Source organism: Trichoplusia ni, chromosome 9, assembly GCF_003590095.1.
Source record: "Trichoplusia ni isolate ovarian cell line Hi5 chromosome 9, tn1, whole genome shotgun sequence".
NCBI lineage: Eukaryota > Metazoa > Arthropoda > Insecta > Lepidoptera > Noctuidae > Trichoplusia > Trichoplusia ni.
The window spans coordinates 4,593,350-4,712,495 of NC_039486.1; the positions used below are offsets into that span (position 1 = coordinate 4,593,350).

Genomic DNA, 119,146 nt, shown 5'->3' on the forward strand with positions numbered 1-119,146 from the left:
AGTAAGTACAACAAAACCCTAGTCAAGTGCGAGCTGGACTAACGATACTGATGATGGTTACATACGAGGCTAAAGAAATCAGTTTTAGACAAAAAAAACGTAGGAACCGTTGCTTAAAATCGATTTTCGTTCTAAGTATTTGTTGTTATAGCGGCAATAGAGTGACTGATTTGTGAAAATTTCAACTGTCCGGCTATCAGATACAGCCTGGTGACAGATAAATTTTCATTTTTCAGACATACTGAATTCTATGGATGAACTCCTAACAATATAATTGTGATTAAAAGAAATCGTCGATAGGCTTTCTAATTTCGACACTCGCTCATGTCGAAAATGTAATTAAAACTTAAAACAGAACAAAAGTCGATCCTCCAATTTACAAAACAAAGGCACACAATCAAATTTAATGGCTGTTGCTTTGAGGTAACAAAAAATGCGTTGACACCTATGCTCTATTTGTTTAAACAATCTTAGTGTCTTTTTGTCTAAAAACGCACTTCAAAAATAAACCGAGCTTGAATTCAATTTAAAGCTAAAATAAAAATTACCAAATCAATTAAACCACTGTAATTTATGAGTCGTTTATTTATTTAACATGTCTTTGTTCGGCCAAGTAATGGGCAACTTGAGGGAGATCTATGCCCAGCTGTGGACCTTGGTAGGGTTCAGTCGGTTGAGTTGATGATTGATCAATGATCAGTGTTTGTATGAAAGACCAATATTTTTTACCTTTTTTTGAAGTATCTAAACCAACCATGTCCTTGGTCTTTACTAACTATACAATGATGAAGCATACAAGAGAACTTGAGTCTACTGCATCCATTCCTACAGTTATATTGCAGATTAACCAAATGGCCAAATGGTTTTCCCATCTAGCTTTGCTGACTACATCCAGCAAATGTCAAAATAAATATTTTTTTTACTAAGTGCGATACACCAAATTAAATACGTTCTATACACTACCCGTTACTTGTACATAATTAGATATAGACGAAAAAACACACTATCCTATTATTTACGTAGCCACGCTTATAATTTGAATGATTGTGAATTGATAATTCAATAGCCAATGGTTGGCTAGACAAAACCCATGAGACCTCTGACAGGTAGTTCGGTTTCAGAACCAGAAAAAAATTGTTTCAAGAGATGGAATATTATACATTCCTGACTTTAAAACTACCACCAAAGGTCTGGAGCCTTAATACCCCTATTCCTTTTTAGCTGTATACATAGTTATTTCGGTCTGTCCCAGGGGAAACTATTAACTGCCTGGAAATCCGCAACGAAATTAATCAGAAATATTAAAACGTAAGAGTAAGAAAAAAAATGCCCGCATGGCCTGCTCTAAAGCGAGTACTATTTCAGACATGAAAACGACACGGCTCAACGCCCCGGATAGCGTTGTTATAACCAATGATCTCCATAACCCCATGACACTGAGTTTGCACAGTACCCTACAAAACTGGATGTTGCCAGAATTGTAGAAATATGCCTATCTTGGCTAAGCCCTCTAAGTGACAAGTGACCTGGAAGGACGGAGGTCAAGGATCAAACTTTCTCTGCAGACGAAAAGAGCTTTTCCCCAGATATGAGACATTTGCAACGGTAACCCGATACTAAAATGGCAAAGGAAGAACCATGAATAAGTTTTAATACGCAGAAGTCTGACACTCTTTCCCGCTCAATCAACCCTAAGCTCCGATAAAAAAAAATATGACATTTACTAATTCTGAAATTTTCCATCGCCTTAGGTCCAAAGGTTAAGCTTAAGTTAGGCGTTCTAACCTCAATAAGATATGAATACAATTTTTTTTTTTTTTTTACGAGTGTGTTCTCAAACAAAACAGTTTCATATAGGTACCACCACCAGTTCGTGTTTTTTCGTCTACATTACAACAGCTTTTGAATACAATACTAAGGTTCTTCGTACACGGCACAACGTTTTCCAACTACTGTGTGTTAGTAAGGCAGTGTTCATTTCACATACTTGATAACAGGAAAACAGTGATTGTGTTACCTCGTGTACAAAATGTTTAAAACGTGATCCGATAAGAGTTTAACTTCAATATTTTAATACCTACTGATACGTGATTCGATAAATATTTAGTTTCGGTCATCACCCTACAATTTTATTTACTTAGCACGAAAAAGTAATTTGTAATAATAATTAAAACAAACACGATTGATAATGTTCATGAAAAGGCAATTAAACTTTTGTCTTATATAACTTTCTTTTAAGGTCTTTTAGCGTCAGTTTTTGAGCATCGAAGGTAGTGATGGCTTCTCGGTATATTTTGATATACGTTTTTATTCTTACTGTTGGTGAGTTATATTTTACTTTCTTATTCTTTTGAACCCTCACATGCTGAAATTTTAGAGGTTGATTGTATATTTATTGCTACATTTGTATTAGTAAAACAGTACCAAAAGAAGTAGCTTTAATTCCATGACCCGAGAAAAGTAGCATTTAATTCGTTCAAGATTTATGTTTTTTTCGATTTAACCAATACTCATGCGTATATACCACTGTCATGATTGGGGATTTTAGTTGGTGAGTCTGAAACTAGTCGTGCGGTCCAATTTTGGGTTACCGTGATAAAAGAAATAAGTACGAATGCACCTCACAAAGATACTGTGCATGTTTTTTATTTTTTCTTTTTAAATTTCTTTATGAATATTGTGTTTTGTTTCAGGTCTTTGCAGAGCCAATGATCCAAGGATTAATCAGGAACAGAAAAACACCAATGTCCCTGGAGAAGGTAAATTCTGCTTGAGAGCATAAAAATCTGTAAAAGAGCAATTTTGATTTGAAATCTCTTGGGTTAGAACAACCTTTGGATCTATGCAATGCAAATCTTTAAATGAGTTCCTCATTAGGTACCTGTGTAAATAAATATCATGTTTCTAAGAAATGGGTTTTTTGCAGGCATTGAGCATGTTTTCTCAATATTTTACCAGTTGATAGTTCTAGATTCAATATTTGGAATAAAAGTTTCCTTACGATGTCTTTTTCCTCAATGTTTAGGTATCACAATAAAAGTAATTCAATTTGAGAAAGCATAGCATAGTTTGGTACCGCAGGTTATAAGCCACCAACATCTTTTTTTTACGTCTTGTTTCGACGTCTAATTTTCAGCATTTTAATACTACGTCATAAATCGTATCAACACTGTTATAGAGTACAAACCTAATTGTTTTCTCTTTAGATGCCGGTGAAGGTACCGTTGTAAGATTTGTTAAGCCGGAACCCGGACCTTCTAGCACCAATGGTAAGAAAAATGACAGAATATAATATTAAATCAAAAATACTACAGGAAACAATGATCATAAACTATAAATTTCCATTGTACAAGGACTCGTATTTTATTGTAAAAACGCGAAGCCATGCTTTACCTATATTTTAAGCGAGCCAGTAACACATCGGCTCAGTTCAGACACTCGTGGACATACTGGCTTTATTGGCTTATCTGGACTTAAGTCACGACATCATCATCATCATCATCCTAGTCTTTTCCCAACTATGCTGGGGTCGGCTTCCAGTCATGGAATGGGTGCAGCGAAGTTCCAGTGTTTTACAACGAGCGACTGCCTATCTAACCTCCTCAACCAAGTTATCCGGGCAACACGATACCCCTTAGACTGGTTGTCAGACTTTCCAGCTTCTAAATACCCGTAACGACTGTCAGAGATGTGTATATATGTAAAAGGCGGGAGCCACAAGATTACGTGTCTTCCGAAACACGGAGGTACAACCCGTGCAACTGTATTCGCAGCTTAACCTCTGATCGATCAACTTGTGCAGTTGTCATTTAACCACGAGCTCCACTTTTGTCATGACACGATTTTTCACCTGTCATTTGTCATCCAATCAGCCATAACAACATGGAATTCAGCAACCACCTTCCCTTTTACAGGCAACTCCAATCAGAACCAGAACTCCGCAAACGCTAGCCCGACGATTTATATCATGAATCAGGTTCCTCCAAGAAATGCCGAACAGGATCGAGGAAAAGAAGTATATAGCAGAAGAGAAATAGACCGTAGGAGGGAAATAATAGATCGCAGACGTGATGACGACACAGGAAGAGTACGATGCAATTTGTTCAGTATTCCGGTAAGATCCGATTTTGAGTCTCAATTTTTAATGATTAAAGTCCATTGAAATGAAACTACTTTTACGGATTTTATCGCGGTTTAATTTTTGATTTTACACCGATACCTTTGCAGGTCGAAACGTCGGGAACTAAAATCAAAAATCAAACCGCGATAAAATCCGTAAAAGTAGTTTCATTTCAATGTCTAACATTCGCGTAAACCTAAGAAACCACTATGATTAAAGTCTATTTTAAAAAACATTGTTTAAGAAAGATCTTTATGCTTAAACTGACAGTTCACCAATTTAGGATGCAATGTCGTTATGCCTCCTAATAATGTGTTACGGATATAAAACCAGTTAAACCAAAGACTAAGCTCGTAAAAACACTTGCCTTTAATATGCGATTAAGTTTATATTCTTTTTGAAAAAACTTTGACTCATTCAAGTTTTTAGTCTGGCTCACGTTTGAAACATTGTTTATATGAATATTGTTTTCGTTTAAAAAAAAATCCGTTTCTTTTTCATGTCGTCTCATCATGCAGCCCTGTTTCCTCCTGTGGCGAAAAGGAAGGAGAAACAGCCTCTTTGGTTTTTAATCTCCTCAGGATTTAATTATGCTTGTATGTATTTTCAAATATGATTTCCACACTTCTTGGTACCGATTTGACTTGGAAACTATTGTCATACATTTTTAGATATGGTTAAAACTTCTGTTTAGTTATCTTTCTTTAGATTATCAATTTTACTCCTACAGCACTTTAATACATCGTGTATTTATAGAATCATTCATAAACAATCAAGGAATCGAAGAAAAGGAACAAAAATTAAAATATAGCCGGGAAATAATTATACTATTTATAAAAGACCTTGGCTTTCTTTATATCTAGACCCTGCTTCAGCCCTTATCGATAACTAAAAAAGAAAACGTATCAATAATACCGTGTTACTTTGATCACGGTAAATGGATTTTATATTATTTGAATATCAAAGAAACCTCTAAAAATAGGTTTTTGTCCTTTTATGTGGCGACAATATGTAGACTGCGTAATACGTTAGGTAAAATAGAGGGTGGGTTGCACCCTAAACTAAATTCAATTTAAAGACAAATATTCCTCCGATACAATGTGTCCTCTAGCTACTTGAATAAAAACCGGTCAAGTGCGAGCCGGACACTCGACACTGAGGGTTCCATACAAATAGGCCTTGAGCCACCCATAATTTTATTTCCCGACAACCCATTTATATCCTTAACAAGCATTGCTTAACTTTGACGTCTCTTATAAGTAGTTTTTTTAGAGATTCGACAGAAATACACTATCTGTAAAAATTATAAATATGCCATGCTTTGAAATTAAGTCTGTGGTTTAATTTTAGATTTTAGTTCCCGACGTTTCGAAACCTTTGCAGGTATCATGGTCACGGGCAGACTGAGATGGTGTTCGTCTTGACAGAAGATGTTGCTCGTTCTACCTTCATATTTTAATTAATTATTTGTGGTCCGACCTACGCAGTATGAGCTCACTGTGTCTTGATGTCTTGCAGCGCTGCTCTTGGGTTTGGCCTTGAGTTTATTTATTATTGGATCCCAAGTAGGTGATATCTTCCAGCCATCTTCTCTATTGAAATTAGGGTGTTTTTTAATCTCAATAGCCTCGCGAAACATCCTAGGTAGGAATTTGGATTCTTTAGCGAGGATCTGTGGTTGGTCAAATCTAATATAATGGCTGGAACCTTCAGTCTGTTCGGCGACTGCAGACTTCGTTGAGCGGCGGGAAAATCTGTAAAAGTAGTTTCATTTCAATGTCTAACATTCGCGTAAACCTAAGAAACCACTAAGTCTGTGGGTTAATCTCTCACCACACATTAAAAAGGCATTCGTTTGAGTGTTACTTCTTTAGGTTCAAACGCCTTATCAAAGTTTAATAAAATTGGAAACGTTATGCGTACTACATGCTCTGTTAAATATTTTTTAAGGAAAAAAAAAATTTTTGTTCCAAATAACTATGTATAAACGAAGAGCAACAAGTATCTTACTAACTTACTTATTACGATTGCAAAAAATAATATGAACTTACATACTCATTTACGCCAAACCGGTTAAACGGTTTAGATGAAAACTCTATAAAGAAATAACAAGGTAAAACCGCGGGGTTTACTTATTCGGGAGTCTACCACTACATCTTCAAGTAAGAAATAATATAATAGATGTGGAAGCAAAACAGCGCTACGCTTGATGTAGAGCGCCATCTCTTTCCCGCAAAAGTAATGGAGATAGTACTAGAAGAGGTAGTAGAAGGTCCGTTGTACAAAACGTGATTTCCCCTACAAGTTCAGTTCACATAATTAGGTACTTATTTGCAATGCATTATGCATAATCGATTATTTGTACACGGTAACATTTAACCGGACATTTACATAAACACGAAATGTTTTGGAACGTGAATCCAGATAAAATGTTATCGGATTTAGTAATTGTTTTGTATGGGAAATACGAATTTCAATTACACAATTATAATAAGGACGAATGTACGGTAAAACTTAGCTCTATATTATAAGTGGTTATTGTAAACCTTAACTTGGGATTATCGGCACAGCTTATTTTACGACTGATCAATCCAAGCCTATCAGTTAATACCAAATACGACAGTCGCTTAGACATATTGAATGAGATTATAGAATGTGGAATTATACATAGAGGAGCGATACAACTTTGATGTTTGTTGCCTACTAAACGCACTTCCACCATCAGACGCGTAATTACCGACATTGTGAAGTAACTAACAGAAAACAGGAAGAAAATCATGTAACATAAAATAAAAAAGGTCGCGAAAATAAATTACGCTACCTTCAAAACAGAAAAAAATGACTTTCCGAATGTCTCTATAATTCACGACAAATGTTAAACTATATCACATGTTGCACCCAATCATACACTGAGAACATGACACCACACAATCTGGATCAATTCACGAACCGGGATTCGATCACAGGACACCAAAACCATAATTAATCCGAGCAGCGAATTTGACAACCGCACCGGACTGACACAAAAATGGACGTAGACAGTAGATACTAGTTAATAGGTTAACAGATAACTTATACAAAAAAATAAACACCCCCAAAACCAACTAAATTTTAATCGCTCAATCCGATCGGAAGCTATGATACACAAACACACTGATAGACAGACAGACACATCAAACTTATAAACCTCTCTTTTTGCATAGGGACTTAAAAACACTCATATATGTAGACAAGCAATAAAAACTGTTTGTTAATAGAGCCTTAACCATAGTAAAAATTAAACAAATTGAGGATTAGTCCAAAAAACTATTAATATTTAAAAGGCGCAAACCAAATACTAGATACAAAACCTTAAACATACATTCAAATAACATATCTACCTACATTTATCAACACAATCCTTTATCCAAATACAGACTGATATACAAAGTTCAGGTCCAAAAGCCTTTTACAATAAAAAAAGATAAAAAACGAAAAAAGAATGCATGTATATGCGACATACTCTATGTGAGTATTCCTCTGCATTGAGTGAATTTCGTTTAGGAGATCAAATGAACTGTAAGAATGGATGGAAGTGGCAGCCAACTACATCAGTGAACGTAAATCTCATTTTCCTTTACTATTCCCAATAAGACCTTTTTGGGTACGCCTTTGTTGCTTTGAATATCATACGTTGTGTCAATACGTGTGAAATTACATTTCAATATCCATTTTACATGTTGTGAGTGTGAATCGGACTCCCGCTTGAAAGGTTCTGGACCTAATGAAAAGAATTAATATCTAGTATACGAAAAATAAGGATTATTGTCGTCTTTTGTTCAAATTTTCACTGACAATGTATTTTTACATTTTATTCATTTTACAAGTAAAAATAAAGACTGAGGTTCGGCAACTTTGTTTTTCTCTCTCCAATTTTACAATAACTCAAAGTTGTAAGTCTGGCTCGAACTTGACCGATTTTTAGTCGTATTGTCTGGTACAAGGGAGTCTTATTCTTATGTGTGCTGTTTCTTTTTGCGAACATGCAATTCAAAAAATAATATAAGCCTCAATTTCACCATACATCGTAAGGTTTAAATTATGATGGATTTTATAATTTTGCAGATTAGTTAAAATTACAACACTTTAATAATATTACCTCTTTATTTACATGATCTTTATATATTCTTATTTACATTATCTTTACATATTTCCATAATTCATTCATTATAGTACAGAATTCTGCAAAAAAATATGGTATATAAATACATTACCTTTATTTTTACTGTAAATACATACTTATTTTACTTCTATCACAGTTACTATTCATCGTTATGTATTTACGTATAAATTATACATATGGATATAGGCATGTTTCACGAATATCTTAAGTATCACAATATTATATAAGTATATAAAAAAAAACTTGGTCTTAACATTGGGTATCAGCAACACACTATATTAAGACCAAATATTTTTGTTACCGTTGAAAAAAATAAAACTTTGATTTTATGTATAACACTGTCATAAAATTGTCTTACTCTGTCTATAGGTATGGTAGGTACGGAACAAACTTGAAATCAACCCGGTATGTATCCTTTATTTATGGCACAGATACTTTAACCTTGGATTGAATAACAGTTTCATAAAAATGACATCGAAAAAAGTATTTATCAGCTTTATAGAATTTTCTTTCAATAAATATGTCACAAGAATGCTCATAACGCCTAAAACCCATTATGACGAATACAGAATTAATTTTATTTGTGTTTTTGTGTTATCAAGACAGGTCGAAATCTTTCATATCAAACCTTTTTTTCACTGTCTAAACAAAATTCAGAATCGGTTCGATCGCAACCAAAAAGTACAAGTACAAGTAAAAGTACAAGTTTTAAGAACAGTGTTACCAGTTGTTAAAACCAAGTCTAAATTATTATAGTTAAGTTACGAATATTAATAACAGTCAATATACGTACAAAGAGGTCTGATTAACCTAAAATAGATACATTTAATGAAAGAGAAATCACAAACACAAACGCCTGATACAACTCATATAAAAAGTAACTTTGACACAATTACGCGTGAAACACGTCTTACCCTTTGTCAACACATTGCATACAATTGTCATTTCAATATATTCATTAATTTCATACAAAAAAAGGTACTCAGGTAAATTTAAATAATTATTTTGTACAAAACCAACGTACTTAGACACCATTATGGGGATAATTATACTAATGTTAACGAAACCTCCTTTTCAAAGTGAAACCTCCTTCAAGATCCTTAGTGAAACCTCTTTCGAACCTGGGATTTGACAAGCAGTCCGCTATAAAAGACGGAGCGCTCTTAGCAACGCTCTCTCTCCTGTGTCAGCTGGCTTCGCTGGAACATCTCCGTGACCTTCGTTGTATTTATTCAGCATAGCAGCCATATTGTTATTTCGATAATTGCCATTCATACCTATTCCTTTGCAGTAATTAGAGTTTGATGTATTAACTTTAAGTTATCTTTGTAATGATTGGGTTTAATTGTTTGTGACGTAACCGTGCTTGCTTTTTAAAAACCTGTCCTCACTTCTGGTTTCTAAGATCAGAAGTGGGATAGACCACGTGCTTTGTGCTGTTTGTGCCATCTGTTTTCAGTTAAAGTAAAGGATTTGTTGAATTTCATCTAATTACTGCAAATTTTATTTTTGACTGTGCCACGAGTATCGGTGAGCTTTTTATTTTTATTCTGCTTTTCCCGAGACATGCCCGAACGTTTGAAAAAGTGTTAAAAACCAAAACGATTCGCGTCGATCGTGTCGTAATTGTTCTCGCACGTTGAGAAGTAGATCGTTTTATCATCGCATAAACACCGTGAGCGTTCTCGTGCGTTACCTCGTACCTCGATTCTAAACATCGTAATGTGTTCCGTAGTCCATGAAGTGGTCATAGACGTTGTGATAACTCATATAGCTGCCGTGATTCCACGCGTGATCGGGCCTTAGGTTGAATATTAGCTCGTTGAGGTTATGTGTAACATTTAAATAAGTTCATGACATATGCCGAAAGTCTCTTTTGCGTTTTATACCAAAAAGGTTTGTCTGACGATCTGAAAGTTGCAATAATAGTCAGAGGTATTACTGATACTCGAATAAGGACTGCTGCGACGAATCCGAAACTTAAAATAACAGACTTAGTTGAATTTTTGTTAGTACCTATGTGTCAAGAAGGACTTTATTTGTTGTCAAGTTTTGAGTACTGTCACGAATGCTGGTTTTATTTCGGTTAATTTAAAAATATTTCTTTCGTAGATACTGAAATAGATTACTTTGGACGTTTTGTTGATAATGGTCAGGAGCGGCCGAGCTCAAGAAAAATTGAGTGGCTGGTAGGCTTCTACACAAGTATCATGCTGTATAGTGTGTGACGTAATACTTGACAACCGTAAACCTAATCGAGAAGCATTTATGTCTCTCAGGAGACAGCGTGCCTCAGAATTGTTTACAGACAATCAGCGGCGTCAATACGACTTCACCAAAACCAAAACAACCACGAGAATACGCTGCTGGCGACTCTGTAGAAGGCTTCGTGGAGTGCAGCAAAGCTGGACTCTGGCATGCGGGAGCCCTGTAAGTTCCTACGTGTACAGCTACATCATCGCTGCGAGCTGGAACTGCTGGCTGGTTCGGCTGCGGCTGCCGGGCGTATGGTGCTCTGGCGCGGCGAGTTACGCTGGACGCATGCTGTGCTGTCTTCGAGAATTCAGAGCAACAGGAAGACTTCTGTTTGGCTTGGACCTCTGGTTCACAGCTTCTGTTTAGTCTGAGCCTTTGGCTTATGGCTTCTGTATGGCCTGGACCTCTGGTTCATGGCTTCTGTTTGGCCTGAGCCTCTGGTTCATGGCTTCTGTTTGGTCTGAGCCTCTGGCTTATGGCTTCTGTTTGGCCTGGACCTTATGGTTCATGGCTTCTGTTTGGTCTGAGCCTCTGGCTTATGGCTTCTGTTTGGCCTGGACCTTATGGTTCATGGCTTCTGTTTGGACGGAACCTCTGGCTTATGGCTTCTGTTTGGCCTGGACCTACAGTTCATGCCTTCTGATCTGTTTAAGTATATCAGCTTCAATACCATCTGTTTATCTTGGCTAGCATTCTACACAATGAAAGTTGGGAATTTCATTGCTTAGAATGTTACTAAGCTCCATTTACATTTTAATTTTAAGAATCAGATTTTGCTGTGCAGTATTTTTAGGTCTTAGCTTTTAAGTTTATTTACTTTTAAGAATCATTGATTTTGCTGTGCAATATTTTTAAGTCATAGCTTTTTTAGTTTACCATTTCAATAACATTCCTGAAATCTTTCTGTTCGCTTGTTGGGTACTTGATGGTGGGAGTGCACGCTCACTATCGCGTACTTTACAAAATCACTTCAAATGCTTTTTGTTTTCCAGCTTCGACACAAGTGTCGCAAGAAAACAAATGTTTAGTATGTGTTGTTGTCATTTTGCAGATGATTATTTCCAGTCTAAGAGCGACAGCAGTCTGGTGATGCTTGAGTTAGTGAAGACTCCAAGCAAGATGCGGTCGAGGACGCCTCGCTGTCAGGAACGGCCGTGTTAACGAAACCTCCTTTTCAAAGTGAAACCTCCTTCAAGATCCTTAGTGAAACCTCTTTCGAACCTGGGATTTGACAAGCAGTCCGCTATAAAAGACGGAGCGCTCTTAGCAACGCTCTCTCTCCTGTGTCAGCTGGCTTCGCTGGAACATCTCCGTGACCTTCGTTGTATTTATTCAGCATAGCAGCCATATTGTTATTTCGATAATTGCCATTCATACCTATTCCTTTGCAGTAATTAGAGTTTGATGTATTAACTTTAAGTTATCTTTGTAATGATTGGGTTTAATTGTTTGTGACGTAACCGTGCTTGCTTTTTAAAAACCTGTCCTCACTTCTGGTTTCTAAGACTAATTAATTTATCTTCTTAGATAAAGGCGTCTTCTGTAGAAAAACCGGGGTATCGCTGGTCCTGGAAAACAAAAGAAACTATTAGTGTTAACCTTTTTATATATCAATTCCACTCTAGGGAAATTAAATCTCTGTATAACCTTATTAAAATGACATTAACATCACACACAAAATTGAAAGTAATTCTATAATCAATCTATGCGTAAAGTTATGTGAAAACAAATTCTCATACAATAATTTCATTTATAAAATGGTGAACATAGGAACCATAGAAATCTAAATAATAAGTGTTATTCAGATTTCTATGATAGAAACCATAAGGCAGCTCAAATTCATACACGTAAATAGAACTTCGTCTAGTCTAGGCTAAAACATCTAGTTTTTCTTCTAGTTCGGCTGACTAGTTTCGGAACCAAAAGGAGAATCATTCAAAATGAGACCAAATAAAAAAAATCTGCAATTTCAGTACGACATGTAGGTACCTACTGTTTGTCTTAACAATTTTATTGACAAATGATTCAGTAGAAAGAAGGACAATCCAACCCAACTACTTATTTTTATAATTAATGATTTATTAAACATACAAAATTTTAATTAATAACTATTTACTTTGTAAGTATCGCAACTAAACCTTCAATAATTACGTACAGTCAAACTCGCTTCAGTAGTCACATAATTATTATTGAAAATGCTTTGTGCAAGTGTTAAGATTGAATAGGGTATTTGGCTAAATCTTATAATAAAAAAGCGTTTGGTCCGTCAAACAGATTTCCAAAAAATACTGAATACTTATTTTTCGTTTTATAACAAATCATTCAAAAGTAAAGAAGATTAAAAACACTTGAGATGATGAAACGTACTGGTAAGTGACGTCCCACGAGATTTTAAATCACTGTGTCCTCTATCTTTTTAGTTTACTAGCAAAAAAAATACGTATCCATTATTTTTTGACGGACTAAACAGATTTCTTTCGTCAAATACTCTATTTCTATTTCGATTATCATTGTTACCATGAACATGCTTCCAACTGTACGTTGCCAAATTAAACATTCGCGTATTACGACAATGTGTTTAAGTATGTAACTTTCAAATTATTGTAATGACAAAAAATACTAAGTCAAATTTGATTGGTTGCAATATTTGTTAAACGTGCAAGGTCAGTTATGAAATGCAAACCAATGTTAAATATTTACAAGTGCCGCTTAATTTTGTAGTATTATGTAAACTAATATACTTATAATAGGTAGAATTATATGTATGATAACTAATTAGATACGTTTTTTACTAATTTCTGTATATCTGACTTGTTCTAAATAATATCATAAATAAAAGCAATGTACAAAAAACAATGAATTTTTTATTTATAGCTTAGTTATATAATAAACTAGACTGTTCTTATATGAAATTCTCTTATTTATAATCATTTAACTTATCCTCACTAATTGATGACTGGCCTGTTGGTCTAGTGGTTAGTAGCCCTGACTACTAAAGCGGAGGTTGTGGGTTCGATTCTGGGACAAATGTTTGAGTGATGACCGCTATCATTTGTTGTGTCTGGGTATAGTATATCTACTTATATAATATGTATGTAGGTATTTAGAAATATTTATATAATATATAGAAATGAATAAATTATCAGTCTTCTAGTAATCATCGTTCAAGCTTTTCTTAGTTTGAGACCAGATGGCGTTGAGTGAAAGTTGTGGAATGTATTATTATGTATCATTCTGCGTTTTTTCTCCCTTTTAACTTACTGCGCCGATCAAAGAGTGTTAAGAGCGAAAATATTGAATCCTTATTTAGGATATACAGAAATTCAAATCTTTAGATAGTCAGTTGCCTTTACTTCAAATAAAGCGAAGTTTAGATTTATCTTAGAAACATTAATGGTTGTTTAACTAATATAATAAAAAGTAGCCTCTTTCTACCTAGCCTCTTTCCAAGTTACGTGAGGGTCGGCTCCCTGTCTAACCGCCACCAAGTAAAAACACCATAACTCCCAATTATTTTCCGCTTTCAAATTAAAGCTATTCAGTCTTTGTTTACCGCGCTAACAATTTAATACAAAACGTTACAAACACATTCAATATACCAAGAATAATCACTCAAGTAAAGTTATATCTATATTGAAGAACTGCACAAAGAATTTTGGAGCTTATAGCATCAAAATTAGGGTTTTAAATTGTGTGGGGGTGACTTGTGGAGGATTTCACGCTTGTCGGCTCGGAAATGCACAAAGTTTCCTTTTGTGGCGTTTCTCATAACTTGATTTGTGACGGCACAACCCTTCAGTCGGTTCCGGCGTGGCGCCGCGGCGGCGAGACGCGTCACTTCCCTCACGTGGTGCGACCCCTGTCATACGATGCAGCGGTAGTGTTTACTTGATTTCATTCATTTTCGGTCAGCGATTTTAAGTCTTGTGTTTGGTATTTGAAATTGTTGGTGTAGACTTGTGTTTTACGTTTCGATTTCAATAATTAATATTGTCTAAATCTTATATTTATTTTGATTTTTGCCGCTTGAATGCTGATAAATGATACTCTGCGGACTAGTATGATGCAGTTTTTAATATCACTAGGTAGGTAGTGATTGCCTTTTATGCTGCCTTAGGAAATACTATTAAAGTAGATGCACGAAAGGGTATCTTTACATTAAGCGAATTGAGAATATACTATAGTTCTGTAATAAAATCTAGTTCTGTCTACAAAATAACTGAGACTGAGCTGATTCATTGGACTCGGATACCGACGCTAATTTGTGCTGTGGCACAAGCAGGGACCGGCCGGATACTCATTGAAAGGGTTTTTGAAGGGGTTTTTTTAAGCGCTTCAAGAAAAAACCCTATGACATATGTTACACCTTCGAACGGATTACTAGAACCCTGTTCCGAACAGGTTACCCTTTCACTACCCTGTAACACTGTAACAGGGTAACCCACTCCAACCTAAGACAGTGTAATATGCACTCTTTATCATAGACATTAGTTTGAAAATAGTATAACCACGAACGCACGTGACATCTTACCGCCCAGCGGCGACATTGTTGCATTTACCGAGCGACTTGTAAACATGGAATAAAAATCATTGTGGATATGATCTTACAGTTTAATTTTGCTTGTCGCACATTTCAAACGTTGTGATATATATTTTTCGTGTCTATACTTGTAGACCAGGGTCGATAATTTTTAAAACCCATTAGAAAAGGAGGGGAATATTATAAATATGAAAGGAAAAATAATTTACGGGCGATCTGAGGTCGGGAAGGGGGTGGGAGTGACGTTTAAAGAGTAAAAAACGGTTTTTCTCGATTTCCGGCAAAACTAAAATTCGTATCGAAAAAAGTCAAATGGCAAAGTTGTAGGTAATAAAAAGATCTAAAACTTTTGTGTTTACATTTTTTTCACATAACCTCAAAATTTATGTGAAAAATCCAAAAAACCTTTTATTTTACCAAATTTATTTTTGTAACGAAATTTGGTGAAAACTTACTTTTTTGTGTCCCAAATACGCTGTAATTTATTTGATTAAAAATATTTATTTTTCACCTTATTTTGAATTAATATAAAAAAAACACTCTAATTTTCAATCGAAAATTCACCCGTCAAATGTTCTCAGAAAATGCAAAAAATGAAAAAAAACTTGTATTCGATTTTTTTTTTAATTATTATAAATAATTTCATCTAAAAATTTTATCTCATTTTGTGTTCAATAGACCAATAATTGAGGAAGGTTTAAGGCTATTTATATAAAATTACGCTGCAACTAATAGGAGCGAAGATTTAATGGAAAATGTGGCAAATACGGGGAAAAATATTAATCTTCGAGGGCATTCGTTCAAATATTCCTAACTTATATCTTCTAACCACGCGGACGAAGTCGCGGGCATCAGCTAGTTACCTATATGGCTGGTTTTCTTATCATGCAGACATGACGCGACGTTTCGCGCGTAGGTAGTTTGTCCGAGAGGCGCGAGTCGAGGCGCGACGCCTCGGCGATAGAAGAAAATCAGTTGTAGTCTTAGTAAAGCAATGAGGGGCCGCTAGGGTGCAAGTATGCAGCTCAAGTTTAGTGGGTAATTCAGGGTAACACGAATAAAAGCCTTTCGTAAAGGTAACCACTTCAAAGGGTTAAGTTATTGAAGGGGTTAACCCCTTCACGTGGTTACCATAATGAAGGTGTTAACCATTTCGCTGGGTTTCGAGGATGTAACTCGAACAAAAGGTAACACTGCGATATGAGTTACCCCGCGTACGGGTTACCCTGTCAAACGGCTTAACTCTAAAGTGGGGTTGTCCGGTCCCTGGGCACAAGTTGGAACCTAGCTTGATCGGCGACCTATTAAAACGCTCCCGCTAAACACATATCACCAAATCCCCACCTTTACATGGAGCAAGCGATGCACGTATTACAGCCAAGTACAAGTTTTAAGTCAGACAAGAACTCTTGTTCATTAAGAACAAACCTAGAATTTAATTCGAGTTTAAATTTATACTAAAGTGCAAGAACGGTGTATTCGTTAAGCTGTGTTAGTTTAAAGATAGTAACATACATACATATTAAAAAAAAACTTAAATAAAATCGAATGAGAACCAATATCGATTTTTATTTCCATATTTTCGTATCCCTCTTCCGTGTTTCGAAAAGCACGTTAAATTGTGGGTCCCAGCTGTTATTCATAAATCTTTGACAGTCGGTTATTCAGATCCAATCTACTTATAAATTAATACCTAGGTGCACCCGGTTAGACTGGAAGCCGACAGCTAATAAGTTGGGAAAAGGTTGGCTGATGATGATTTCATCAATCAATGTTATGATAATTCTAATTAGTGTAGTGTAAAATAAATTACAACCTATAACTCTGTTTACATGCCTCCCATTATTCCATTACGAAACACCAATACAATAGTCACACATGTCTCACAGTGCATAATAAACTGACTGACCTTTCACCCTGTAATTTGTACTGAGAATTTTCCCATGATATTCATTTACAGAACCTGAATCTCAGATACAATGCCCAAATATATTGACTGTGAATACTAAAAGGTATATTAAAATGGTTCCGTAAAGGTATTTTTGTATTTGAACTAATGAGGCATCACTAACAAATATTTCGGGATTTGAAATTGTTGAATATGGAATCTTCAAACCGCAGGAAAGAAGTATTATACACCATTGTTAAGGTATAAATAGGTTATCTTAAATATTAATATCACTTAAAGTACTCTTTAAATTTGTTTGGTAACTAAACCAGTATATTTATTTTATTTTTATTTCAAAACCATTCCATTATAACAAAGTGGAAACTCATAAAAGAAATTGTCGACCACAGAAAATCTCATAAGGCATGTCTTCAGAACAATGGCGAAGCAAAACAAACAATTCCTTCATAAAAGAAAATACATGTCTAAGATGTCACAGCAAAAAAGCTTATAAAACTGTCTCAAGTTCCCAACTCTTGGGAAACTTTTCAAGACGTATCTGTTTTTCCTCCCTTAGAACAATTGCTATCTACAAGATTCACTTAAAAACTATTTCATGATAAAATGAAACAGAAGGCAAGTTACTATAAATAAAGTGTATGTAAAATACCATAATATTTATTCACGAAAACACAAACGTAAAGGGTTCTAATGTGAATTCATTTAACAAACACGACAACACCCTATTTTTGCGAGCAAACATATAAATATGCATTAGATAAACATCATGAGAGGTCTGGCTAGAAATGGCAAGGCGGGTTGGGTCCAATTAATTTCGTAAGTCCAAACTCTTTTATTAAATCATAAAATGGGAGAGCTGACTGCCCGTTTACGGACTTGTGATATGTCAATTTCATAATTAAAATGCGTTTGACCGTGGGCTGAGGGCTCGCGAGATTAAGAGTGGTCGCAAATTGAATATTCCGCCCGGCTTGATATTCAACCCCAAATAAATGAAGTCATCGAGAAATTTCGTCAAACACAATTAAAAAGGTCGGGTATGAATAATGTTAACTCATATTGTTTTTTGTTATTAATTTGATGAAAATCCTTAATTTGGACTGTGTTTGATTACGAGAATGGTTTTGATATTTGTTCTTCGTTAAACAAAATTTAGATTTTCGCATATATGTTTGTTAACTACTAGCAGCTGACCGAGGCGACTTCGTTGACGACTAGCTAAAATAAATAGATAAATCTAGCTTATATCAATCAAAATCGGTTCAGTAGATCCTGAAATCACCCCTATTTTGTAACTCAGGGATTCCTCATGGACGCTTGCCTCTTTGGAGAGGGCGGATAATGTCAGACTCTTAGTGACCAAATCTAATCCACCGTGCTACGGCATGTCACGTCTTCATGCGTTTTGGCTATCCATGCATCTAAAGATCACAAGTCAAAAATCTAACCTTATAAGACTACAAACAATATAGGCTGTATCCACATTCTTTCTCTTGCCAACTTCCAAAACAACGTTCATAAGGTTGATTATCAACTACAAAACATTGTATTCTCGTTTGCCCAAAGCCATACATTTCAACGCCGATGACTCAGCATTTACTTTCAAAGGTAAATTGTCAGTATTTCCTATACAGATTTATTACAACAAACCCATGTTATAATTGATAGGGAAATAACTCGACGTGTCAAAATGCCCTTAAGTGATTATATTTTGTTATATTGCCGCATACCGGGCGAGTTAGTCGGCCATGATTGTACATTCACCATTTTTCCGTTGGTTCATTTTAGTCATTGGAGTTCCCGTTTTGATATTTTGTAAAGGTGATTCAGTAAAAGTTTTCGGATGTTTGTTTTTATTACGAAGTGGAGTTTGTGTGAGTATCTAAGTAATGGATATATGGAGGATATGGCTATAATTCATGATAGTTGAGTAATTAATTTAATTAGCTTTGAGAAAAGTGGCGCTCTAATTTACTGACTGAATTATTGCTTTAAATAAAAAAACCCGGTAACTTGTTGACCACACCATGTACAATAAAAATTGAGTTACAAATTAAGCTTATACGAAAATATGTATATGGATCGTACAATCATCTTTTTAGACCAGTCATTGAAATCTAGACAAATTTCTATTAAACTCTTGCACGTATTGAAATTCTTCGTTGACCTACATAAATGACTCATAAAAGCATTTAATCATAACGGGAAACAGAATTTGCTCCATATAATCTGATACTAAATCATAATTACTATTTTCGTGCGTAAGCAGCCTAAAGGGGCGTTGAGACGAAGCGAGAAATACCGTACACGTTGCAATACATTGCTCGGTTACACAGCTCTTATATCAAAAGCTATATAGCATTGCTGGCAATGAATTGGGAGTTTGACGTTTAATCTCGCCTTGTTTGAACGAGGCTCAGTAGCTGTTTAGTAGCTGTTCCGGTAAGTTTGCGTGCGTGTATATGACCTTCGAAATGCCGGATCAGACTGTAAACCACTCGTTTCCCTATAAGCTTTATTCATGATTATTTTCTTTTGTTATATCAACCACGATTTTTGATACACGACTGTCAATTAAAAAACTCCTTTCTCAATACCTACGTGACTCAATTGTTATAGTTTTATTTAAATAAATTAAACCTTTCTAACTGTGGTTGTTCTGTAATGAAATGTTAGTAGACAATAATTGAAACTTTATCTATATCAAACTGGTTTATTTGATATCGGTATTAAAAGTTCAATGTCAATTTATTTGCGGTGAGATAATAATAATTGCAATGTTCTTTGTGGCAAGAGAGAGTTGGATACGGAGTGATAAATAAAGAATTACTATTTAATTGTGTATAGGTACTATGTAATAAGTAGGTATGCGTTATGATATGCAATTCAGCAATGAAAGTCACTCTAATATATTGATGTTCAGTGTGCAACTGTGTACTTTTAAGCAATAATCCAAACTCTAACGATATGCATTTTTTTTATTTTTGTTGTTGTTTTAAGTCGTGTCAGTCTGACTGTATTTATGGATTTTTGTTGCTCCCTTATTTATGTACAATAAAAGGTAGTGTATAAAGTGCATGTATACATAGAAAATTGTCTGATTTTTAATAATCATCTTTGTGTATTAATACATTTGTAATCCATATTAAGTATGTAGTATGTTAATTGTAAGCTACATCCATTCAATTCTTCGATATACAATATTAATTATGCATGTATAAATTGCTTATATCAAATAACATATTAACCACACAATACAATCAATTATATAAACCACAAAAACTCATTATTATAATAATACACCCAACTAACAAAACCATAATAATATCTACATTTTAAGTGCAAAACATGCATATTATAGTGCATCGGAGGAAATAAATAAAACAGATACAAATTTATTCGTTTATTATAAAATATAAATAACATGGGCTTTAATCACAACTTCATTCACAATAGCACACTTAAATTATACAAAAAGAAAATATTATTTTACAGCGTGTTTCAAAAGACACCAGGCCATATTTAAAAATTACGTCAGCGAAGGAAAAAAAAGGTTATTTTACCATATTGCGACTAAATCTCTCTCTCTCTAGATTCAATAAAAAAAAAACGGCCAAATGTGTGGAATTGACATGTCGTTTCCTTAGTCACGTGACTTTGACATGTCATCTCTATACATTCGACCGTTTTGCTGTCAAGGCTAACGATTGTCTTAATTTCACTTGGCTAAGGTCTGGTCTGAATTTGTATGGTACATTAATATGGAATATTTTTATTTCTATCTTGTAGATATATGTTAAGGAGCGTTGTTTAAAATATGGCAGGTATTTAAAAACACGTTGTATAACTACAATACATGCTTAAACATTTATATATATATACTGATATCCCACTTCGCCTCAAAAGTAAGGGTAAAACCAATACAACCTTGGAACACAGTCTTGGGAACAACTCATGCAAAAACTACCCATGCATATTAATTTAACTACAGCAATATTTAACAAAGAAATAATTTACAAATCAATATGTTATTCTGCAATTTAATTGTTAGAATAACATATTAAATTACATTAATTTATTTAGAGTAACACGATGTTTTATTAAAGTAAAGAAAAAAACGTTTTTTTTTTATGTTAACTTGACCTTAAACGCCAGTCTGTAATGATAGGTATTTATAACTACTATATTACATTCACTTATTTTGATTATTTATAACTCAATCCGTATCTGTATAAAACATTATACTGGTGCATTGTTTTTTTTTACATTTTTAATGTACAACATTTAACATTACTCAGAAAACAGTTACTTACAAAAAAGATTTACAATTCCTGTTCTTTTTATTATTAAAGGCACACCGGGAAAATAAGGAAAAAATACAGACGATTTGAGTACCATCCCCCTTTTGAAGTTGATTGAACATAGTATAATGATGCAATATTTTTACGGATTTTCGTACATAAATAATCAAAATACAACCAAATAAACTACTCCAGTAATTTCTACCTCAATTACAGTCTATAAAACTACATATGTTTAACAGCCACCATTGTTAGTAGATCTTTACAATTGGTTTAAATTTTGACTAAATACAAGAAATAGGGACCTGTTTATCTATTCCTTTAGGAATTGATGAACAGGGGCTATTTCTAAATAGCTAAAGTAGTCTGTAAGAAATGTATGAGATTTCTTAGAAACATCGTGTTACTCTGTTTTTCTGAAAAAGCAAATGCAACTCAATCTTGAGACGTTCTTATGGCTATTTGTAGTTACTTAAAACGTTAATGATGTGTATTCTTTTCGCTCGTGTAGGTGTGCTACGGTAGGTGTTGCACTTCTAGACTTTCTGCTCAATATGTTGTAGTATACCTACAGGTTGCGCGTAATGTTGCGCACCAACAAACAACGTTGCAATATGGTTGCGATGTTAGTATAGAGTAACATGCTGCGTATCAAATGTGCGATATTCAAATCTCTTTTTTTTTAATTCAGTTGCATTTGTTTTTTCGGTAGTGGTACCATATTAGTGCTATCTACATGTTGACTAGAGTTCACCGTCCGTAGGGTTTACCTTGGGAGCCGGGGGGCACGAAACCGAAGCCGGACGCTCCTACCACCACGCCACTGGTCTGGGTGGGGTCCCCGCTGGGGGATGGAGGGAACAGCACTGGTCCTGGAATAGTTACATCTCTAATGTTATTGGGTAATTTAAGTTATTGTGTAAAATCTGACATTTTATAAATGGCAGGGAATTTTGAAAGTTTGCATTTGGGTAGACTCTGATAATTGAATATTTAGAAATACAAGAAAAAAAACAGAAATTCTAAAAAACAAGGGGTTTTAGTCAGCGAGTTTATCATTAAATCCTTAGTTTATTTTAGTAATTTTAAAAACGACGGATTTTACGAATACCTAAATTAAATGACACACAATTTAGATACTTTAAAAATAAATCCTTTGAATAGCAAATATATCCCATAAGTAACAGAAAACAAAAGAACAAAGGCACGAAACCTTTAATTGATACCAAGCAAACCGATTACAATCAATATGTCAGTCTACAAGACAACTAGCCAACGAAAATAATAAAATTTGTCAGCGACCCGACAAAAGTGAATGCGTAAATCGTTAATCAATTGTCAAGATTTTATCAATTAGGTAAACGTATATTTGACAATGAAAAAAAGAACATTGACACTGCTGTGTTACTTGGTTATGAAATGACGAAATAGAAGGGTCAAAGCATGCACGAATATAATGTTATCTATGCTGATATTGTGCGTTGTAAAACTGTTTGTTTGTAACGAGTTATCTTTGAAACAGCTGACACGATTCTGAGAAAACTTTCACTGAGGGATTTTTAGTTAATAATGTAATGTTTTTGGAATTTAATTTCCATCTAATCTATATTTAGAATGCTTCACTGAACACAATTATTGGTGTGATTACAATAAAAACCAGAAATGCAATTGGTCGAATAATAACCAATGAAATTGGAATTAAAATTGATCATAAATCTCGCTTAAGCCGTTTTCTAACATTAATACTAAAATATTAAAGTTTAACGTGTTACTATAAATTTTCGTACTTATTACTGTAATTGTCTTGCAAATTTCGAAAACGATAATAAATTATATCCCTACACGTTGGTACTTCCATATTCGTAGGCTTCTGATGCCCCTATTTTGCTCGATATCACACTATTATGATTTTTTACTTGTTAATGTCATCATCTTCTCTTTTTTGCCTACCACACCATTTTTTTTCAATTGTCACATTCCTTAATAATAAGTTATCCTGATCTTGATAATAAGTTATGTTTTATGTGTATATGAGTGGTGTAATTGGTTTTTACCGTTCTATTCTATTCAATAAATAAATAATTAAATAAATTAAGGCTTAAGCTCTTAAAGTAACATTTTACAATTGTAAAAGAGAGACACCGCACTACGCCTTGGAGTTTGCTGTCACGCTTTCACACCAGTAATATAAAACTTCAAGATATCACGATAATTGAACTAGACTACAGTTTACTCTACTTAGAAAACAAACCGATATTTCAATAGCTTCTCTTTCCTTTCTTAAAAATATCAACTCCCGTACTAAGGAATTTCATTATGTTGCGGGGATTTAAGTCACATACACAGAGACACCCAGACTCAGGACGAGCATTTACGGATCACACACATGTTTGTCCTACACGGGGATCGAACCCGTGACACGCCGCGCACAGTGAGTTTAGAGTGGTGACCTCAACCACTATCCGCGCAGTCAGCTGATTCATATTTCCATTCCATACCCCGTGAACCCGGATTTACCGAACCAAACATAAAATACCAGTAGTAACATTAAAAGTTCACACAAAATAATCATCTTAGACAACTTGACATTTCTTAACAATATAGATGTAACCGATAAACAAAGATTATCTAGTAATTGGCAGGTTCAGATACAGTTTCTGTAAAGGCTAGATCGTCAGATAAACACCCTTTCCCTCTTTATAAAGACAAATGCGCTTTAACTCATTTCAAAGGCAATTTTGAGACAGCTTGGAATTTAAGTTAGCCAAGTTGGGATAAGTGCTTGGTGTGATAATGGCTATCTGTGAGGTTAACTCGGTCGGTAGTGGAAAAACAACTTTAGGGGGGCTATCTTTCTAATAACAAGAGATAAAATGAAAAAGCTACTTTAAAACATTGGATTTTATTTTGAAGATACAAAATTTTATTTTAGTTATATATTTCATGCAGTTGAAATGTATAGAAACCTAACCGGTCAAAGATGATAATTGTTTCGTTGGAAATCAAACCGATTTTTTCTAAGGATTGCGTAATAATAGCGTATGTATTTTTTATTTATTGTATGTGTTACTTTCGTCGCTATTGTTTTGTCTTTACTTCCTGTTCACTTGCTAAGGTACATATAATACATTATTTCCTACGAAGAAGACTCTAGCGTATATTTTACATTTTTATTTTACATTGTTTTAAAAAAAACTATTTGCTCATTACAGTAGATAATAAGATGTATGAATGAATTAAAAAAGAATAGCGTAAAAAAAGAAAGGTCGGTACAAAAGATAAACTATGAAGAAGTCATTGGCCGTTACAGTCTTAAAAAAAACTTTAATAAATCTACGCAGAAACCGGAGTATAAACTAATGCAAATTTCTGATAGTATTTTAATAAACACAATAATTTAACCTTACACCTAAAGCCTGGCTTTAGCGATTGCAATCTCAAGATATAAGACTTTGATATGTTTAATATCTCATCAATCTAAATGATTCTGAATAATCTTGATTTATGATTGATTTTGTGGTTACCAATGATGAAATACATTTGATCCTGGCTCGGGACTAATAAAGTTTATTTTGAAACCGCATTGAACGTAGAAAAAGAAACGTTCCTTCTATGTTTGTTTTTCTTAAATTATTTAACAAGCAATAACAAAAGTTTCTAAATATCCTACTCCTAGACAAAAGCTTTCTATACTAGGGGAAAATATTACATTTAAGGTGATATAAATAAGTGAAGTCCACAAATATCAGAGTAAAAGAAACACGGAAGAAATAATTAAGAATATGTCGTAATAAAATTAAAAGATAACGACTATTTGTCTTTGGGCACACAGGCGCCTACGCAAAAAGGCCGCTGGCAGAATATAGTTACAAAATTTAAATATCGATCGAGAAACAAATAAGAAAGCTTAATGACGTCATATCCGTATACATACAATTATACACCATCGATTAACGTCTTGTTTTTTTTTATTTCCTCATACGAACAAACGAATACGTAATATTATTATGCCTCAATAACATATTATTATAATTAATGATATGTAAACTACTTACATTCATTAAGTAGGCAAGATTAATGATGTACCAGATATGTCTGTTGCTCCGCTAATTTGATTTAATTTTGAATGTTGTATTTATGTTGTATTGTATAGCTATATCGTTTCATAAGGCAATATTTCAGAGCTTTTATTAAAACACATTTTGAAAAAGCAAGTTTTAACTATGGAGATGATTTATTTTTTATTAATTTCGTCCCGGATTATAAGATCCCTGGGACACCGTGGTATTCATTTATTTCATTGTACATCCTGGCTTCAGGCAGTTGCTATGACAGACGTATTTGGCGAACTAGTCCCATAAAAGTCTATACCGTAAAAAGAGGATAGATCTAAAAGTTTCGATAAGCATGTCAAATTAGTAAGTATTCGCAATATGCAACAAAGACGCATACAGAAGTCACAAAAGAAACTCTTAATAAATTGCTTAAAACAATAATTGCGCGTACAATTCTCAATGAACTCGACCCTTGACAGTTAACTATATATTTAAAAATGCTGTAACATAACAATTATGAAGCAGTGACGGCAACCCTTGCAAAATGCAAAGTTAATGACAGCTTAGTTCAACAGCACTATTGACTCATTGTCATCCAATTACTCATATTAAAAACATACGTCATAACTCATAAAAAGCTGAACAATTACAAAGCAACATACCTTTCGATATTCTCAAGTCCTTGATAAACCAATAATTAATTAACTAACCAAATAAAGCAGACCGTTCAATTTAAGTATGTCGAATGTTAATTTGGGTGCCTAACAACAGCTTAAGTTGTAAGAGTGAGATGGCGTGCTACATGGCGTTATAACTCTCTCGCTTGCTCCAAAAATCTTAAATTAAGAGGCGGTGGTACTACAGTAGAACAATGAGCTTTCGCTAACTACAACTACTAATTATTTGTGGACTAAATTACAAGTATGGTATGTAGGTCTATGACAAATAAAATGTTTTGACCTAATACAAATGTAAATGGAAGACAATTATGCCATTACCCAAGAATAATTCGATTTGCTAAACAAAGTTGGGTTACATATTTTATCGATATTAGGACACGAATTGAATCGATAAAAGTAGACTGTAATCGATTGTTTGCGAAATTGAAATTACCTTAGTTTTATGAATTATGTGTGCTTTCGTTTGCCTATTTTATTACTGTTGCTACATCTGGATTTGTGCAAGGAATAATGCCGGTCGTGATTTTAACTTAATCGAGAGATTTATGAATAAAATACAATCTAATTAATAATAAATAAATATTAGTAGGACCTAGAATTGAACATCTAGCACTAAATATAAAAAATGAAAAAAATTGGCGTGTCTGTGATGGGTACTTTTAGGACAATAAATTTCCAGATGATATTTCCCTTAAATATTCATCGTTCATGTCGCTTTGCATACGTATAAAATAAATATGACTGAAATAATCCAACCAGTTAATTTGATGCTTTCTATAAATTGTTGATCACATTTCACAAAACCAATTATTACTGTAATCTCCATTACACTATTTACGACTCAATAAATATATAATCTGACTACTCTACTCTAACTCTAATTGCAAGCAAATCATTACTGACATCGATATACTGAAAATATTACCAAAAGCAGCGTCTATTATAAACCAACGTGATACAAAACAGTAAAAAATAATTACAATCAATTAGTTTCACTCAGACGAGAATATCATTCAAAAGAAGGATTAAAATGGAACCTTGATTGTTGCGAAGCGCCTCGCACTTGAACATTTCTTTCAAAAGCCACATTAATTATTTAATGTCAATAACTACTTCGAGTTCTATTGATTATTCCGTCTTTCTAAAACACAAACACCCTAAAAATCATTGGCCAACCATCTAAGAGGGCTTCTACATCTCTCAAATTACGACTTGCAATTGAAGCGAGATGGCATACTACATATCTATAGCGTTGTCTCACTTCTACAGTCCTACATTAAGAGACGATGGTAGGCCGCCAGCACGGCGGTTTAGGTTTAGTCAGTAAAAGTCTGACACTACCCATTTCCTCCTCCGAGGGAGTGGGTGTCCATGAGGATTCCTCCGCCTTACCAAAAAAAAAAAGGCCCCCAGGCGATTTAATTTACACAACATGAACTTCACATTATTTAAATAATTACCAGCACGTAATTAATCAAGTTACACCGAGACAATTGTAACGCAATAATCTCTTGTGTGGAGGCCGTTGGATGTATCCGCTTGAACCCCCTCACATCCTGTGGTGTCGAAAATATAATGAGATAATTGCTGGTACAGTTATTTTTTTATAATTTTGCGTGGTTATCTGATAAGTAAGTTGTAAGGAGGTTATAAAACAATGATGGGTTTATTCTGAGGTGTCAGTGCCAATGTATTTTACAAGTTATGTGAAAACACAGGTATGACTAACTCTTAAAAAAGAAAACATAGTCTGTGCAATTATAACGTTTTTCGAAAATGGCTAAAATAATTTTACCAAATAATATGTCTAAGATAACTTCGTTAAACTAATGATCTTAACCGGCTTTCTTTTTAAAAGAAGATGGAAGTCTATGAAAGCAAATCGGATTAAGATTTACTCAAAGGAATTAGATGCCGGAAGATCTTAAAATCTATTTCAAGATTGCAAAGAAGCGGAATTAAGAAAATACTCAATTTAATGATTCAACTGTTTGATACGGTCAGGCAGCTAATTCTGCTTTCAGAATGAGAGCACAAGTCTATTAAAAAAGGGTAAAAAAATACCATACCGGTCTATTTACTTAGTACCTAGGTATTCGACACGTCAACAAATCTTTCAAAACTATCTTACAACACGATACACTGCCACAGGTTCCTTCATTACATTGCCTCACCATTGTTAAGTATAAAAATGATTAAAATTTAATTAAGCTAAGCTAACGACACAAAAGTCTAAAGAATACTTAATAAGTTACATTCAAAATAAATTCGCGACCTCTTTTTCAATCTGATACAGCTTATTAAAACCTTTTGAATTTCATATCGTATCCTGTTGCCCAAAATATCGTTTTCTGATATCGTATTTATAACATGGTATCTATATCGTAATGTGGTAATTCAAACTTTTATGAAGAGTTCAATATAGTAACGTACTTTTCTAAGTCATTTTAAATCATCCTCTATGGCTACAGAATCACAATGTACAAGTAGCAAATTGTTCTAGTGAGCACTGGATTTTTTGGGGAGTATCTTGCTCTTAGATTTTTTTGACGTTCCTATCTTCTACATCCATGGAAAATTTATATCATTGAGAAAACGAATATATTATACATCAAACGGAGATAAACTTAGTACATCTGAATAATTGAATTACAGGTCTATTTATCAATGAATGAATCATCAATTGGATTGACAATACATAGAAGAGCATTGTCTAACATCAATTACTTCAACGTTATACTTATTATCATAAATGTAATTGTCTTTTGTCACAACAAAATATTGCAAAATATGTCCTTAGGAATGTACCTACCATTGTACTAAGAACTTACCACCACTCTTCAACTAATTTTACACTAGTGTGGAAAAGAGATGCCGCTATACCCGTGTAGAGCGCTGTCCCGCTCACACGCGAGCAACAGTTTTCTATTACATGTAGTGGTAGATATACAAGTCACGTTAAGTAGGATGTCAAATGATAATAACTTGATATTACTTAAGCTGTGGGAACATATTCTACGTCATAATGTCGTGTTTGTCCGTTTATGTGTAGTTTAGTGTAAACTCTTTCACAATTATAGTAGTAGTTGTTAAATGTCTTAATCGTGTTTGTTTGTAGTGTGTAACTAATTACTACGAAGTTTTATTTTTGTTTCAAAACAAACTAATAATGGTAGCTATATGTTACGCTGGCTAAATGTAAACATTAATGTTGATGATGTTTTCAAAGTTTTTTTGTTCGGATAATATACTTAAATATATTATTATCAAGAGTATCAAAACACGGATACCCGCTAACACTTCCTCTACAATCGTATAATTAAAACAAGACCAATTAAATATATTACAAAGTTACTAAACAAAATCTGAAAACTCACTGAGAAGTCTCTTGTATCAAAGTGAATTTTCTACAATCTTTAACGTCAATAAATAACACTCAAATGTATGGAAACAACATTTTGACAAGTCACGTGACTTTGACCTGTCATCTTCATACACTCAAACGTTTTTGGCTAACCTTAGCAATTGTCGAAATTTCACTTAGGTAAAAAAAAAGTAGCCCAGTATCGAAAAGGATTTACGATGTATCGCAATTCGGACGATAATTCCACGCCACGACAAAATAAACCTTAAAATAAAGACACTTGTATCTAAATTCAAAAGCTCTAGAACAAAGCTAATTTTTTAACAGCATACCAGCCTCAAAGATTATGACAAATAATTACAAAACCTTATCACATCTAACCACGCATAAATTCTTAAAAAATAAATTAACGCGAATTTACGCGATATGCTCTAATTGCAGTTTAAAGTATTGCCCTGACATTGAAAATACTAAACAGAGCGGTTAACATTGGCAAACTGAAACGTGACTACAATTAACCACTCCTATGATTATATCAAATACATAGCAAGTAATTAAAATTCTAGACACGTTTTTTACTATTTAATTTGTATGTATTATAGTCGTGTGTGGTAATTTCAAATAGAGAATTTTCGGATATTTTTATAGGAAGTTGGGTAAAGATATGCAATTTTTAATTGATGAAACAAGCGACGGGTGTTCAATATACAAAGTCACCTAGACGAGCATTCGTGAATCATACAAATACCTATTCAGTATTCAGCAGGGTTGAATCCAGGACAATAATGGCGTGCTGACCTATAAACATGTATGTAATGATTGAAGTTTGAAATAGTCTGGGAACTATAACAGCGTCTTATTTTTTAAAAGAATAATAGGTAGTTTTATGAATAATTTTGGATACGTATTTTTTCTTTAAAGTTAATCAAATTACAGTAAATATAACTTACGCGTGACGTCACTTCTGTGCATTAATTTTGCAGTCTTTACGTAAACTTTTAAGGAGTATCTTTGTCATTTTTATCATTCAAATAAAGGCAAATTGCACGTTTATATTTTAACTACCTTATATTCTACCTGTCGAAGTAAAAAGATTTGTTCTTTTTACTCCTCAGTCGGCATCCCAATTATGGACACAATCGTCCCCATTGCCAAAAATTTGCACATAATATGTTTTTAATTCATGATATATGTCCTTAATAACTTTTGATTGATTGATATGACACGGCATAATAGAGAAAATGAAGAAAATTATCACATCACATCCAAGATAATATTAAATTTAGATCGAGGGATGCATTTTAAACCTCATCACGATCATACTAACCTCGGTTTTTGTTCACCGAAGCATGACTCTATCATTAACTTGGACCCTTCTAGGAGCGTGACACACTGTGGTTACGCACATTAAAATTGAACGTAAAATATGCCATGGCTAGATGACCAACGAGCTGTATGGCTTAATCTGTTTAATGATTATGGACGTGCGGTGTTATGTTGCACTGTGGTCCGTTTGCATCTAGGTTTATGTTGACCGTTAATAATGAAACGGTTTGAGTCGTCTTTTGGTTTGAACGGGTTGCATTATTAATCTGTTCGGAATGACTGGATTCTGTAAAGTGGCGATTTTTATTTTAGTTTTCTAAATCATGATTATTATTTTTGTAACGTTATAGGTAGTCTCCGTGTCACGTCGCCGCATACAAAAGTCTTAAAATAAGTACCTACTATATATGTAACAAAAACATATTTAATATATATTAAAATTCATTAAAGTAGGTGGTACTTAATTCTATTGGCCTGTCAAGGACCATGTATTGTTTTATGGTAAACCATTTAGCACCACTTCTTACTGACACTGTTCTAACAAAGTTAAACAGCGAAGAATGTCGAAACGATTGCATACAACCATGTAAACATGAACTAGTCAAAACATGTATACGCATTTCGTATCAAGGCCCAAGTTTGCTCTACATTGCGTCATTTGCATAAGAAAGAACTTACATGTTTCGCCAAAAAACGTCAATGGACTTCGTAACTAGTGGAAAACAAATATCGTCGCGAAAACCATAAAAAATCTAATGCCAGTGTAAAAATAACGTTACTATGTTAAAAGGTTGAATGTTAGGTTGATGTTAGAGTAAGAAAAAATAAATACATAAAAAGATCACTTTGTCGGTCGTTAAACTCATTGTTAATGATAACAAATTGTTTTCATCGTTATACTAACATCACAGCCGATGAAAATAGCAATAAGATTGAGCTTTTTTGTAAAAAAAACGCTCGTTTTAAAAAGTGTCAAAATATCATCTGTAGAAAGAAAAAAGTCTCGATGGACCGATGATCTAAAAATGGTGGCTAGCTCGGACTGGATGCAGAAGGCTGAAGACTGGGTGTGGTGGCGCAACTTGAAAGAGGGTTTAGTCCAACAATACCTCTTCCACCGTCTATCAGTACCTCGCGAAATAACACTTATCAATTAGCCCATTGCGAACAAGGCTCTATCTTCAAGGTAGATTCCTTAACATCAAATAAAATTCAATTCGCTTACCTAACAATATGCAAATAGGTTACACTGCGGTTTGTCCGACCGTAGGAAAGAACAGAGCTGGTTAATTATGTTTAATTTCCATACAACAAGACTTGCATCAGTACGGTCAACAACGACCACAAGAATAAAGTTCTAACCAAGGGACTTTACGAGAATCGTCAGGTGTAGCAAAGAAATAATTATTTAAAAGCAAATAAATAATAAAACCAGTAGTAAAACAGTGGCAATCTAAGTCACGTGACTAATGCATAAGAGTCTTTCTACTGGAGTAGACGATTGTAGAGTTGAGAGTTGTCTTGAGAGCTTATTTACAAAACTGCTTTAATTTTTTAGCAATCTGTACAAAAGTTTTCAGAGTGTTCTCAATAAATTACTGGAATTCTAATTTGTTTTCTGGCCTAAATACAAACATGTTACGTTTTGTTATGTTCTACATCAGGCAGTACCTATTCATTGACTTTTGTTGCTGACTGTACATCGTTCCGTAATAAAACATTGTTCGTTCATTCCTATTTGTTCAATTGCATACAACTTTTACAAATACGTGTTGCAAGTTAAGCCACAAATTAAATTTAATATTTTCCGTGCTGCATTCCAATTTTGAATTGATTTTATTTTTTACTCCGATTTCCTGCTTTGCCAGTATTGAAACTTGATGTTTGTATTAAACCTTCATTGTAATATCCCTTTGAATAAAATTAAAGTTTTTTCACAGGAAACTTCAATGTTTTTATAAGATTAATTTTAATAATAAAACTTATTCTAATGTTATTATATGCGATACAAGACACAATACCCTTTAAAAAAATTTTTGATTAAGTAACGCGGTAACAATTAACGCACCTCGTAAATAACGTTACGTCCAAGAATTTAGGTATGTCCATTAATCAAACCATATTAGAATGAATGGATAATTAATTATAGTTATTAGGTAAAACAACCCGAACATTGACGGTAATAAACGTGTAATTACTTCTTGAATAGTTTTAGGGCAAAATGTGTAATGTAATTTTACTGTTTTATTCAATCAATCGCCTTAAGGCACCACCTAAAACCACGCCTAAAATTGAGAATAGTTCTTAGCAGGAATTGCAAAAAAAAAAAACACTACAGTCTTTCCAAACGGTACAAGACACTATTAGAATACTAGGCTAGTACTATTAGCAACAAAAACGTTTACGCGTTTGTTTGTATCAGTTACATGCAATTATGAGTACAGTCGTAGACAGCACTTCCTCAATTTCATTTCTATCCGCAGACATTAGTGAATGCCGCGCCCGTTACCGACTCGAAGAAAAATATCGCGAGGTGACTGACCGGAACTGGTAACTAGTATTCGAACTGCAATGTATTTTGCATTTATTTAAATGTGAGAATTTTACTCATTAAAAACAATTTGTATTCTATTTTTGGATTCGTTCGTATTTGTAATTTATTTTAAATAAAGTATTTTCTATTTAAGTATTAGATACTATTTTCATTTTTTTTAATTTAAATTTAAAGAATAAAACCATATTTGACAACTTGTTTTTCATCTTCAAGTGTTAAATTATAATCAAATTTATCGATAATTCTCAATAGATCCTAAGTACGACCAACACCAAAAAACACATGTAATATCAACATTATCTAACACACATGCCGACTTACATACATATTAGTCAATGCGACTTACGAGTCTGTAGGCAAACATTGTTACGGCACTATTCATGTAAAGAATGACAATAGCCACAATGGGTGCACTTAACTGCCAAAATTTGTACGCAATAAGGCCCATATGGTCTACATTATGGCCTTTTCGTAACACTGATACTATCTACAAGCTCGACTATCAACTGTCTTTTTGCATTGTGAAATGTTTTGACCGAGCCAGCAAAAGTGGATTGAATAAATCTGTGAACTGATAAACTATGAATGATTGCGATACCGAAATAATTAATATTCAATTTTAGATTTGCATACTGGAAGGAAATTGCGGAAGTGTTGGACAGTTTGTTTACGAATATTGTTTGAGAATTTCTTCAATTTGCATGTTCTTTTGGTAATGTCGTACGAGTTCTTGTATCTCCATATGCTTGACATATTATTTATACACTACCTTAAAACATTAAATTTACTGATTATTTTTTTCAAAAAATTCGCAATTCAATACTTCACTGGAATAGTTTAAAAAACTTTCGTTGTTCAGTCTTTTTTTACAAACATAACATTGATCTCCGAATCTCTCTGATAAAAAATAGCCATATTTGTTATTCCATTCTACCGCTAGAACTGAAATCACCAACAAAATCCTTAATTCAAAATTATAATACAATATTATTCTTCAATCAAACAAGACCGTGCGACAGTTCCACGAAAACCATGCTTAAAGCAGCCAACAATTTAATTTCGCAACACCATGATATGAATCGGACAATTGTTCTTCACATAACCTTCAAATATTCACGTCTTAATAAACAATTACACACATTATTACTTTAGCCCAATCATTATATTTGACATTGTTAAAAAAAACAGTTGACATAATTTAATTTTAATTACTTTTAAAGGTTATTTCACTTGAATAGAATGTTCGTTTGTCTTAAATATGTGTCAATGAAAACTAGAGCGGGATTTTGACATGAATTTTGGGTGATTTTTAATGGATTTTTATTAATTGATTAAACGGTATTATCAATTGTCACCAAGTAAATTTGAAGTATCGAATATAAAGCTGACGTCTCACGGTCCAGTGTTTACAAGTCCGTACCATGGGACCGTGGCTTTACACATAAAGTACGTGACCTTGGTTAATTGGCGTACCTTCACCTATAAGACCGAGTAAATAAACATGCAGGACATAATACCTATTCCGTTTACATTAGACAAATGCATGTAGATAACGAAGTTAGATGTAGTTATAAATAGGAATATAGAGACTTTATTATGGTTAGAATTAAGTTTGTTTAGTAACAGCGGAGAGGTATTTAATAAAGCTATGTAAACTGGCACTATTCTTCTTTGGAAAGGATAGCGGTATCGTGTCAAGACAAGTTTAAGTTTGCTTTCAATGACAATTTCGGGCCTTCTTAGGGCCTATACTCTTAATTAGTAACTGTTTCAATTGCAACCACTTCATCAAGCCTCGATTGAATTCTACAGCTGTAGCAGTGATGATGATAGTAGTTCATGACCGATATGAATACGCTTAAAGTATTAATACTAAGTATAGTCTGCTTTTATTTAAGACACTATAAGATTAGACATGCAGAATTTAAATAGGGTCATAGGAACACATTAACATTTGGATAATTTCAAGTTGGTCACGTTTCGTATCTAAGAAATAAATATATGGCGATCTGAACATGATAAAACTGTTTCAGAGGTGAAATAGCACATTCGTAGCCTATTTGTTGCTATATAATATGTTAACTGTCAATTACACAATGTACGTTTTGTAAAAAAACTTTAAAATTAAACTTCTTTTTTTTCTTCTATCTTTAAATATAATTTCCCGTTAAGAATATTTATTCATAAATATGAATGCAGGCAATAGTGATGTTACGACAATAATGCATAAATAATGGTTAGGTTAAAAGGTAATTAAAATGTTGAAAAGATTTACCTCATGCAATTCTTGCGGGTCCAAGCTTTGTTATCGTCTTGCGAAGCTACAAAAACATAAAAACAATAAAAACCTTGTAGTCCCTTACCGGTGTTAGCCCTTGGATCTCTGGCAGCCGCCGCGAAACTGTTATAAGCCGGGGCATTGTAACTTGAACCGAAACCAAAGTCGTAGTCAAAGGTTCTGAACTGCGCCGATGTAAGTGCTAAGCACGCGCACATGACTAACGCCTGTGAACAATAGAAAATATAGGTTAATATCAATATAAAAAGAAAAAAAAGTCCAAAGGTTTTATTAAGGTCAAGTCACTGGCACGAAATAACCGTCACTTTAAATTTAGCTACAAACGAAAAATCGCCATAAAGTAAAAGAAAAAATCGAATTTTAAATAATAAATGTAGATCGAATGAGGTGAAATAGATCGAGATCAATTTTGATATTTTTCATGACATGAGCTGCTTTTACACTTATAAATTGTTGTGGTTTCCGATTTACGTTTCGCACAAATGGTTAAAATCCAAGTAAACAATTAGTACCGCAGGCAATCATAGTAATAACGATTTCGGTCAAGCCATTACAAGTCAAACGATCAGTCAATCTTATAACACTTTAGCTCAGCTAATAGTTAACAATACAATATATTAAACGGTAACAGGCGTGAAACGTAAAACTATTATCAACTATGATTTATGACAAAACTAAAGGCGTGTTTTCAAAATCAAAACTAAATTTCAACAAAACAAATAAATCTGTTATTTATCGTATTTATAAAACTTCCTACTTGGAATTCCTGTATAATTTGAATATGACTTACAATACTATAATTATATTAATATTAACACCATTTACACCTCTATAAAAGCGCGCGCAAAAAGGCGAACAAAAAACCATGGATAATAGAACGCGTGACATTTAATGACATGCATTTTAGAGCACCATTAACTTGCCATTAAGATTTTTATAACAATTATTTTTGACATAATATCTGTGAAGTACGCGGAATTTATTCAAATGTTTAAATATAGAACGAGGTTATTACTCCTCTAACTCTGGCAAATGGGACTAGAATTAAAAAGTAAAATTGCAATAAAGGTTTTAGTGCTTTTGTTTCTTAATGAGAATAGTCATTTGGATTTAGAATCTAGACGTTAATTTCCTAGATCTGCGTTCATTGAACTTGTACAGTTCAACGAGAACAAAAACGTTTCATAAACTTAAGTGCAGTATTCAAAATGGTAGGAACCAGTGAAAAATGAGCTATCCTGAATTTTTTTCTCTCTCCTCATTTTATCAAATCCTCATTTTAATCCAATAATAAGAATGACTAAACAAAAAATTCAGATATATTTATAATAATAGTCCAAAACCCGTGTTAAACGTTGCAGACCTTCATAAGATTATTTTGACGATGTAAAACATATAATATTTAAGTTTTTGTACACTATATACAGTCAGAGATAAATAATAGATCAAGAACTTCGAATCAAACAAAGAACAAATCAGAGCAAGTTTTTTTTTAATCTTAAGTCAGCAATTACATTTCAAGAGTCAAAACACGTGAACATTATTCCATACATGAAATATCATACGATCTAAGCATTAACTCAAATCGATATCTTATATTAAGATCATATCTCGATTTAAAACAAAAATACTATACCTATGACTCGTAAAATATTTATCAAACGAACAATGAGTCTTTTAATCGATAGAAACATTATCGATACAATTAAGTAACATGTAACATATCATTTATTTAATTGCTACAACTAGCGACCTATATTGTTAGCCCACACACACATTGCTTATATTGCAATACCTTAATCATTACCGAATGCGATGACTGCATTGATTTATTTACGAGCTTACCTTCAATTCAAAACAATAATTATTTTTAGTAACCGTAACTATCGTACGTCTTTCTGATATCCATAATTTTACCGGTTTTTAAACATTACTAACCGCTAAAAAGCTCAACTAGAGAAGATCGCTACTCTAAAATGGAACTTAAATTAAAAAAAAAGAACACAAAAACATTCGCGCAATTTCAAAGCACTCGTCCTCTACGGCAACGTTCACTTTCTAAGCGATTCATAATTAGAACGCCCGCACCATATTCACATAATTAATTTATTCATAAATGTAGATTAAAAAAGTTTCGCAACCGTCTTTTATCAGTTGCAGGAAGGTAGTACGCGGAAACGTAGGTTGTATGACGTAAGCAATGCATACATTCATACTGACTTAACTGGTTTAGAACCAAAACAGGTATATGAACTTGATATGTGACCTTACTTGAGGACTGGGCGTGCGTGAACTCTCAGCTGATGTGAGCACACGTGTGCGGGCGAACAGACCGGCGGCCAAAACGTCACAATATAATTATAATATAACTTTTTCTATATGGAAATAGGCTGATACGGATAATGTCTTCCTTTTTAAATGTCACTACAGCAATATTCATATTTATTGACGCATTTAGAAATGTCAAGTTAAAACATCACAGTTTACAATGTCGTTGCTCTGATTAACATAAACTAATCGTAAGTTGGCATTAACTAGGACAAGTGCCCTTATATGATTGGTACATTCAAAGAAAGCTTTACTCAATATCTCGATAACTATCGGTTCGAATCTAAAACAATAAGCAGTAACTTAACATGTAAAGTTATAACCGTAAATCGTTTACTTCCGTGGTAACAATTTATGCTACTGGCAACTTTCGTAACTTGCCCAGTCTGAGCGCCCGTCTGCACCGACCAACGCAACCTGCTATTTAAGGATAAATTGTAAACGCTTTCTGCATCGAATATGATAATTAGTTCAATACACTTTGCTTGCAAAACTGTGACAAATTTTATCGCTCGAAAATTCGTATCGTTTTCGAATTATCGCGCGTTGTCGTAATAGGTGATAGTCGTGTATTGTTCCCTGTTTATTCGATAGCTCGATACGTATTCGTTATTCAAGTGACTTATCGTGTAATCTGAACTAATTATAATAGATTTGCGTGAAAACTCGAGGTTCTCATAACCTGCATTTAACTGTTCAAACAAGTCATAAATATTCAACAAATAACATTGCTAACACTTTCGGTTACGAATAGAACGATATTTAAGTGTAGTGAAATGTTATGTTTAAACATAAACGTGACTTGTTTTAGTGTTCGCAATTAAATGTAACGGGTTTTGGACCATCGGATATCTGCATAAAACGCCAACGTCAAACGGTCTATCGCCAAGAAATCGCTTTCCTAACTTGGGCTTGTACACAATAATTATCGTATTCATTAAGAAATACTTGTAATAAATAAACTCAAGACCAATAAAATAGTTTAAATATTCCAACTTGGTTATGTGAAATAACGAGGCAAGTTTAAATGCAGTCTAGGAAGTTTAGCAACTAGTGTTGGGCTGTTGGTATTGATGAAACTGCTCGCGATAAAACCATGGAGATAATTGTGTTATACAACAGTATTAGAAAGGCTTTAGGGTTATGTATTAGGAAGGTCTACCAAACTAAGAGCTGTGTAAATCATCATTAACGCAACCAACTACTCACGCTACAATCTATACCGGTGACAGCGCAGTTAACGCGCCTGTCATGATGACATCTGTCATTTTGACGTTTATCGATGTCATGTTGAAAGTTCATTTTCACCGGTAATACAACCAGTTTTGTTCTGGCAGTGTCAAGGTGAAATTGAACAATGTCTTTAGAATAGGTTACGTAAAATATGCAGTATCCCGCCATTTTTCATTAAGCATTAAAACTTGGTATTGAAATACACAATGAACGTAACAAATGCACGATTTCACGAATATTTATCGAATTAGGTGTTTAGTTCAATGTCAAAAATTATCAGAAAGATATTTCGTTAACTTTACCTAGGGTTTCTTCGGAATCGCTTTAAGGCTGTTTTTAATAAATGTAATGTAAATTCTTAGTTGACAGGTGCAATCAGTTTGCGATTGCTTACAAATAGCTACGTGGGTGAGACGGCTCATTGCAAAACGCGGGGTTCCTGCCAGAATTCGAAATCACTCGCGAATTTAGCGAGTGGATAACGAAACTATTTATTACGAGTGATATGATAATGGAACCTGGTTTTATGAGAGCAGTTTCATTTTATTGAATTTGAAGTATACAAGTGCAGTAACAAAACAATACGAAATAAAAGCTTGTTTTTGTTGTCGAATAAAATCTTAATACAAGTAAAATGTAGGTCTTATATAGTGAAGGATGCATCTTACAAGTGTATGATTAAGGCCTGATTTTTCAATCGTCGGATAACTTTTATCTGAGGAATAAATATGGCCGTTTGACATATTTTATATACAAAAGCTGTCATAACGTCAAACATATTCGTCGAATAAAAATTATCTGGCGATTGTAAAATCGGTGATTAATGATGGAAAAGTTATAGTAGAATAATAATAATTTAATATCAGTTTTTTAACTCTGTGAAAAGATTTTTGGTGATAACTGCAAATGACTTCACGCAATCCATATTGTGTTTTTGACCGAAGAGTTTTTTTTTTGCTTGATATACTTCGCTTTAATATCATTCAATTAAACTAACAATACAAATATTTAACAACAAAACAACAATGGCGTAGCTACCAATCTTTTCACTATTTATAATGTCGTAAGAATCCATTAAAATGCCAAGACAAGTGACATTACGCAAATAATAGTAAGCTTTAATAAAGTTTCTAAAAATATTGCGAAGGTCGTCAATGTAGGGACAGAAATATAATTAATTCTACTTTCAGTTATGACCGCTTACACAATCAACAAGGATGAAGTTTATCTAATTTTCTAAAAAATAATAGTATCTAATTAGAAATCCATCAACTAAATTGTTTATGTATTTAAATGAATTATTAATATTCTTTTATATCATATAAGTCAGTATAATTTATGCTTCAAGAAGATCTTTTGTATAATATTTTCAATCACATAATGACTATTCATTTAATTACGGTTTACTCACGAGTAATTATCGGATTATCGGATTCAACCGGAGTCCGAATCATGCTACTAATCTGCCTCACGAAAGTAATTATAATGACCAGATAAATGTTTTTACGTACGACAAAAATATTGAAATTTTGAAATTAGGTGAATCAAAACTAGTGAATTACAATAATCAGTAGTGAGGCTTATGTCCTACTGAAAGTGTGCAGTCGTGGAAATGAGATCTGCGCACTGCATACTGAAGAATGGTTATTCTTCACTATCTCATGGTGGAAAACTCTCTTTATTATAAAAATATAGAACAGAAACGTATTTAATTAAGTAAGTTATGCGTTGATGAAACATACGAATTCCCAAACAAAACTGTTTTTGCCTAATGATATAATTTATTTATTATCCATGTAACGTGTCAAAAATTAAAACAAGGTTAACCCGCGTTATTAATTAACGCATTAAATACCTTAACATTACATTCTTGTCATACATTAAATTCTTTATAGACGTTTACGCACACCTCACGTATGTAACATAATATGATAAAATGCAGTTGAAAAATGAACCTTATTTTCTAAAGGTTAAGGTGTAAATTTATGATTTAATGGTACATCAAATCGTAGATATCAAGACGATAATATTTATAAAGCTTGGGGCGAAGACATAGTTAACAAATGATTTGTAATAAAATAAATGAACTGAGAATTTATGACTCAGGATTGAAAAAATACGAGCATTTTACTTTGTTGCAACTTGTAGTAATATAAATCTTTATATCGCATCATTAGCCCCCTAATGTGTGACATTGAGGGCTCATTTTACAGAAGCTTTTAGTTTTTATACATTTATGAGTACTTCTATTGTTATATTTTGTGAAATATTAAAAATAAAGTATTAATTACTACACGTCGTGGTCATTCTCCCACCACTGAAATTCCTCGCGACACAAGGATAAAATGACTTAATACCGGAGCCGTTTCAATAAAAAAAGAATTAATATTTTATCTTCCCTTAAAAACGGTAATTACGTAATATATTTTTAAATAAATAATCATTCAACCATTAATAATACTCGAAGGTACTGAAGCGCTTCATAACAGACAGACACGCTAATCGAAAACAACTGAAAATCAACTTTTCATACTAATTACGAATAAGGTATTAAAGCTGGTTACTCACGATCGTAATACAAACGAAATCGCAACTTATCAATGTCAAATGTGTAACCAAAACCTTGTAGTATGTGAGCACACAATTCACAAATCAGGCCGTTTTGTATAGAATTAAAGGTATCACTATACTTAGCGAAGTTCTAAAAGGCATTTCTGTCTCTACATTCTTCTTGGTAGTGAGTGAGACAGCATGACCTCGAAAGGCGAGTTCTAGCTGAGTGTCGTTTAAAAGCAAATAAGTCATTGGTCACGGCTGTCACACATCAAAAATAAAGATTATGTACTTGATCCTTGACAGTCGTTAAAATTAATAGAAAATTGAGATAGACACAGATCCAAGGATTATTATTCTTGAAGAGTTTTGAGACAAACTACGTAACGCCCAAACCTATACAGGAAGATTAAAAAAATACTCGGAAAAATAAGATTAAATGACTTTCAACAAGCGATAGTCAATTGTCATCCTCTCCGAGACAGCGGGCCTACTAGTACTTGTTGAAGTAATAGTATTATTGTGGAAAGGAGACGACACGATGTGAATGTAGAGCTGCATCACTCTTCCCCACAACAATTATACTTTAGAAGACGTTGGTAGACGCTCAGTAGTAGTCTGTAGTACTTATAATGCGGCCAAAGGCACGCGTGCGTCGAAACCGAATCAAGTGTGAACGCATAGTTGCGACACTATTGCGCAACAATCCAAGCATTGTGCAGTCTGTGTAACTCCATATTTAGTATTATACGTCTAAGTGTCGAACGATCTCGCGCCAGTTTTAGGGGGCTTATGCAAAAGGAATGTTACGAGTACAAGACAACATTCTGAAAGCCGACTGTTGTATTTATTTATTTATAGGAGTAGCCGAATTATATTTTAGAGTTGACAATTTAAGGATGAATAGACGACCGAGAGAAAACGAAGTATTGTAAAATTTTGTAGGTATGAGTAGTATTTTTTAACAGAAGCTTATGGTAAACAAACAGTATTAACAACTAATGAGTTTTTAATCTAACATTTTGAATCAGTGGAAGTACTGACACATGAAATAAGACTCTTAATTTTTTCATTCTTAAAAATACAGATTAAAGATTATAAATCATCAAAGTTATGGAAAGTGTGTCGCACAAATTAAACTGTTTAATCAAAAATGCAAAACATGAAAAACGAGATTTTTCGATAATAAATCATATAGCAACATATTTTTTTAAACTCGTGTGTATCGGAATGTAACAAATTTTTAAGAGATATAATCGTCACGCTTATGTATATCAAGTTTGTTATTATGTAAACATATTAAAACAAGTATTATTGAAGGAATACTAACATAATATTACGCAAGTGAATATCAAACAGGCTAATTATTAATTACAATAGTTACGTAGCTGTCATGACTGACGTTGACTGTGCCGATAGCCTAGTGGTATAGATATGAGCGATCTTTCCCCGCGGATGACAATCATTTCTGTGGTGTACGATTTTTTATTCTAAGTATGGATGTTTGTGCATATGACTTGAATGTTTGTGAAGCCCACGCGATACAAGAATGAAATAACTTAGTGCAGAAGGCGTTCGATCAGAATTTGTTTCGTATATCAATCTTTATAAATGGATGGTATACAGTTTGTATTTCCGATTCATTTATTCTTGTTACGTTTCCTTGTTGTTTCGTTTAAAATCACAATTTTAAATTCCGTTTTAAATTCAAAACTTTCATGCCGCTTTGATATGTAAAAGTAGAAATACAAATAGTTATTTCCTTCTGCATCACTCAAATCTTCGAAGCCCACTAATATTCCGTGATTAATCATAATTTTTTTGTTTCTCTTAGCATTCCAATATTGAACATACATAAACATTAAACATACATAAATGCAGTATGAATAACAGACTTTCCAGTTACGTGATGTATACAGACACACACACAGACACATATTAAGGATCACGCGATCATGCATTTTGTTTTTTAATTTGTATTACATTACAACCAGATTACTCTGTGGGCTACCACCACGACTTAAACTTATTTTATTACTAGCTGTTGCCCGCTACTTCGTCCGCGTGGTTAAAAGATATAAGTTAGGAATTTTTGAACGGAAGCCCTCGAAGATGAATAATTTTCCCTGTTTTTTCTACATTTTCCATTGTATCTTCGCTCCTATTAGTCGCAGCGTGATGGTATATAGCCTAAAACCTTCCTCGGTGAATGGTCTATACAACACAAAGATAATTTGAACCAGTAGTTCCTGAGATTAGCGCGTTCAAACAAACAAACAAACTCTTCAGCTTTATATAATAGTATAGATTAGTATGGATATAGATATAGATGGGTGTAGAAGGGAGATATCGCTCTACACCTTATATAGCACTGTTACGCTTCCCCGTATTCGCTACGATTTTACATCGTAGCATACGTTTTTTCATCTTTTTCTATACTATTGGGTTTGGTTTTTAGTTAGTCCCCTTGAATACCATATCTTACGTAGAGCGACTACTCTGCCCTCCGCAACAGATTTTACTAGGTTAAACATTGACTAATATAAACCTCTCAAGTGTTAGAGGGATTCAAAACTCTGACTTCCGTAGAAATAGACTAAACTCTAAAGAAAAACCGATATTAGGTAAAAGTTATACCTCTAACAATCGTACGTTTATCCGATCTTTATTCTTTATATTGATTCTTATAGCAGCAACAGAAATATACTATCTGTGAAAATTTCAACTAGCTATGATCAATCATGAGAATCGGTGACTGACACACAGCGATACCTCAGAAATAGAGTTTCATTTTTACCCTTTTAGCACGAAATCGCAAAGACACACAGTATACACAGTGTTAAATTTAAAACGAAACGCAATCTTCTTTTCTTAATGTTTAGCAATCGACACCACTTATTAGCTGGAAAACGGATGTACCGCATCCTTGCACATAAATACTCACAAATCTAATCCATCTGTGTATGGTATTAACTTGGATTTATTACTGGCACAGTAGCCTTTCACTTGGAGATGATCACTTAAGATCAGATTCGGATGCTATTAATAGCGAGCACGACAAAACAGATAAGTGGTCCAAACACGATGTGATGCAAGCAGACAGACAATAACCACTTAAAATAAGGTATTAAGCGTAATTGTTTGATTTTTTGCAGTGGCAATTTTCGAAGTCAAGTCATCCATATGATTCGATTGTCATAACTCAACATAAATAGTTCCAATTAAAACAATTCAAAAGGCACGTAATTACATAATTGGTTATTATTTTTTTATTTATGCGTAGATGATTCGGCGCTAATAATGAGTTTATATTAGCAAAGCAGATGATTTTTATCACGAATACCGGATATTCTTCAGGGTTATTATAAAATGTTGTATCACGCCTCAAGTTTCACCGATTATTTTCGATAATTATTGATTCATATCAGATTTATGGACTAAGGTCACCTGTATCATTACTCTGAAATTATTATTTATGACAATACGCTAATGTGGTTGAGAATAAGAACAAATAATTTGCAAAATTCTAAAAACCTCTAATGTTCTATGAATTGCATGTAATGACGTCATAGTCAAGTAATGGATTCGTGATAGAGGACACTAATCCTGGCTGATGAAAGAAACATTAAGTGACATTATGTCGATATTCAAATTTAAAAAAGAAGCAAGCGGTCATAGAAACAAAATCATAAAAAAAAGTAGATTCTCTAGATATGTTTTAAATAGAACAAAATTTCAAAAATAGAACATTTTAAATTGACGTAACGTAACTTTTTTTCTTCTAAAGAGAGCCAGCCAGTCAACCATATTTGTTAATCAAAATTTTTGATGTATAGAAAATCATTTTTATTTTATTTAAAGTAGTGTGATAAATAAAATTATACTCAAAGGAAACCAGTAGCAAAGTAACATTCCCGTATCCTTCTAATGCAAAATTATGGCATTATTTATCATAGAAGGTCTAGATGTCCAGTAATGGACGTTAACGGACTATTATTGATTCGTATCAAAGTATTACGGACTAAGGTCATATCTATTATGCCAGCTATATAGGGCTAGCTGAATGTGTATCATGATTTACGACATCAGTGCGCTATTATACTCGAAACAATGTTTATTATGTCTATAAAGCTAGTGAGTGCTTGGGTAACATTTCATTACAAACATTTCTTGACAGATATGATGTTTTAAGTAGAATGGAGTCGGGAAAGTAAAATATAAATTCCACGTCAAAAATGAATGTTCCTGTACTATGATATAGACATTGATGTCATCGTGAAAGAAATATGGTCAATTATTTTAATAATTTGCATGCTATTAATTCAGTTTTACTAATGAGCTATGCAAATTATTGCTAATACCGATTTAATAAATCCTTGATCTTCTTAAACAATGTGCTTTAAATCAAATCTGAAAAATGCTTTCCGGATTCCTATCATGCTACGGATTTTTAGCTTTAATAACATAATTGTTTATAAATTGAATAGATTAGTCTTAACTCTCAAGCGTGCGTTTACCCACAAATTATTGTTATAAATTATACTTTGCATAATCGTGTGACTACTGGCCGTTATAGTTAAACATAAAACATTTAAAATTAGAACTAATTAGATTATGAACAAACCTTAAACCTTGAACATAGCTGATAGATATTTTTTAAAACAAAATTGCAATAAGCGTTCCTTTTTTTAAATAAAAAGAGGTTGGTTAAAACTGTTACGATATTTTTTAATATTTTAATTTTAAATTAATCACGCACGTGTAGTCTTATAATTCACTTTTAGCACTTTCAAGGAAATCGCGTAACATCTAATTTTAATAGAAACGCCACAAATCATTCGGTCGAATGTCGATGATCATTTATTGGGACCTTTCCGTATTTAAAAATCCATGACATTCAATATGTCGTTATGTATGCACCCGTTTTAAAAGCTGTTATAACTCATGTCAACTACTTTATCGAACACTCCAAATCCAATTTTCCAAACAGACCGTTATTATTGCGTATTAAGTGATATTGTTCATATTTATAACTGATGCCATAAGTTTTGATCAATAATTAAAATTGAACATAATTTTGTAGTGTTTTTTATAATGTTGTTCTTCAGTTACTAGGTGAATACTTAGTAAATATAATTATGATGCAATCAACAGTCCCCAGCCAAAAGTTGACTCTGGACACGTCGGATTAAAATCATAACCCTTCAGGGAGTATTTCCATCACCAACTTAAAAGGAGATGGTTGGTTCTCAATTCAGTTATATGTTCTTTTTAAACATAAAAATGTAAATCCACAACCTTACATTAATAAGTCAAGTAGCATCATAATATTATTGGTATTCTGACATCTTCGAATACTGAATATTGATCGCAATTTACGAGTGTCACCTAGATAGTCAAGGTTTGTCTACGTCATAAGACTAACCAACATCATTATCGCCACGCCTGTATATTCCAAGCCATTTTAACCGTTTTACAATTTACATTCGATTATAAAACTGTCCACTAGTATTGCAAGCAAGAAGGCCGCATCGTACGTCATTATTCTCCTTTTATTTATGTATCTTTTTTGTTTACGGTAGGCATATTTTAGTGGAGGTCACGTAGAATGTTGTTTTATCAGCAGAATGCAATTTAAATTTTCCATTTAATAATAGAGCGTTCATTTAAAAATGGAATCATGTTTTAAAAAAACTATGACATGGAAATTCAGTTTTTTTAAATACTGTTCCCAATTCGAATTCGAAATCGCCAGTTGGCAGTTGAATATTAAAAAATGGCGTCGTTAATGTATAAGTATAATTGACAAGTGGAGAAGTGCTAACAATGAGATATTAATCAATGTCAATTTGACAAGTCCTAACGACCAACAATAGTCCGAGATAGAGGCTAAATTACGGTAGTTAAAATTTATGTATTGCCGGGACATTAAGACGTATAGCCTACGCTGACATTACGTATCATAGGCAAGGAGGTAATATTATATTAATGTGCCTATTATTAGGTAATATACCTGGCGTACTTAAAGCTGCATTTTTGAGAAGCGGAATATAGAATCGTTGTGTAGGTACCAAAAGCTATTAATAAACCTCTAAAATGTATTATAAATATGGAGAAATCGACTAGCTATTAATTAAAATATCTTTAAATAAATCTTAAACATTGCGTAAGTTCGTCCAATTCGAAGTTCCATTTAAGTGACTTGCTCAAATTGTAACTTCAATATGGTAAGTTATTCCATTGCAGGCTGCCCATTAACAGCTAGACATCACTTAAATAGTCAAATAGCCGCGAGCTTGCATTATCCCCGTGTCTATTGGGCCCACCAAAAGTTCCGCATTCCAAATACATTGTGGACAAACTAGACTGTGGTCGACCAGACCAAACGGATTTCTTACATTCTCGTGTTTCCTCGTATATACTATTACGGATGTGTTTTTAGGATTCCGTACCCGTAGGGTAAAACTGACTCCAGTGTTTATCTGTCCGTCCATCACCAGGCAGTTCTCATGAACCATGATAGATATACAGTTGAATGTAAAGAAAAAAGTAATCATTCGCGGTTATGACGCATATAGGGCACAAAACAGAAAGGCAAATATGCATACAAATTATGTTGTATTTCTATTATCATACGGTCATAAATTTTATAGGTCGTCGTCGATGTAGAACATTGATTTTTCTTTTGTCTATTTACGGACATGAGTGTTTTAAGTCTGACTCGCACTTGACTATTTTTTTCTATGATTGCGTATGGATATAATTGGCTATGAACCTTCAAGGGGAGATCCGTGTTCACATACATACATTCATATGTATTCTTGAAATTGTCATCATTATATGTTGTTTATTATGTGTTTTCCTTGCTTAGATAATTATTGTTATTGGGTTTTTGTTTAAGTTGATTCTTGGTAGCTGTTAAGTGTTTATTGTGATCTCATCAATTCCTATAGCATAATACCTGATGTTAAAATACTATATTATTATTATCAGTCTAAATGGAGTACCTATTTCAGGATAGGAAGCGATGGTTGCGTGTATAAAGATTTACTAGATTCCCTCCGATTTCTATTCCAAGCTGATCCGAACTGCCTAAGCTAGTATTAAAAAACCCTTCAAATTAGGTAAATTAGATTCATATTTCTTTGCTGTTTGTTTTAATAAGATTGTTACCAACGCGCTTGATTACGTAGTCAGTTTTTATCATTCTGACTTGAGACTTATAAAGTCACACAAGCATCCAAACTAGGCTCAGGTCAAATGAAAAAAAAAACAATAAAAAAAAATGTTCCGTACCTAGTTCAGTCGGAGCCTTATAGCTTAACGTACGAATTAATTGCCCCATGGTAAGATTATCCTTTGAATCAACCATATCAAAAGAGGTTACCACTTAAAAATATATTGCACAGTCTATTGTTCTACGCAACACTGTCGAATATAACCTTACTTGTAACTATATCCGTTTCTAATTCATAATATCTATATAATGTTAAGAACAATTTAAGCCTGAGATCAAAGGGAAATACAATACGTTTATTGACCAAGAAATTCGTAGTTTTATCACTTGAATACAATTCAACTGACAACGATATTTTACACATGAAGAAATATTTAAAATAACGGTGTCAAATTCGTTTTGACAGCCGTTTGACAGATTCCCAGTGAACTACACGTTTGAAACAGATAGTTCGAATTACAAAAGTTTAAATATTCCTATTTTAAATTGGTTTTAAAAAGTTTGTATTCTATTGTAACGAAAATCAATTGCGGATATTTGGCTTGTAAAATAGCAGAATATATTTGGGGCATGGTATTATTAGGGTCTATTATAGTTACCGGTAAGCCGTAACTTACACCTTGAAATGACAGAGACAATACTCTATGAGGCCTAAGGGCTAGTTTATTGACGTTTAGTTTTGTGATTATTTCATTCATTTGTATGCAAACTTAACTTTCAAAACATAAATAATGGACAAAAATGGCACTCGCTTCATCTCAACCCATTTTCCGAATTCCAAATCCTTATTAAGCATAGACAATTTCTCATTAGAATCATTAATTATTTATTATATTCAGGTATTTCTACATTTTCGTAATTATTTCCACCTTTCCGGTCAAACCAGCTATCATAATTAAAGTTAAGTAATCATAAAACTAAACTGTTTGTATTTAAATCAAAACTAGGTTACGACTGTTAAATGCTTACTTGAGTCAAAATAACTCTACTTAAAAACAACGATTTGTTTACATAAAAAAAAAATGTTATAAAATTAAGATAATTTTTGTTAATCTCTTCGTTATTCATAATTTATATGAAGCATCAATCATTTTAAGACGTCCGCGGTATAAACATCAACACTTATGTTATTTTTATATTAATTTATTTAAATGTATGTTAAGATCACATTTATAAAACAAGAGCGACCGTGAACTACTGCGATGTGGGAGGATACACAAGCTATAATGGTAAACCTACGTGTTGTATTAATTACAACACGTAATTATACAAGAACTGATAACCTATGTTGTAAGTATTGATGGTTACGTTAATGTCTTAATTGACGCATTGACTGAACTTCAAATATTAATAGGTTTACAAAATCTAAAACCCACGTTTTCAAATCGGGTGACGTATCAATTGATCCAGCCGTTTTTATATTTGTAAATAGCACTGTTGTCGGGTTTAAAGCTACCCTGAAAATTTCAGGCTGCTAGCTTATCGGGAAGTGCCTCACAATTGTGTTGCAAAAATGCAACCGGAACGACAAACAAACAAGTGAGAGTATAAAAACGTGGAAAAAAATATGGATATCTTCTTTCGATATATGTTGATTTGACTCCGGAAAATAAAGAACAAGTACTAAAGAACTTAAACAAATAAGTAGTGTTATGTTTTAAGTAAGATTTAGATGTAGAAAGAAGTCAACATTTCACACTTTCACTAACACTCCAACATCTAAGCGAACGAACGAGTTCATCCCATAAATTAAATGAAAAATATCTAAAATTTTCTCGAAGAAAACCAGTAGCTTATATCACGTAATAAAAAGCTTGTGCTGCCATGAATGGGTAGTCAACGTCACATAGCGGAAAGCCGGCTTGCGCGGGCGCATTAAAATACTCACATGACGACGACGCGTGCTCGAGACCGGTCCTGTTGCTTCCGTCTTCCGAGTAGCGAACAGTTATAATATTTTGTCGATATCTTAATATTAATATGTGTTTATTATTTGTTAGTTTTTTTTTTGTTTTTTTTATGAGACCTTGATATTTAGATTAGTAGTGGTTGTATTAAACTGATATCTATTAGATGGAAGAATGATAATATAAAATAGAATTGAACTGGTCAAGTGGGTTCTTACTCGTTAAAGGGAGGGCTCCATAAAAATTGGCTGAAGAAAACAAATCGAGTGAGTTACAAATCACAAATTCATTTTTCGCTCAATAACTTTATTGCTAAACCTCCATCTTTATTTTTAGTATTTGATGTTTTATTGGTAAATTTCAACTTTCCAGCATGAAATGACACGCCTGGTGACAGACGGACAGACAAGAGACATGGGATTTCTGGGGTCAGAACCCAAAAACTGAGTTCCATAAAATGGAAGAACGGATCATTCTATTAAAAATTATATTTATGAGTTATTGACATATTTAATGTTACTTCTATGCTGATTTTAATACTGGATTAATAAAGATATATGATTAACAGACAAGGTTCCCTCTTAATTGCAGTATAAATAACCAGCAAAAATACTTGCATAAATAACGACTTATCTCTTTAAAGTTCAGTGCCGCAAGTAAAACGTTAACAGACGGAAAATAAGTGGATATATAAGTCGACATAATCAATCAAGGTACATTTATATAACTAGTTGTTGCCCGCGATTTCCTCCGCGTGGCTATACAGATATGTGTAAGATAGGATTTTTAGGTACCGTTATAGTTTCAGAGGACACGTATCTTCTCCCCGTTTTTGTAACAAATGTTATTACTACTCTGCTCCTATTAATCATAGCGTGATGATTTATAGCCTACAGCCATCCTCTATCTGATAAATACTTATATTTCAATATTTTTTTCAGATCGGACCGGTAGTTCTTCAGATAACCGCGTTCAAACAAACAAACTTTTCAGTTTGATAATATAAGCATAGATACTGTATTCTGTTTGTTTGCTTCGAGTCCACCTAACGCTTTTGATAACATTTAGTATATATAGTCTATTGAACTGGGAGCAAAGCCGCGAAGTAAACCTAATCTTTTGTAAGACATACAACAAGGAAACAAATATGTACAACAGTCTCTTAAGAATAAAGAGAAGTACAAAAATACCCAGCTCAAGTAAAACATAAATAACTATAAATATTATAAGCAGTAATGTCACAAATTACGCGCGTGCGCAGCTAAACTGTCAGCATTCTACAGACATGAGTGTCCGACGTACACTCTCTCTGTTACATCAGTAAAGAAAACTACAAAAAAATCTCATCGCTCTTAAAATATTGCGAAAACATAACCATTCCGTGACTCAATTCATTGACAATTACGCAATATGTAATAACTATGTTATATGCAAATAGAGGAATATGACAAGTCGATGTTACGATTGGTTTGAAGGTGACTTGTAAGTCTTTTTTTTCTTTTTTATAATAAGATTTAAAGGTAGTTTAAAGTTCAAGCCCATTCACATGCTGTTATAGCTTTATATCATTTCTTATTGTACTCAGTTTACTGTCAATTTCAACATCGAATCTGGACAAGTCATCGTTCCTAGCCTTTTCCCAACTAGTTGGGGTCGGCTTCACGTTTAACCAAATGCAGCTAAGTGGAACCAGTGGAAAGAGCATTGCCTATCTGACCTCCTCATCCCAGTTACTCGGGCAACACGATACCCCTTAGACTGGTTGTCCGAGTTTTTAGCAATAAACAGCCCACAATTTAACGTGCCTTCTGGAACATGGAGGAAATCTTTATAACATCGGTCACCCATATTCAGAAAGACAGCGTCAAGCGTAGCTGTGATCGATCAACTTGTGAAGTTACAATTAAGCCACATGTCTAACTATTCTGTCGTCTTTAATATTGATTCTGCATATTTAATGTTCTTGATGAGATGTCGTTAGACAATTAGTGGTCAAGAACATTAGCATCACATCAAATAGGTCGTCAACCCTATATTTTTAAACAGTTAAAGCATTCAAGCCACCCGTCTCTGATCTAAAGTTAACGATAATTGCGAAATAGACTTGCTCTAATGGCTAAAGACACCGAGTTTATTGACCTTCGACTTCAAGTAATAGTCATAAAATTTCAGCCATCTTTAAAAGTAAAGGTACTCTTTTATTTACAAAACTTTGAAAAGTAAAAGACATTAAAAAAAAATTGTTATACGCTAAATACACCTCCTTCTCCATATTTAGAACATCGATTGTGTATATAAAATAAAAACAAATTTAATGTGATTTGTGACTAATCAAAAAATTAAAAAAAAAACCTGCCACTGGCAAATTTCCATCAGCCAAAGACATTTTATAAAGGAACTAAATTTTATATTAATCTTCAGGCTTTTTTCTTTGGAAAGTTGTCTCCCACACATCCATTTAAACGACCATAAAAACAAAACAGAATCACTTGTCAATTACATAGAAAATGCAGTCGAGGCCGGCATTTATGTAAACACACTGGCAAGGTCTAAGCATTAAACGACATATTTAAATTCTCCTTGACTCATGACTGAGGCCACATGGATTGGAAGGAAGTGAACATCTACAGTGGAAAATTCGTCCAGTCACCGTAGTTCATACCAGCGAAGGTTGAGACATTGACACCGGAGAATTAAAGTGTCGTTATACCAACTTCCCATATACATCGGTCAGAGCCCATTCAATTGTTTTGAGAAAATAACTACCTATGAATCAACAGATTTGATTATAATGAGTGTGAAATATTGTTACTGATGTTGTGATTTTGTGTTGTTTATGTTTATAATAACATTATTGTGTGATCATTTTCTTTTATTGCTTTATTAGACTATTGTTTCAAATATAATTTGGAGGTAGGTCTTAGAGAGTGAAATTACTGAGATTAAGACTTTTAAAATGATCAATTTTGAGAAAAAATAGAAAGTTATTTATTGTTTAGTGTATTTGTACGGAGCCCTCGGTGTCTCGAGTCCGGCTCGCACTTAATAGATGTTAAAATGTCTACCTCTACAAATTTAATAAGATCATTTTATGTAAATATTACTTTATAAATGGTTATTTTCTCACCGACATCTATATTTAGAATATAATAAAAGTTTAAACATTTATGTAAATTGAATTCGCAAATTAATTGTATTCATGTTTCAATTAGCACGGTTTAATTTCCCGTAGAAATCCAGCACCAGTAGCCGAAACAAGAGTAATGCAATCACGGATTTCGCTTTCTACGTATATTTTACGAATGCGCTTTCAAATTACACAAGACTTACAACACCACTCTTAATACAAACCCTATCATTAAAGTTCTATTATTTTAGACACATTCGAATTACGAACACATACTCGTATGTACTGTAGCAATCGTTGAACTTGTCCAATTTACAAATAGTACAATGCAATAAAAATTCCGCTCGTTAAATAACAAATGATCATTATTCATTACCAGCCATTAAGCACGGTTAACAATTAGCGCGCGTATAAAAAGCGCAATGTAAAGTCAACACCCTTTGAAACACACAAAATGGGTCATTCACCCATCCGTATGATCGCGAAGGTTGCTTTTTACATATCTCGGTCACGAGCGAGCTGATCATCTCGTGATCATGAATGTTAAACATTTATGCGAAACTGCACAAAAAAGTACATGGTTTAACATGAGAACCATTGTCTTGGCAGATACACCCTTGGCCGTAATTTATTAAAGACTTTTGTTTGATTGATGCCAAGTACTTAACCGAACACACCTGACCGATATAAGCTCACCAGAGTACTTCATGCATCAGGGCAATTAATTGTCTGATTGTCTGACTGCGATGTTCTTTTATTGCCCAACTAGGAAGCATGCCCACTGGCCGCTAGTGATGCAACAATACTACGCTGTTACTAGTTACTAGCGATTAAGTAAATCAACTAATACACAGACTAAATAAAGGTACGAATTTCATCTGCACACGTTAATTAAAACTATAAGATTGACGGTTGAATTAAACGTAGGAAGCGAGTGCACTGTCTGAACCGTTTTTGTTACTGCAATTTTTTAAGCTTTATTCACATTTACTGGTTGCTGGTTTCAATTGAATTTTGGTTCGAGCGACAGTCACTGGGAATTACTATTTCCATCAACGTTACATTACAAACGGAATGTAAATTAGGTAAACACTGTTTTAAGTGTAAAACAAACAGTATTTATCTTTAGACTAGTTCTAGAGCTGGCTGGAAAATAATGGTGCAAAGAAAACGAAACAATTCGAATGTTTAAATTACGACTTGTGAGTAGAATGACAGTACCTAGTATCCAAGAACAAGGCACTTACATAAGTGTGGTTTGAAAATATTGATTTGTCTCTACATTCTTGTTTTTTGCTATGCGTTCCCTATGCGTCCGTCATGCACAGATCTTGCATACAACTGTTAATTATTACTTGTCCTATACACACGTATTAACTTGTAACATTGTCCATACATCCTAAAATGTAAAACCTTTATTAATTAGCATTATAATTATTATATTGTAAATCCACTAAACAAATAGTTATAACCAATACCTTAGTTGGTATTTGACAACTAGGTAACTCATAGGTCATTGGCGCTATTTGTCAAAGATCCGCAAAATTTGCATGCCTATTGAATAATTATTAATTTTGAGGTTGAATGTAATCAGAAATATTAACAAAGCATTATATTGTCATGGTATATTATCCAACTCATAATCTAAGCGTGAGAACTTTTCATCCCGAGGAAAACCGTAGCTTAGTTGGTAAAGCGATTGACGCGTAGAGCTAGGAGTCGCTGGTTCGAGTACCGTTCGAGTATTTTTTTATGAGTATTGAAGTTTTGAATTATTTCATTCGTTATCCAATTTCAATAGCACTGAATTAATCTACATTTTTCGTAATACTCTACCATTCTTTTCACAAATTTATTGTCAACAGAGTTCTCTACTCATCAAGAACACAAGCTACAAACAAATGCCAACAAGTTATAATTCTTATTTCTGTTTTAGTTAAAAGTCTGATAAAAGAAGACTGCCTTAAGTGTGGAAACGAGACAGCGCTACCAACGTCATAGAGTGCTCATACCATGCAACAACATTGCTCCAGCTGCTGATAGCCCCCAGAACTAGTATTAAAATTATTCTATATATAATAGTAGTATTTATTAAATGCCATTTTCCAGATTTATAAGCTTTGTAACTTAATAGGCAGTTATCGAACGCGATCGTTACGAACTTATATCTCTAACGTACAGTTAAGAACAAAAATATCTATAGCAACAATGTCGACTTTATTCCCTTGAGATAAAGGCGTTGTTCATGTCTGTTTGGTGTTGATAGGTTGACTGTATAATAGAAATGTCTCGGCTGTATTATGAATTGTGAAATTATTACTTCGATTATAGTTTAATATGGGCCGTTTTGCTTTTGAACTTAATGTGTGAAAGGAAAATTGTTAAATATTGCCTAAATATTTCCAACCACTGTCAATGTATTTAATCTATTTATTTTTAGACGGATAGTAGTGACACTTATGTGACAGTGATATACGAATAGATGTATGAAAAAACTTTTGCACTCTCATAATTATCAAAAAAGCCTCTAAACAGCAAGTGCATGGCAAAGGTTTAAAAAATAGACATTTTAAAAATGTTTTAAATCAATCGGAATAAATAATAATAATTACTGTGACAAGAAAAGGACTAATGATTCTTAAAAAGTTAACGAACTTTGAAAATCGAAAGGACTAGAATTTCAGAACGATTTGAAATGAATTAAGAATTATGTAACGAAAGCTTTTTATTCCTTTTAATTACTAGTTAAAGGCTTTTATTTAAATTGTATCGTAATTACTTTTAAACTTTTTTTATTTTTCAACGGCCTGATTGAACTGATTTTAAAATCGATTATGTCAATTTTCACAATAGAGTTACCTTAATTGGCTAAGAGCAATTTAAATATCTTGACTCGTTTTAGTAACAAAATAATTAACCCTTTTAGTTTATTTAAAAATATGTGACACAGTTTGTGTCGTAATAAGGGGTAATCTCAGGAATTACTAAGCTGATATTCATTTTTTTCTTATCGATTATTTTTACATAGGTGTATTAAAATGCTGTATAAATTATGGTTTATTTGGTATACGAGCAGAATAAAAGATGCCGTCTAAAATATTTTCAAGATTCTAATCATCTAGTACTATAATTATTTTTCAATTTCGCTACGTGGGTGACATATTTTGTATGCGACATTTAAGCCAATTAATCTGTCGATTGATAAATGGCTGAATAGATTACTATGCCTGAATAATGGTTTATAACACAAATATTGGCAACCTATTTTTTTTATATCGGCTAAGTCGAGAAAAAAGAATATATTGAATTTTTTTTAGGAGCGACTAATTATCAAGCTTGTAAATGATAATAGAAGTACAAGAAGTTATAAATAATATGCAGTTAAAACCTATTAATATAAACGTCAACGGCTACTTTAAAAATTAACTAAAAGAGAGTTCACTTGTTTCATTACAGTTTTTAATTATCTTCACACTTGGTGTTTGATAATTTTTTTTGACAAATAATGTCGGATACAAAAAAAAATCAAAATACAGAACGTAACACTCAAAACAAAGGACGGCTAAAATGCCAGATTAGCTTAATTGCAAAAAAAAAATACGAATGCTATTACAAGATTATAAAGAACTTCGCTACACTGTATAATTTTAGATCCAAACTTTTTGTACATGCATTGTCTTACTGTGAACAAAGACTTCTTCCTTTCAAGCTAATAGTACATTTTATATACAATCACGATAACAATATAATCGTTATTTACATAGCTCTACTTCCCATTTCAATATTAAACATAGAGTTATTTGACAGAACCTTGTACAATATGTAAATATGTTCATAAAACAAATTGGAATCTAATTTTATCACGGAAATCCGTGTCAAGATATCGTTTGATTCATGTCAGACATTTCGTTGAGTCACAAAAGACAAGAAATTGGTCGTTGCAGTGTTATAATTAGATTTGTCAACTGTTTAAATACTTTTACTATTCAAAACTGTTTTATTCGAACGAGTTGTGAGAAACATTGCAATGATTAAAAATATTTTACTAAATTCTCTAAAATAAATTATAGGAATATATTTTTTTCAGAGTAGAATAATTATTGTGAATGCCACATTCCAGAGTCCACTTTATTGGTCTTATAACTTCATTCTAATTTCAAAAAGTGACAGCTGTCAAATGCAAGCACCTCCCTTGCTGTTTCTGTTTTATATATGGAACTTTGTTTTTTTTTTCGATAATGGAGCATTTTAGGAAAGTTCATAACTTTCCAGCCAATATTAATAATCACATTAAAATCGTTTCTCGATCAAGATTGTTAAGTAATATGAGTTCCGATTCTTTTATTTACAACCTTCGAATTATCCTTGTCTTGCATCTTACATAAGTTAAAAAACTCCGGTAGTTATACAAAGTAACATACATTATGTATGAAATAGATATGTGTATTATTTAATTACTAAGTCGTAATACTGCCTACTCCATGAGATAATATGAGAATTATTCAAATTTTAAGATGTTTTTATGTAAGTGACATATTTACACACTTTTACCAAATTTTCCTTTAAGTCGTCTGCTTTTTCTTTCATGTTTCTATTTAATCTAAGTATTTTTTCTTAAATCTATAAAGTGATAAATTTCAAGTTCTTTTTGTTGTAATTAATTGCTATGTATATTATAAAATACTATTTATTCTGAAAGCAATGTCAGTTTTATGGCGTTGTTGCGTCCGTACATTATCTTTATAAGATCTCGCAGTGAGATCGCCAAGATAAAACCTTTTTAATGCTCATAAAAATCATAACTCATGCTAATTGCTTCATATTTTTTAAAGTCACTATAAAAGGTGTTCACATAAATTTTTCACTATGTTTATGTTGCATTCAAAGCGTAATTCGTACGTGAACTACGACTATTTCATCATTGCTATTCAAGATCGTCAAAATTATGATTTTTATTGCCGTATGTTAAAGAACTTGACATAATTGCATGGAAACTGGATCATTGACACTACATTTGACGGAGAGTGTCGTGATACATTGACATTACAAAAACACGAAGGAAATAGGTAATTTCGAGTATATCCGATTATTACTTAATTGCTATCACGAATTTTTAAATAACGAATTTAACATTTGAATGCACCTCTTTGTTTGTTTTTTCTTTTATAATAAAGTTGGCAACAGTTACGAGTTCCAAATTTAAATTTTTGTCAACCCGCAAATTTTAAATTAAAGTAATCGATAAAAGTAAAATTTAACACAATAATTCAAGTAACGAAATAAGTAAAACATATACTCACGATTTTCACGTAGTGGTTCATGTTGTTATTTTATTAACGGGAAGTTACTGACACTGTCACAGTATCACTGTAGTGCACGCGCACTGTGTCCGAATGGCGGATGCGTAAGCGCAGACTGACTGGGGCTCGTGGCTGCAGGGCTGACCGCTCCCGCTGCAAGCAAACGACGGTGGTGGGTCAGCTGCGATACCGCGACACAAATAACCGGTAACTTAATTAGATCGCGGTTTAGAAAAAGTAAAGACCTTGGCCGGTAATATTCGGATCGATTTTAATTATTATGATAAAAAAAAATATTTTTTAATATCCTTCTTTTTACGTACAATGTTCAGTGGGTGGATGTTGGCGGCGTGCGCGTGAGTGTGGTAGTGTGCGCTTGGGCAACTTGTTCACATTATATAGAACGCTGCGCGACCTCCGACACGCGGGAAGTGCGTCCGCGCACCACGTGCTCCCGCTGCCATGGAAACCGCTGTGTGCATCTGGACAACCAATTAAAATAGGAAATTTTGATTTTATAATATACTACTTATCTAAGAAACCCCATATTCTGATGTTCCGAAACCTAGACGAAAATTGCATGAAAATTTTATAAATAAAAATTTAATCAGTTCTTCAAAGATAGGCTATAATCAATTCAATTTTACGTTGGTTTTCTGAATAACGTCTTTGATGATGCAGTGACTAACTTTGACCTTCCAAGGAATTCGACGTCTTGGGCGTTTGGTAATAATTTTAAATTAATTTTCAGCTAAAAGATGACTATGACGTCTAGGACAGACGTCATAGTTTGACACATAGTTATGTACAACAAATAAATATTGTACGGTAATGATGACAAATGTTTTTTAGTTCATTATGATAAAATAATAAAAAACTGTTTGCACATTATTTCCACTTACTTTTGTTTCTTCGTAATAACTATTTAGATGTTAATGACTTTTCATGACATCCTTGATATAGAAAAAGAGGCGGACTCCTAATTATATATTTCATAACATTTCTTTATGCGTATTCATCAGGTAAGTCCGACTGGCGACTAGTTTCGGACCCAACCGGAGTCCTTAAGTTAAGCTGCCGCTCCTTAATCTAGAAACTAAGAGTTAGAGTTAACTGTAATTCTCTTTTTTCTGTTTATGTGAAACTTTTTGAGTCACTGCTTTTGGATCCTAGTTTTTTATTGTGACTCTGTCTGAGGGACTAAGGACTAAAGACTATCCGGGCTGTGTGCCATTTGCCTTTAAAATTCGAGGTGTAGTTATAAAAATAAAATATTTAATCAATTAATAAACCTTCCAGATAATATGGAGCATCTTATAAGAGGTCGCTGTTCATCGATCAGAGTAGCCTCTTAATATTTTCTATTCTGGATGCCTCTTCCTTTCTTTTGCTGGGGAAGATGCATCTTGGACACAGAATACGTAAGCCTTTTTTGGACTGTGTGAAAGCAAAAGGAAGGTTAAACAAATATTGATACTTCAGCCAGAGAAAAACAGGAAGGAGAAGAAGGCTGAAATAAGCAGCTGCACTTGTATAAAGCGGTTTAAGGTAAGATAAAAAAGAAATATACATTAAACTGTATACGCATGAAATACTACATTATATTTTCGGACCCAACTTGTTTTGATCCCGACCGTAAGTCCGGTCAAGCAGTAAAGTGCTCCCTCGAGGCTAAGCTGCAAATCCCTTTCCAAATATAAAAAAACCAGATTCGGCCAATCATGAAATAAATATGACGTGACCACAGCGTTTATTTTCATAATAATTCTTAGCCTATAGGTAAAATATATAAAACATATGTATGTACAAAGTTTAGATTAACGAGTACCTGTTTATTTATAATCGATACGTTTACTAACACTACCTACCTTTTATCATAACAATTAAGGCAACATGCTTTACATTTTTGACTTCAAAATGTGAGAAATGTCTAAAAAGGTATTGTGAGAATTTTGTTTAATATAGGGGCGGAAAATATTTAGGTCGCGAGCTCGCAATATTCGTAATTTCAGAAGCATTTTTAAACAAATGAACACGTTAATTAAGCTTAAAATTGGTATAGTACAGGCTCTTTTTGAAATGCTATGTATGATCTCGAAAATTATTGTAATAAAATCAAAATGGAAGTAAATAGATCCACTAGTCCGCTCTGTATTTGCGATCTTCGTTTTTTTTTTACCCGGAAAGATCCTCATAGACTTTCACCTCGCTGTGGCGGGCGAAGCGGTCTTTTACTGGCTAAAACCAACGGAGTGCTTAATTCATCCCTTGTGCCTGAGACCTCAGGAGCGCTATGCAAACTGTCGCAGTGGGTGGATCCGTTTCTTTCTCCTTTTGCTAATTGAGAAGCACGCATTCCGCGCGCGCCCACTGTGACCTTCGGATTGGATCAGCAGACTTCCTCGCGTCTTAAGAAAAAGGTAATTTATGGTGGCTGAAGGACGACCTACTTCTAGCCCTTGACCGTCGGGCACCATTTGGGAGGTCAATCATGAGCTCTCGCTCCCATTACACGCCTTCATAGAGTGCCACACGTCCTTCATAAATTTTTCATCCATGATCCCCGCCTTTAAAAACTCCGCTTTTTTAACCCTTTCGTAAGTAGTAACGTACCCATTATTTTGAATTTAACTAACATATAACGAAAACTATCAAAACTACTATCAAAACATATAACGAGTCCTGTCGGGGAACAATAATAGTATACAAGAACAGATTAGCTATTTATTTTAAAAGTGACAGTATTGAAATAATAGCTAAATTCTCAAAGCGTATACGTCTATTAATTATTTAGTTAAACAAACAAAAAAACGTGTAAAAAATAATCTACCTACTGTAGAACACAAGTGCACAAAAAGCATTTCTTTTATTGTTAAATGTATCCAATTAAAACAATAAAAAGCAAGTTCATACGAAATTTTTAAATATTATTACTATTAATTTAAAAACCTTATTCTTTAAAAAATAATAGCAATGTTCCGCTTTTTATTTAATCCCTATTGTTCTCCACTTTTCAAAATTGTACCGTGAGTTCAATTTTAATCAGGTTTTATTTGCAGAAAGGTGGTAGATGATATTATTGTTTGGAGTTCTGTAAGACTACTGAGTGAAAGAGCTACTTAAAATCTAAAGTAATATTATATCGATGAAGAGTTACTTTGTTTGAGAATGCTAATCTGAATATACTAGTACAATTTGAAAAAAACTTGAGTGTTGGTTGGCGCATTTATTGAGCAAAGCAGTAATTAAATGAATTATATAAAACCAGGGAAAAGTTGCGTGAACTTGTGAACTTTAATCCGATTTAATAGTTAAATACGCAGATGAAGTCGCGCGTCACTGATTAGAGGAAAATAGTCTGTTTCTTTCTATTTCTGTTTCAGTGCTATTCTCTATCTAGTTAGACCAAGCTTTGATTGCTTTCAAAAATCATTTCCCGTCCATTGAGATTCTGCATAACATCAGCTGACCAATCGTAGCGGAAAGTGTGAGTCTGTGGGACACACCTAGTTATTTATACATATATTCAGTATGCAGCATTTAACCAGTACCACTATTCTGTCCCTACATAGTTAGGCGTAGCAAACGTCACTTGAGGAATCTGGATGAGCAAACTCTCTGTGACCAGTGAACTAATATATAAACTTACTTAACACTTTAAATCAGGCTAAGGCTAATAATAAATCTAGCTTCGGAAACGAAAGTCTCACTGAAATATTAAACAGAGGGCTCTTAAACTCTCAAAGCAATACGATTGCGGAAAAGGGATGGCGCTCTACATCGTGTAGAGTGCTATCTCGGTCGCATGTCGTCTTACTTAAAATGGTGACGGTAGGCTCGCAGTACTGATGTAATATTATTATCTTTTTATAGTACAGACAATTTAATTGAGACATTATAGGACTTATTGAAATGTCCAAAACGTTTATATTGATCATTATAAACTGTGTCATTACCAATTGGAAAATTTCGCTTGTCTTTTATAGATGAGGCAATAATTTGACAGGCCTTTAGGTTGAATTGATACCTTAGTTAATAAATTAAGATTTTAGAAGAAAGACATGATGATGAAATCTATAAGTAACTCGCACATAAATTCCGGTCCCTTATATTGAAATGTTTTTATTTCTAAGTGTTGCTTCTTCACGCTTTGATAAACTACATGTCTCTTGTTTAGGGTACCGTACTGCACAGGGAGATTCCGCTATCTACTGTCTGTCCATCTGTCACTGTTTCTCATGAACCATTTTCGTCGAACATTTAAAAAGTTCACATTAGATGTAGTTCTGTTAACCGAAAAAATAACTTGGCAACACGAACTAATCTGGGACTTAATTCTACTAATGCTTTTTTAAGTAGGATTTAGTGTAAGTAGGTTTACTTACACTAAATCCCACTTTTAGTGTCAAAGCTAAACCTAATTAAACAAATGTCAGTAATACTTATTGAGACATGTAAAACCTACGCGAAAACTAATCCTAGACTTAATGTGTTAAATACTACTTGAGTATGTTCGTGCACTTGCATTTATTATCTATTAATAATATTTTTTGAAGAACAAAAACGTTCAACCCGCTTCAAATAAAAACTACAGAACCAAACTTATGTGACCACATGACAGCCGTTGTAGTTGAAAAAGAATAACAAACATAAAAAAACCGACATTTAAAAAACCTCCTTTTTTAAAATGCTTGAAAAATTGCTCAATTCAAAGAATATGTGTATTAGAAACAACAATTAAGCTACATAACAACTTTGATCTTAGATCTAAACAATATATCTTAATAGCATAATTGTATTATTAACACCATATCTTAATTAAATTACAAATTAGGAAATAATTTCACGCTCACTATCAAAGCTATTCAAGGTTCACCTTTTAACTAGACTTTTATCAAATGTATGCTCCATTTTGCCACTTGGAGAAAGTGAATAAATAAAAGAAACAACAAAATTCAAGTCGTAAATGGGGTATGATAAAATGCACTTAAAATATTGCTAACTAAATAAAACGTTTTTATTTTGTTTACTAATTATGCATTTCACAACTGATTATGCTTTTTCAAAGACTAAATTATATTAAGGTCAATTTTAGAGCCAGCTCTTTTATTTGACCAAAATCTACTATTATATTATAATCATAAAGACTTAATAAATGAAGAAATAATACAACCCTATTCTGGATAGACAAGGAAGCAAAAATAAAATCTATGCAGAAGATCCTAAATTATTACAAAGTCAAGGAAAATATAAGTATATACATAATTCAAGACCATATTGATGTAAATGGCAATACAATGTAAGGGCACGCACATATAACACACATGAGTGCAGACATTTGTAATACTTCGGATGTGTGTGCTACTGATACAGGTAATGCCAGTAGTGGACTTGCCCTTGTTGAAACGTCACAATAAGAACTATAAGAAGGCTTTACTTCCGCCTGCGACGGGGAAGGTGAATGCCCGTGGGCTTTAACAGGGCAATGTCAGTGAGTGGGACTTTTAAAAATCCTTCTTCACGTGTTTTTGTTTCAAGTCTGTCATGGCTAACAATCGATTGTTTTCTTACCGATTATGTAATTTGAGATAAGCAAATTGGGTTTTCTAATTAAAAAACATTTTTATATTTACTCACCCGAAAATCTTTTACTCGAAACTGTTGGTGTTACACATCGATTCATTCACGTTATGTATCATGGAATACCATCTACTTATGAATGACAAAAAAGTGATAAAATGACCTTACTATTGAACATTCCTCAAACTAGGACGTAACATGTCACAAGGTTGTTTAAGTTACCAAATAGTATTTATTATCTGAAATTGCTACCTTATATTAGTTCTAACCCTGAATGCTAAAGGAAATGCGTAAGTACCACTCGAGATAGACACTTCATGATTATGACTTCAGCATATGATTGTAGTTCATATCTATATATATACTAATATATAAAGCTGAAGAGTTTGTTTGTTTGAACGCGCTAATCTCAGGAACTACTGGCTCGGTATAAAAAATTATATTATTTTGTTTATTGTGTAATTATATTATTGAATAGACCATTCATCGAGGAAGGTTTTAGGCTATATATCGTCACGCTGCCACTAATATGAACGAAGATATAATGGAATATGTGGAAAAAACATTGCAGGTATAAATCATAACTTATATTATCTTCTAACCACGCGGACGAAGTCGCAGGCAACAGATAGTTTAAAAAGTAAGGCAGTACATTGATTACTCTGCTTACACGAAAATGCAAAAAAAAGTATAAGTCACTGGCAGTCGCCTTTGGTTCCGCTGCGTAGATGTCAGTAATTGCTGATAAGTAGATTACTGCTTTAAAGTACCTTCCCTATGTTACTTCTAATACCTTCAAGAATAAGTGTACAATATTTCGTCAAGATCGGTTTATTAGCTTCCACGTGACAGCGTAACAAAAAAACTTGGGAGTAATTTTTTTTATTTTATTCAACGAGACAATAATTGCAGAATTGATATATATTAAGTAGCTTGTTCTAGGACCCAGTTTTTTGAGTAGTTCATTTTCCGCATTAATCGACCGCATTCTTATCGTAACTCGATTTATTCAAAACTTTATTAGCCTTAATTATTGTATCACCTTTAATCAAGAACGTCATGAAACAACACAACCACAAGAATTTAACGTAGCGGTCAATCGTGCAACACACTTGCGTTGCATAAATCTAGATCAAAGAAAATAAATCTAAAATTTTGTGAATACCTGAATTAACGCCAAGAAGTTATCCGATTATGAACTAATTATATTGAAATAGCCTCACACTAAAACTTCAAGAATCTACTAAGTCAAGAATATCTTAAAAACTAACGATCAGCATGAGCGCAAACACAATAAAAAGAAAATGAATAAATTATTTCTCAACAAACATCCGGATACTGTCGAAAATAATTTAGAACTTCATCATAACGAAACGCTGAAAAACAACCTTTGAAACATTTCATCACTTAACGGAAAAATCTGTAAAACGTTGCTAGATAATGTCGTCGAACCGAGATTCGGTCATGGTTAAAATAACCGATGATGGGTCTGAACAATCGGCCCAACATACTTTAATATAATTAGAAACACGATAGCGATTTCCATGTTACTTAATTGTGGAGTTTAAAGTGAAACAAGGTCTTTTAAAAGTAAGCTGTTGTGAATAAATTGGATAGCTGTATCATGTGCAAGGTGTTGACAGCGTCCCCGCTTAATATTCAGTCTTTGCTTCGTACACACATGTGCAAACCTATGAACGTCTACATCTCAACGGTCTACTAGACGCCCTCGAATTAATAATTGTAGGGAATATTGTCGCAATATCGAGGCTTAGAACAAATAAATAATTGTATACGATTAGACGGAACAGTTTAGATTTATCAGGTTGCGAGACCTTACTCGATAGTCGCCTTTACGACTGCATGATTAACAAGGAAGTTGTTTCCAAATGTTCAGTCGATTAATGAAATCAATATTGCGCAAGACGAGTCCAAGACAGCGTTCTTAAAAGATACTGACTACATTTACTACTTTAATTTGATTAATGATAGTAAGAGATTTGAATATTTGTCACAAATGTAGATGCATCTGCACGAATAGAGGACAAACATTATCACAGATTTCCGTATTTCACTTTGAGTAGCTACCCAAAAAACACCAAAATCTGAAGAAAGAAATCAAAGAATCTAGGTTTTGTAATAAAGGAATACTATTTAGGTTAATCATCAAAAACGTACAAGAAGATGTGCCAAAAATGTTATCGATGACAAACGCATTTTTTATAAATTACATCTGTATAACAATATTTAAATTCATCACATCCGGTACAGATGAATACTCGTTACCTGAGTCAGTTTTAATGTTATCATACTAAATCAACTTGGTTTTAGGTGTCTGGCTTATAATCTGATAATCAATTTACAAGGGTAAAGGTGTTAAGGTACTTTTGATTTGACGTAAGCTTTTGATACCCTTGTGAACCCTTCAGTTACTTTAAAGTTAACATACTTACTATAACCTAAAATAAATGAATGCTCTCTCGTCTATTTATCCAATTATCTCACGGGTCATATACAGTTAGTCAGTGTAAATTCTCATGACAATGGCATATTATAAGTGACCTTAGGAATGCCACAAGGTAATATTATGGGCCCTACATTTTTCATACCTATTTACTTTTTAACAATGTCTTTTAATTGAAATTAATGAAATACTAAATGCGGTTTTTAAATTCTTTTAATAAAATATCTTTGCAAGTGATTGCCGGAGATCTACTACAAATCGAATATACTGCAATTATATTTTTGTTCTTCCACCAATAGTAAAACTTCCTATAAGATATGTATGATGTGTTTTAAGGAGTACTAATTTAGATTAGACCGTAGGATCAAAAGCTGTACTCCAATAGTCAAGATCATTAAGCTAGAAATCCAGTGCCTAATCTTATACGTGTATATCTACTTTTAAATGCAAATTCAATTTCACACGTGAGACTTATGACTTTTTTAAACTAGATAATACCAAGTGACTGGACGTTCCAGCCTTCAATTTGCAAAACGGTTATATAATGTAAAAAGTAAATATTTTTTACAATTACGTCACGTCTCACGTAGCAATGAACTTGAATAAAGATACTGACATCGACCTAATTACTATATCCATGCTTCAATAAATAAACCTTTGCGAGTGACTTGACAATAATAAAAAAGGTTTTTTGGACACCAATGACGTAAATCTGTTATTAATTTCTGATAACCCAATTATTGCATTTTTGTTACTACAGCCATATCATATCCACAAACCGCAATGTTCTAATGCAACCGATCGACATCCAAGAAGAATAAGCTAAAAGTGATAGAGATGAGTCTTTATGGTCATATTCCATGGTCTGCGATTGTACGTCGTTCCTTTTTTCTCGACATCTAAGAACTTTGAATTGAGACTCCAAAGATCTCGAAAAAAAAACTTATGCAAGTGATGATATATTCTACTTGCGGAATAAATGATTTCATTTCATATCATTTTATTGATGCCAAGGGGGAAGGAAAATTCAAATATGTACTTTTATTTTTAGTTTTTGTAGAACATAGGTTTACATGGTTACATCCTATAGAAACTTTTATAGAGTCGGCTGGCCGGTCTTGCCAGTATAACTCGGTCCCGCCAAAGTTTTTTCAGTTGGTGCAATTCAGTTGTTGCCCTCACCAGCGCTCTGGGAACGCTTACGCTCCTTAAGTTAACTTGACTCAATATATCAGAGTTTCCAAATCATTACGAATGTGTGAACCAGCCATATCCAAATCAATCAAACATCCATCCATTATTCGCCATGAATTTACAAGCATTAGGTATAAGACTTTGAATAGGATCTAAATGAGAATGCAACAAAAAATGAGGTTAGGTATCAGTAAGTAATTTTGTAATTCTGAGCAATGATTTTGTATTAAGTATTAGTCAGTTCATCTACATTCTACAAAAAATAGGTATCGTTCAACACGAATCGTTACGGATCGTTATTTAATCACGCTAAACAATTCACAATAGAACATTTTAAGCATTCAATAAATTCTTAGAAAATAATTTTATTAGGTTAACGAGATTATTTGATGCACCCTAAATCCATTTCAATTGTGACCATCATGAACGATTTGATTCTAGAAAACTACTTATCTAAGTAGGTTAGGCGTTTCAGGTTTTCTCGCGAGAAAATAGTGCTATAATAACCTTGAAATCGATCAAACTATGTATCTAGGTGTTAGAAAAAATACATCTGTTATCGGGAAAGAAAAGGAGGTAAAACGCAACGTTTTAGAGACGAAATAAAAGAAAACCCAAACGAGACTGATACTCACATTTACCCACTACTAAAAAAATTAACATTATCCCTTGTTCCCTTGGTAAGTCTTTTCGGAGGTCGCCCTACACTATAAGACAATTTAAAGTCAACAATCTCTTCATCCAATAACCGGTTATAAACTGATTTTTATGTGTAAAGAGGGAACTAATAAAAATCTTTATCTTTATCATCATCTGCCTTGTATATTATTATTATGTATTCTGCCACTAATGGGCATAAACCTTTGTTAATGCTATTTTTAATTTCTTTATTTGAGTGGTTTCTTAGGTTTTCGAATCGTAGACATTGAAATTTTAGATTTTAATTCCCGACGTTTCGACAACTTTCCAGGCATTCTTTATTTTAATTCTCATCTGTCAACCCGTCGCATCCATCCTGCCAATACTACCTTTTTTGGCATCTCATTCTGGGCTGCTCTAGCCAACATAGTTCGGTAGTTAATTGCTCACTCATGCAATCTTCACTGTATTTTTTCTAATCAAACATTTACTCACAAACATAACGACATGGTACATCAAACAAGATCAGAAGATCAGACTTAACCTTCACCTTGCCGATCTGCCGATCAAGCGTGAAATCGATAATAAAAAATCTGTTATTACTTAATAGGAGAATTGTGCCAAGTTCATAGGCACTACGGCTGTTTCAATTGTCTAAAATAAGTTCGACGAACAATGTGGCCGATTGTGGTCACAATAATGTCTTTTCGTGTGATTTTCCTTTCAATACCGTTTAACTCATTTGTTTATTGTCAATTGTTGCGTTTAGTATTATAAAATGATGTTTTGTAATGTCATTTTCTTGTAGGCACGGGTTTAGATTAATAACTTAACTTAACTTTATCTGGAATAATAGATCTGCTCCAAGAAACCCAAGAAAAATCTTTTTATTGCAGACTCTGGCCCGAAACAACCAGGATTCTTCTACCTCTAAGCTCATTCCAAGTTTCTAAACATAGAACTAATTTGAATAAATAAACAATAAAAAACAAACGAAATGAATTCAAATTATTGATACACAAGCTACTAATAAAGAAATATTCACAACCGCGCCTACGTAGATAGGCGTACTCTAAATTAAAACAATACGTAATCAAGATATATTAGCCTCTATTCAATTCAGTCACAAATTATTCGTTTATATGTCCTCGACACAACATTGAGACAGAAATGGTCAAATAAGTAACATTTAAATATACTAAAATATTATTCAAATTGCACGCAAACATGCAATAATTACTGAGACAACAGTTGAAGTTAAAACGTATTATTAACACGAGGGTAATAGAACTGTGTTGTACTAAAATAGGTGAATGCCACCTTTGAACTCGTAAATAGAGAATTGAATATAGATATAAAGTTAATAAGCCATATTTGCTGTATCTTAACGGAAGGAAGGATGACGGTGGCATAGACCTTGTTGCCACTTCCTTTATAGTTATCGGAACTAGTGCACTCACTAGAAACAACCTCCACGCGACCTAATGTAATGTACACGCGTTAAATTCTTATTAAAAAACAATGTCAACCGATTATATCGGAGAAAATGCGGTTTTTAAACTTGTTTTACTTGGAAAACACTTAGCTTGATAGCTTTAATTCAGCCTTAATGGGCGCGGACAATCATGCAAAGTACAAACCTTAAGATTTTCATATTGATCATGTTTTAAACTAATAATCTTGTTACGATTATCGTGTAACTGTTATGCAATATAGTTTTATTAATAAAATGCACGACAAACATGATTGGTTTGGTTTTAGACAGAGCTATTTGTATGAATAACGGTTGAAATTAATTTTATCGTACCGTTCATGGTCATATGTAAAACAAATAATACTTTTATGGTCTTAAATAATTTTTACTTTAGAATAAGCTTAAGTGGAGTCAGCAAAAATAATGTCTGCAATGTAATTATAAACCTTAACATAATAACTACGCCATCGTCGAAATTAAGATAAAAAAGAAACTACTTATAATTACTCCAAATACATATATAGTCCCATGTATTATCGCCCGCTACAAAAACGTCAGTCTCTAATTGAGACTAAAGCCCATTAACACTTAATAACGACCTGAGAACGAAACCAATTACGCGGCCAATGAAGCAGGGAAAAAATAACTGATGGTGGAAGAAGGTTGGTAGGTACAATGGTCACCGCGTCATTGAAGTGAGCTGTCATTTCTTGTAGCTGGAATATTATGGTAGGTATTAAAGGAATACTGTCAGGACTATTAAGAATTATGTAGTGATGCAGGTTGAGTCAGTTGTTGCACTGCGGTGCAGGTTCAGTTAGAGTCTACAGTTTACGACACTGCCCATAGCTGTATAAGTGTCTCTAAGGATTATCAAAAAAGGGCTATTAGGTATATAACTCGCGAAGCCAACATGGTAGGAAAAGTGAGACGATTTTATTTTTCCGTGCGGTTTTAATTTTTGTAAGCAAAATTGGCTATAGCTACAAATTAATTAAACGCCCTGCAATGGTAACTGGGTTAAAACAAATCTAGTACTGACTTCATATATTATGTTACCTATCGGAAGTCTTTTCAAATTAATACACATATACTATGATACTTGAGAAAGTGTCACACCTTAGAGCCGGCCAAAAAGTCGATACAAATAGAGTCAGTAACTCTGATACAGGCCATTCCCTTCCGCTCAATCCAAAGCAGTAGGAGTCATTTTATGATTTCCTGTCCGAAAAACAGGGTCACACTAGATCCTACCAATAATATAAATGCGAAAGTTTGTATGTATGGATGTCTGGATGTTTATTCCATTGCACGCAAAAACCACATAACGGATTTAGACGACACTTGGTACAAAGATAGTTTATAAGCAGGATTTGTATCGAGCGAGCCCGCGGGTAACGGCTACAAAAAATATGAATAGGTAATCAAAGAGAGACAAGGTCATCAAGAGTTCAACATCTTTGTAATTACAACATTATCAAATCAGGAACTATATGCCTACGCATAATAAGTATAGTATAGTCCACATTTCTGTGGTCTGGCACATAGCTGCAAAGACAGTAGGTAGATCTTACTCGGGCTTACGTGACCACTTGCACGATTCAGGTCGTGACACAAAGATACTTTTGACGTTTTGTAAACCTTGATACAACTTAATACGAGTTATAGTTCAAAAGCTTAAATAAAGAGTAAACATAAAAAAAAAAATCCTACAAGACCTTATTAATAGGACCCTCTATTACGGAAGTTACAAAAAATTTAGATAGAATTTTGCAGATAAAGGAAAGAAATGGAGACTTTTTGATTTTATATCTCCCGGATCATCTCCTAGATTTAAATTTTAGTTTTAACATGTTAATTACCTGGAGTTGAAGATATAGGTCCTATTCGAAGGCTCTCCTTCAAGTTTTGTATCATTTTGAAAAAAAGATGCGATACAGATGCAAAAGTAGGCATATTACATGTTAATTCCATAGGCAATTTTTAGTAAAATATTATTCGATAAATATTATTCATTTACTATATAGCTTTAATAAAATTGTTATCACACACCAGGAACTTGATGAAATTATAATCTACAAACAAACTGATTTAAACCGGAACTGTAATGTGACACGGAATAAGTTGAATATACCTGTTCGTTATACCTTGCAAAATTTTTAATAAATCATATTATGATTTGATAACTTAATTACTCAGACACAGGAACCTTTTTGAGTGACGTTGGTATTTTATTTGAGCTTAAAGTCGGTAGCCGGAAATTGCGTTACCGGGAAATAATTTAAACTCCTTTTAATATAATATCTTCCACCGACAAATTTAATAACATGATTATCTCATGCTTGGCATCCTATGGTATATTCTATTCTTTCTAGCATGCTATGCGCGTATTGTGTCGCGGAGGGGGGTTTCACAAACATACGAATCACATGAACAAAGACTCCCAAACTCAGAACAAACTTTCGTGGATCACACTAACCTTTGTCCTACACGGGGTTCGAACCCGTGACACGACGCGCACAGTGGGTTTGGCATGGTGTCCTCAACAATTCGGCTATCCGTGCAGTCATGTGCCTTTGAGTTTAATTTCTAAGACCTTTGAATCTCCATACATTCGAGCGTTTTCTAATGATGTAAAATGTCACTGATGATCATCGAAACAAAATTAAATAGGCAGGTAAAAAAGCCCAGTCAAGGAACCAATGCTTGCGTTCAGGTAGATATTAAAAGGAGCCTATACGGGGCTATACGAAAGCTACTCCGTTTTATTGTTTATTTAAGTTAGGAGTCCTAGATATATTATCCTAGGACGCTCACAAATAAAATGGCCCGTTGGTAAAATAATCCTCCAAGTCGGTTCTATACAATGTCCCAACTTTACGTCTTCATTGATACAATACAATACTGTAGAATTAACGACACCGTAGTGCAGTAAGTTAATTTTTTTGTATATTTGCAAAGGGCTAAACCCAAGTTGAAGTTCGTGCACGCAATATTGAAAATAAAGTCAACAATTATTTTAAATACATGTAATTTTAGTTGATAATAAACACATTAAAACTGCCGCGGCCTCTAGCGGAGTATTAGGTAATTAACATGCGTTCTGTGTCGAGACGGTGTTGAGGCCGAACTAAATAGGACAGAACCATCGGAAAATATGATTGTACACAATTACAAACGGCTTAAGTCGTGTATTGTGACTGTGAACGCGGTATTGTTTGGGTTAACCTCGTAGCACTCTGTTTAACGAACTTCATATTTGAACGGAAAAAAATGACCGATAGTGTTCATTCATGATGGCCTATCCACCCCAGCCAAAGGGGAACATGTAAACTTATCAGTCACAATATTTAATCATCGTCTTTATGCAGGTCACTTTTTGGGGCAGCACGATCCATTTTTGAACCTATTCCATCTCTTTTCTGAAGATATTGTTACTATTTACAGAAATAACAACTCTGTCTAGTAGACAAAACTCCTTCTCATGTAGATCAAAGACGACCATTGGTCAAAAACAACAACTCGTTTCTCGCAGATTTCTGTTTGTAGATATTCGAGTAAAGATATCCTTTTACGTTATAATATAAAATACACCCAATACCCATGTGTTCTCTAACATGGAAGGGGTAGGTGCGTACGTGCCGGAGTCCAAAACTTGCAACCTTGTGCAAATCCGTTCATTGAACCGCTAGACCATCGCATCTATTAATTAACCATTTTGCTAATTATTTTTACATGTCCAACATAAAATTTGCATAATTTTAGCAATCGTATGTTATGAAAATGCCAGGTCCGAAGGTTTTCTTGCAGGTTAAGTAAAATAAAACGCTTAATTACCCTTAACACATTTATTTACTACACTTAATATTAAAAAAGCAGACGGCAACGTTAACTGGGCGTCATGGATACAGCAGTAAACCCTGTATTAGATCCATTTCCTTTTTAATACTTAAGTTTTACAATGAATAGTAATATTATGATTACTTGGCAAGTCTAAAACTAAACATTCATAGTAGATTGGGTCGTTACAAATCGATATTCGAATATTCAAAGTCCTGCCATATAAAAATATTGATTTATCAATGTGTTGTAAGAGTAAAAAATAAATGTATATTATGTATTGAGAAGCTTAAGATTAAGTAAAGTATGGTGCGTTGGGACAGCGGTATATTTATGTGCCACATTTAGTATCCATATGTAAGTTGAATTGTCTTGTTTTTAATTTCGTGGCAAGTAAGAAAGTGTGATATTTAAATATTTTTTACTTCGACACTATACTGGCAAGATTAATATTGAAATCTTTTAGTGGTAAGGTTAATATCATCATCCATTGTTTTTTTTGTTATGCAATCAAACTTATCAAGTATACATTAAGAAAAAAATCATTTGACAGTATTATAGATTCATGATCAATACAAAAATGTAGCTGAAAATAGTCGCATGGGTAACTTGTAACGGCCCCTCTAAACTTCAGTCTAAACATCAATATCATATTAATATTATAAATACAAAAGTAGGTTATTTCGAAAATACGTAAAAAGGGCAAACTGTTTTAAAAGATAATATATTTTTTGATTATCAAACATCAAGAAATGCTTGAGTATAAAAGACAGGGTCTCTTTAGAAGTTGTCCCAAAATTTAAAAAATATAGTTTTGAAAACTATTTTTTTTTTAGTTTATACCGTGTGTGCTTTTTAGTTTATTGTGTTTCACATAAACTGTTGTGAAGAGATCCCGTCCTTTAAAAGGGTTAGGAACATTCAGCTTGAAAACTTAGTGTTACACACAATAATAAATCGATAAATAAATTATTTAATAAAACAATAAAATTTAAACACCTATTTCATACTGATAATCAAAATATTAAAACACAGATCTAGAAAAAAAAACAGCATTAGTGCCATAGTTTCTAAATTAATCTCGTTATACTTTTTAAATAAATATAATGATAATGGTATTAAAAATGGATTGATTATAAACGTCCATTCATAAATTGGTCAAAAATAGGTCCTACAAGAATAGTACTTAATAAGAACGAGTCAAGATTTTTTTCTTACATTTCTTATATATTTACGAATAGTTAATATAAGTTCGTCATAAAATAGATAAGAATTTAGTGCCAGAATCAATTTTATATTAAAAAGCAGATAGCTACAAGTCTTTTTATTACATTTTCTATTTTAAGTTGGTACAAAAGGTTACTGAAGAAAGGGGTCGGTTCCAATTGAATTGAGATCCAGTTACTCTGTGTATCGACAGCAGTGCCAAATGACAGCTTAAGACGCTGATAACACTAGATCGATAGATTTTAGAACGAATATGAATTTACAACAAAACAGAATCAGTTTCGGGAGTAAACCGCAGGACTGGGGTGCGGTCGAGAATTCAAAATATGGAATACTCATTGTTACAAGGCTTTGGCTTACCTTGCACACTCATAAAATTATGAATCATGTCTTTTAAAAGGAACATTTAAACAACTACTACACATTAAAGTATAAACTGGCATTGTAGTTGGGTTTTATACCCAACACGAAATACTACGAATTTTTTTTTACTTTTGGATATTAAGATTTTTTTTTATTGTTTCTTTTTTTTTGTTATACATAGAAGCTGGAAACACTCAGGGAATATAAAATTTAGACGAAGAACATGCGACTGTACTGTAACATTTTGTCCAGTACGTGAAGCCGTTTCGGATGGCGCTCCAACTCTTTGTTGTCAAACCTCTCGCCGCTGCAACAAGAGAGCACTTTGTTAATAAAAAACGGTCTCAAAAAAAGTAGTTCTACTTCACTACGGTTCCTTTAGATAGATAAAGACTAACATTAGTTAGCAGTAAAATCAAATCTTATTACTCGTCAATAAGTGTTCAAACACTGAAATAGCGATAAATAAGCACTTAAAATTTGGGGGCTTTGACGTATTTAATCCATTGACGCGGAATGCAGCAAAGCAGAGAAAAATAGCTTTATATTTAGGTTTGTATCACTGGAGGAGAGCATATTACATGCAAACTATTAACCAATATTCACCGTTTCCTTCTCACAAACTAGCCCAAATTTTAAACGACTCTCGTGCTAAGCTATTTAATTCTTGTATTGCGGTGGTTTCACATGACAACCAGACTTAGAAGGGGCATTTATAAAACAAGGTATTATGAAAGTAGTACTTACTGTGTGAGCGACCTAGCCCTGAGACAAGCGAGATGTGCGTAGTAGGTGGGCGTGGGGTATGACACGGCGCGCATGCAGCGTGAGTACAGGTGGCACAGGTAGTACGTGAGCTGCTCCACCTCGTCGTCCGGGATCTTGCCGTCGTTACACACCGCGTGGTAGCGCGTCGGACGGGCCGTGCCCTTTATGGCTTGGTGGGACACCTGCGGGACGAGTTTACTGAGTTACATTGTTCATACATAAAGTCGGCTAGTCGGTAGCGATAGACGCTGACCTGCATTAACACAAAAAATATCTAGAAGTATGTGATGTATTGGAATCCTATAAAAACGTGCTAAACCTCAGTGTACAGGTCGCTGAATAATTCGACTTTCTTTGCTGACCTTACAAGTAACCAAAGAATTCGTAAATTATTTAATATAAATGACAAAATATAAACCATATTTGACACAATGTGTTGTTATAATGATATTATTATACTACTAACCAGATAGAAGTCCAATTCGGAAGCGTGAACGATATCGGTATCCACTACTGTGCCGGGCTCAACATTATAACGGCTGGTTCCATCACAGAAAAGTCTGAAAAAATGTAAATAGATTAGACTTTGTCTCTTGAAGGTCATGTGACAATATGAAGTTGAGGATATGACTGAGGCAAAGAAATTAATTACTTCAGGTACAAACAGTTGTAAGAGCCAACAAAACAACTAATTTTATGATGTTTACATGTAAGTGATGTAGACCTGTCAAATTAATTTCTAACTGTAACAATAATGACGGTTACCTCGTGTGATGCCTCTTTTGTACCAACAGGAACAAGATCTCTGGCTTCCGAGACTGTCCCGCCATGCGCTGGTACGCCTGCTGTACGGCCTGCAGTTCACTGTTCATCACCTGGAACATAGCAACAATGTAGACTTGTGTCAACAATGTGTGTATATAACTTTGTCACCTCTTATATGAGACTAAACAATCAATCATCTGCATTCGTAACTGAGCTATCGGAACTATTTTTACAAAAATTTTATAGTATAGATTACTTCGTTTGTGGAAATGCGACAGCGCACTTTGTCGTCTCTTTCTCTCAGAACTTGCCGTATTTGTTTACCTGTGCAAATTGCCCCTCTGAAACTCCGTCACGGAATACAAATATCTTCTTTGGCAGGGAGTTGTTGCGATCCTTGTACACCTTGAGGTGATCGAACATCATATCTTCGAACTCCACAATCATCTCTTTCTGCAAAAAAGATTACAAGTTTTAATGACATGTTTAAGTATTGGCAAATTAAACACACTAACACTGTGCAACGAAGCACGATTGCAGTCAATTTGTCTTTGTACATTTCAAATAAAATGTGGAGCTAAATGGTATGACTTTTAGAAATAAAGCTGCCGTGTTTCGGAAGGCACGTAATAACGTGGGTTGTCAGGCTGTTCGCTATCGGAATGTCTCGGATTGTCTACTCATCAGGCTATGAAAGCAAGGGTAGTTCCTTTGCTCTCATGCATATGCATCTGTGTCGGCGCACACGCTTGTCGCTATAATACTAAAATGTCCCGCGCAGTTGACTGGTGTATTGCGACACCAGCCAGCTGAGAATCTATCAGGACGTTATTATCTTACCTTAGGTGTCTGCACGCTGAGTTCGATGTTATACATATAGCATCGCGGATCGATGGACGCCGTTACCGCTGCAATACTGGGAACATTTGACTGTAAAAGAAAAAATAGTTTAGTATGCCATAAACTAATAGGATAATAGGAGTCATTTATTAAATATGTTGGCAAAAATAAAACCTGACTTTACTAGTCAATTTTCTAACATAATATAAATGGTATTATTGATTTTAGGGCGTCATCAAGAACATTATTAAACCTATATTGAGACGAACTACATATATTCTAACAAATTCACTATGTCTCAGATGTAAAAAAAAAACCATTTCAGCTGCGACAAGCGCCAAAGGCATAGACATAACAGACATAAATAGGGTAGAAAAGGGGTGTTTACCTGATCTGGCGATGGATGAGTGACGTCAGCGCCGACAATCATGACATTGCCGTCCCTCAAACACTTTGGCAATGTGTTGTGTTCAATCGCTTGGTTAACACCCATCAGTTTGGAGTTCACCTGTTGTTAATAATAATTAATGACGCGTTAGTTAATAATAATTATGGATTACAAAATATTTGAGTCAAAAGTAAACTTTATTTACAAGTGTATATTTAATTTTGTATATCGCCCCGCGATGCGCTTATGGTATTTTTGTCACTGCGTAGCGACTGAATCATGATAGACCACAATAGAAATACAGGCTTCAGTAAAAGACACTGCTGAATATTCAAGTTAAACGAAAAAATCTTAACCACTGGAACTATACTGAATAATTTGAACTTTGTTGTTTAAAATTACCTTGAGTAAGATGTTCTTGGCTGTCATCTGGTTTATACGACGCGCAGTCATCTCTCGAATGCATTGTGTCAGAATGCCAACTTCACGTTCGGCCATTTGCTTTACCTGTTCAATTATGTAACAAATTAATAAAAAAAACACTTTTTCCTTTCAAAGTTACATGCCCGACAAAGAACCTTGTCGCTTTATTAATGATATCGTACCTTGTGATAATCATCCCGTCCCCTAGCAGAGACGATCACGAAAACGAATCTGACATCTTTGTAAGCATTCATCAGAATGCCGTGGAGTGACGTCATTCTAGCGCCAAGATTAACGAACTTTGGTTTGGAAACATTCATGCCCAACTGATTGCCGGTGCTGATAATCTGTAATAATTCAACAATTCAAGTTAAAATACCAAACTATACAATCAAGATTAAACCTTATTGTCCTAAACATAAAGCTCAAAGTTTTCACAGTTTAAATGATAATACGAACCAGTGAAATCATGCTGTCATAATCGATTCTCGGGTCTGTATCGACGGCGATGAGACCCCATGACTGGAGTGCTTCCGCCTTCAAGAGGCGATTAGCCTGCCATTGGCCCTTCCTATAAAAAATAATAATATTAGGAACTCAAGTGTAAACAAATGGTGTTTGTTTACACATTCCATAGTTTTCATTGCTTGACACTACAAAGCAACCCTTTATATTAACATGGACCAAACTAGAAAGTTATTTTGATGATGGAATTCTAGTTTGCTATCTCTTTTTTTATCTCTCTATCTGTCGTTTGGAAGCAAGAAAAAAAGCCACATTAGTCTTGACATTGCGTCTAGAAATCATTGAAACTAATCATGTACCTGGGAGTAACTTTTGCATTTCCAACTTCCAAAACGGGTGGATCTAAAATTTTGGCCTGGACCGTGTAGAATTTGTCAGAAATCTCCAGTCCAAACTGCTTGAAATCTTTATTCTGGGAGTACTGCATCTAAAAATGGAAATATAAGATCATTAAATAAAATATTTTTATACATTGGAGTAAGATAAAAGTTATCCAGCATCTCATTCTAATATATTTTTTTTCAAAAACACAATTGCTTACCGGATAAAAGAGCAATTAAAACATTTAGAAAAGAAAATACATACATTTGAAATAACTTCTTTAATTTTAGCCAAACGCTCATCAGGCGGTGTTGCCGCTTCCTTCACCATTTTTGAGACTTGCATTTCATTTAGTTGTCTTGCTAAAGGCTGCAAACATAACAGAATTTTAATATTGTTATTTTTCTGTTAAATATCACTTTTAAATATAAAATCATACCTGTCCATAGGAAACATTGAGGAGTTCCATTGGGAAGTAAATGCATCTTTCACGGGAACCCACCCACAAGCAGTTCAGATGCGGATATTTCAGTCTAAAATTACAAATATACACATTAAGAGTTGTCATTTATTAGTTCGTGATCAAACGAACTCGTGGCCTAAGTTCCACCCTGTCGCCAGTAGCCTAGAACTATTGTCGTCTCAAAAGCCTTCCAAGAAGAACAAAAATGGCCTAATAGTATCAATTGAGTGAAACCATTTCTATCTTGGCTTGACAGGGTTGTACTTTAATTGACACACACCTATATTGCTTTTCCTTGGCAAAGTATTCAGCGACAGTGAGCTTGCGAGAGCGGCCATCCGACTCAGTGATAGGGAATGTGAGCTTGTCCGGAGGTCCAACTACCCCGTTACATACGAACTCGCGTTTATGTCCGGCCGTCGCCGTGTTACCAACTAAACTGGCTACCACCTGAAATTAAATCACTTTTAAGTTCAGCCCATTTTGTAGAATAAAATATTTTCGTGTACATGCATAAAGTACGAACGTATGGCGATTGACGCTTTTTCAATATGGTACATATTCCACCCACCCTCACAAATGATTTTAAGAAAATAATACCTTGAGCCCCTTGACAAATGTTGCGAAATTGTCTCCTCCCCTCTGGTTATCTATAGGACGATAAGGGTCCAAGTTGAAGTCTTTTACAAGACAATCAATCATACTCTGAGCTTTAGGAAAACCTTTGTGGGCCACTGGAAAAGAAGAGCAGATTATTAACAACCGAGTACCATTTAACTTCAATTTTCTTAAATGAGACACATTTGAAAAACACCAATTAATCGTTATTTCTACTATCTAAATGTTCGATGTTCGATATTTCTCACATCGTCTAACTTCATACTTATGTATGAAGTTTACACTAAAAAAACGAGTTTTATCAAAAATAATCAAAGAACTCGTCCAATTAAATATAATATAGTAGCTTACCATCGATATTAATAAACGATTTGTTTGTGAAAATGGCAGACTGAAACAGTCCCGTCCACATTTCATATCCAGAACCCAGGTCGACGGGGTTCGCTGGACGCTTAAAGAACTGACGACCAGCCTGTTGAAAAAAAAATACATTGAGGAGTATTTCAATAAGAAACTTTATTATTTCGTACATTAGGTATTTATTGATGACAATAAGTTACAATATTCCTGGAAATTAAGTACACATTTTTTTTTAAATCATAAATGTAATATTTTTTTATTGTATAACACACCTTGACGTATGACTCCAACGCACCCTGGCGTAGAATTACATCAATACATTGAATTTCTTCAGTAGGGTGGCATAAAGACGATCCTCGCTCTACCATATATCTAAAACATAAAAACAATTGAAAAAACCGACCTCTGCTTGTTACATTTGGAGAAAATCGAATATAACAATTGATGGTAATCTTTATATTTCAACTTGCTAGTGCCTAGTAAATTCTCACTCAGAGTGAGAATTTTTCTGCTCAAGATAACAATTTCAATAGCGTATATTAACGTGGCGTAGGTAATTCCTATTATCTTGACATTAAAATTATTACTTAAATCATTTTTGGTTTAAATGATAATTCGAATGAATTGAATGAAATTAATTCCTGGATAATTTACACAGTATTTTTATAAATTGTAGCCTGTGTTGTGTTGATATATAAGCAATGTCATTTTAAAGTTTCATTAAAAATTAAAAATTAATTTTAGGTCATGGTGATCTGATAGAATTACAAGCAGGACTTTTTTTTCTCTCCATACTACTTGACAATGTCAGTTACGGGCGACATTTTTCTGTGTATCTCCTATACTGTACGTCTGGCATATAACTGTAGGTATATATAGAAAATAACCTACCGCTTTATGTTCCCCAGATCTACAACACCAGTGGACTTTATGGTAACTTCAAATGTCATATTTCTTCCATTTTGGTCCAACAGGTCAACCTAAAAGGAATTAAATTGTGAATTATTTTTTAATAACATAAGGAATTCTGTTAAAAACTTTGAATCTTTACAGTCCACTTACGGTTGTGGTAAAACGCTCCGTAGCTGTCACATTCTTCAAAGGACGCAGTGAATAGCAGTTCTTCATCTGATCAAAGGCGATAAGATCAGAAGCATAAAACCTCTTCTTCACCTGCTGGAAGACGATAGGCAGCATCTTCTTTGGGCGATCAGGAGAGAAGTTTATGTCATAACGCGACTGAAACGAGGAAACCACATCATATTTAAAATAATTAATTCAACACTTTAAACTTGTTCATTCATTATTTTCAGTTTTGTGTTATATTCATTGCGTACTAAATTAAATACTTACGATCTCGATTGATTTGAAGCTCATTTCCAGGTAATTCGCTAGAACAGTGATATTTCGTGCACGCACTGTTCTAGTGGGAATTTTCATGGGTATTTTATACCGACATAGCACTGGTTCAAGTGAGCGGGGCGGTCTTCGTTCACTTCCGCTCACAGATACGCTTGAAGAGGTTGGTGACAATGCGCTTGAAGGAACCGAAGATGCACCGGATTGTGAAGGGGAGAGGGGGAATGTTCGCGTAGTTGGTATTTGAGGCGATGGCAACTGCACTGGGCGTCCGCGAGGACGGCCTTTACCAGGGGGAGGTCCCCAACTTAGCGGCGAACTTAGGTCAGCTGGCTCTGGTCCAGACCAAGGTGGACATGATACAACAGCCGCAGATGATTCCTGGGCTGCAGCAGTCGGAGGAACCTGAGCTGGAGCAGCCTTAGGGGCTTCTGTTGGTGAGGTGACTTCACCAGGTTTTTTCTTTTTAGGTTTTTTCTTTTTAGTACTTGGTAATCCTAGACCTTCAAACTCTTCTATTATCTCCTCAACTTTAAGATCAGGCGGTGGTGTTGCTTGCTTTGAAGGTCCAGGTTCAGGTTTGGCTTCAGATGGAGCCTCAGATCCTGCTCTGGAAGATTCTTCAGATGGAACTTCAGAAACTGATGTAGTTGTTTTTCTAGTAGATTGAAGGGCTTGCAATGTTTGCTTTGCCTTTTCTTTTAATTCTTTCTTTTCCTTCCTCTTGCGTGCTGCCCCTGTTAATCCAACTTCCTCTTCCTCCTCATCTTGTGCAGAAGTAGAAGGCTGTTGAGACACATGACTGGAAGTGGACTCTTCCTTTTGTGGCTCCTTCTTTCCGCCTTTCTTTTTACCTATAAATTTTTAGTTTTTACATATTAAATTAAGGCTTCTACTACCTATCTACAAGTAGATATCACTGTTATATTTTTTATCAGCAAATGAATAAAAAATATATTAATTAAGAATTTTATTATCATCTTGAAAAAAATTGGCAATAATCGCATGTTGCTGATGTCAAACCTTACTTGCATATGATAATAAGACTATTCATTGCGTACCAATATATCAGTCCAATCTAAAACTGGGTTCTATAAAGTGCATACTTTAAAAAATTTAAATGATGTCAAAATCTTTGAAACAATTAAGGTAGTTGTATTGTATTGTAGGTTGTTGAGGCGAAGGAGGAATCCAGATTATTTATACATTGAGATACTGTAAATTAAACATTTCCAACCTACATGTAAATCATTCAATGCCTGATTAATCTGTATATAAATATAATATTAAGACGAAGATAAATTAATGAAGCAGCCCTTTCTTATAATTTAACATATGTGTCCAAAGTAAACCAAACTACTTTTATGCAGTAACATGAGTCATTTCAATCGCACAATACTGCAATAGATTGCATCATAAACATTTCAATGCTTTTCATCATAAGCATAAAGCATACTTTTCTTGATTGAATTTCTATATACAATCATTATCCCCATTCCATCTAAACAGATTATAATTGCAATTTATGTCAGGGATAGACAAGCTTTCTCAGAAATATTCTATTATTCAGCTTCAGAAATCTATCTCACTTGTAAAAAGGCCAAATCTGTGGAAATGTACGACTATAATGAAAATATTAAGAATATTAAAAGCAAGTTTAATCTGCTCAACAAGTTCTATTCAAGATGGCACCCCTTCTTATAAGAAAATCAATAAATTATCAGTCTGTTGTGTTGAGAAACTAGGCAATAGAAATTTCTAATATTTCAATATAATAACAAGATCCAAAGATATTTCAGGTCACATTATTGCAATAAGAAATACTTAAAATACAAGAACAGTATAAGAATTAATGGCGAAGATTATATTGATTAATTATTATAGCTAAACAACTTACCTTGTTTGCCCATTCTGGCTGGGTACTATCTTCAACAACGTTCAATCTGTAACAATAAACTGATATTCGTATATCTGAATAGCTGAATTTATTTTCACAAGTATTTTAGTTAACGGTGAGTTAAATACACCTTGATAACAACTATCAAATGTACGTGTGAATACTGTGAATTCGACTCGGCTTCTAGAAAGGAGATCGTCAGACGTCAGTTGTCAGTGTCAAAGCGAAAGTCGGAGAATTCCCCGTCATAGTGTTGCCACTCAGAATAAAATAAAATGGTACAACGTACAAAATTAGTATTTCCATGAATAAGAATTATTTCAGAAACGTAGTTCTTATATTTAAAATTTATATATTTTTTTAAATATATTTATGTATTCACTACAGTAATCAAAGCAAAAACAGATACTGCTCTTTTAATTTAATTTAGGCATTGCCAGCGTGGTAACTTGCTATTGCTCCAGTTAGTATTGTTATAAAGAAAATGAAATACCTACATCTTCCGCGTCGTTGATACGGAGTTTGAAAGCGTTTTTAACAGAATTTTACTAGTAATAAAATGTATGCGTAATATAATTTTTATTATTGAAGTAATTTCGATCTCAAAATTGTCCCGTTAAATCTATCCAAGGGCAATACAAGATAGTTTTGCCATATTTAGAGGTTTTCTAAAATTTGGTCATTATAACCAAATTTTAGGGTTGGGAGAAAACCTCTTTTCATTTGCTACTGTTTATACGCTGAATTTTAAAGAAAATTTAGTTTTTGCCGGAACATTTTTAACATTTTTAAATTTTTATCTTTTTCTTTGGTTTTAACGTGAATGATTATTCTTGACTGATTTCAGAATGATTTTTTCGAACGCATAGAACGTATCTGCATTTCTAACAAAAACTTTAATAACTACATATCTACTTATGCCTCTAATTAAGTATATAATTAGTATAAAGCGGCTCCGAGAGCTACAAATCGGAAATTATCCAATCGTACAAATACAATCGGGATATAAACTCATGTGTTAAATCCAGGTTATAAACTATCTGGAATTCGATTCCCGAATTAGGTGTAAGAAGGACCATTAAGGATAAAGAACATTGGATGAACTCTCAAGTGTCTTAACAATATTCTTTCGACAGCTGTTTGCAGGTCTAAAAATTGCCGACAGCAGTTGCACGGTAACAAAAGGAGTGAAATATGAAGGCGATTCAAAATGTTGCAGCGAATGGAGTTTTGAGCACGTTAGTATATTTACGTAAGATTCGTACACTATAACATATTAATATTCGTATTTTTTAATACTAGGATATTTGACAATTAAAACTCTTATTAGTCCGACAGGTTAGCTAAGTATCATGTTAATTTTTCATTCGCGCAATGAATAAATTACGTACCCGATCCAATCCGATAAGAAATCTATCCGCCGAACATATTTGATTTTTCAAATCACATAGCTTTTAAGTTTTAAACATACCTGAATTCTTAGTCTGCTTTGACTTGATATGTAAAATTAACGATTTAGTTGCATCGACTTCAGACACCCGACTTATTTTGCACACTATTTTCTTAGAGCCGTCCGAGTAGTGGGAATTACGTCTAGGTTGAAATATGGAACGACACTGAATCAGTCGTCAAACACTGAATAGTGAATTATTTATTGGGCGCGGCCACCCCAGTCGGCATTCGAAGGGAAGGGAAAGGGCATTCCTTTTTGCAACGGGGACCGTCACCGTCTGGCATTTCCCATTGAATGCTATTAATGTAAATCAGATATTTAGTACTCAATTCTTTATATTCGCCGTAACTGCCCCTCATGACCTCGTCTGTGTTTACAATTCAATAAAGATGTCCTTAATATACCTACCCTTTAACCCTAACCATCTGCCATTTAAACCGGTCCGGCTTTTGTATAGATTAACCCGTTAAAACGAATACAATTACGTTCATTGTATAGGTAAGTGATTGAAAAAAAAATATAATTAGGGTAACTTTTTAACAGACTTGGAATGGATGAGGATCTGAATTATATCTATAGACCGTTTATGTTTTTTACATATAGTTTGTTAAGTGAGTACGTATAGGTAATTGGGATCGACAAAAAAAATCTTCATAGACCCAAACGCAGACCAATAGTGTCAAAAAAATAACAAAGTCCGTCAGACAGATGTCCAAAAAATATTGGATACGTATTTTTTTATTTCGTTTACAAAAAATGAAGGTGATACGGTGATTTAAAATCTCATGTGCGGTCTCTTACCAGTACTTACGCTTTTTTTTAGCAAGAGATGTTTTAGCCCCCATGACCATACTTAAGTATATAACGAGAATTGTTCAAACACCCCATTACTTTTGTCTTATCATCGTAAGTTATCGTAAGAAACAAATTAAAAACCTTAAGTGTCATTTTTGCCTACATAGATCTTTAATTCTTCATTGCTTTAACATATTCTTTAATTGGGTTAACAACCATACACTTGTTTAAAGGAAAATAAATATTTAAGGAACTAAATACATACTACTAAATCGCTTTGGCCATAGATTTGAAAGAACCTTGTTCTCATCAAACAAATTTTGATAAATTATGTTTGTGGCTTATGAAACTCTCAAACAATTGAATCACAATTTTGTTTCACTCAAAACAATATAAACTTTTACGATTACTGATTTATGACCGTTCGCTGAATAACTGACTACACAGGCAGTACCACAATATATTCGATTGGTTCTACAGAAATTGTACTTAACATAAAAATTTATTTGGACAACATAAAAGTTAGGACCAAATTGTTAGGCTCTCATACTTTATAACGCACCATATGTTAGATTAAAGATGGTGTTTAGATGTTTAAATAGATATTTTATCAGGTTAGCTGGGTTATCAGGTTTTTCAGGGTAGGTGTGTAAATAAGTTACAGCGAGCAAGCAATTTAAATATCAGCGGCTATGCATTTTGAATGTATATTCGCATATGTAAATTCGCATATACATAGGAAACACAAGATTATACAATGAAATGTAAGATAAACATGTCAGCCTACAATAATTTATTAGTATTTATTATTATTGAAAAGTATTCTTAAAACAGCGTTATATTAAATCTGATGGCTTGCGACAAAAGAAAATTATACCAGCCCCAGGTTGCACCCGGCTTTCCATGAAGCAATGGACTCCCCAAGGCAAATTATATTTAGTGTAGAGTTAATAAGGCTTTCTCTTAGACTGCAACCACCTATTAAAATTCAATAACCTTCAACCAAAGCTTTCAGAAAATCATTCCATATCCCATATACTGTACGAAACTGCCTTGTTCATGATTACAAGTCTGACTGCCGAACATGGTTCATACCTCATGTTGAGCTAAATGTCATTACTGAGTAGAGTCAGGATCCAGTAACAATGTAGAAGTCATACCCAACAGCAATAAAAGAAACAAAGGGATTAAGTGAAATGACAATAATTATAATTTGGAATCAGAATTAAAATTCAATAAATTTTCAACTCCAATAGCATAAATTTTAATTGTAGTTAAGATGATTGCAATTTATTTTTAACTGAGACTCATTTTGTTAACTATCATAGCTGGACCACACCCAAACTACATTCTAAATATCACTTCATTGTGTTTCACTAGTCCTAAATTTTATATTAATTATGAATGAAATGTGTTCATCTTTAGCATATTTCCAATGCCTGACTTTCAAAAGCTGCTAAATTAATACCTAAGCCAAAATTAAAAAATGATTAATCAATACTTATAGGTACCCCATTGTTAAAGATTCTCATTTTATTTAATTGCAACGTTTATTACAGAAAACCTAGAATTTAAATGAAAATCGGATTTATTTTGTATTAAAAGTGATGTAAAGTGATGTGTGCTTATTTTCACAATCTGAATTGACGCCATTTCGTGACGGCCTTTCGAGACAAGGGTGGATCAATATGGTAAGTCCGAAAAGATCTAGAAAAACATTATTTCGTGAGCAAAACATACCGACGAAGACGCAATGCTAGCGAAAACAAACAAGATGTAGAAAATAAACTGTTGAATACTCACAATTAATTTTCCAAGGTGATTTATGGCTTTAGCGAACCGTCCTCCAGGAGAGCGCCGGCGGAAAAGACCTAACTAGACGCCTAACGCGCAGTTGCAGGTAAACCTATAGTTATACGACGTTACTCAATCAATAATCCCAGACCGCCGCATCTGCACATGCGTTTATCGATCGTAATTGCAGGAAACGGGGCAGGACGATGGATGATGAATTGTGAATGGCGGCATCCGTCTATCTTTATTATTATATAAATATTTTTCAATACGTTGATATTATTAATAGCAAAACCGATTGTTATCAAATTGGTTCACTATGAAAGATTCTGACTCTAATAAGTACTTACCTTCAATGAATGCTGCTGGCTGGATCTCAACTGCACACTTTATATTAACTGGTATATTTTAGAATCCGAAAAAGTAAAATACTGTAAACTTGTTTCGTACAAAATCAAATCAAATAAATTGTATTTATTTATTTATTGCGGTTCCCGTCAAAGTAGGCCGTCACAATAATCACAATGGCTGTCTGGCAATGAAAATAAAATATTAGATTGTTGAAAAACCATAGACTAAAAAATGATACTAATGTCATAATATGAAATTTAAATTTTCGCTTGGAGGCAGGGAGGCAGTCACACTTTTTTTAACATAATAAAGAATGTACTTTCGTTGTTAAACTGATGAAATGCGTGTAGGACTTGTGACATTTTCCAAATTGGTTGGCCATTAAGTTTATGTTAAATACTACGATGGGTCGTCCATATGGTTGACAAATTAGATATTTATTTTATAAATGATTTATATAGGTTTAAAACGGACTAAATAAACGAAAAAAATAAATAGAGTTTAGGACTATAATATTTTGTTCCAATATTTGTAAAGTATCTAAATTAATTGTGTTATGTACCATGCAAAAACTATTTACTTCGTGTAGGACAGAAGTTGAGGTAAAGATATTAATTTAAAAAATGTATACAGTGAAATTAAACGCCTAGCGGAAATTTGACAAAATTTGTTTTGGAGACAAAAGGCGAAAGTAATTAAAAATAACAACCACAAAATTAGTTGACATCTGTGACTGCAATTACATCTGTCTCTCGCCTAGGGTTTTATTTGATATTTTCTGTGGTCTGTCTGCTCTGCTCTGTTTCGCTACAAGCTGTGTTGTGAAAGGATTTTCAATAAACGTGTGACGGGATTTGATTTTACAAATATGTAATGAATGTTTACATCGTCTACAGAGACAGTGACATGGTTGTTATTTGATTAGTTCTCTAATATTTCGTGTTAGTCATGTGTATTGAAGTGTTTACGGCGACGACTTCCGACAGCTATATTGAGCCTTTATTCAAAATATGGCTTGTTACAATGCCGGCAATGTCTTAAATTCAAGTAATTTGAATGAGTTAACTGATGATAACGATATAACAGATGACCTAAGTATTATTCCTTTAGAGAAAGACAGTTTTGGTTAGTATGACCGACGACTTCTTCTGAAAATTATGTTTGTGGAATGATCAACTATTTCATGTTATTATTGCAGCAATATGTGAATTGTGCGGTCGCGTCGGACGCCGGGGACAATTCTACACTCGAAACAATAAGTTTTGTTCTCTTAGATGTCACGCCAGTAATTCAAGGCGACGACATTGTAATTGGAGGTTTAAATTGATGGAAGGTGCCGAACACATGGCGGGTTTGATACCGTTGGAGCCTCTGCCTCAGCTGCAGCACTGGCAGGCAACGTTTAATGAATATCAGGTACAGTACCAGATCATGAAACTCTAAACCCTCATTACCTCACAAATCTATGAAATAAACTTAGTCCACGTATTTGTCAGCTGTTTATCACTGTCATACTAAAACAATACATTTCAATTTACTAAGAAGTAGTGTTGTCCACTCCTACAAAGTTTTAAAACATGGTGTTATTTATATTTTCAGGCTGGTCCACTAAAACAGTCTGCAGCATTAGTAGCTAATAGTTATGAATGGAAGGATGAACTCTTTGGTTGTGACTTCCTTGCTGCACCAGTGAGCCTGTTCAAGCATGCTCCTTTACATGAGATGTGGGACAATACCTTTGAAGGTATGAAAGTTGAAGTCAAGAACACTGATAGCGAAAACTACTCTGAAAAGCTCAGTGATTACTTTTGGGTAGCTACAGTATTGAAGGTTTGTAAAGAATTTAGATTTTTTATTAATTTTAAGTTAGCTAGACCACCACCCTCTTTATAGTAATATTATTGTACTTTTGACAGAGATACTGCACTACAGCATGTACAATGCTGTAATGACTCTACAAACATAACTGTATTCTTCTAAAACAAGTGCTAGGCCCTGCTTTACTTATTAGACTGTATTGCTCACCTCTGTGCTATACAGCTTAAAATATATATTTCATCTTTCTGAACTTAAATCCAGAGTATACACAAGTCTTACTCCTGGTACTACCTCTACCTAATAGTTTGTTTTGACTTTTCTTATCAGGGTAGCCAGTGAGGAAATGTTGACTCCAGCTAGGTTAAATGAATATTTTTACATGTTAAAGTAGAACATTAATCCATTATAATAAAATATTTTATTTAATTTCATTTATAATATATTCACAGAACATTCAGGTTCTATATATTTACCATGTAAAGTTATCAATTTTTGGGTGAGGAAATATGGTATAATACTTTTTCTCATAACACAATGTATATCAGTATCAGTAAAACTATGCCGTTTTGATTCCTAATGATAAACCATTCTGATGGGACTTTTTATACAAAGACATATTAGATAAGTAGATTACAATATGCCTATAAACCAATGCCTTACAATCATGTTTTATTTTCAAACTAAGTTTAAAAAATATGTATAAGAAAAGCTCAACAAGTTGTTTACCTCTAGTCAAGTACCTAACCAAATGAAGTATAGAAAAATACATAATGTTCTCATTATTCTAAAAAAAATATTTATGTCCTCACAGGTCAAAGGATACATGGGACTTTTACGCTATGAAGGTTTTGGCAGTGATGACTCAAAAGACTTCTGGGTAAACCTATGCTGTTCAGAAGTGCATCCTGTGGGGTGGTGTGCTACTAGAGGCAAACCTCTGATACCTCCTCGAAGTATCGAAGATAAATATACAGATTGGAAGAAGTAAGTACCCTTAGCAATAATACTAGAAATAGAATATTTGATCTTAGACTATGTGGTGATTTAATGAAGTTTCTTAATTAAGTGAATATTCTGTGGTGTAGAAAGAACAACTACGATTAAATTTATTAAGTAATTACCATACTCATAGATTTATAATATTGCAGGAGTAAAAGCAAGACACCACATTACATGGTATAGTGTTGTCTCTCTTCCAAACTTTATTTTGTATTTTTTATCATATTGCAATAGAAATAGTAGGTAAGTGTAAAAGTTTTAATAGTAAATATTTATTTTATGGTTCCAGATTTCTGGTGAAGCAGCTAACAGGGGCAAGAACACTGCCAGCTAATTTCTACACTAAATTAAATGATAGTCTTGTATCTAGGTTTTCTATTGGTTCTGTTATGGAAGTAGTTGATAAGAACAGAATTTCACAAGTTAAGGTATGTATCTTTTAAATAATCAAAGTCTTCTGTTTGAATGCTTTTCAGAAAGTTGAAGAATGATGATTATTTCATAAAAAAAATAGTGACAAAAAGTTTAACAAATTATTTGATGGTTATTCTTGAACATTAAAAAGAATGTTCATATAATATTTGATTTGCTACATATTCATAATATAAATCCAATCTAAATAGTCGTATTTTATTTTCAGGTAGCTAGTGTGTGCGAAATAGTAGGAAAACGCCTACACGTAAAATATTACGATAGTTCACCAGAAGACAATGGTTTCTGGTGCCACGAAGACTCGCCATTAATTCATCCAGTCGGCTGGGCCTTCAGGATCGGCCATCCTTTAGACGCCCCTCAAAGCTACTGTCAAAGAGTGGCGGCTGGTAGACTAGTTCCAAACGACACAACACCAGACATGTTTTATAAGTACCCGAGTAATGAACCTCCTTTATTCTCTGAAGGGATGAAATTAGAAGCGATAGATCCGCTTAATTTGTCAGCGGTTTGTGCCGCAACTGTTATGCAGATATTGAATGAAGGGTACATGATGATAAGGATAGACTGTTATCCGGCTGATGCGTCGGGTGCGGACTGGTTCTGCTATCATCAAAGATCGCCTTGCATATTCCCTGTAGGATTTGCATTGGCGAATAACATTCCACTTGTTCCGCCCGCCGGGTAAGTAACTACTAATTACTTCATGTTAACATTGTAAACTTAGGTTACAAAATTAACGTGTTTTGCTTTACAATGCATGTTATACTGTATTACTAGCCTTCTGAGTTAGAGAAGTATACTTGTATAACTAAAATGATGGTGCGTAGGATATCGATGGAGGAGTTCAGTTGGGAGCAGTACCTGTCGGTGTGCGGCGGGCAGGCGGCGCAGCTGGCGCAGTTCGCGGCGCGCGGCCACGTCGTGTCGCACGGGTTCGTGGCCGGCATGCGTCTCGAGTGCGCGGACCTCATGGACCCCAGGCTGGTCTGCGTCGCCACCGTCGCCAGGGTCGTCGCTGACTTACTCAAGGTACACAATAGGAATGTCGCTGGGTATAAAAGGAGTTTGAGTTTAGGACTGGGGATTATTTCGTTCATAACGTATACCATATGACCATATGACGTATACCAATTTGTGTTTGTGTAAAACAAAATAAAAGATACCTATCTATTATTAGTCCACAAGACGGACACTTAAATAAAAAATATTTTCTTCTCTATTATATTTAAAATCTCGAGCGCTACTTTTGTACCGAGTGACCGATAACTATTGTTGTTGTTATATAGGTGCACTTCGACGGCTGGGGCGCGGAGTACGACCAGTGGCTGTGGGCGCACAGCACGGACGTGTACCCGGTGGGCTGGTGTCGCGCCGTGGGACACCGCCTGGAGGGCCCGCTGCAGCCGCCGCCGCGCCCGCCGCGCAAGCAGCCGCCGCGCCAGCCGCGCCGCCGCCGCCGCCACCAGCCACACCAAGGTACCGCCAGTACTGTGGCATGTGGGACTACTCGTGTACTAGACTAGGCGCGCCGGGGACACCGCCTGGAGGGCCCGCTGCAGCCGCCGCCGCGCCCGCCGCGCAAGCAGCCGCCGCGCCAGCCGCGCCGCCGCCGCCGCCACCAGCCACACCAAGGTACCGCCAGTACTGTGTCATGTGGGACTACTCGTGTACTAGACTAGGCGCGCCGGGGACACCGCCTGGAGGGCCCGCTGCAGCCGCCGCCGCGCCCGCCGCGCAAGCAGCCGCCGCGCCAGCCGCGCCGCCGCCGCCGCCACCAGCCACACCAAGGTACCGCCAGTACTGTGTCATGTGGGACTACTCGTGTACTAGACTAGGCGCGCCGGGGACACCGCCTGGAGGGCCCGCTGCAGCCGCCGCCGCGCCCGCCGCGCAAGCAGCCGCCGCGCCAGCCGCGCCGCCGCCGCCGCCACCAGCCACACCAAGGTACCGCCAGTACTGTGTCATGTGGGACTACTCGTGTACTAGACTAGGCGCGCCGGGGACACCGCCTGGATCGAACCCGGGACCTAGCGGCGGAGCTAGCGACACCTTGAAACCAGTGCCTACGCCACTCGACCACGAAGGTCGTCAAACTGATCTTAAGGATATCACAAAGTAAAATCAGGATAGAAAATTAAGTGATCCGATGTACGATATTGCAATAGTCAGGATCTTATGTCTAAATTTATGTTTTTAGGAACAAAAGTAGCTCCTCAACCTCCAAATACAACGGAAGACAGTTCTCAGAACTCTGACATGGGTGATACTAAGAGTCTGTCGCCCCCGACGAGTGTGTCCGAGATGTCAGCAGATACGGAACCTCGGCCCGACATCGACTCCGAACCAGTCAAGATGGATGTCGACGCAGAGTCGAAGGATAGCAGCGAACAGCCAGAAGAACGACTCACAGACGTGATTTCAGATAGCCTGGTAAGTTTGATAACTGTTTTGCACTTTTACTTAAGAAACCGGAATTTCCAGCAAAAGTACTAGTTCCTTAAAATAACTAAATTTGTGTAATAATATTGGCGCAATACATGTTATTGTATACATGCTATAACATTACAATACATTTGTACATGTATATGTATTGTTGTTATAGATAATAACATATTTATTTTGTTTACAGAATTTACCTACAGACATATCACAAGACTCAAGTCAAAATGTCGCGCAGCTTTCACCAGATATCGATGTTCCCGAAGAAGACTCAGATCCTGACAAGGTGATACCTAGACTAGTCAATACCTCCGTGCCCTTAGACGTCCTCAACTCAGTCGACCCTGAGAACTGGACGACGGCAGACGTAGCCAAGTTCCTCACTGTGAATGACTGCCAACCCTACTGTGTCAACTTTAGCAATATCACAGGACCCATGATGCTTCAATTATCAAAAGATGAAATCATCGAATTATTAGAAATGAAAGTAGGACCCTCATTAAAAATCTTCGATTTGATTCAGCAACTAAAATGCAAAATCAAACAGCCTCAATGTAGATTGTTAAGTAGCTTTAAGTAGTCTTTATTTGAATAAGCTGCTTACTATTAACACGTTTGTCCAATTAAGAGGTATTAAAATACCATGTATAGGAATTGATAGTTCAGTCGCCTTTCAGAACATGGACTTTCTGAACTTGACAAACGTGAAGCAGCTTATTATACAAATAAAAATAGAAACATTCTATTCCCGCCTATATTTTGGTATCGCATAATTGCTGACGTTGTTTTAGGTAACAGTCATGTAAGGTGTCAGGTTAGTGTGTGTCAAACATTGATCCCAGTTTATAGATTTTAGATTAATTTTACCCGCCCAAAAGGTAATGGGCCAACTATGAGTTATATTTATCGCCATTACAATTATTTATTTATTATTAAACTCCATTTAAGGTATGAATGGCTTTGTGATTTCACTGAACCAATGTAACTGTTCTAGAATAGTATTATTATGCTCTTAGCTGTGGTAATTTTTTATTTGTCTCACAATATAGTGATCATGTAAAATAGGTATTATTCCATACAGAATAGTAATCTAACTATAAAAAAAGCATTTATCCCTTTTGGATTGAGCGCTTCTTTATAGCAATAATTATTATTAATTAAGAAAATGCCCATATTTTACCAAGTTTTTAAATATTGTATGGTATGCTGGGATAATAAAATAGATGGGAATACTTGGAATTTGACTTGAAATCTTCCGTTATAGTGTATTTTCATACGATTTATAGATATTATGGATGCTAAAGATTGTTACGCTTGTTAATGTTACTGTGATCATTGCTGAATTATCAGTTTTTCTATTACTAGTCGACAGGAATATTTGTGGGCATAGTTTACCCTTATTGCCTTTCGTTTGGACAGATGATGGTTTCCTACATTCACATCAAGGTTGTCATCATCCCCTTTGCCTTCGAGATGACGAACGATTTATGGGTAGTTGGGTACCACAGATATATCTACTGGATTATGCCACTTTACAAAACAGGTATTGTTCAGGGTTTTATTCAATTTAATTCATGTTTTAACTCTCATTAGACTTATTTCGTTTAGATAAACTTGCATGTAATAATTTTATCAAATGCATTAGTTTTTTAAGACTTCTTTAAACATACAGTTTACCTTTTAGGTTTGAGATACAATTTAGTGTCTTAAGTAGGTAAAACAGTTGCCTAATATATTGTTAAATGCTGACAACCTTATTAGTCGATAAAAGATGCAACGAAACAATTTTAATATTCATTGCAATTTCGATCATTCACGATTTCGGAAATATTGGAAGATGTACAAATATTTGTTTTAATCATCTCGAAAAAAAAAACCTTTTAATTAAACTCATTATTTTGCTTCACTCTTGGAAAGAAGTGCTATTTTAATAGAATTTTGGTTTTGATTTTATTTGGACGAAATTAGAATACTGTGGCAAAATATTTCAGGGGGATTTGTACAAATATTTTTGTAAGTATGGGTTGCTTGTACAGTAGTTTAAACACAAAATTTGTCACATGATTTGAATTTCATCCACCATTCGATTTTACAAATATTGTTTACTAAAATCTACAAGTTAGTATTTTTGGAATTTATTTGACTAAGTATTAAATATCAAATCAATAGATCGATATTTATATCTTTCAATCTGACATGGTGTTATGAATAAAGAATCTGTCCTTATGAACACTAAATCCCGTTTCTAAAAGGCTGATCAATTAATTCGGTGGTCAAATGATTTCAACTGTGGTTTCAAATTGGTTGTCAAGAAAACTTATAGCCAATCAGAGAGCTTAAAATAGTTGATGGACGATTATTTTGTTGGTCAGCATTTGAGAAACCGGCTGTAAGAATATAGTTATACCAAATAAACGAAATAATGACATTTTACTATTGTCTATTTTACTGGGTAACTCTTTTACTTAAGATTGTGGTCAATGTTGACCAAAGGAAATCTTAAAAGGTTTTGAACTTAGACAAAGATATATAATATAGTCAGTGATAAATACATTGCCTTTTTAGGAACTTACGTAAGAATTTATATCATTTAGTGTCATCAGCATATTACATGTAACAGTTTGAACATTCTGGAATTAAAACTGAGAGTATATACAAGTGTCTTATTTACTTATCGATTTTAAACCTCATTTTAGACAAATCATAGATGAGCAATCGACGCAAATAAAACCAGGTATTTAAGTAATCATGTAAATATCATTTTTATTTTAAATATAAAAGGTTTTTTGATTTATGTTGTTTACATCACCAGTAAACATCTTTATTTGTGTTTAAATCTTGCAGTATTTGATTTGTTATTAATCTGAAAGGCAAAAATATTATGACGTATTTAAGTAGAATACATTTGTAATATCTTAAAAAATAGTTTATGTTAATAATTTGACTTTAATATTTATTATTATAAAACAATACAAATAAACATAAACAATTTACAGAGAGTCAAAAAAGACATCTTCATCCCTGCCAAAGGCGGAAAGCGTGTACAGAAGGCTGGCAACATAAATTAATAACAAAAAATACTTTTTGTTAGCAATTAAGTTCGAAGAATTATTTCTAGGTACTCACCTTATTGTGTGTAGTTGAACCGATGAAGCGTAAAGCCCGCAGCATAGAATGTTCCCTAGTCTCTGCGCGTGACACTTGTGATATTCCGAACACCAATATGTTTCAGTCATGTTCTCAATGCCATTGCTTGGTCCTTAGAAGATCACATACAATTAATTACTATTTAGAAGAGGATTAAAAAAACAACAAAGCTATTGGTTTCAGACTTTCAGTTGTGGAAGAGAGAAAGCGCACTACATGACGAGCTGCGTAATGATAATTGACATATTATGCCTTTTACCTTTATGTTTTAGTTCTGGTGCCAATTCTCTTGCAGTGGTGATATAGAAAGTCCTTAAGATATCCATTCTATGAGCACCTGACATTCCTCGGCCTTTCTGGTTCGAAGGGTGTAAGTGGCGCGAAAATACACATCGCCTTTTGTTTATGTTCACTATTAGCACTCTGTAAATATTAAAAGTAAAACCAGTCAAGTGCGAGTCCGACTTGCGACCGTTCGGTGAACCTAGCAACATTATTAACATTTTAACAACTATCTAGCTATCACTCTCGGGATTCAATCTGGTGGTGAACAGCGGATCCTAAAAAATGTGTTTATACGCCTCCTGTTTGTTAGAAGATTGTGGATTGTTTTGATTCTGAAGATAAACAAATATAGCTGGGACTGAGTTTACAACTAACGTAAAGGCTGCTGTCGACTGCTCACGTAATCTTCATTATCTACGTTTATATTCTTGTTCATTTTTATAATACGTACGCACAGTGTGTAATATAGGCTTAGTTTTGGCCAGTCCTATTTTATGTATTATTTCGAAAAAACACGCCCCACTTACTAATTGGTTAAAATTCCGACGGTAAAATTTTCTATAGTTTGAGAGATATTTTTTTTTTTGTGAAAGGCCAACCGACGCTTAGAAAAATTAATGTTTTTTTTTCTGCTAAGGTGTTTGTGGTATCGTTTTTTAATAAAACGCAAATTACATAACATCAGAATATCTATTCGTGTAAAAAAATAAGAAGCTGTAGTTTTGATAGATTATGAAATATTTGAAAATTTCTTAATTTTACTTTTTATCGATTTTCTCGTAAGCCCTAATGTTACCGCATTTTATTTTTGGCTATAAATATGAACACAACTTCTATTTATCATGTCATAAAAAATCACACGCGTAACTCATAGGGCTTCTGAGATAAAGCGTTTCTAAATATTTTAGAAATTTCTATGGAAATAGGGTTGTCCAAATGTAATTAAAGAAATTTACCAGGCACGAAGGATAAGCATCGGTTATGTGTTTATATTGAGTGTATGTACAATTCGATTAATCCGTATGTGGTTTTATAGTGTGTACAGTTATATTTATTCATGTTATAGTATTAGTGTTATATATCTATGCACTTTAGAAAAAATTACATTTTGTCAATGTCGTCATTATCACTATCTATGAATATTTCGTTTGACGATAGTATTATGTTAATTTCGTCAGAATCGTCAGTATCGTGATCGTCAGTATCGTCAGAATCACATTCGAATTTATCATTCGATTTTTCAACAGCGGGTCGCCATGGATGACCAAGTTATCCATAGTCGGCTTTAAAAGTTTTAGTTCGACAAAAGAGGGTCAGAAGACTCTAACGCTAGATGAAACAGGTCAATGACTTCGCGATTAAATTTACGATATGAAGCTACAAAAGTTCCATATTGATATAATTATGTAAATATGAACGGGAGTTTTAGCCAGTAAAAACTGTATCCGCCTTCACCAATTGGAGGTACTCCCAGCTTATGTTCTGTTGTCAAAGTTCTGTCTTTTGCATTTAAGCAAAGTGTAACTTTATGGGCCATATATTATATTAAAACCAATAAAAATAGTACCTAGTAAAAAATATAATCCAAATTGAATACCTTTATCTAAATCGGTTTAAAATGTTTAGCTAGTTTTGCGAGTGTCATATAATCATTTAAATAGCCTAGTATAAATCAAATGAAAATTTTAATAATAAGCAAAAAAAATTAATCAAATGTTTCAGAGGGCTAGAGACAGCCCTACAGGAAATTTTAAAAAATTATATCTCAAAAGCCCTTTATTATTTTACGCTGATATTTTTAACTCAAATGTATTATCATATTGCACACATTTTCTATCAAAAAGAAAATGCGGTAATTAAGAAGGGGACCGATTAAAAATATTTTATATTTTTTGCTAAAAACTTGTTTTACGCCTTAATTATAAGTATATCATATATGTTTTTTGGCATTATTATAGTTATTCATTTCCTTAATTAGACGATATTTAATTTATTCGTAACTGAGGTATCTGAAGGAAGTTATTCCATTTTTATGGTTTCTATGGTTTTTTCTCGATAATTGCAATATAACCAAAACTAATTAAAAAAAAATCATCGGTGTCTTTGTTAAGCCTCTAAAATAGTAAAAGCTATCGTATAAACACATAAACTATACTTGGCCACAACTAAGCCTATATTACATACTGTGGTACGTTATAATTTTATGTTTACAGTGGGATTTTTACTTAGTTCTGTAGACTCATAAAATACTTACCCTAAAACACAAGGCTCAAATGTGATACTCATCGGGAAGTTTCGTGGGAAGCCCAATTTTGCCTCTTTTATAATTGAAGCATAACCTTCCCAACATTGCAGGACAATTTCGTCTATCTGTGATAACGCTGGTGTTGCTCCACATACTACTAAAATGTAAACATCGGCTAATAGTTTACATGTCACTGCTCTGAATGCTACCTGAAATATAAACAATAGTAAAATATTCCACAACTTTTTAACAACGCCATCTAGTCTCAAATGAATCAAAGCTTGTATTATGAGCACTAAACAGCTGATAAATAAACAAATTTCTAAAAGTATTAGATATATTTTTCTATTGATTTGTTAAGTATGATTAAATGTCGAGGTTTACAGTAGGTGAAGATAGTAGTATTTATTATCAGCAAACCACTTGAATTATGGCCTTGATATTAAGAGAGTATGCTATTTTGCCCTTCAAATCTATATATGCCCACTGTGTTAAGTGGTTTATTTTGTATTCTTTTTCACAATTCCTTTATCTAAGACTATCTATTTATTTATCCAGGTCAATTTCCACATACCATATTTTACACCCAACAGAAATTGTTACACAGAGACACATTTTTTTTTAAATACGCAAATATTTTTTTCATTCTCATGTACATTAGGTGCATAGCCTTTGTTATACCCGATAGCACAACAGCAATCATTATATTTGATGAAGCACAAAAAGAATGTTGTCAAAACAAATGTGCTTCATGAAATAATTTGTTTTGACGACATTTGTTCCTTACAGCCACAGTCATTCTATGAACTATTAATGCATTTACTTACATTAGGGCTCATCTGTGGAAAATAAACAGGTGTATCTCTTAGAGGGGCACCATCTTGGGCGGCAGCAAGTAGTAACATTAATCTAGCTTCTCTAGGGTCCAGTTCGCAGAAGTCAGAACTGGTTGCAACTAAATGCCCATGAATAATCAGACATGCCCATCTGCCAGTGACACTTTCAGCGTAGTTGTCTAGAGCTTGCTGGAATTGTTTAAAAAAAGTTTATTTACTATTGAAGTATTTCCCGCAATGCAGAGTAGATGACTTACTGAGGAAAATATGAAATATCTTGAATAGACTACCCTACAAAAATTCAAGACAACTTCAAAAAAAATGATCTTTTAGTAAATGATTGTCAATATACCTCCTTCTGTATATCAAATGGGAAAAGACTTTGACAGCAGTGGAGCATATAACAACTACTACTAACTGGTCAAATTAGATACAGATGAATTAATGAGCATTTTGAGGAATAGGAGCTTGAAGGACTTTCGAGACCTTTTTTTTTTTTTGTTTAGGCGGGGGAATCCTCATGGACACCCACTCCCTCGGGGGAGGAAATGGGTAGTGTCAGACTTTTACTGACTAAACCTGAACCGCCGTGCTACGTCATCCGCGTTTTTGTGTCGGTGTATGGCAATGCGTTGCAATCCTTCATACACCGACCGCGGGCTTCCACCGGCCAGTAATGTGGGCCGGTAGGTCACTTTCTTATGTTGTGTGGAGGCCGACGTGTAAAGAGCGTCGACCTCCTCGCCTCATATTGGGACCGCATCCATAGCACCGAATGTGGCCCCCCGCCGTGGGTAATATACTCGGACGACAGACACCCCCGTGCCGTCGCCCAGAACCCTAGTTGGGGCGGGAGAGCGCGCTCATGCGCGGCTCTGCGCCGCCCAGACCTATTATTGTCATAACCATAATTGTCCAATAAAATAATAAGTACCTGCAATTGATGTGCTTGTGGGCACAAAATACTCTGTATTAAATCCAGTAGTAAAGTAGGAAGAGGGCTTGACACTGCATTTGGGTCCAAAGACTCCAACAGGTAATCTAAGATTGGGTAACACTGCCTCAAATCTCTTTTTATTTGATCTATGTTCTTGAGATTTTCCAATTCTTTTTTTCCTACACAAAATATCATAGCATCATTTACACTGGACAAGAGGAGCTCTAGATCACACTCCAGGCCACCGGTTGCGATTCCAATTAATGTGACACTAAAAATAAACCTTACATTACTATTAACAAATACTTCTTTATTTTTATGGTTGTGATAATGAAATTAATCTATCAGCTATGAAGAAGCCAAGCTTTTTATAATGATTGGTGTAGAGCATTGTAAAATGGAATGGAAGAATATTTAGGAAGCCCTTTCCCAGACGGATTCCCAACTATAAATAAAAAAAGGAGTTATGAATTGTTAGTAATCTTAGTAAGAAAGTATGATGCTTTCAGTTGAGAGTAAACAAAGCTTTATAATTATAAAACCTTACAAAAATACCAATTAGGAAAAGAATATAATCTGATTACATTGCATAAAAAGTATGATGTAGTGCACACTAATAGGTAGGCACTATGTTATTTCCAAGAGCTAGAAAAAAGGAAATAATATACCTTTTACAATACTCCTTCCACAATATAGATCCATTGTCAACTTGTGTTTCTATCAAAGACAAGTTGTGGCATTTACTGAACATATTAATGCCATGGAGAGATGCTATGGTGGAGAATTGCACCTAGAACAAGTCATAAGTTGTAATAATAAAAGCTAAGTTAGTAATCGAATTAAATAATGTTTTTAAATAAAAACTGGTAAAAAGATGGTTTCTCATTGAATTACTTGAATAAGTAAACTAATAATAGGTTTACAAGTATACAATAAACTTTTTATTTAATTATTGCTGAATAATGTCATGCATTTATTAATGACTTTCTGACATAAAACTACTTACACTTTCATTATTACCCCGTTTCCTTGAAAATATTGGCACACCACTTTCAGTGGCTACTGCGATAACAATAACCGACATAGTTTTAATCGATTTTTTGTTTACAAACAAATAAAAGAAGAAAACTTCTCAAGTTGTTTACAAACTTTTTGAAGTACACATTTCGTGAGTTGGGCTGCGTCACAATTTATACCTACAAATTGTATTATAATCTTATAAAAGTATATTTGATGCTTATTTAATTTAACTTTCGTGTAAACTTCTGTGAAAAGAAGAAGTTTTAAAGTTTCTGTTCTGGCAGCTTCCAGTTTCCGACCATCTGACATTTGACAGTTTTAACCATAGATTACATATTACTTTTCAAGTTGTGAATTGGAAATAATGCAACTTTCAAGGGAACCTATTATTTACAAATTTTAACTCTAAGCACAATCTCCTTGATGGTTGTTATTAGAATGTGTACAAGCCGTCATCTTAATAACATGACTACTAAATATCATAACAATGCATGTAGAACTTTATGCGTGTTTACTTCTTTGACATGTTATTTATTTAATTAAGTTTTGTTTACAGACCTGGTCTGTCTAGGCTTTAAGGCTTCTACTCTTCTCTGTGTAGTAGACCAGAGGCAATCATTTTGTTATTATTCGCCTTCTTCAGCGAAGCAGTCATGTTGGCAAAGAAGGTTACTGAAAGAGCGAGGCAGAGAGATTATATGCGAGAAGCGTCCCAGGCGCCGTTGAAAATAAAACGATTTTAGTATTAATCTTTGTATAATATTTCAATAAATATACATATTTATATAAACAGAGTAAAAACATTTAAGTACAAATAATTCGATTTTTAGTTTTTATGTAAGTACTACGGTAAGTACACTTATGCAAATATCACCGGTATTTATACCGTTTTTAAAAGTTTGTAACTACTTATGTTCACATTATTTTCTTAATATACAACAGCCTGCTCTTAAAATTATATTTAACAGAATTAAACTAAGTACAATAGAGTAGCTTTACTACAAAAGTTAGCTTAGCAAATTCGTGTTTTGGCCCCAAGATATTTACATTAAATATGAGACGAATTTTGGTTTTCTTCATCTTGAGTTCGTTTTTCATTATCTGCAACAGCCCAATAATAAATATGTAGGAAATAATTTAAAATTTATAAATTCTCACAAATTGCTAAGGAGGACCTTTGTCTCATTCAGGGTAATGTGTCCATATCCTAACGACTTGCAAGAAATACTGACAATTTACGTCACCAAAATGGCGGCCAGGTCTGTAAGCATTTTGCGAGGATTAACATTATTTACCATCACCCTTGGTGAGTAATTTAGGGCCTGCTAGAGCAATAAGCAGGGCTCCCAACGGTGCGGATATGACTACACTCAGAACACTGACAGCTAAGATTGCTTTAGCATAGAACTCTTCATTTTCTCTAGTATCCCCGGCCGTTTGTCCGCTGTTCACTAAATCTAAAGCTGCAGGGCCCAACGCTGCCTGAAACAACATAAACCATACACATTTATTTTTAAGACGATAACGAAGTGCTCATTACTTCGTGGGTCAATACACCTACTAAGTGATGGGTCTGAATAAAATGGGGGGGATAAAAGTAAGCCTATCATTTAGAAGTAATCGGCTTTTCAGAAAGGCAGAATAGCAGTGGGAGGCCTTTGCCAAGTGTAGGAAGGTCTATGAACATGGTGATGTGCGGTTAAGACGTATGTAGTGAGTAGAAAAAAAATATGATCGTGTCAATTTCCTTTAAAAAGAATGTATTACCTGTACGGTCGCTTTTGCTGTCCACGTGAGGCCTATAAATAGCTTCTCCTTACTGTTAAGCCCACAGCCAAAGCTCACGAAGAACGTTGCTATAGCTCGCAGTACTAAACAGGACAGAAGGCATATAGTACCCATTTTAATTACTTCCGGATCTAAGGCACTTATCTGTAGACAGGAAATTATAATCCAGTTGATAAACAGCTTAATTTAAAAAAAATAGTCTAGTTGAAGTTGATCTCATACCGTCACTTGAGCTCCAGTGAAAGCAAACAATATTGGCTCGAAGAATATCCATAGTATTCTAAATAAGTTACTGACAGGATTCTTGTTTACTGGCCAACCTTGCTTTTCCCATTTATATGCCGCAACAAATCCTGATGCGACAATTGCGAGGGGTCCTGAAAAATTGGATGGCTTTTAGTGGATGACGAGGTTACTGATTCAGGGACTTAACACCATACTTGAAATGAACCTACTGAGCCAAACTTGAATTTTTTATGGGACCAATTAAATTGAAAGCTATTCCACGTTAAATGAAAAAATAATCAACACAATCGGTGCAGCCCCAAGCTCTGAGGTCACAAACATAAAAAAGACGAATTGAGAACCTCCTTCTTTTTGAAGTCGGTTGAAAAGATAGTTGAAGTTCCACTTTATAAGTCCTTATGTTATATAATTTAGTGGACAGGTTAAACTGTTAAATTATTCAATTTACCGGCACCGCTCCATCCAATCATGCTTGATATGAATAGAGAAAATAGCCCTCCTAGGAATAGGGCCAGAAATCTCAACGGCACCACGTAAGTATCACCTTTTTCAGGTATAACCGCGGTCATAGCTCCCCACAATGATCCTAACACTATGCCCGCGATGATGGACAATGGTCCCTGAAAGCATAACGACACCAAATAAGTTTTATTTCATCTAGACAGTGTATATGAATATCCATGATAAAATATTAACCTTAATAATATTAAAAGTCGCAGAACCGGTAGAAAACATGGCGTTCAGAATTATGGCGAAAATGGCCACACTGATAGAGTCATCTACTGCAGCAGCAGCTACTACTATTGTTGGTATACCCTTAGATACACCGTAGCCGACGTCTCGAAGCCTGAATAAACATGGAACAACTACCGCCGGAGAAACAGACGCTATCATTGATCCTAGGAGAAAACCTGAAAGAGAAAAGGCATTTGAGAATAGATCTCTAATCATACAGAATATGGAAACTGAGTGATGGCAATATCTTAAAAAAGGAGTTGATGAAAAGTGGGTGAATACACAGAGACATAAAGAAAGATAGTTCAGTTCTGTGAAGGACGATTTGGTCAAGAAGGAAGCAAATAAGAAGATGACAGCTGATAGAAAGTGTGGAAGAAGTACATGTTTCTGCCCTAAGTTATAGCGGATAAAGGGCAGAAGAAAGAAAGAGAACTTCAAACATATTGAACATCCACTATGTCCTTACCCCAAATCCATGGTAGGTACAGAAGGTAATGTGTGCTAACGGCGATTGCTATGCACTCGACCAGCCAAGGCAAGAGCCCTAGTTGAAGTACCGCAGCGTAATGCTTCCTTAACACGCCTGCGTCAAGACCGAGACCAGCTCGCGTAAGAATGATCACTAAGGCTATTTTCCTGGTGAATTAAAAATAGTGAGGCTTGCGAGGAATACCATCATTGAGATTTATTATGGATTTATATTTTATATACTTTATTTACGATATTCTTTGAGACAAGAGACAATAGCGGCTTTCGCTTCTATGTGAAAGAAAAAATGTTCTTTCTAATCTGTTTGATATTGCTTCTCCCATTCGACTGCTGAAAATACTTAATCAGCTGTTCATTCTATTTAGATTTTAAAGGATTTTTTATTGTAACTTACCTCAAATCCTGATTTAATTTTCTGTACGAGTCCGTCATATGTACCAGCTGTAGGTTTTGGAAAGCTATTCCTGTTAATAGCATGCCTATTAACGCCGGAAGCGTAGTAATTTTCAGCCACACCCAGCCGATTAAGTACGCGGCAATAACCAGGAGTGCCATACTTAGGAGTTCCCCTTGTAACCCAATTGATTCACCGAGTTCTGAATACAGGATACCCCAAGTAAGAAGGACTGAAAAGGAATGACTTACTGTTAAACAAAACCTAAGTATAAGGTCGGGCCACCACACCACAACTGCGATACGACAATAATAACGTTAAAAAATACGTCACTCTACCAACTTAAAGCGCTTTTCTCTTGTTCCTCGCGTCACTGCTGTATCAGTGCAGCTCTGACCTTAACTCAAATAAAAAAACACATTGAATGATATTAATTTTGTCCAACTTACAAAACATAATGATACAGAGTTGTTGTGCCGATTGTCTGTAGGTCGAAAAAATAGGAAAAGGAAATAATTTTGACCACCATGACGGCTGCCAAGAAGGCGTTGAATCTTCCTGATGACAACGCAAACATAATTTTTCCCACCATCTGAAAATATGTAGCTACGTATTTATTTTGAGCTTGTGCAAAGTGTTAAGTGTAAAGCGCCAATTTCAAATAATGTGTAGTATTAAGAAATTACCTTTTATGAATTCTAGCATGGTTTTCGTCCTTATCATCTGAAAAAGTTGTATTATTTAATAAAAATAATTTAAATCTTGATTATTTCGTGCAAAAAAACCGGCAAACATTTCTAGCGCACAAGTAGGAAATAGAAAAATGAAAGCATTCGAGGGCGTCCCTAAATAAATGGAGCCAAATTAGGGGACTGTTTTTTGTGATAACAATAAATACTTACCTAACGTCATAAAAAGTAATTGCATAACTATTAACATGGAAATTAGTTTTACGGATTTCGAAACGTCGGGAACTAAAATCTAAAATTAAACCGCGATAAAATCCGTAAAAGTAGTTTCATTTCAATGTCTAACATTCGCGTAAACCTAAGAAACCACTATGGAAATTAGTGTTAACAATGTCCAACAGATATTGGTTAGATAGACATCTATTTCACTCCCCCCTCGAATATTACCTTTTTCTTTATTCGTTTTATGCGAGATCACTGCCTCTATGATTCCGAACAGAAACAGTATTTTTTTAAATTTTAAGCCTGCGCGAAAATTCCGACTTTGCTTAGGCATTACTGGCTTTTACCTTCATATATATTTTACAAAATACAAATGATGATTGTAAAAAACATGACACAGTCATACTCCATTTATTTATGACAGCGTACAAGTAAGCGATACGTGCAAAAGGTCTTAAATCCATAAACATACAACAAAGATTTGTTTACCTACGAACGTATATACCCGTACACCTATAAACACAAATGAATGAGACATATATTTAATTGTACAAGTAAGTAGGTAAGTAAATAGTCAACGAACAAACACAGAAAAATAAAACATTTTTATTCTGACCTTGTCCTTCCGGAATTTGTTCCATATCTAAGTCTATGTAGCCGTGCTTTTTAACTGAAAACATGGAGAAAGGAATTAAAGAGAGAGAGAGAGAAGAAAATTTTGAAACCAATAAAGCAGCGTTAATGCTGAGAAAGTGATATGATAACAGCAGTATGATAAATGATAGGACGTATTATGCAGTTCATTCAAATGTTATGTTTATTTATGTTGTGTAGACTTAAACAAATCTTAGAATCTAGATTGATCATTAAGCAGACTATTCTTGTTAGTACTGGTTACATTTGGTCTTAGCGTCTTAGCGTGACCTACCTTTGGTAATAGATACAAGTTGTATAAAATAATTTTTAAAATTTAACTCTGGGAATAAAACAAATTTTAGAAAAGGTACCTAAACAACAACTAAAACTGGAAAAAGTTGAAATGTCGCGCGACGCGACGACCGATACTTAATGTCTAATACTTCAAAGTCTTACCTTTTTAATAACTTATCTTTCCTAATAGGGTTGGTTTTGTTTTGTAAATAAATGTTTTCCCTTATAGCCGCTAAATAAACCGGCGACCTAGTTCCGTTCTATTTAGGTCATCGGCACGATAGGCGGAATGGATCAGTGTCAGTGGATATTTGTATATTAGTATTTATGTCTCACATTTTAATATCTCGATTATTCGCGTATGCAAAATCTGATTCCATGTAATTTTATAAAAGCACATTTTTTTATAAGTAACGGCTCTATCGCGGTATGCTATGCGTGCGTTACATTTCAACGTTGTTTTCATACTAAATTTACTGAAGTTGTGCCGTGACTCGTGTGAAGGCCGAAGTCAAAAGTCAACAAGATAAATAAATTCTATCCACATGACCAGTGCCACTGGTAGGTAACAAGTGAAATCGTGTAGTTTAAATAATGAGATAAATTTATTTGTTCTGGCAACAGTAGGTATAATCGGCTAAATACCTTGTATTATTATTTACAGTTATAATACAGTGCACACAGTGCAACTGTAATGTTTGTTTTTAAGTATACGATAGAGTAAGTACATATTGACCTTAATAATGCTTGAAAAAAATACGAAAAACAAGTCACTTTCATTGTGAAAAAGTTAAAAGTATCCTCTTGTGCTTAGTTAATAACCCATATTATTGTCATGTCAATATATTGTGCAATTTGAACAATGTACAACAAACTTATAACCTATCCAAGGAAATTTTGAAAAATCCATTCAGTAGGTAGGAATAAAAAAATAAGCCTTATAACTTAATTTGACATGACACGCACGACAACAATGAAATCTACATTGTTTTTACGCAGCTCTATTTCTAATTTAAAGTATTAACAGTCACGAGGTTTTTGTCTACTTGGTTTGTTGTGTTTTGGCCTATCATACAAATTAAAATAAACAACTAGTTGTTCTGGTAAACATAACCTCAAACATTATTCTTTAGGTACTAGAAAGTAATAACATACGTAATTATTATTATTTTTATTATGTACAAGTCAGTAAAAAAACTTACCTACTATTTGTAATTAATGCGTTTATTAGAATGGGTACATGTACCTTGTTTTGATTTACTCAATAAGTACTGTTTGACACCTGTTATGTTAAAAGTGTTAACACAGAGAACGTTACATCTAGTCAACGTGTATAACAACACAACACTAATATTAAAACGATCAATGTATGAATATTTATTTGCTTAAACAATAGTATGTATGACACATGCACTCATATTTTAGTCAGAAACTATTTTGGTAATATTTTCATTTTGATATCAAAAGTTATTTACTATGTATTAGAACGATAGTGTCATAATAGTCATAGGACCGGTACATATATTATTGCAAGTGTCTTTTGAAAAACGACTCAATATCTGCAAAATGTGAATTTAATTACTGATTACAATTTCTGAGACCATGAGTGCCTTGTTTTTTTGTTTAGCCTAACGTTTATGAACTTTCGTCATAGTTTTAAAGTCAATTTTCATCTCATAAAAAAACGTTTTTGCTATGATAATGGTTGCCAATGTGCACCAACCTTATGGAGGAAGTCGTGCGTATTTGTGAATGACTCAGAAAATAAACCTTTGAAGTTTTTACAACTTAAATAATAAGCTAGAATCCTTGACATCGCATTTTTTTATTACTTCCTTTGCTTATCATAATGCAGCATATCTTAAAGCAGTCTCACTCTTAACACAATATTTTAATCATAATTATTTTAGTGCTATTTGGTGCAGGGTTCGATTGTCACTCATTATTGCTGGACCTGAAATAATTAAAGGAATTTAACTACCTATTTACAATTCTTTTTGGCGATAGGAATATTTCTAAGACCAAATAAAAAAAAAGTCATTAATTTATTAAGCTTAAGTTATGTACAATGTTATAAAAAAATTTGATAAATACCCAATTTACAGTAGAATACTGCTGTTCCTTTTAAACAGTCCAGAATTAATTAAAAGATTCTTTTAATTTCGATTTGTGTTACTCAGCTTGTTCCATGTATTTATTTAAAACATTTACAATCTCTGACCAACATTCAGCAGCTTTTGACTCCGGAACATCATTAAATAAATTTCTAAATATCTCAGTCTTAGCATCTCTGTCAAATGCATTGTAATCCTTGTTGCTGCCGTTTTTGTGATTGTTTTGTTCTGTTCTACATGTTGCACTATAGTTATGTTCCTTGATAACATTAGCTGCAGGCTTTCTTAAAGTTATATTGTCATTATTTACAACTCCAACTGAAAAAGATAATGAACATCATACAGCAGAAAATTTTACGATGGAGTCTTCAGACAGTAAGTTTCATACATATTCTTACCCTCTACATTAGTATTAAGAGGTGTAGTCCTGATGATAGGACTACCATAAATTAATCCACTTTCAGCTGCAAGGGTAACTGTAGTCTCTGATTGATTGCAATCATCATTATTAAAATAATGTAAAGTCACAATATCAGGATTGCTGTCCGTTGAGTTATCTATAAGTTTTGATTCATCTAAACAAAAGAAAATTTAAAGATATTTAAATGAAGAACCTCTGAACTAAAAGATAAAGGATCAAAGAGCATTCATGTTTTATAGTCCAAGTATCAGCTTTAATGCAATTTTATGAATATCTAACATACCTGTGTACTTAAATCACAAGCCTAAACTTACCAGGCAAAAGTATTGTTGGTACAGCCAAGATATTGAGACGCTTAAAGCGATTCTTATATTCATTAGAAAAATGGTTATCACATAACCTCTTCTTCTTATATAATTCAAAATCAGAAAATGAGTTGGTTTCAGATTTTTCTTTTCCCTCCACGAAATTTACCCAAATTTGGAAACGCTGAGGAAATTTGTCAGGATTTGGAAATTGGTGCAGGGCAGTGCCTAAAAATTTTTAGATCCAAAATGTATACAATGAACTTTACGAATTGTTTGTGCATTAAATAATACAATAAAATTCATGGACAAACAATTCGTAAAGTAAGAAAAAGTTATGCATTCATTAACTATTATAATATTCCACTAACCATCTGGTTTACACCCAAAAGCACAACGATGAGGCATTTAATTTGTTTTTGGATAAGTTATTAATAATATTTACAAGGCCTATAAATAAACTTTTACTGGTTTATACAAATTTAAAAAATTGTGTGACTTTTTCCCGTAATATATTTACTATACCCAATTAGATATTAAAGATGTCTCCGCCCTAAGATCTCAGACGACTTAAGAAGACCCACTGTCCACTGAACGTCGTTTTAATGAGAAAGTACTTAAGTTAGCATTTTTAATTGTTTGTTGTTATTTTTATATGTTGTGACTATTATAAAAATGGGAAATGTCAAGTGACATAGACATTTCATTGACAGTTTTCATGAATATGGCAATATGATGTCGCATTGCCATAAGAAATCTCAATAATTTCTAAATTGTTAACTAAATATACCAAATCCGTAACGATATAACTTTTAACATGAACACATTATGCAGTTAGTACTAAGGCTAAAATTTAAATAAACGCTCTTGTATTTTGATGGGATTCACTTTTTTGTGATCACTATCGATAAAATTTGGAAAAAAAAATGGGAATAGAAAAGACCTCAAGATGGAGTTATATTTCATACATATCCATTTCTTTCTAGAAGTAGACCATTCTTCCTTAAACAGAACCAATGGTCATGCTTTCAGTGCTTATATAGGTAGGTACACTACCTAATGAAGCCTAATATTTGGATTTATCAATTCTTTGTAAGCACTGTAAGCAGGTACATTATGTTACTATCTTCTACTCATAGATATAGAATAATATGTTTGCTTCCCTTGCACTAATTACACAACAAGCAGGGTATAACATTGAAATATAATTAGAAAGAAACAATGGAGAACGTTTTATCCCGTCCAACGGCTACCGGGGGTCAACAGCAGCTCAACCTGCAATCAGGAGGTGGCATTTTACTTTCTTCTGTGTGTCGATTTCGCGTCGTTGGCGGCACAGCGCTCCACCGGCTCGCGGCTGCGCGTGCGCATCGCGTAACATTATTTCTGTTTTACTTGAACGATTTAAATTGTTGAATGACTTAAGTGATTTTTATATGATTTATACATGTGTTATACGTGATAATGTGTGCAATAAAGTGTAATTTATTATTGGTTTTTATATTTATATCTACGGAATTAGGCAAGTATAAGTTTATTTATTTTGGTAAGCAATTAAAAAAATAAGTGTGATTTTGGAAAAAAGAATAGCAGGATCAAGCTTTTAGGGATTACCCCAATTAAGTATAAGAATTTGGAAGATCAGCATAGTGCCTAATCCTCTGCCCGAGGCTCAGTGGTTTACGTGGTTGGATTTGTTGACTTGATAGAGCATGTTTGAACTTAGTGGCTCAAATCAACTTCGGGTGAAACGACGTAATGTATTCGAAACATAGCTCTTTTGGTGCTTAAATTATCCAAAACCCTATTTCCTCTGTTTAATCCCAAAAAAGAAATTCAGTGAAGCACGAAACCTTCTTCTTTCTCAAAGTCTTGATCTCGAAGAGGAGTCTCGATAAGAAGCACCAACCAAAAATGGGGCAAGTTCAGCTTGATACTTTATGAATACGAATGGATATTGATTTAACAACTGTTTGCTATCCTACAGCCACAACTTACTTCCTTGCCTATTTTTATGGGACAGTAAGCAATGACTTCTTAAAGTTCTTAAACTTGTAAAATTAATGTTCTTAATACCATCTTCTATTTTATTTCATGATTTGATGAAAACTTAATTTGAATTTGTTTGCGGCCTGCAATTTATAATATTTAAATGCAGCATCTTTAGGAGCCCTTCAAAAATAAGTTTATAGCTTTTGTCAGTCAAACATAGAGTAGGTATTTGAATTAATCCTCTGAAACTCAATTCGTTCTATTTAAAAGTTTACGTATTCATTACTAACATTAAAATAATGACGTTACTAACCTGCTGACAAGAGTAACGATATTAATAATACAGTTTCAGTGTATGCTCATGCAGACATCATACTCGTTTTTCCACTCTGTTGAATGTTGACGTTAGCTGACGATCAGCGGAGAAACTCTATGTAATTGGTTCACATGTGCTTCTGAATTATAATAATTAGTTCATGGAAAAAAACTTGACATGAAATGGTAATTGGCATTTAGACATTAGGTAATAATTATCGAGTATGAATTGGCTCAACAAAACAGTATTAGGAATATGCACTACAGGAGGCGGGCTACTCCAGATGTTGACGCTTCCGAAATTTGGCGCACTAGGCCCTCGCCTGACCTCGCCCCTTTAGAAGACAAGGACGTTACTTTAGACAAGGATGAAGGGGTGACGAACAATCTCAATTATTATAGAGTGGATAATTCTAGGCAAAATTCAGTCGAATGCTTCTAAATTATGACTTGATCGATAATAACGACTCTCTGGTCTAAGACCGCTCATCGGCCAATATCTTTTTTCTTTTTATATATAAAAATGAATTGCTGTTCGTTAGTCTCGCTAAAACTCGAGAATGGCTGAACCGATTTGGCTAATTTTTGTCTTGAAATATTCGTACCAGTCCAGGGAAGGTTTAAACGGTGAGAAAGTATGGAAAAAAATCGGCAAAGAAAAAAAAATTGTACGCGGGTGAAACCGCGGGAAACAGCTAGTAAGAAAATTAATTTCGAGTGTTTTTTTTTTCTTAATCACACAATATTGAATACTGGTTTTACTCGTATATACACCAAGACTATTCTCTCAACTTTAGAACCCCTAAAATATTGTATGCCACCGTCAACCCATGTCCCCTCTCTATCTCTATTTTCGGCATTGACAAATACTCATTTCCAATAGTTATTTAATATTAATGAAAATGTTTAACGAGCCATGCAAAATAAAACGATATAATGTATCCTTATTAATGAAGATGTATAGATCGAGTTCCATATTATTATGGAAATAATTTTATTAAATCCACTGAAATGGTGTTACGAATAATAATTAATGAACTATTGTCTAGTGAAGCGATCGCGGATGATAAAAAAAATGTGTTACATATGGAAGGAATGAAGTTGAAAAGAAACTGAATTGAATTAGGAATAATAAAATAGACCTTGAGGTTCTTTGTATGGATATACAATGCAGGCAAACTGCTTATGTAACTTTTTTTAATAGAGTCATTCCCAGAGCCCACTGACAAAGGGTGAATTAAAAAAAAATGATGTTGATTTGAAAATATTCGAATCTGGAATCACTCACCTGGGGTTTAGTAAGCAAGCGAATTGCAAACCTTCTTCACATTATCACATTATTATGGGCTGAGAAACTGTTTTTCTTTTCACATCATGAAAATGATTCCTTTCAAGTCAAGTCACATGCACAAAGACATCCAGAATTTAACATGCATTCGTGGATCACACTCGAACCCACGACACGTCGTACTCAGTGGGTTTAGCGTGGTCACCTCAAACTCACCGCAATGGAATATTTTTAGTTTGTAATTATTATGCTTGCATTTTGTGAACATAAGCATTAGTTTGTGGTCATTCAATGCTGCCAGCTAGAAAGGTTAATAAATTAAGTGAACATCTCTAATAACTACATAATTTCTTAGAAATAATAACGGAACGGAATAATCTTACGTGAAATGTTACGCAGTCACAGAACTAGAAACAGACGCGAGGTTTAACTTTTTGTTTTTTTTTTATCGTTTTGACTTTCTAGTCTTTTATTCGGTCTACAATTTATGTTGATTGACTGCAGCTTAGTGTTATTGATATAAGTATTTGATTGCCAGTTAGAATACAAATTAATATTTTTAATTTAAAAATGAATAATTAAATTAGACAGATTATTATATAAGACAATTTATTGAAATATCGTAATAAAGTTTAATGTTGGGTCCTAAAATATTAGTGTAGTCTTATACTCCCATAAGGACTTAGGCAAAATATTTTCATCTTGAATTCATGTAAAAGGTAACTTCGTCTGAAATTGACGACATCCAGTGACCTAACAATTTTCAATTCCTTGACTGTTAAAAGTTTAAAAATATGCATCCTGAATTGGAGCAACACCATTTATAAGCGGTCAACGTAACGACAATAATGAAGACAGAAGAAACTCATTACTATCAGACATTTTTATCTAGAATTAAAATTAAAAATGAATTAAACCTAGAGCATAAGAAGACGTCACGCGAGGAGAGGTTAGACGTGTATGTTTCATGTCATAGTCAGCAAAACATCTATTGCATAAGCCGATTTATTGTTAGCACTGATTGAATAGTGAATTAATTTACATGTGCAAAAAGTAGGAGATAGGTAACAGGTTGTAACGGTTGTAGACTATCGCATTGTACTGCAAACAATAAGTGCAATAAGAAAACATCGACATGAGAAAGTAAAAGTGATCTTTTACACAAAAAGATAATACAACGTAGTTCGTTATGAAAGTGCAATAACCCCTTTTTTGCTTTTGGCAGTCTGTATGTGTAGATATTGCGGATTTCGCGAAAGTTCAATTACGAGAAAATTGGTCAAATGTTTAAATTAACCGTTCAACTGCGAGTCGGACTCGCAACACTGAAGGTTCCGTACAAAAAAAAAATAAACAGAAATGGTCACTCGTAAAATTTATGGGCGTACCAACCGGTACTTAACTTCAATTTTGATTTATTATTATAGTGGCCACAGAAATAAATCATGTAACTACGAAATGGTTCTAATTTCAACTGTCAAGCTATCATGATTCATTAGGTAACGGACGGACAGATAGCGGAGCCTGAGTAATAATCGAATCCTAAAATCCGTCAAATAGATTGGAGACTTAAACATGATGAAATTAATATATTATAAAGAGAAAATATTATATAGCTTGGTAAACCTGAGCTCCCAATTTGATATTCACAATGGCCGATGAATGAATCATTTATTAATTCATCTGCCATTGTAAATAGCACGATTTTTTTACATATCAGTTACAGATCTAGACACAGTTAGCTGCACTTAGAGTGCCTTACTGAACTATTCCTATTCTTGTCTTGCCTTTCCATTTCCAAGGCATTTGTTTAACACTACAATTGTTTCTTCGTGTTGTATCTACAAACAACGACGGAACCTTCATAGGAATCTCATAAAACCTAAGTAGATGCAGCCCAATACGTGCATGCTTTACAAAACACAGCTATGTGAGTTCATCGACGAATAATCTCATCTAAGGAATTGCTTGACTTGTACATCAAACCGCATTTAAAGCAAGTTACTTGTTTTTAGCAAGGCGGCTGAATTCTTCTTGGCTCTCGCTCCCTCATGGAAGGAACGGGTAGTCTGAGACTCTTACTGACCAGCCTAAATGTCGTCCGCGTGTTTTTATGGAGGAATAATAAACGTGAGAAATAATTGATAGATTTCATACCTTCTTTAAGATATACAATGATTCAATTTCTCGTCAGTCCCTTTTTATAAGAATGACATTTGGGAAAAGTGCAAGTGGAGTAATTTGCAAAACTTTCGAAATTGTCCGAAAGCTATCAAATATGTATATCAATGTCTGAAAGGACACATCTGTAAATGAAGTTATTATTTTAATAATAGCCTTTTAGTCAAAACGGACAAGATCAAATCTATAAAGGATGTTTCTATGACACTTTTTATAATATAGTAGTATTCTATTGAAGCGTCACGTTATTATCAATGACCGGCCAAGTGCATACCTGATGAAGCGTAAAGTGGTACAACTTTCTGAGAAATCAAAATAAACTGCCACTACGTTTACTGTTTACGGAATTAAAAAAAGAACGAAAGTTTTTTTAAGCGCGGTAATGTTCGTTGTTCGGCATTTAAAAGCTGGTTCGAACTTTTTTCTTAATTTAAAATGGAGGTAAGTAGGTGGGTTTTTATTTTTATTGAACTACATTGCGTTGCAACTCTTAAATTTTTTTTTCTGGAATAGCCTAAGATTTTTTTTTGAAGAGTAATCGTGCTGAGATTTCTTAATTATTAAAAGACTCCGAACCAGAGTAAATAATAATCTAGAACTTGAATATTAGTATTATAAGTAAAAGTAAAAGTTAACAGAAATACATTTAATAGGATTAATATCAATAAAATAAACTTTAAATATTATATATGCATTTTAATTAAAATTTGCGGTTAGGATTTAACTTTTTAATCTTTAATGCTTTTACATAATCTAGTTTAATAAAATATAATGATTAACAGTAATAAAAAAGTGACTGTGATCGTTTTGTATTTTTAGAGTCTAGCGACTCTTTGCCGACGAGATTGTATTTTAGAACCTACACTTATTTACTTAGAATGTATAAATAGGTCGTTTGGTAGAAGTTGTCAAGAATATAACCTGATTGGGCATCTATATAAGTTGTATATGTTGTTGCACCAGCAAGTCCAGTGGTGAAAGTACTGGCTGTGTTTACTCTCCTAGATCGGAAGGAAGCAAATTCACTGTAAATTCAAACAACCCATCTATATATAAAGGAAAGTGTTTTCGGTCTAAGAAAGAGCATTCTTGCATGGACCATTTACATAAATCTGTAGAATGAAATAAAACCTAATTAAGTAATCGCATAATATACAAAATTAAGTTATCTAACGCCTAACTTGTAATAATAAAACGCAATTAGGCAAGTATGTGGTCTAAAAGTCTTATATTTATCACTAATTAATTAGAGTTATATAAAACAGAGATATAAATATTTAATCATATAATTTTACTTAGTCTTTTGCATACAACAAATAGAAGTGTTGCTATATTTCCACAAATACTTCAAGACATACGCATACCGCAACTTCTTAATTATAAATTGGACGTTAAAACCGGAGCGAAAAGGAACACGATTTGCGGACATCGACCCTCGGATAGGGCCAAGAATTTTGTATAAACTAGCATTGTGTTAACAGACTATAAGGAGAAAGGTTTGTAATGAGCCACAGTCTTCACATAAATTGTTTTGTTTACAGTCTGGTCATAGTCGAAGATCAATGTAAAAAAACATTAATTAGATAAGTGTAGTAATAATTATGTGCAGTAGAACCTTAGACGGATGACCTAAAAAGGTAGCTGATTGGGACTAACTGCGGAAGGCGAATGTTGGTGAATGTTGCGCAACTTGGGGGAGACCTTTGTCCAGCTGTGTGAAC

The 119,146-nt window shown here is 34.0% G+C and overlaps 5 protein-coding genes across 21 annotated transcripts; 1 reads left to right on the forward strand and 4 right to left on the reverse strand.

Annotated features, from left to right (window-relative positions):
- Window positions 1-11,983: 11,983 nt before the first annotated feature.
- Window positions 11,984-60,849, reverse strand: LOC113497337. The gene is made up of 6 exons (XM_026876858.1): window positions 60,154-60,849; window positions 59,575-59,733; window positions 59,252-59,404; window positions 35,631-35,772; window positions 22,059-22,160; window positions 11,984-12,106 (listed from the first exon to the last, which is right to left on the reverse strand). Exons 3-6 carry the CDS (start codon window positions 59,270-59,272, stop codon window positions 12,054-12,056), a joined length of 318 nt encoding a protein of 105 aa, XP_026732659.1. The 5' UTR covers window positions 59,273-59,404; window positions 59,575-59,733; window positions 60,154-60,849; the 3' UTR covers window positions 11,984-12,053.
- Window positions 60,850-74,435: 13,586 nt separating this feature from the next.
- LOC113497680 (protein argonaute-2-like) lies at window positions 74,436-89,336 on the reverse strand. 3 transcript variants are annotated; one of them, XM_026877347.1, is made up of 23 exons: window positions 89,152-89,334; window positions 88,811-88,913; window positions 84,760-84,805; window positions 82,857-83,716; window positions 82,566-82,742; window positions 82,395-82,483; window positions 81,776-81,875; window positions 81,495-81,615; window positions 81,126-81,259; window positions 80,806-80,975; window positions 80,502-80,595; window positions 80,327-80,431; window positions 80,041-80,168; window positions 79,676-79,787; window positions 79,399-79,563; window positions 79,196-79,300; window positions 78,794-78,913; window positions 78,406-78,495; window positions 77,890-78,018; window positions 77,566-77,675; window positions 77,267-77,360; window positions 76,780-76,982; window positions 74,436-76,339 (listed from the first exon to the last, which is right to left on the reverse strand). In XM_026877347.1, the coding sequence occupies exons 3-23, from the start codon at window positions 84,770-84,772 to the stop codon at window positions 76,243-76,245; spliced, it is 3,216 nt and encodes a 1,071-aa protein (XP_026733148.1). In that variant the 5' UTR covers window positions 84,773-84,805; window positions 88,811-88,913; window positions 89,152-89,334; the 3' UTR covers window positions 74,436-76,242. The 3 variants fall into 3 exon arrangements, with proteins under 3 accessions (XP_026733148.1, XP_026733146.1, XP_026733147.1); XM_026877345.1 differs by lacking the exon at window positions 88,811-88,913 and having other exon boundaries at window positions 89,152-89,336; XM_026877346.1 differs by lacking the exons at window positions 88,811-88,913; window positions 89,152-89,334 and adding an exon at window positions 84,890-84,954.
- A 547-nt stretch (window positions 89,337-89,883) lies between these two features.
- LOC113497681 (polycomb protein Sfmbt-like) lies at window positions 89,884-97,496 on the forward strand. Its single transcript, XM_026877348.1, has 10 exons — window positions 89,884-90,277; window positions 90,351-90,568; window positions 90,752-90,982; window positions 91,782-91,954; window positions 92,259-92,397; window positions 92,610-93,085; window positions 93,232-93,433; window positions 93,691-93,880; window positions 94,602-94,834; window positions 95,034-97,496. The coding sequence occupies exons 1-10, from the start codon at window positions 90,163-90,165 to the stop codon at window positions 95,421-95,423; spliced, it is 2,367 nt and encodes a 788-aa protein (XP_026733149.1). The 5' UTR covers window positions 89,884-90,162; the 3' UTR covers window positions 95,424-97,496.
- An 84-nt stretch (window positions 97,497-97,580) lies between these two features.
- On the reverse strand, window positions 97,581-103,844 carry LOC113497685 (protein fuzzy homolog). 2 transcript variants are annotated; one of them, XM_026877365.1, is made up of 8 exons: window positions 103,300-103,844; window positions 102,962-103,083; window positions 102,291-102,564; window positions 101,348-101,545; window positions 100,530-100,729; window positions 98,250-98,413; window positions 97,970-98,102; window positions 97,581-97,706 (listed from the first exon to the last, which is right to left on the reverse strand). In XM_026877365.1, exons 1-8 carry the CDS (start codon window positions 103,375-103,377, stop codon window positions 97,649-97,651), a joined length of 1,227 nt encoding a protein of 408 aa, XP_026733166.1. In that variant the 5' UTR covers window positions 103,378-103,844; the 3' UTR covers window positions 97,581-97,648. The 2 variants fall into 2 exon arrangements, with proteins under 2 accessions (XP_026733166.1, XP_026733165.1); XM_026877364.1 differs by having other exon boundaries at window positions 102,291-102,576.
- Window positions 103,845-104,093: 249 nt separating this feature from the next.
- Window positions 104,094-112,359, reverse strand: LOC113497682 (sodium/hydrogen exchanger 9B2-like). Of its 14 annotated transcripts, none has more exons than XM_026877354.1 (17): window positions 112,021-112,359; window positions 111,659-111,877; window positions 111,322-111,498; window positions 110,904-111,241; window positions 110,533-110,763; window positions 108,496-108,549; window positions 108,369-108,392; window positions 107,655-107,691; window positions 107,418-107,560; window positions 106,969-107,200; window positions 106,552-106,721; window positions 106,044-106,258; window positions 105,796-105,967; window positions 105,324-105,478; window positions 105,081-105,245; window positions 104,609-104,795; window positions 104,096-104,414 (listed from the first exon to the last, which is right to left on the reverse strand). In XM_026877354.1, the coding sequence occupies exons 6-17, from the start codon at window positions 108,518-108,520 to the stop codon at window positions 104,362-104,364; spliced, it is 1,578 nt and encodes a 525-aa protein (XP_026733155.1). In that variant the 5' UTR covers window positions 108,521-108,549; window positions 110,533-110,763; window positions 110,904-111,241; window positions 111,322-111,498; window positions 111,659-111,877; window positions 112,021-112,359; the 3' UTR covers window positions 104,096-104,361. The 14 variants fall into 14 exon arrangements, with proteins under 14 accessions (XP_026733150.1, XP_026733163.1, XP_026733164.1 ...); XM_026877356.1 differs by having other exon boundaries at window positions 104,097-104,414; window positions 110,012-110,763; window positions 112,175-112,359; XM_026877355.1 differs by having other exon boundaries at window positions 104,097-104,414; window positions 110,012-110,763; window positions 111,322-111,480.
- Window positions 112,360-119,146: the final 6,787 nt, after the last annotated feature.

What these genes read in the sequence shown, in the direction of transcription:
- LOC113497337 (XM_026876858.1), bottom strand. Translation starts at nt 59,272, where the DNA reads ATGAACCACTACGTGAAAATC. An exon ending in AGATCCAAGGGCTAACACCG is followed by an intron (nt 22,161 to 35,630) that starts GTAAGGGACTAC and finishes TAACTATTCCAG; the next exon opens with GACCAGTGCTGTTCCCTCCA. An exon ending in CGTGCCCCCCGGCTCCCAAG is followed by an intron (nt 12,107 to 22,058) that starts GTAAACCCTACG and finishes TTTGTTTTCCAG; the next exon opens with GACCAGCGATACCCCGGTTT.
- LOC113497680 (XM_026877345.1), bottom strand. An exon ending in CAGAGGGGCAATTTGCACAG is followed by an intron (nt 77,676 to 77,889) that starts GTAAACAAATAC and finishes GCTATGTTCCAG; the next exon opens with GTGATGAACAGTGAACTGCA. An exon ending in AGGGCTAGGTCGCTCACACA is followed by an intron (nt 76,340 to 76,779) that starts GTAAGTACTACT and finishes CTCTTGTTGCAG; the next exon opens with CGGCGAGAGGTTTGACAACA.
- LOC113497681 (XM_026877348.1), top strand. Translation starts at nt 90,163, where the DNA reads ATGGCTTGTTACAATGCCGGCAATGTCTTAAATTCAAGTAATTTGAAT. An exon ending in ACAGAATTTCACAAGTTAAG is followed by an intron (nt 92,398 to 92,609) that starts GTATGTATCTTT and finishes TTTTATTTTCAG; the next exon opens with GTAGCTAGTGTGTGCGAAAT. An exon ending in ACGTGATTTCAGATAGCCTG is followed by an intron (nt 94,835 to 95,033) that starts GTAAGTTTGATA and finishes TTTTGTTTACAG; the next exon opens with AATTTACCTACAGACATATC.
- LOC113497685 (XM_026877364.1), bottom strand. Translation starts at nt 103,377, where the DNA reads ATGTCGGTTATTGTTATCGCAGTAGCCACTGAAAGTGGTGTGCCAATA. An exon ending in ACCAGAACTAAAACATAAAG is followed by an intron (nt 98,103 to 98,249) that starts GTAAAAGGCATA and finishes TGATCTTCTAAG; the next exon opens with GACCAAGCAATGGCATTGAG. An exon ending in GTTCAACTACACACAATAAG is followed by an intron (nt 97,707 to 97,969) that starts GTGAGTACCTAG and finishes TTTGCCTTTCAG; the next exon opens with ATTAATAACAAATCAAATAC.
- LOC113497682 (XM_026877349.1), bottom strand. Translation starts at nt 109,275, where the DNA reads ATGAAAACAACGTTGAAATGTAACGCACGCATAGCATACCGCGATAGA. An exon ending in ACAAATTCCGGAAGGACAAG is followed by an intron (nt 108,393 to 108,495) that starts GTCAGAATAAAA and finishes TTGTGTTTATAG; the next exon opens with GTGTACGGGTATATACGTTC. An exon ending in GTACCTACCATGGATTTGGG is followed by an intron (nt 106,259 to 106,551) that starts GTAAGGACATAG and finishes TTTCTCTTTCAG; the next exon opens with GTTTTCTCCTAGGATCAATG.